Source organism: Psittacula echo, assembly GCF_963264785.1.
Source record: "Psittacula echo genome assembly, chromosome: 3".
Classification (NCBI taxonomy): Eukaryota; Metazoa; Chordata; class Aves; order Psittaciformes; family Psittacidae; genus Psittacula; species Psittacula echo.
The window spans coordinates 111,313,481-111,457,659 of record NC_137736.1 but is presented as its reverse complement, the minus strand read 5'-3'; the positions used below and the strand labels follow the sequence as shown (position 1 = coordinate 111,457,659).

Sequence of the window (144,179 nt, the reverse complement as noted above, 5' to 3'; positions counted from 1 at the left end):
TCTAGTTCCAACCCCCCTGCCATGGGCAGGGAGACCTCACACTAAACCATGCCACTCAAGGCCTCATCCAACCTGGCCTTCAACACCGCCAAGGATGGAGCATTCACAACCTCCCTGGGCAACCCATTCCAGTGCCTCACCACCCTGACAGTAAAGAATTTCTTCCTTAGATCCAATCTAAACTTCCCCTGTTTAAGTTTGAACCCGTTACCCCTTGTCCTGTCACTACAGTCCCTGATGAAGAGTCCCTCCCCAGCATCCTTGTAGGCCCCCTTCAGATACTGGAAGGCTGCTATGAGGTCTCCACGCAGCCTTCTCTTCTCCAGGCTGAACAGCCCCAACTTTCTCAGCCTATCTTCATATGGGAGGTGCTCCAGTCCCCTGATCATCCTCGTGGCCCTCCTCTGGACTTGTTCCAACAGTTCCATGTCGTTTTTATGTTGGCGACACCAGAACTGTACACAATACTCCAAGTGAGGTCTCATGAGAGCAGAGTAGAGGGGCAGGATCACCTCCTTCGACCTGCTGGTCACGCTCCTTTTGATGCAGCCCAGGATACGGTTGGCTTTCTGGGCTGCGAGCGCACACTGAAGCCGGCTCATGTTCATTTTCTCATCGACCAACACTCCCAAGTCCTTCTCCTCAGGGCTGCTCTGAATCTCTTCTCTGCCCAACCTGTAGCTGTGCCTGGGATTGCTCTGACCCAGGTGTAGGACCTTGCACTTGGCATGATTTAACTTCATAAGGTTGGCATCAGCCCACCTCACAAGCCTGTCAAGGTCCTTCTGGATGGCATCCCTACCCTCAGGCGTATCAACCGAACCACACAGCTTGGTGTTATCAGCAAACTTGCTGAGGGCGCACACAATCCCGCTGTCCCTGTCACCGACAAAGATGTTGAACAAGACCGGTCCCAACACCGATCCCTGAGGGACACCACTCGTTCCCGGTCTCCAGCTGGACATCGAGCCATTGACCACAACTCTTTGCATGCGGCCATCCAGCCAGTTCTTTATCCACTGAGTGGTCCACCCATCAAATTGATGTCTCTCCAATTTAGAGACAAGGATGTTGTGCTAGACAGTGTTGAATGCTTTGCACCAAGTCCAGGTAGATGACATCAACTGCTCTGCCCCTGTCCATCAGTTCCGTACCCCCATCATAGAAGGCCACCAAATTGGTCAGGCAGGATTTCCCCTTAGTGAAGCCATGCTGGCTGTCACCAACCACCTCCTTGTTTTTCATGTGCCTTAGGATACCTTCCAGGAGAATGTGCTGCAAGATTTTGCCAGGCACAGAGGTGAGACTGACTGGTCTGTAATTCCCCGGGTCATCCATTTTCCCCTTCTTGAAAATGGGGGTTATATTTCCCTTTTTCCAGTCGTTGGGAACTTCACCTGACTGCCATGATTTTTCAAATATGATGGCCGGTGGCTTAGCAACTTCATTTGCCAGCTTCTTCAGGACCCACGGATGGATCTCGTCAGGTCCCATGGACTTGTGTACGTTTATGTTTTTAAGATGGTCTTGAACCAGATCCTGTCCCACGGTGGGCCTAGGGTCTTCATTCTCACAGTTCCTGCGTTCGCCTTCCGAGACTTGGGTGGTGTGGTCAGAGACTTTGCCAGTGAAGACTGAGGCAAAGAAGTCATTAAGAACCTCAGCCTTCTCCAAATCCCAGGTAGCCAGTTCTCCCAATATCTTCCGGAGAGGGCCTACGTTGTTCCTAGTCTGTCTTTTATTCGCTACGTATCTATAGAATCCCTTCCTGTTATCCTTAACATCCCTAGCCAAGTTCAATTCTAACTGGGCCTTAGCCTTCCTCACCTGGTCCCTAACTTCCCGAACAACATCCCTGTATTCTTCCCAGGCTGCTTGTACCTGCTTCCACCTTCTATAAGTCTCTTTTTTCCTTTGAATTTTCCTCAGCAGCTCCTTATCCATCCAAGGAGGTCTCCTGGCCCTCCTGCTGCACTTCCTTCTAGTTCGGGTGCAACACTCCTGAGCTTGGAGCAGGTGATCCTTGAATATCAACCAACAGTCTTTGGCCCCTCTGCCCTCTAGGGCTGTGTCCCATGGAACCTTACTAAGCAGGTTCCTGAAGAGGCCAGAGTCTGCTCTCTTGAAGTCCAGGGCAGTGAGCTTGCTGCACGCTCTTCTCACTGTCCTGAGGATCTTGAACTCGACCATCTCATGATCGCTGCAACCAAGGCTGCCCTGGAGCGTCACATTTCCAACCAGCCCTTCCCTGTTGGTGAGCACGAGGTCAAGCATGGCACCTCTCCTTGTCGGCTCCTCTATTACTTGCAGAAGGAAGTTGTCTTCCACACAATCGAGGAACCTCCTGGATTGCTTGTGCCGGGCCTTACTGTACCTCCAACAGATATCAGGGTGGTTGAAGTCCCCCATGAGGAACAAGGGCCTGTGATCATGAGGCTGTTCCTATCTGTCTATAGAGCACTTCATCCACAGATTCCTCTTGATCAGGTGGTCTGTAACAGATCCCCACAGTAATGTCCCCCAACGCTGTTCTCCCTTTAACCCTGTCCCACAAACTCTCTGTCGACTGCTCACCCGTCCCCAGACAGTTCTAAAAGCTTCTGTTTGGTTTGTATTTTGATGAACTTATGTGCCTTAAAACACTTTGAAGGTGTTTATTTTGTGAGTATTGAATCTAACTGTAAATGACTCCTTTCTCACTGAGAAAAGTACTAGGGTTGCACGTCTTTGTGTTTAGCACAACTCTTAAAATGTCTCCTTTTAGCATATTATCATGTAATCATATTTGAGTAGGCAAAATCCTTTTTTTTTTTTCAGAGGAGGAGAAGCTGAGAGTCTTACCTTCTGTTAACTTGTCATCTGGTAGGGAAAGTAGTACTTAATTTGCCCTCAAAAATGTCACATGCCTTCTTTTAATTTCTCTGTAATTATGTATTGAGAAGTTTGAGAATCTCATAGGGAAAATCGTTTTTCCAATACTGACAATGTCCTTGGCATCATCTAAACCACAGAGACTAGTACCTGTCTTAGGAAGCTTCTATCCTAAAGAGAATAGTTCAAGTCAAGGAATTCACATATGTGGGAGGTTGGTTTCTTCCAAAGGCTGAAATTCATCAATTAAGTGTAGCTCATATTGGCTTCAGCCATTCTAGGTCACTGGCAAACTGTAACGTATTTCCTTGGCTTATGCCAACTTTAGCCAACTTTAAAAGTATGTGGTGTTTTTGTCAGATGACATTTACTGGAAAACCAAGCATACTGGGAGAAGTGGATCTAGTGGGTAATGATCCTGAGGAGAGTGTAATGGAAGGAGATAACCAGATATCTGATGATCTGTTTGATGATCCTGCAGTGACTGACATCAGTGATACATATGAATCTAGTGAGATGCAAAATGTAACAGGTATGTCTTCTTTGTGTCCAAAACTATTTGCAGAAGCTTGTTTTTACAGATTGCTCTTTGCTTGCTTAGAAGACAGCGAGATACAAAACTTGCTTTATTAATAGTTGAAGCAAGTATTGATTGAACCAAGTATTTTCTAAACAATAATTCTTTTGTGCGTCATTAGTGTTTTAAAGATGTTAGTGAAGTGTTCTAGCTCATTTAGAAAGGAGAAGTTTATTTTTTATTTCATAAACAGTAGAATGCAAGCAGAGAAGCTGGCTAACTTGTTCAATGTCAGGCAGAATTGTTGGCAAAGAGGAAACTGAAAAGTTTGTCTGTAGGGCACCTCTCTCTGTCATTAAACTGAGCTTAATTTTCTCAAAAGTATTCCTATTTAACTTTTCTCCTATTCCTTATAAGTAATTATTGACAGGGTTGGCTTTCTTGTATCTCTGGACCTGCAGAGGGACAGGAACATGAATCCTGTTAGGAACTGCAAGTTCTGAAGTTCTTTTTGTTTTAAATTCTTTCTTAAAATGGTGTGTATCTTAGTTTGTAATCAGGACTATGTCTTACAATTGTTATTGAATGAGAAGGAAATCAGGGTGTTTATTAATGCCGCAAACAGCAGCTGGTCTGTTTTCCTCATCATGTTGAATTAAGTATCTCTAGAAGTATCTTCTCCAATCTAATAAATAATTCTAATATATAAAGTTTGCAGTTGCAGAAAGTTGCAAGAGTTCTACATGTGACAGAAAAATTGCATTTGTAACCACTTTGTTTAGGTTATCATTGACATTTCAATGAGGGTATTAGCATAGCATTCATTCTGATAGTTTCAATTTTGGGAAAGCTTTGAATCTGTAGTTTTAAATATATCCTGAGTTATAGTTAACAGCACAAAAGAGCACAGTTGTAGATAGTCTGCTGAGTTCACTGTAACCTTGATGGAGAAATCAGCCATATATAAAAAAATTAAAAGCCTCTGTTTTAGAGAAGGCATTTGATGAAGTGGAAAACACACTCCAGAAGCTGTTACTGATGCAGTAACTTCTTAATAACAAATAAACTTAAAGGTTGCTAGTATTCTATCTATTCTGGAAATATAAATCAGTTTTGTAAAGACCTGAAATGTTACCAGGTTGCTTGTTTGTTTGTTTGTTTATGGTCCTTGGGGAAACATTTCTTACATGAAAATCTTATTTTTCAGGTGCTTTGAGCCCATTAGCTGAAGAACAGTTGACAAAGCAGGATTTACTTCTCCTTGAAATCCTGAGATTCTTATGTATTTGTGTAACTACAGTTCAAATTCAGACAGTGAGTTTTGGAGTCTCTGATATACGGAGGAAGCTGTTAATGCTTACTGATGGCAGTGTCTTTGACAGTGCTAAGCCATTGCACCTGCATGTGGTGAGTGTGAGCTTTTGCTTACAGCAGACCCATCTCTGTATTTGTACTGGTTTTAAACTTGCATATTCTTGTCAATTATGTATTCTTGTCTTTGTCTTGTTATGTGTCCCCTGAGAAGACATTAAACCAGCTACTTTTAGTGTTTTGAAGTGTGCTGTAAGCCAGAAAATAAAGAGTTGAGAAGTGTAAACATCCTGTCTTTATCATTAATTAATTGTTAAATAGTTAGAAATAGGCTCTGTGGTACAATAGGATCTGTGTTTTAGTTTACAAAGGAAATATTTTTGACTACCAAACCAAAAAATTTCATAAGCCATATTACTGTGTGACAGTCTTTGCATGAAAAGATGGTCAGAGTCTAACACGTAAGAGCTGTTATACAATAGGTATCCTTACTGCATGATTTCATGTAAGAATTACAGAAAATGTGTTACAGTTTTGTATACTTATTTTCCATTTTGGTTCTTTTTTTTTTTATTCCCTAGTACTTGGTCCTTTTGAAGGAGCTCCCTATTGAAGAACACCTCTTGCCTGAAGATGATGTTCATATGCTTCTTCAGTCTCTTTCGTAAGGGAGAAACTATTCAGCATGTGTTAGAGCTATTTTAGTTCAACAGCTAGAAGATTTGAGAGCTGTTTAGTGTTTCAAGATGCTTTTTCTTTCTTTCTGTCATAGTTCCCTGTGTTCTTTGTACCGCCGAGATCAAGAAGTTTGTGAAGTAATTCTGAATAATTTGCTTCCTATAGCAGTACAGTTGGCCTGGTCCAACACAGATGCTGAGAAGACAAGACATGCCCGAGGACAATTTTTGACAGTTGTTGGAGCCTTTTGGTATGTTTTGTCTATTTAATGCAGAAGTCTGTTGGATATGAGAATTTTAACTTTTGCTATCAGTGTCAAGACTGTAGTACTATTGTTTGTCTTGCTGTTGGTATCCTATGATATTTTTATCCAGCATTTAGCTTTCTAGATTTTCTGTGTCATGTTGTATTTGTAGCAAGGAATCATAGTGTCCTTAAGATAGTATTAGGACAATGAATGCTGCACTGTTGTATATTGACAAAGATTGCCTGTTGAGCACAAAAGACTGAACTGTGAGCAGCAGAAACTTAACTTGTCAGACTTATTCTCAGAACTGTTTTTAATTTATTTAAATATTTTCATTTATTCAAATCTTCTTTATTTTAGGCATTTATCTCAAGGAGGGAAATGTACAGCACCAGTAAGAGTGGCCCTTTTAAAGTGCATGAAAGCCCTGCTTGAGGTAATCCCAGAATTTCTGGCATTCATTAGCATGTCAAGTATATACTCAAGGTGTACCTGAAAACAGTATCTGAAGATCTTTTGTATACATCAGTGTATATTCCATTGTAGATCTTCTGTATATTTTAAACCACAATGTTAATATTCTTCAGGCTGATCCTTATTGCAAGTGGGCGATCCTTAATGTGATAAATGAAGACCTATCCGTGAGCGATGCTTTACCCCATTTTCTCGCAGATAGCCACCATCAAGTTCGCATTCTTGCTGCAAAGTCAATTACCAGGTGATAATATAGCTCTTTTTTTCTGATGATAATAAGGCTTAATTTCATTTAACTGAGTGTTACTTCTGCTACTGTACTGAATAGGAAACAGTTAATCCTCTAGAAATAGATTATGTGCATTGTGTAGCATAAAAAGCTTTTCAAAGGATGTTAGGTTTTGAATACTGTATATAGTTGTTCATACATAAAAAAGGATATAATTGAACTGGAATAGGAGTAAAGGAGGGATGTTCAAAATTACAAAAAACTTTATGCACAGGTATTGGTTGCATAAACTAGAGCTCTTTAGCACAAAAAGAGTTGAAATGCAGGAGGTATAATAGAACTACAAAATCGGGAGTGGAACAAAGTGAAGATTGGGAGATTTTTCCAGTTTAAAGACTAGGGGATATCAGTTGAAGCTAACAGGTTCAAGATACTGAGAAAATATGGTTTACTTCTTCATACAACATTCAGTTATCCTGAGTGTTATCCTACCACCTTCAACTGTCTGAATGTTTTCAGGGATTCAAAAAGCAACAAATTCATGAAAGAGAAAATTATTGAAGGATACTTACTATGGTCTGGTGGTTAGGGCACCTGTGAACAAATGTTATATTCAAGGAATTTTTATGCATACAAGGCATGCATATGGTGATCTTTCTTAGGTATCTGCTAATAGTCATGTAGAAATAAATGGCTTGAGGAACATTTTGTCCAATCCACTGTGATGTTGCCATTTTTGTTACAAAGAGCAAAGTGGGTTGGGCCTCTATCTACAAAAAAATAATAGTAATTCTTTCAGACACTTTTTACGTATTCCCAAAGTAATTCATGGTATGAAATGTTGCATTACAATGGACATCTGAAGTTTGGCTTCCTGCACTTGCAGAGGTTGGGAAAATTTTATAGCTATTTATAGAACTATATTTTCAGGTTATTCTCTACCATTTTGACCTAACAGATAGTGTTATTGATAATGTTTGAGGGAGAAGAAGGAAAGACTGCTGTACAAGAAAGTTAAGAAGAAAATGGTGATATTCAGAAAATTGGGAACTTCTTTTTTGACATGCACAATATGCAGTAATTCTGTGGACTAAATGTTATACTAATAAATTATTCTTTTCTTAAAGTTTGTTTCAAGATGTGAAGGAAAGAGATTCTTCTGGAATGTCAAAACCTCTTCCCTTGAAGCTCCAGCAGAAAGCTTTTGAGAATGCGTATCTCAGAGTTCAGGAAGGAATGAAAAATCTGGTACCAACATCTAGTCATTAGTTTTACCTAGCTTCCATTTTATGAATAAGATGACTTTTAAAATGATCGTGTTCTGTTTTCCAAGAGCATAATTTCTTCTGGACTTATGATGTCGTGAGGTGCTGCTGAAAGAAGGTGGTAGTGAGGAAATCCCTTACACATCCAGTCAGTCACTATTTTGCACATATTAGAAGTTTCTGAACTTTTTTACTGCATGTTCCAGACTGCTCTTTTGTATCATACTATTTGTTGTTGCAGGTTTCTGATCTGTAGCAGTTGAGAATCAAATTAAAATGGAGCCTCAATATTCTAGACAACATATAGTGAATGAGGCAATGTAAATTAAAATTACGTGTTCATATAATATAAAAACAGATTTATAAGCTCCAGTAAGATCATGTTTCCCGTGGTATTAAGAGCAGCAGTTTTCACAAAACCAAAATTTGCTTAAAAATCTAAACTAGTCAGAAGAAACTTCAGATGAAAGAATGGTTTTAATTCAGTGCAGTGACTAGAAGTGCCGTGGGGTATGTTACTGTGGAATTTCTTTAACTGTTAAATTTCTATTAGTGTCTTAACTTTTCCTCCTTCCTTATTACCATGCTAAGTCATCTACATCACCTACATTTTCCACTTTTTTTTCTGCCACACTATCATATGTCTCTCTGCTGTGTTTTGTCTCTGTTCTCTTTGTCTGCTGTCTCGTAGCTTGGGCTTGCTGCTGAGGCCTCATCTCTCTGTCATTTCATATCTCTGTACTATCGCCTCCAGTTCTTTGCCGTCTTGTCTCTCTGTTGCCTTGGCTCCCTGTTCTGTCACCTTAGCTTACTGTTTATTAGCTTCTGCCCTTTCATTGCAGTTTCTTGTTACTTTTCAATATTTATCACTTTGTCAACACCTTGCTTTAATAAGGGAAGGTCTCAATTTGAATTACAAGGCAGTTCTTTCCTATATGCATCAGGAGCAGAAAAGAGGCTTGTCTTACGAGTGTCTCCATCGTTTCTCTTCCAAGTGCAACATTTTCATCAGTGTTTATGCCAGTGCCCCTAATTTTAAATTATTTTATGATGTTGGGACCGGTCTTGTTCAACATCTTTGTCAGTGACATGGACAGTGGGATTGAGTGTGCCCTCAGCAAGTTTGCTGATGACAACCAAGTGTGGTTTGGTTGATAATGCCGGAGGGAAGGAATGCCATCCAGAGGGACCTTGACATGCTTGTGAGGTGGGCTGATGCCAACCTGATGAAGTTTAACCATGACAAGTGCAAGGTCCCTACACCTGGGTCAGAGCAATCCCAGGCACAGCTACAGGTTGGGCAGAGAAGAGGTTCAGAGCAGCCCTGCAGAGAAGGACTTGGGAGTGTTGGTTGATGAGAAAATGAACATGAGCCGGCTTCAGTGTGCGCTCGCAGCCCAGAAAGCCAACTGTATCCTGGGCTGCATCAAGAGGAGCGTGACCAGCAGGTCGAAGGAGGTGATCCTGCCCCTCTACTCTGCTCTCATGAGACCTCCCTTGGAGTATTGTGTGCAGTTCTGATGTCCTCAACATAAAAAGGACATGGAACTGTTGGAACAAGTCCAGAGGAGGGCCACGAGGATGATCAGGGGAGTGGAGCACCTCCTGTATGAAGACAGGCTGAGAAAGTTGGGTCTGTTCAGCCTGGAGAAGAGAAGGCTGCGTGGAGACCTCAGAGCAGCCTTCCAGTATCTGAAGGGGTGCTACAGGGGTGCTGGGGAGGAACTCTTCATTAAGGACTGTAGTGATAGGACAAGGGGTAACGGGTTCAGACTTAAACAGGGGAAGTTTAGATTGGATCTAAGGAAGAAATTCTTTACTGTGAGGGTGGTGAGGCACTGGAATGGGTTGCCCAGGGAGGTTGTGAATGCTCCATCCCTGGTGGTGTTGAGGGCCATGTTGGACAGAGCCTTGGGTGGCATGGTTTAGTGTGAGGTGTCCCTGCCCATGGCAGGCAGGGGGGTTGTAACTAAATGATCTTAAGGTCCTTTCCGACCCTAACTATTCTATGATTCTATTTATTAATTAGAAGATTGCTTTAACAGAATATTTGTATGAGTGCATTATTTCTTATTGAAGGTCAGGGGTGATGGAAGTCCTGAAGATCTTTTGGACAAACAGTGTAATGGAAAAGCTGCTTTGCTGATGCTTATAACCATGGTTCTGTGCTGCAGTCCGGTCTGTGAAAAGCAAGCTTTGTTTGCTATTTGCCAGTCTATGAAAGAGAATGGATTAGAACCTCACCTTGTGAAAAAGGCAAGTATAAAATTCCTTTTTATACTTAAGTTCTAAATTAAGGTTATGTTAAAATTGGAATGGTAAAATAATGCTTTTGTCAGTACTGAAAGTTGTTTTGTAAAAGTGTGACTAGTGTAGGACTTAAGTATCTGAATGTATTTGTCATTATATTTAATGACTTACATAGAAATAAAGCAATTCTAACAGTAAATCTTCTATGTCAAAAGCACAGTAAGTCTTCTGTGTCAAAATCTGTATCTGAAATACAGATTTTTATACATTGAAGATTGCAGATCTCATTTAAAAAAAAAAAAAAATTTCTATCCAGTGGAAGTAAAATGAACTTTTCAGTGTGAAAACATGTAAAATAAATGCAATGTATTGGAAGATAGTATGTATCTTGTGGACTTTAATTTTGAAGGTCACAAGGGTGTGCTGAAGTAATTGCTGTTTATACGTCAGCCTTTCATGCCAGTCATCTTTTAGTGCACTTGTCCTTTTTATGCTTTCTTTCTATTTGTTGCCTGTTGTTTTTACACACATTCTCTACCCTCAAAATGTGTACTGTCTATCCTTTCTTTGCATACCACCTCATACTGGGTAGTTGTAGTTTCTTAATTGAACTGTTTTGAGATACAGCAATACAAATGATAAATTGTGTATACTAAAGAGGAGCTGAGTTATAAAAACAGTCATTAAAAGGCTGGGGAGGGCTTAAAGGTGTAGTACTGCCAGTTTGCCATAGTACTGTGTACTCTGCATGCTGTTTCTGCAATTCTGTTTCATGCACAGGTTTTGGAAAAAGTATCTGATATTTTCGGCTATAAAAGTATAGAAGACTTTATGACTTCACATTTAGACTATTTGGTGATGGAGTGGCTGAAAATAAATGACAGTGGATATAGCCTGTCTGCTTTTCCTTATGTTCTTCTGAACCACACTAGCCTTGAGGAATTCTACAGGTAAATTTGTTACATGAAAGCATTTTATTTACATTTATTTACAATTATGACAGAGGGTTTCAAATTTCTAAATGTATTAATGCATGAGGTTTTTGTTGTAAGATAACATATTGAGACCTTCTAAAATGTATTCCAAGTATCTTGTATTATATTTGTGCTGGCAAGATCTAATTTTTTTTGTATAGTAGTAGCTAGACAATAATCACACAGTTTCGCAGTGGAGGAATTGTATTTGCTGTATGACACTTGAGACTTCTAAAAATGTACTACAAGGACACTCAGGAAATGTATTTACTATGTGTAGGTCTTGTTACAAAGTTTTGGTTCCACACCTGGTGATTAGAAGTCAATTTGAAGAAGTGAAATCACTTGCCAACAAGATTGAAAAAGACTGGAGACAAGTTCTAGGAGACTGTTTTCCGAAGATACTTGTGAATATCCTCCCATATTTTGCCTATCAAAGCCATGGAAACAGTGAAGTAGCAGAGCAAAGAGATGCGGCTTCTAAAGTCTATGACATGCTTAAGGATGAAAACTGCTTAGGAAAACAGGTATCTGTTTTAAATGTGTAAATTGAGTGCTCTGGCATTTAACAGATTTGAAAGAAACTTCTTTATATTCTGTAAAAGTACAAATAGCTCAAGTTCAAAATTATTATTTTAATACAACCAAGCTAGCCACATTTTTATCCCAGGGTTTTCAAGTAGCTCTTCAATAGAAACCTTCAGGCAGACAGTTGACTTGAAGTATTTCAGAATGTAATAATAACTTTTTTACCATTCATTTACAACCCTGAGTTTACTGGTCATATATCTGTTTAAGGAAGTCATGTTTTCCTCATAACATATTTTAGTAATGCTTTATGAGGAGTCATTCTCTCTAGAGACAGACTATATTCAGAACTATCAGGTAGTAAAATGGTTTTTCTTCTAGATACTGTAGGAAAGTAAATTGTTCTACCTGTAACTGCCATAGATAAGACTTAACCAGGCTTAATTTTTTATTGAATTTTATGTCATGGATGATTAAACAAATAGAGAATCCATACAGGAAAAAATGGGTTCTCATAAAAGACATGTTACGTTATTTTAGCTGAAATATTTTTTTTCCTTATTAAGCTACTATTTTTCTTCTTCTAGCAAATTGACAATTTGTCTCATAATAACTTATCAGAGATTGTAGTTGAACTGTTGATGACCTTACATGAACCACCTGATGCTCCAGAAGGAGAAGCTCAGCTAAGTAAATATATAAGGTACTTATTTGTATATTTTCTAAACACTGAGTGTGTTTGTATAATATAGTGCATTAAAATGTGCCCTTCATGTATAAGAAGAGGTGGCCTTGAAGTTGAGAATTCATGTATTTTATTGTCATTAGTAATGATGTATCATAGGCATGCTTTCTCACATCGTTATTCCCCAGTATCAGTAAGGAGAACCTCTATAATACTACAGCTAGATTAGATATTGGGAAGAAATTCTTTACTGTGGGGATGGTGAGGCACTGGAACAGGCTGCCCAGAGAATTTGTAGCTGCCACATTATTGGAAGTGTTCAAGGCCAGGTTGGACAGGGTTTTGAACAACCTGGTCTAGTGGAAGGTGTCCCTGGCCATGGCAGGGGGTTGGAACTAGATGATCCTTAAGGTCCCTTCCAACCCAAACCATTCTGTGATTTTATAAGGAATGAATAGGTTGGCCAGGAAATGCTGTTGTATGTTGGTGAGCTGGACTTATGGCAATGCCAATTTAAATTAGTTCAAATTTGGATGTAAAATTGGTCAGCTTTTAATGTCTAAATTTATATGATTCTTTTAAAGGCCTTTAAATGTTTAGAAGTCGCTGAGAAGTGAAGTGAAACGTTTCTTAGTAGTTCTTGTAGTGTCGGCTCTTGCCTTTGGTAGGGAGATTCCTTAAGCAATACAAATAAATGATAGAAATATTCTAATGCCATAAATATCTTCATTTTTCTGAGCTTTGTTGTTATGAAAATACCACTGTTTGTGTAATTGCATCTGGAAATAATTTTACAGATTTTTGTGTTTAGATATAAACGAGGTGGAAAAATACCACACAAGAAGATACTATTATTGTAGAAACGTGAAGTTGAAAAAAAACCCAAAGCTTTTCTGTGAAATTCTGCCAAAAGTTAAATGGTTGAGGGTTTCAGAACTTTATAAAAGAAGTTTGTTTCAGTGAGTTTATTAACAGACTGTGGTGTCTGCTTGTAATTGAAGTTTTTCTTTCTAAGAAGTGAATGGTAAGAATAAGAGTAATGAAACTTAGATTTTGCTGGTTTGTTACTATCATGATGCATTTCTTTTTGAGGTCCCAGCAAAGTCAACTACCTTATTTTTAATGGGAATATTCATGATTACTTTTTTCTCAAGCAAATTGTTCCCATAATTGCGAAGTGCAGAAGCCTTTTTCCATGACTTGCAATTATAATTTCTTACTAGGTAGCTTAGATGAGATGAATGTGTGGGTTTTTAGAAATATGATCTTTCAAAAAATAATAAAATAATGTTAAGAAAGTGCAACTTATAAAGCTGGCATAGAAGGAAACAGCTAAAAATAAGATGTTCACTCTGCTGGAGGCTTTTGGTTACTTAATTACTGAAAGCAGAAAAGATTTCCTAGGAGTTATGCGTTTATTCAGTGAGACTTATTTACATGGGGTTTGATTTTGGGAAGGAAAAATAAAAATAGTCTCTTTTATTCATTTAGGGAACTGGATCCTGCTCCTAATCCTCCTCATTTTCCATCTTATGTGATTAAGGCAACCTTGGACTATATTAATAACTGTCATAAAAGCAAATTGAAAAATCTTGTAGCAGTTCTTTCTAAAAGCCCTGTAAGTATGTAATGATGATTTTGTTTTTCTGTAGAATGTAACATTTCTTTTATGGGTACATTTTGGTTTAACTGGACATTTTTGTCATGTATATAGGAGGAAAAAAATACAACCTTAGAAACCTTTCTGTTCCTTTGTTTGCCTTCTGAAATGGAAGAAGTCCTAAGCTCAGAGACACAGTAACCTTGCACAAACCACATGCTTGAACTATTACTTGTGTTATATAAATATAAAAAATAACAAATAATGTATAAATAGAGAAAATTACTTTAAAGGGTGGGGAAATCTGTGTGTACCAGACACAGTTTAGACGCAAAAGATCTGTTCAAAGTTTACACTGCTTTACTGCATATGCAACTTATTTTGCCTATCCATGAGCAGTCTCAAAATAAGAAAAAAAAACTTTTCTGGACCATGTTTGTCTAAATCTTTTGAATGTAAAAGTTAATATTGCCAGCCCGTGGAATAAATTCTTTAAAATTTAACACAGCCTGTCTACTACTTGAAGATTGCAACTGTAAAAAGTAACTATCTGTATTGATATATTCTATGAAATAATGCAATCTGTACAACTGAACATCAAATTTGAAAGAATATAGATTGAAGCACTATTCAGGTTTTTAATATTTTTAATTTTATATTTTTCCTGTTAGTGAAAACTGCCGTAACTGTTTTCTGCATAACCTTTCTTGGGGCAGAGGAGAAAGGGGAGTGGGAGGGGAAGGGAGGCATGACACAGGAAAAAGAAAATTAGGAGGTATGTGGCTTATAGTCCTGCTTAGAGGATGAGTTTCAATCATGGTCTTTTGTTTGTTTAAAGCAGTAAAAATAATAAAGCCTTTTAGTCCGTGTCTTTTAAAAAATCTCTATATAGCTATTGCTGAAGTTTTTTTTATATATAAAGTACATCTGTATTGGCATTATGAATTTTCTTTTTGCACATATTTATTTTTAGGATTCATTCCAGAAAATCCTTCTAGCCCTTTGTAAGCATGCGTCAGATACAACCAACATTTACAAGAAGCACAGAGCTCTTATAATTTATCACTTGTTTGTTAGTCTTCTACTTAAAGAGATAAAAGATGGTTTAGGAGGAGCGTGGGCTTTTGTCCTCCGAGATGTAATTTACACCCTGATTCACCACATAAATAGCAGGTAAATACATTAATTATATGTTGTTCTTCCTGACTGATTTTGCTGACGGAAAGGATCTTTGGGATTTTAAAGGATACAGGAGAAATACTCAGATCGTGGACTTAAGTGCAAAGTAAATGTCAAAATGTGCTTATTGAGTTAATAAAGAGTATTGACGTTTACATTCTCACCAGAAAGTAACTAACAAAATGAGCAAAAATTGGTACATGCGTGTATTCAGATTGAGAAAATTGGTACTTCCTCAAGCTTAAGGTTTAGATGGAGATTCTTACCTTTCATAAGGGCTAGAGATACTCTCTTCTTTGAGGTTTAGCTTTGGATTTCCAAGACAGTTGTTCATCTAAATGTCATTTAGTTTACATGCAAGTTGATTCCTTCGATTGTTGGAAGCATTTCATACCCTGGAATATTGAAAAGAGATGTGGCATTTATGGTAAATAGCATTATTATGAGATTTATTGCAATGAACACTGAAGTCTGTCACCTGGGATGGAATACTTGGAGTCTTGGAAGACAAGCTGGATGAATCTGCAGCATGCCTTTCATCACCGTATGTTGACTGTGTACTGAACTGTGCTGGTAAGAGTGTAGCCAGCAAGATAAGGGAAATAGCCATTCTCCTCTTTGAGTGTTAGGAAGCTGCAATAGGACCATGTCCAATGTCGGACCACTCCAGGGCAAGATATGAGAGCTAAATCCCTAGAGCTGATAGAGTTGATCTATTTTAAAGTTTAGAATCAGTTCCTCCTCTAAAGTTTATTTATATTTCCCCTTTCCCCCTATATTTTCCTGTTGTATAATAGTTCAATATTTGAGACAATGACAATTTGTATTTCTTTAGTTTCACTTTTTTCTTTTTGTTTCTTGTGACAGACCTGTAACTATCAGAGACGTATCCATGCGCAGCTTTTCACTCTGTTGTGATCTTCTTCATCACGTTTGCCACACAGCAGTTACATGTTGCAATGATGCCCTAGACAGCCACCTTCATGTTATTGTAGGAACCCTAATACCTCTTGCCGTGGAACAGCCTGAGATTCAGGAACAGGTAGTTTTGAGTTGCTGTTTATTCCTTAGCTATTAGCTTTTCAGTTCATGTTCACTGTCGTTAAAGCTGTATCTATACTCATGTTCACCTGCTGCAGTGTGGGGTCCACACCAGGCTGCAGGTGGATATCTGCTCGACCATGGACCTCCATGGGCTGCACCATGGGCTGCAGGAGAATATATCTCTGCTCCAGTGCCTGGAGCACCTCCTCTCCTTCTTCACTGATCTTGGTGTCTGCAGAGTTGTTTCTCTCGTACTCCCACTTCTCCTTCTGGCTGCAATTGGTACTGCACAGTAACTTTTTCTCCTTACCTGTTACCCCAGAGGCACTACTACCATCACTGATGCTCTCGACCTTGGACAGTGGTGGGTCTGTCTTGGAACCAGCTGGCGTTGGCTCTATTGGACATGGAGGAAGCTTCTAGCAGCGACTCACAGAAGCCATCTCTGTAGTCCCCAGCTACCAAAACCTTGCCACACAAACCCAATACGAATAGAAACTTTATAGCCTGATTAAGGTACAAGGCTCAAAAATGTTTGTCTGTAATTTTTGGTTTTCATTTACTTTTTTATGTTCAGGTCCTAGGCTTGTTGAAGTATCTGGTGATAGATAACAAGGATAATGAAAATCTCTACCAAGCAATCAAATGCTTAGATCCTTTTCCTGAATATCCTGCTTTTAAAGATTTGCGAGCAACTCAACAGAAAATAAAATACAGTAAAGGACCATATTCTCTTTTAGAGGTAATTACATTTTAAACTATATCTCATGGCAGAGTGGTTTTTGTAATGCAAACTTTCAAAAGGAAATTCTCTAGCTATAGGTATGGCTAGAGAAGGAGTAAATCTTGAAAAAGATTTAAGTTAGACGTGTGGATTCTTTTTCTAGCCAGTTTCAGACACCAAGGTGTTTGTAGGTCTCCATTTATTTTGCATCTATTCATATCCACATTGTGGACTGCTGAGAACCACTTTTTGACTTGAAGCTTTCATTTGTATGCTGTATGTGCTTAATACAAAATGTTGCTTTGCAGGAAATTAATCACTTTCTCTCAGTTGGTGTTTGTGATTCATTGCCCTTAACACGACTTGAAGGACTGTATGATTTACGCAAACAATTGGAACAATATAAAGATCAGATGAAGGATCTCCTGAGAAATTTTCATGGTACTGACATCTACTGTTGTATTTTATTATATATTAAATTATGATGGGGAAAACCTGGGGAGAAATACTTACTTTTACTCCTTTTGGAGGCAGGTGGACAGGCTTGATGAGCCTGTTGCCTTGATTTTGCCTTAAAGTCTATGAAGCCCTTACAAGTAACATTAGTAGAAGTATTTTAGCTGTTAAAAAGAATTAAAAAACCCAGTTACTGATAAAGGCTATAAAATGGTATTCTGAAAGATAACGTTTAAGAAATAAATTAGTGCAGTTTGGACACGTGTATTCATTTTTATAAAAATGTCAACAAACATAAAGCCTGATTCCATGTTTCCATTCCAATCAACAGGGCAGCAGGACTTTTTTTAAAGAAATACTGCTTTTATTCTTTTCTCCATTGGCAGATCATCATATTTTTTTCCTAGACTGTTCCTGGAAACAGCAAAATCAAATGCGTATTTTAAAAAAAGAGACCTCAGCCAGGCAGCAAATATGTAAGGAAGTATCTGTCTTGAGAGTTTATAAAGCTAGTCAAATTCTGTAAGGTTTCTGACAGAAACCTTTATTTTGGGATATTCCTTAGTTTTGTGTTTAGAACAGAAACGTTGATATTGGCTTAAGTGCTGTCAGTGGAGTCACATTGTGTGATTTTACTATTTCAAATATTATTTTTATGCTAGCTGATACTGATATTTCATGCATTTAACAGTCATTTCTACATCAAAATACTGAAAATAATAACATTTGTGTGTTTTAGTTTTGGGTATTCTTTGGCATAGTCAAATGCGTAAAAAAATTTTTCAAGACATGATCAGTAAGAAAAAATACTTAATTTTTCAATGTACTGTTTAATACCAACTTCACCATTAATAAGGCATGTTGACATTCGTAGATAAAAGATTCTAAAGCAGTGTGTTCTTCTAATATGTTCACATTACAAATACACAATGAGATTTTTGGGTTTATTTTTCTTTCTGAATGATAGAAAAGCCAGAAGATTGTGTAGTAGTGAAGTTGGTGGTGAGCTTACTGCAGCTAGCCAAGATGGCAGTTAACCATACAGGTGAAAAAGCAGTGCTAGGTAAGTTCATTAGTCCCACAGGCATCCTAAGGCTGCCATTGCAAACCCCAGGTTGAAGGTGTGACCACTTTCAATGTTACTTCCCACTGCTTTTTTGCATGTCTTAATTTCTTGACTAATAACTTAATTTCTCATCAGTTTAGACCCTGGTCTCTTCTATACAAATATAAAAAATACAGCCTGTGTATCTTCAGTCTGTTCTTTATTTGCTTTACAATGTTGTAGAAAATGGAAACATTTTCAAGACGCTTGCCAATTATGGGAGAAAGAGCTGGGAAATAGATTTTGGTTTCTTTCTGACAAACACTAGCAGCCTTCCAGTATCTGAAGGGGACCTAAAAGGATGCTGGGGATCGACTATTCGTCATTGAATCATAGAATCATAGAATAGTTAGGGTTGGAAAGGACCTTAAGATCACTGTAGTGACAGGACACGGGGTAACAGGTTCAAACTTAAACAGGGTAAGTTTAGATTGGATATAAGGAAGAAATTCTTTACTGCGAGGGTTTTGAGGCACTGGAATGGGTTGCCCAGGGAGGTTGTGAATGCTCCATCCTTGGCGGTGTTGAAGGCCAGGTTGGATGAGGCCTTGGGTGGCATGGTTTAGTGTGAGGTGTCCCTGCCCATGGCAGGGGGGTTGGAACTAGATGATCTTAAGGTCCTTTCCAACCCTAACTATTCTATGATTCTATGATTCTATTTTTTAAACTGTTTCTAAGGTCAATTTTGTTTCATTTTTTGTTGTATGTAGTCCTGGTTTTGTACACTATTTTTTTTCTGGAAAACAAGTGAGGAACACACTGATACATCATATTATGTGAAATGTAGGTTAATTCTCACTGAGTTTACAGGCTACTGTTTATATTTATCATATCCTTAGGGAATGAAAATGAGTGTCTCTTAGTGGCCTTTTGCAGTTACCTGTTTCTGGCACAGACAAATATAAAATCCATATGTGATTTAAACTGCAAAACCCAGAGCCATAGGCACTCACAGAAAATTGAGTTAGATAGCGTAACTATATTAACTAAGTCTTAAGCTGCAAAATCTATGTGCGTGTAATTTTAGTCATAAAGTTCCTCAAGTGATTATAAATGTTTGCAGGTTTTACCCATAATAATCTCAGTTCCAAAATTAGTTTGTATTAATTGCAACTTTTAGGGTGGGACCTTGTTTTAGCATGCATAAGATTATAAAATCACCTGCCTTTCCAGAGGCTGTTGGATGTTGTTTGGGAGAAATCGGTCCAATGGACTTCTCCACCATAGCTCTTCAGCGTGCTGAAAATGCACTGGATTCTAAAGCAGTGGACTTACTTGAAGATAGAAAACTTCAGTGGGTCTTCATAATGTTAACTCAAATAAATATTGCTTTAACAGATAACTGGTGAGTATACTTGCTTAATTTATTTCTTTCAAAGCTTAATGGGAGTTTCTAAGTTGTGCATTGCTCAAATCACCTCAGAATTAATGTCCAATGATGTGTGTCTTCAAGACTTAGATTATTTATCCAGTCAAGCTCAGCTGTTTCTTAGCAATTCTTCAGTTGGACTTGAGCCAGAGGATAGCAGTGCTGTGGAGTAAATACCGAGGCTTTGCTTTATAACTAAAATAGCCCACAATTTTCTGATTTGATGGACATGGTAGATTGCAGAATTACTTATTTTGTATATTTATAAAGGTGATTTTAAAAGTAAAATATCAGAATGAAATTAATGACGACATTTTGTATGTTACTCTTTCAGTATTGATGTTAGAGCTGCTGCTGTTTCCTGTTTAAAAAACATATTAGCCACCAAGTCTGGCAGTGAATTTTGGGAAGTTTATAAAAATAAAGCTGATCCCATGTTAATCTATCTACAGCCTTTCAGAATATCCAGGAAAAAGGTACTTCTTCTGATATAACTTATTTAGATGGATATGGGGCAGAGAAAACATGACAAATAATATTTTTTAAAAAGTAAATTTGAGAATGTTTTTGGGATAGGCTTTGCTGAATGTATAATTCAGATTGCAGTCAGGTTGCAAATGGGATTGCTTTTGTCCATCAGTTTCTTCTTTCTGTTTCAGCATTTGTGGCTTCTTCACATAGGAAATTACGAATTTGACATTAGAAAGCTGTGTACTTTCATTATGAGACAGACAATTTTGGATTATCTACTCAGTAATGTAATACATTCTTTCTGAGGATTCCAGTATAATTTCATACAAAAAGTCAGTGGAAGATAGGTCAGAAACATCCTTAAATATTGAATAATTAAGTTTTCAAACTTGATTTATAACCTAAATGTGATGTCTAATGTGGCCTTATTGATGTGAACAGTAAAATTTATTTCTAATATTTTCCTATTTCCTTGGAAAACTCTACATGAACAAAATTAACATTTACATGAAAAATTACATTAAATTTGCATGAAAAAATGCTGTCAATCAGTTAAAGCACGTTTAATATTTAATATGTTTTAATCTGTGCAGATGGTAGTATCTTTTTTCAAATGTGTTGAATTTGTTTACATTTGCAATCTATGTATTTTCCTTCTAGTTTTTTGTAGTACCTGCTAATGATACAGAGGCTCCTTTAGAATCTTTGGAGGATGCAAACTTATGGATTCCTTTGGGAGAAAGTCATGAGACCTGGATCAAGCGCCTGACTAGTTCAATACTGGACAGTAGAGGTGTGCAGAATGAAGTTCTGCAGCTAATGAAGCCACTATGTGAGGTGAGCTAAATTATACATATATGTATACGTACATGTATGCGATATGTGATGCATAAAAATACATTATTACTCATATTGATAGCAAATAGTTATTTCTGCTACTGAGTTACTACTTTTTCTTAACATTGAGGTGTTTTATAGTCAGATATTGGAGATACCTATAAAATACACTCCTGAAATACAAGATTTGAGACAACTGTAAACATAGATGAACTTTACATGACTGTTTTAACTGAATGCCAACATAGCTCCATTGAGTGGTTTACATTTTTCATATTACATGTTCTTAACCAATAGCTGTTTGAGTAGTTGTCAGTTTGATTATAACCTGAGAAAGAAAGGCTTTTGGTTGTTTTTCTTAGCAGCTGCTGTGCATGATTGTTTCCTAGGTGAAAACAGACTTGTGTCAAACTTTGCTTCCATACTTGATTCATGATATCCTTCTTCATGACTCTGATGAATCTTGGAGGAATCTTTTGTCAGTTCATATCCAGAAGTTTTTTACAGCCTGTTGCAGATTTGCCTCATCTAGTAGATCTACTACACCTCCAAATTCAGATTCAGGTAGTGTCATAATATTTTTGTTTCATCTGAAAGAGGGATTCTGGTTGTGAAAAGATTATTTTCTGACATCAAACATACGATGTGCACTTGCAGGCAGGCAGGATTTTGGAATCATCTGTCCAATTGTTCGATCTATTTTGGTGGAGATACCTGTTCATTGGCAGCACCCAAGTAGTTTCTTCTGTGTAGCTTCTTTCCTTATTCACCACTGCATAATGTTTTTACTTGCTGAATTTAGATGTGATCCAGTGTTGTGTGCTGTGAGACTGAGTCGTGGACTGTTGCTCAAAATGACCAATTGGCAGTTAAATTCCTCTCTGACATGAGAGCAAAATGTCATGATGCTTTAGGAACTGGGAGTCATATGTCCCCACCATATGTCTATATATGTTAAGCACGTGGGAGATGATGTACAAAGAAAGAGGTGATGATCCTTCTGTAAGGTCTTTGGTAGCAGTGGAAAGTAAGCATTGTTCATTTCTGTTCATTAGAACACAGAAAATGCCCAGATACTTATTTTTTCACAAATTTGTACTTCTACATCTTACTATAGCCTAGTACTAATCAAACCTTTGCTTATGTTTTCCCCGTTTCTTGCTTCTTGTGACTTATTAATTTAAAATGTCCAGAAAAAGGAAAAAACTATTAACCTAATGACCAGAACACAGCTTGTAGCTGTCTGTTTGTTTGGCATTTTTGAAAACTAGGAGCAAGGCATGGAAATATAAATTCTTTAAAAGAATGTGTCTGTATGTGGGAAATAGTGGTTTTTGTACAAGCATACACACTATAAAGTCTGCAATAAAGCTACTAAAAAGTATTTCTGTGGCTTTGGAATAAGTTTATATGTCTCAGGACTAAGGGAAGAGCTGTGCAATGATGTTGGATGATCTCTGAATTCTATAAGGAGCAATAGAATATATACGTTATTAATGCAAAGATAATTTGATAAAGAAAATTGCAGCATAAACTACTGTAATGTCACTAACATCATATAAGGAGAGGAAGTACTTTTGGTGACAAACTGTTAATTTAATTTTGGAAATGTTGTCCAAGGAAGTTTTTTTAGTGTTTCTCTTGAGTATGAAAAGTGCAAGGTCCTACACCTGGGTCAGAGCAATCCCAGGCACAGCTAGAGGTTGGGCAAAGAAGAGATTCAGAGCAGCCCTGAGGAGAAGGACTTGGGGGTGTTGGTCAATGAGAAAATGAACATGAGCCGGCTTCAGTGTGCTCTCGCAGCCCAGAAAGCCAACTGCATCCTGGGCTGCATCAAAAGGAGCGTGACCAGCAGGTGGAAGGAGGTGATCCTGCCCCTCTACTCTGCTCTCGGGAGACCTCACTTGGAGTATTGTGTGCAGTTCTGGTGTCCTCAACATAAAAAGGACATGGAACTGTTGGGGCCACGAGGATGATCAGGGGACTGGAGCACCTCCCATATGAAGATAGGCTGAGAAAGTTGGGTCTGTTCAGCCTGGAGAAGAGAAGGCTGCGTGGAGACCTCATAGCAGCCTTCCAGTATCTGAAGGGGGCCTACAAGGATGCTGGGGAGGGACTCTTCATTAGGGACTGTAGTGACAGGACAAGGGGTAACGGATTTAAACTTAAACAGGGTAAGTTTAGATTGGATCTAAGGAAGAAATTCTTTACTGTGAGGGTGGTGAGGCACTGGAATGGGTTGCCCAGGGAGGTTGTGAATGCTCCATCCTTGGCGGTGTTGAAGGCCAGGTTGGATGAGGCCTTGGGTGACATGGTTTAGTGTGGTGTGTCCCTGCCCATGGCAGGGTGGCTGGAACTAGATGATCTTAAGGTCCTTTCCAACCCTAACTATTCTATGATTCTATGAAATACACCTTTTTGGTTTTTAAATGGATATGTTCTGATGAAAGTTCATTATGTTCTTTCTTTTGAAATCTATATCCCAGATCAAGAAACCCATAATTTTAAAAGTTTGGATAAAGTATCTCGACGAGCCATGCTTGCTGTTGTTGATTACTTAAGAAGACAAAACAGGTAAATTATAGCTTTCCAAAATGTTGCTTTAATTTAATCATGACTGTTCTCAGATGGTTGACACTGTAGATTAAGGACAAAGTTGCAGTAGAGACCATGTCATTTCAAAGAATTGAGGATATAGTAGTGACCTTGCATTTCTTAGTGAATTGATATAGCTAACCTTAAAGGCTGAAATATTCCTCTAAAAACTTTTTGTCTGAGAAACTTTTTGTGGTATGGATTTTGAGGGGACTAAGATAAAATTTGCCTTTACAAGGCTTTATAATTAGATTGGATTTATTTTGTTTGACATCAGAGAGAAGGTCTGTTACAGCAATCTTGAAGTTTTTATTTAATCAGATCTGTTTCAGGTACAGTTTTTGATGACAGCTTCTGGCTAGATCTGAATTATCTTGAGGTTGCTATAGCAGCACAGTCTTGTGCTGCACACTTCACAGCCTTGCTCTACACAGAAATCTATGCGGACAAGATAAATAGAGACAAACAGCAAGAAAGGTACAATGCTTGAGAAATTCTCTTTTTTGACATTTTGGGTATAATGGATCATGTTTTGTGTGTTTCACTAGTATTTTATTACATGAGAAGTCAAGGAAACTTAAAAAAAAATTCCATAGGTGTGTTTATTGACATCAAAAATGTTTCTGCCAGTGTGATCCCAACCTTGCTAATTTGCTAGCTTTGACACACTCAAAATAGCGTCATTTTGACTTCTAACCAGAATGTTTTCTTAGTAGTGTGTGCTCTGGAAAAACGTCACTAAAGGTAATGATTCTGAATACTAAATGTATTGAATCTCACTTTTTATATTGAACACTTTTCAGATTCAGTTTCACATAATTAATAGTGTGCCTTGTGCTTAGATTATGGCCAGAAGTGAATCCACAGAATAATGACCAGAATTGTGTAGGTAGACCTGAATGATCCTTGTAGAAGGAGATTTCCTCTGTAATAGACAATTATGTTTGTCTTCCATTCTAGCAAGATTAAAATATGGAACTAGTTTGCTAGCTTCATTTTGGCAACAAATAGCTCTAAGGCAGTGAATGTATTACAAAAGTATGGTGATAAGCATATATATTACATAGTTGCTTTTATTCTTTCCCAAAAGAGAGCATTCTTGCTTCAGGCATTCACAAAAGCAGTATGATTTAATAAGATTAGGTATTATAAGGTGGGGTGGGATTTTTTTCTCCCCAAAACCACCTTGATTTTGAAATCCCTTGATGTTGATAATTCAGCTGATTACTTTGTTATTCTGATGAAGAGTCATTTTGAATAACCTGAGGATACAACAGGCCTGATCTTGCATTTTGTATTTGGGCCCAGTGTTGAGCTTAAGTGTTGTTTCAGAATTTCAGTTCTTTGTATGAAATTTCGTTTAACTTTACTGGTTGAAACATTTCTTTTAGGTCTTCCTTTAAAGCAGCTAAGAGTTTGGCATTTGAAGAAGAAAGTCAAAAAACAACTATTACTATTTTGAATGAAAAAAGCAAAGAAGAAACTGGCGTAAGTTTACAGGTAAATGTGTGTGCTTCATACTCTAAAAGCAATCTTCTCATAGAAATACAATTAGCAGGTTTCATCTGAGCTGAAGTCAGATCTAGATGAACTTCAGAAACAGTATTTGAAAGTTCTCCTAATTAAAAGTGGACTCCATGGCCTTTCCAGTTAAATTGAGTATTTGTTCTCCTGAAACTAATTAATTGATGCATTTTAAATGGCAGCAAAGCAGACTGTTCCCAAAAATACTGACCTCGTGGTGGTACCCAGCCAACTATTTTTCAGTTTGTTTTGTCAGAGAGATACTTTCATTAAAAAGTCAGCAAGTGGTGTAGTAAGTTGTAATAATCAAAGCCGAAGTAGTATTATCCAGTTTATTTGATAGATAAAATCTGATAGTCTTGTCTAAGTTACTGCTTAGTTCATTACTCCAGAACTGTGCTTGCATATGTTTAAAGTGCATGGGTTAGCTGGTATGTCTGATCCTCATTCAGTATTACTGCCTTTTGCTTTTCAACCTGCCTGCTTAAGGTCAAGTGCTAGTTTTTAGTAACATTGCAGAAAAGTTAGATAGTCCTGAGGAGTTTTGCTAGATGACAAAACTTGTCTGCCTGTGCTGGTACCAGGCTCAGATAAAGGAAAATAAGCAGTGATAAAGGAAAATTAAGCAATGGTTACAAAAAACATGTTCCATGGAAGGACTAGTATTTATAAACTTATATGATATGCATAAAACTCACTTGAACTGATTGCAAAGAGGTAATTCTTTGGTTTATGGCACATGTTCTAGGACCTTCTCATGGACATATATAGAAGCATTGGAGAACCTGACAGTCTGTATGGTTGTGGTGGAGGGAGAATATTACAGCCATTAGCACGGTATAATTTATTAATGTTCTTATGTTCTGTAAAATCATTTCTTTCATTTATTAGTAAGGAGCTTAAACTGAAAACTTCTTGTGAACTTACAACAGGATAAGAACGTACGAGCATGAAGCAGTATGGGAGAAAGCCCTTGTAACACATGACCTTGAGGCAAGCCTCTCACCATCTACTCACCAGGCAGGAATAATAGAGGTAATTTTATTTTATAACAGGAAATGAATGTAAGAATTGATATCCATCATACTGAGAGTCATTTGTAGTAAATGCAAAATTGCTTTAGGACAAAAAGAGCCCACTGTCATAGGCATTCAAACCGTATAATATAAGACAGTTTAATATTTGTCCTGAAAATCTGAAGGCTTCTAGTCCTCTTGTCACTCACCCGTAATCCCTGTTTTAGGTAATGAATTTCATGAAATATTTCAAAATAAATATATTTAATTTTACACAGAATTTGGCCAGCTCCTAAAATGACAGCATATAAAATGTAATGTAATTGGTTATTTTTGCTGTCTCATTCTTTAAACCTCTCCATTATGGCAACTATTGTACTGAAACTGTGGTATTTCTGATAAAATAAATAAATAGAATTGATGCTGTCTTGTTTCCAGCCCTTAAAAATATGTTGACTTTTTATCCTAAAAGTATTTACACCACTTCTGTAGTAAAATCACACGGGTATGTCTGCGTTTCTCATTTCATTTTCGTAAGGTGCTTTTCTTTTCCTACCCCAAATAATTTAGTATCATTGTAAAACTTCCATTGTGTTCCTCCTTCATAATGGCTGCACACATTTGGATAAGTGATCACAATTATAGTCATTATGGTCTGCAAACCAAGTTTTAGAGTGTTGGGAAACTTTTCCAAATGCCCCGACCAAGAAAAACAGTTCATTAGAAGTAAAACCAGTTTAGACTTACTGCCCAGGAATGATGGAATGGAGAAATGTGAGCAGATATAGTTCATTTGAAACACAGCATGGAAGTTTATTTCAAAAAAATGCCAGCCACAGTAGTAACAAAACTGGTTTTCTGGGGTGCAGTTATCAATAGGGTGACTAGTAGTCATTCTTGTGTAAAAGTTTTCACCTTATATAGTGCTGAGTTTAGAAATACTTATGGTCCTGCTTTGCCCCCAAAGGCTTCCTTTGTTTCCAAAGGTAAAACAAAGCCTTCTAAAAAACCAGTTCCATTTATTAAAGGAGGAAAACCAACTTTCAGTAATTTTGTTAATTGCAGGCTTTGCAGAATTTTGGCCTTCGCCACACTCTTTCCATGTATTTAAAAGGACTGGAACACGAAAACACTGAGTGGAATGCAGAACTACAAGAAATACGCTATCAGGCAGCGTGGAGAACTATGCAGTGGGAACATACCTCTTCTGTCAAGTAAACTGGCTTACTTTTTTGCTAGTCTTTTAAATGAAAGGCAATGGTTTCAGTTCCAAACAAAAGGACAACGTAGAATATAATTTCTATGAAGCAGGTCACCTAATTTGTCTTAATCATTGAATGGAAAAGTAGCCTTTTTTCACTTAGACCTGGCTGTCCTGTAAGCACATCACTTTTCATTTTCTTGGGAAATTGTACACAGATGATTCTTCTTTTTGATTGTCCATTACTATAAACTGAAATTTTTCCATTTTGACTCAGAGAGATGTGTCTTAAGTACATATGAGGGAGAAATATTTTTAAATGTTTAATTTATAAGCAAATGGGGAAAATATTACTTGGTAAGCCACAAGAGGTTATCAAGACCTGGATAAGCAAACACCAGTGTTGATTCATGGCCGCTCCCTCGTAAGGAGCAATCTCCTCTCTTGTGTAATGTTCGATCCCTGGCATTAGTTATTTTATATGACTGGCCAGGATCTAGTATGAACTCTGAGCCTTCCTAATACAGCTACATCATCACACATTTTAGGAGGAATACAGAGTAGGTTTGCTACATTTTGCCAAAAGCAGAAGTTATGTGATGGGGTCTTCAGTAACTCCTCCTATGTTAACTTTTAGTAGTCAGGAGAATGGAGGATTTTTCTCCTAAGACTTGTACAAAGAGATGGGTCTGGGAAACATGCTCCTGGTGTGTTCATTCCTTCCTCCTGCACTGTCTTTAGATCATTGTTTAGAAGCACTTGAAGGACTTCACAGACATATCCTGTCAAATGGCATGTGTCATGCCACAGTCAGAACAAAATTCATATAGGTGGGCTTACTTTGTCTCTGGATAAGGGTCTGTGTAAACCTCTTCTGCAAATAGAATATTCAGTTTTAATACAGGATCACAAAAATAACATGTGAGATGACAGAGAATGAAATGGCATGGAAGAGGAGGATCAAGAGAAGCAGAAGGAAAAGTGAAAAGAACAAAGAGAAAATTGAATTGAACTCTGGGTTCAGTGGGGTTTTTTCAGCCTACTGCATACATACCATAATATGTATCTTTTAGCATAACATTGTGAGAAATGTTATGATTGATTTTCTTATTGTGCAGTAGGTTTTGTGCCATATTTTTGATACAACCTTGAACATCTTGTATGTATTCCAAACATTCTATCAATTCTTGTTTATTCTTTGTTTTAAAAGCACAGCTTGAATTTGTAAAATACTAAATTTATTTAAAATTTTAAGGGTTGTATTGTTATTGATTATTATGCAAGACAGCAATCCATCCAACTGCAGAAAATGTACTACTAAAAATGTTTGTTATAAAGGTAAAATGGACTTCTTTGCAAAAAACCCTATAATTTTCCTTTTATTTTATGTTACTTTTGTTTTATTTCTAAGAGATGAAGCAGGAAGACCAGGGTACCATGAATCACTGTATGATGCTCTTCAGTCTTTACGAGATAAGGAATTCTCTGCTTTCTATGATTGTCTTAAAGATGCCAGGTAACTGCATGCAAATATTGTGCTGTTAGAGAGAGATGGAGTGTGTGTCTGTAGTCACAAGTTATGTTTAAAAAACTATTGTGGGATTTTATGGGCTTAAATAAAGACTCGTGCATAGAATTAATAGAATTAGTGAATATTTCTGTAGTGCAACTTAGTTTCTAAGCTTTTTTTTTTTTTTTTTAACTTCAGTTTCTCTTCTGTGCATATATAGTTTGTGTGCTAATTGAAAATGCATTCCTGTAGCGTACATCCCTTACTTTGTGGTCCTCTGACTACTCTTTAGCTGAGCTGTCACTTGCAGTTTGGAGTTGATATATGCTTACAATGTTTTCATTTATTTAAAAAAATAATGCTTTGAACTCTTACGGTAATATGGATAATTCTGAACTGAATAGTTCTGCTGGTTAAATTCTGTTCACTATAAGGAAATTATGTTATGGATATTTGGAATTACTTGTGAATATTAAAAAAACCTAATTAAGTATTTCTCTGTTAAATCCATAGAGTGAATGAAGTAGAAGAGCTGTGCAAAGGCAGTCTTGAGTCTGTTTATTCATTATATCCGACTCTTTGCAGACTACAGCTAATTGGAGAGCTGGAAAATACAGGTCTGCTGTTTTCCAGGTATTTTTAAAGCTTCTTTCATACTCCTTTCTGAGTTTTCAGATTTTTGGTAATCAGGTCTAGCACAAAAATAAAATCACCTCAACAAAATTTACTCATCAACATCTCAAACTTCATCTTTAAAATAATATAGATTTTAGTTTTACTATGTGAAGACAAATCTAGATTCTCTTTATTTCCAGACTGGATTTATTTGTGGTTTAGTTTTAATTATAGTGACCAGCAGGTGGAAGGAGGTGATCCTGCAACTCTACTCTGCTCTCGTGAGACCTCACTTGGAGTATTGTGTGCAGTTCTGGTGTCCTCAACATAAAAAGGACATGGAACTGTTGGAACAAGTGCAGAGGAGGGCCACGAGGATGATCAGGGGACTGGAGCACCTCCCATATGAAGACAGGCTGAGAAAGTTGGGGCTGTTCAGCCTGGAGAAGAGAAGGCTGCATGGAGACCTCATAGCAGCCTTGCAGTATCTGAAGGGGGCCTATAAGGATGCTGGGGATGGACTATTCATTAGGGACTGTAGTGATAGGACAAGGGGTAACGGGTTCAAACTTAAACAGGGTAAGTTTAGATTGGATATAAGGAGGAAGTTCTTTACTTGAGAGGGTGGTGAGGCACTGGAATGGGTTGCCCAGGGAGGTTGTGAATGCTCCATCCCTGGTGGTGTTGAAGGCCAGGTTGGATGAGGCCTTGGGTGGCATGGTTTAGTGTGGTGTGTCCCTGCCCATGGCAGGGGGGTTGGAACTAAGATTAAGGTCCTTTCCAACCCTAACTATTCTATGATTCTGTGATATGATATTATGCCAATACTGTATATAAAATAATTGTTTTATTTCATATGTTTTGAGCATACTCCAAGGTAGCTGTCATATCTTCTAGCCTTTGGTTTACTAAAGTAACTGAGTTATTCTCTTCTAGTTTCCTTTCTAAAAATGTTTTCCATTTCCTTAGGGATACTCGTAGATCTATTGAAAGTTGTTTCAGTTTGAATCACTTTCTTCATGGAACACTACTACTATCAGTATTCTACCTGAATTCTTAACATTATTTTTTAATCATGGAGAGTATTTATATCTGTAGTTCTATTAACGTTGGACTTTTTTCTGCTGTAGTGGTATCGGTTTCACAGAATCACAGAATGGTTGAGGTTGGAAAGGACCACTGGAGGTCAAGTACAACCTCTCTGCTCAAGCAGGGTCACCTAGAGCACATTGCTCAGGATTATGTTCATATGACTCTTGAATATCTCCAAGGGAGGAAACTCCACAACCTCACTGGCCAACCTATTCCAGTGCTCAGCCACCCTCACAGAAACTAAGGTTTTCTTCATGATGGAATTTCCTGTTTTAGTTTCTGCCTGTTGCCTCCTCTCCTGTCACCTGGCATCACTGAGAAGAGTCTGGCCTCATCCTCTTGGCACCATCCTCTCAGATACTTATATATATTGATCAGATCCCTCTGGAGCCTTCTCTAGGCTGACCAGGCCCAGCTCCCTCAGCCCTTCCTCAAACGGGAGATGCTACAAACCCTCAATCAGTCTAGTAGCTAATAGTTATCCTACAGTCCTTTAGCATGTCCAGGACATTATGAACCATTGCTATTTGCAGTTAATGAATTGTCTAAGAAAATAATACATATAATGACAGGCTACACAGCTACAATGGCACAGTCTAGAATATACGCTTATTTTAATCCATACATGACCTATATAATAAAATAGGAATCTTACTCTCTAATATTTTAAGTAGTCCTATGTTTGAAGGCGATTCCCACTGCTGATAGGCCTTTAACCACAACAGTTTTTGATACATTATGAAGAATGTTTACGGTTGGGTTGTTCACCTTACTAATGTTGATCTCTTAATTTTCATGGGTTTTGAAACTGGAAGCCTGCCAGTTTATTCTGCATATTAATCTTGTAGGGTTTGATGGACTGTTTCTTGGTTTTGAACTGTAGATTGTGAACTACCTCGGTAATTTACTTTTGTTACTTATTTTGCATTTCACTAATATTTAGCAAGAATTAATAACAGGTCTTGTGTTCTTTTGGTGACAATTACAGGTCTGTTACTACTCAACAACTGACTGATACTTATTTGAAATGGCAGAGGCAGTCCGAGCTTCTCAAGGACAGTGACTTCCGTTTCCAGGAACCTGTCATGGCTCTGCGCACTGTAGTTTTGGAGATCTTGCTTGAAAAGGAAAATGAAAATACCAAAAGAGAATGTATTAAAGACATCCTGACCAAACATTTAGTGGAGCTCTCTAGATTGGCAAGAACTGCTAAAAATACACAGGTACAAACTGCAGGAAAGATCAGTGATGGATGTTTAGTTTGTTAGTTTTCAAAAGAACTTCATTTTTCAACAGTACCAAAGATCAACTGTATTCTAAGTTTATTCAATAATCAGTTAGTTGGAGACTTAAACTATGTAGAACTTAATTCATTAATTGTATTTATGGCCATGTTGTCTGAATTTTGTTCATAACTGTAAGCTACTCTATGAAGAATATAATATCAAAAAGAAAATATTAGTGAAGAATGTTCTTATAGCTTTAGTACTTTATTTTGGTGCAGCTTTATATATCCAGCTTCCACTTGCATCATACTGCTGTAGTGTTCCAGAGTAAAGCTGCAGAAAGAAAGTGATACATTATTTTGGGGTTTGTCAAGTTTAACCTCTTAGTCCATTTTTGTTACAAATCAGGATTTTCTGCAAGTATAGGAAAATAACCTCATCTCTTTGCTGCAGATAAATTCTTAGCATTGGCTAGGCAGAATATGCTGCATAAGTAGAGCAAAGGAAGATGGAGTTTAAAAGCAAAACTTGCTGTGAGATACATGTATTTCATTTAAAGAACTGATTATAATGTTTTTTTCAATTTCAGCTTCCAGAAAGAGCTATGTTTCAGATCAAACAACATAATCCAACGGGATACGGAGTTTCTGAATGGCAACTAGAAGAAGCTCAGGTTTTCTGGGCTAAAAAAGAAGAGAGTCTTGCACTGAATATTCTTAAAGATATGATAAAAAAATTAGATGCAAATTGGTTTCAGGTATGTGTTATATAATCTGTAAAGTTATGGGAAGTCTCTTTCCCTTTTCATACATCCCTTTTTTTGTGCTTGTAATTTCATCAGGTTTTTTTTATTCCGTTTATTGTCCTTTATTTTTTGTCTACAGTTCTTAATCTGTCCTTGTTCTCTGCATAACTTGGTATCATCATCAGTGCTTGTGTTCACTGTTCATTGCCTCCTCAAGATTAGTATCTTTTGAACAGCACAGATGACTGGAGAGATTCTCAAAGGAAGAGCCACCAGTCACAGAGACCTCAATAGTTTGGAAAATTGTGCCAATAGGAATTGCTTTAGATGAGTAGGGAGTTCTTCACCTGAGATAGAATAATCTCAAGCAGCATTACAAGAGAGGGTTTTGATTGGCTGGAGTGTAACTGCCAGAAAGGACCTGCTGGTCCTAGGGAACAGCAAGCTAGAATGATTCAGCGTGTCTTTGTGGCTATAAAGGTGAACATCACCAAGAGTGTAGCCAGTAGATTAAGATATAGGAAGGAAATTCATTACCTCTAAATACTGTGACCAGTTTGCCCAGAGAAGTGGTGGAATCTCTCTTGCTGGAAATTGATAGTCAATAGTTTTTTGCTAATTTGTCCACTTCTGATTAAAGTCTTACTGACGTGTGCTTTCCTGGAACTTGTTGAAATATTGGTGTCACATCTGCCACCTGCCACTCATATTAAGGCAGTTTTAAGCAAAAGCTTTTATACCTCTTTTAGTAGTACTGTTATTTAATCTGTAAATTTATGTAGACCTTTTGGAAAAATAGTCTTTGGAAACCTGCTCCATCATCTTTCTGGAGCACTTTTAATCAAGTTTCCATGTAGAGGTCTGCCTGAAAAATTTAATGATCACACATAGTTACTGCAATTCCTGAATGTTTCCTACAGAATGTACTATGGTATTTCAGATTAAATGGGGACATTAGCAAATACAATCCTGGAAACATGCTGTGAATTTATTTAATTTTTATTATGTTTTATCATTGATTTATTCTGGTTTTCATTGTTCAAACTCTCAGGTATTTAAAAATATGTTCTCTTTTTTTAAGTCACGTAGGATGTGAATGTGATTTAAGGTTATTGACTACTGTAGATGTGGATGGTAAATGACTCTGTAGATACACTACATTCAGAGACCCAAGTGATTGAATTATATTAAGGGTTTAAAAGCTTTGTATATTGCTTGCCTCATATGTAAAAGGTATTTTTATTTCATGTCTCCCTCTTTTTTTTTCTTTTTCCCCAAACTTGATTTCCTAAAGGTTGAGAATGATCCTCGTCTGAAATTGATATATACAGAGTGTCTGAGGCTATGTGGAACCTGGTTAGCAGAAACATGCTTGGAAAACCCTACAGTCATCATGCAGAAATACTTAGAAAAGGTGCGTCCAGTCTTTCAAATGTACAGTCTTGGAGATAATGCTGTGCTAAAATATGATGTTAAATGTCAAATACATTTTTCAATGCAGCCTTTATTTTTCTGGATTGAAAATACAGCTTATTATGCAAGTATTCACATAGTATTGTGTAACAGTGAATCTTATAAAATATTAAGAATATGGCTTTATAAAATTCACAGTAAAACTTCTCTGTAATATGAGTTTAGAAGTGCAGTGATTACAACTACTAGTCCCCTTTTCCTTTCCTATTCCACTCCATCCCTATCTTTTCGCTTTCAGGACAGATCATTCACTTACTGTATTTTCAGTGTGGGTATTGTATTTGTAATATTCTTTTACCAAGTGCTGGAAAATCTTGTTCTGGTATTTCTAAATACTGTATTTTTTTTAACTCTTAGTAATAGAAATATTTTTATTAATATTTGTCCACTCTTTATTTCTTTATTTCATGCTAACTTGTGAAACTCTCCATAGTTGCTGTTCTCTGTTACTCTGCACATGCTTTCTTCACTCTGAAGATTTGAATCAAAGACTTTCACATGCAATTTCCTTTTGGTTTTGGCGCTTTTGGGACTGCCTTTTTTACCATCTTATGATATAAGTTGTAAAATTATTGTAAAACTATTGTAAAACTTAATGCTTAGTTACTCTAAAAGATAGTTGTAGGAGACTTCTGTATGGTTATTAAAGCTGTTTCGTACAGCATAATCTTTTTGACTGTTCTCACTGAAACACTCCTCAAAGGTTAAAGTCAAGCAAGAGAAAAATATTCAGCCTGGTAGGTTTAATTTCTATGCATACATATTCCATCATAGGCAGCATTAAAATAACCTGTTTGAGCAGATGACCTTGCTTGAGCAAGGGGGTTGGACACAATGACCTCCAGAGGTCCTTTCCAACCTCAACCATTCTGTTTTTCTGGGATAATATGAGTTTTATCAAGTATTATGCAGCACTATGAATTTGATTATCAGTCTCATCTTTACTGTAACCTCCCTTTTAGGCTGTGGAAGTTGCTTCAAGCCACAGTGGAGACAGCAGTGATGAGCTGAAGAAAGGGAAGATGAAGGCTTTCCTGTCTTTGGCTCGTTTCTCAGATAATCAGTACCAGCGAATTGAGAATTACATGAAATCCTCAGAGTTTGAAAATAAGCAGACATTACTGAAGAAGGCCCAGGAGGAGGTCATTCTCCTCAAGGAGTGTAAAGCTGAGACAAATAGGTGAGCATTCAAATGGAGAGATGGTGACTATGGAGCTATCAAAGGCTCCATCTTCACTAATTCTGTGAACAAGTGGTACAGCATGAGTCACATCTCTACAGGTGAATTTTTTCTTCTGCACAAAATTGTGGCCAAATCTGTAGTGCTTCTTGCAAATAGTTTCTGAAATGTGCTTGAACATGGTCTAGGAGAGTGCTAGGTAGGTAGTGTGGGTGAAAACTAAGCCAAGGAGAATTACAACAATTAAACAGCAAGGATGGTCGTGGCCCAGAATTCAGATTTATTCCGTGGATCTGTTCATTTTATTTAACAGAGAGAATACTACAGAGTAAAAATAAATAACTTTGAGATTTTTCTCCATTGCATGTTTGGTGAAAGAGTAGAATTCATCTTAATACAGAATTCTTGAAGATTTAGTAAATGCAATTGCAAATGAGCAGAAAAAATTGAACTTCAGCTGTTGGAAACTGAAGTCCTTGCAGAAATGATCGGTATTGGATATTCACATTTATGACCCAATACTGAGATTAAATCATTAAAAAGAAAAACAAAACAAAACCACTGAAAATTTACTTAAAAGTGGTGGGTCTGCGTGGACATACCCTAAAGGAGTAGCTCCCACAATTTGGTTTCTCGGTTGTTTAATTCATTGTGCTTGTACATACAAAACAAATTTTAAAAATGTTAAATTAGTGAGAGAACTTGTGACAGACCTGCTGTAAGTTCATTAACAGATAATTTGTTGCTTAAAAAGAATTTCTATTTACACAGATATACAGTGAAAGTTCAGCGAGAACTTCAACTGGATGAATGTGCCATGCATGCCCTAACTGAGGATCGTAAACGTTTCTTGTGTAAAGCAGTGGAGAACTATATCAGCTGTTTATTAAGTGGAGAAGAACATGACATGTGGATGTTTCGACTCTGTTCTCTATGGCTTGAAAATTCTGGAGTTGATAGAGTCAATGAACTGATGAAGGTATATATCTGATGTTGCTTTTCCTTATGCTTTGACATGGTATTATCCATGTCTCTTCTTGTTCTCCTTGTTTCTAGAGGATGAAATACGGTGCTGTGCAGTATGCTTTCCTGTGTATCTCCTTAACTTTTCCTTCAAAAATTAATTTTTTCAGTCATTGCTCGTCAGTTAGTTTTTCATCAAAGAGCTGTAATTCACAGTGTATTTTAAATTAATTTAATTTAGCATTTTAATTTAACAAGTCTGTATGATTAAGTCAGTATGACAATCTCATGATCTGTTCACTGTTGTCACCTTGTTCTTTACAAATCTTGGAAGGCTATCGTCTTCCAGCATCCTTTAGTACTTTGTTCTAGCTAATATTATACATAATATTAGGTGAAAGGATATACTTTTAGAGTGTCTGTATAACACAGTAGCCAGGGACCAGCAAAGTTCCTGGTCTAGAACCAGTTCTCAGGCTGGTTCTATCATTTCTAGAATCATGCAGGAAATCTGATAGTTCTTACCTGAATGATTGTTTATAACAGAGGTCTGTATAATTGCTTTGTGTTATAATTAACTTTGAAAAATAGAAAGTGTTTCTTTACTCATATTTTTGACGAACAATTGTTCCATGTCTTAAACTAGATTGTACTTGTTAATTAGGATTGTCTCTTGCCACGAAGAATCTGGAAATGAATTCTGAATCAGCATATCTAAACTCTGCTCTGATAGAGTAGAAAGTAGTTTTCTTATGAAGGACTTGCAGCATTTAGGAGACATGTACCAAGATGATGTGATACTCACTGGATTGCCATTTGATCATACAGCAATCATTATTCCCAGTTTAAAAAAAAAAAAGGCCAAAATTGCTAGCCCTTACCTGGTATTTTGTGATTACAGGTTTTTTTGTGTTTCGTACAGCTTTCTAACTAAACTTTTTCTACTATAGAAAAATGCAAAGAAGATCCCTTCATACAAGTTCTTGCCTCTGATGTACCAGCTGGCTGCTCGGATGGGAACCAAGCTGATGGGTGGTCTAGGATTTCATGAAGTTCTGAATAATGTAATTTATGCTTGTTGTATCTAAAGATAAGTTAATTGGCTTCATCATGCATACTTCTAAATGATACGTATCTTCCTTTGTGCAATTACAGCTAAAGGAGTTACCTAGGTGATAAAGGTGTATTAACAATGAGTGCTGCAAAATCAGTATAGAGGGGAAGAGGATTGGGGACTTTTTTCCTTGCTATTTAATAGATTTCCTTGTTGTTTAAGAATAGTCTTATGCAGGTATAGGAGTATGCTTTGAATGTATTTTAGCTGTGGAAATACAATCTAAGTTTTACTTTTTATTTCTTATTAGGAAACTTAGAAGTTCAAAAGAATTGATAATTTTTAATGGGTTTTTTTTCTTCTGTACAGTTTTCAATAATGGGATCTTATTGTTTTTCTTGACAGCTAATAGCTAGAATTTCACTGGATCATCCCCATCATACTTTGTTTATAATACTAGCTTTGGCAAATGCTAACAAAGATGAACTCCTCACAAAACGAAATGCAATAAGAAGAAATGAGTTAATGAAAAATGCACCGAGAGATGTCTCCCAGCTTGATGCGGTGACTACAAAAGTTTCTATTCTATCAATCAAATTCAGTCCTTTCATTTTGTTTTTTAAGAAAGAGTAGTAGGAGAAAAAAAGTGCTTTGATGATAAGAAACCCTGCTTTTGTGCATACATTGGTCATTATTATTGAAAGGACGAATTGTGGGATTGAACAAAACATATTTAACATTTCCTGCAACAAACAGGAAAGAGTTTTGTGATAAATGTCCTTGATATGTGATTCTGTAAAAGGCATTTTAGATGCAACAAAGACTTAAGTGGGTTTATTGTTAAAAATACAGAAAATAATACTGAATTGAGTATTTTTTCTGCTTTGAGTGATAACATCTGTTCTATCTAAGTATTTAATCTTGTGCAGTGTATCTGTCATTCCTTTATATGACGTTTTTATGTTAAAAGCCATGGTGATGGGTTATACCAAACTATGGCTTCAAGTTAAAGTTGTTACTGCTTAATTTTTTTTGGAACCTGTCTTTAGAATCATCTCATATCTAGATTAATGCCCCTTCTTTACCCCATCTCTATAGACCTGGCATGGTTGTTTGTCATTGCCTTTTTCCTGCCCCAGTACAATTTTTCACCATGTTTTTCATGTGTCCTTTTTTCATGTTGCGCTCAGATTTGTTGTTTTTTGTGGTTTCACTCTTAGGACTAGGATTACACTGATCTCCATCAAGTGTCTCAGAGCTAGGCACAGAAGGGACACATGTTCAGATTTTTGCCTTTTGCATACAGGCTTTTTCTTCAGTTGGGAGGAAGTAATGGAAACAGAAAGATGGTGGAAGAACATCCAAAACTGCCTGTCCCTCTTCCTGAAGAATTTTTGCAGGTTTTTTGCACATTGTCTGGACAGATGTGCACTGTCTCCATTCCCAGTAGTATTTTACTTTACTCATTATCTCAGATTAGACAACACAGAGCATTTATTCACTTTATTTCCATTCATATCACAAAGGGCTGCCCATTATTGCGGTGTCCTCTGCTTTCATGGGATGTGTCTCAGCTGTACTTGTTTGACTGCATGTTATGATGCATCTTTAATATTACAAGGTATAGTTTGCAAGATCTGATGTTTGTATTCCGTTGGGGTTTTCTAGGACAGAATGGAGGCTGCTAGCAATATAATCAATATTGTAAGAAAAATGAGAGCTCGTATGGTTAGGCATATTGAAGCACTTTGTGATGCTTACATCATATTAGCAAATGTAGATGCTACACCATGGAAATCTGAAAGAAGTAAGTCTTCGAAAAACTTTTTTTGTTCCTTTAATAGAGAAGTTATATTTTCTTGGATTAAAAAGTATATTTCTAAATACTGATATTTAGTTAAAGGAGGTACTGTGCTAGTGCTGTGTCCTATTTTTGATAAACTTAGTCTGGATTAAAAGTCAGTAATTACTTGCACTGTGAGGTTCATACGCCAAGTATGAAGCTCCAGAAAACTCTCGTTGTCTGTGGTCATCTTCGTCAGCTCAACAGAAGTACACAGTGAGGTTCTGGGTCTCAAAATCTGTGGTTTTTGTGAACTTTGATGTATGTTTGTAGTTCTGAATTTAAAAACATGAATTCCTTTTAATTACAGAAGCAATAAGTATTCCTGCTAACCAACCTATTGTTAAACTGAAGGACTTGGATGATGTTGTGGTTCCTACCATGGAAATTAAGGTGACTGAAGTTGAAATAAATATACACTATAATACCAAATTGTAGAATCAACTTTAATTTTTTATAGTGGTAGTCAGAACATCTATCGCTTCATCAAACTCCTGTGTTTGTTATAGGGCAGCCAACCAGGGCTACTTTCCTGTCAGGTGGGAGATGAGGGTGAGATGATTTCCTTAGATTTTAGAATACCTTGACCTTAAGTATCATATTTCCTTAGACTTTAGAATACCTTGACCTTAAGTATCATATTTGATGGATGGTGTCTTACTGTGGCTTACTGTATGAAGATGGCTTTGCCACTGTTATCACTGACTAATTTTTCATTATCAGAAGGGGTGATGAGCTACCTGAATCACAGAGACGATTTGGGAATGTGAATATCCTGGTTTGCACGTGCTATCTCAGAGTTTCAGGAAGCACTTAATGTTCAGAAAGGGATGAGAATTAATAGATATGCTGCTTCTGTTCCTAAATGGCCAGCTTATGTTTTTACCATTCAGTAATGGTGAATAATCCATTTTAAGTGTTTGGTGGGATGGCTGCATAGGCTCTCAGATGCCCCACACTCTACTGAGGATACGTACCGTTTTCAGTAGCGTAGAGATGCTTTTTGGGCCAGGCATCTAAAATTTAAATGTTATGCAGCCAAACTTCCCTGAAGTCCCTCAGGCTACAGATCAGATACAGATCCTGTAGGTTGTAACAGTTTTAGAATTGTAGATTGGGTCCACTTGCAGCCTAATGTAAACCTAATGCCGTCCAACCGTACATGAACATTTTCTTGGGAAAATGCGAGTTGGGACATGCTGAGATTCTGTTAGAGCTTGTGCTGTGGCAGTCTGCAGCACTGTGTCCCCTCTACCAGGAGAGCAAGGAGTAATCAAGCTCACTCCTTTGTTCAGCATATTTTTGCAGTCTTTGTTAGTATTATCCTTATAGATGATGCAGTGCTCATATTAATATTTAGCACCTACTATTCTAATGAGGTTTGCAAACAACTTACTACAAATTTCTCTGAGAGAAATGGAGGTAACGTTCCATGTGAAGATAGGCTGAGAAAGTTGGAGCCTGGAGAAGAGAAGCTGCGTGGAGACCTCATAGCAGTCTTCCAGTATCTGAAGGGGGCCTGTAAGGGTGCTGGAGAGGGACTCTTCATCAGGGACTGTAGCAATAGGGCAAGGGGTAATGGGTTTTAACTAAAACAGGGGAAGTTTAGATTGGATATAAGGAAGAAATTCTTTACTGTAAGGGTGGTGAGGCACTGGAATGGGTTGCCCAGGGAGGTTGTGAATGCTCCATTGCTGGCGGTGTTGAAGGCCAGGTTGGACAGAGCCTTGGATGATATGGTTTAGTGTGAGATGTCCCTGCCAATGCAGGGGGGTTGGAACTAGGTGATCTTAAGGTCCTTTCCAACCCAAACCATTCTCTGATTCTGTATTAATTTTAAACTAATTTATAATTTCAGGTGGATCCCACAGGACAATATGAAAATTTGGTGACAATAAAGTCCTTTAAGCCAGAATTTCACTTAGCAGGAGGCGTGAATCTGCCTAAAATAATAGATTGTGTAGGATCAGATGGTAAAGAAAGGAGGCAGCTGGTGAAGGTAGGTTTTGTCATCTGTATGAATTCTGTGCCATGAGGAGGCATTTCACAGTTCAGTTTTCTCAGTTCAGGGATGCTTTAGTAAAGGAAATTACAAAGTAGTAATAAGTAATATAACAATAATATAAACAATCATAGAAGAATAATAATAAATATTTTTGTAACTATTTTTTCAACAATGTATGTAATATACAGTAGCTTACCTGACAGCTCCCAGACCTGCAACTTGTGTGGTCATGTCTCAACTAGTGAGACCTTTTCTTTTGAAATGGAGTTGATTTTATTCCATCTGTCTTTGAATGTAAGGATTCAGCAGCTGCTTGGAGAATTCTGCTTTACTGTTTAGTGTGGGGTAGTTTTGAAAGTTGTCAAGAGAAGCATGCATTGCTACATCTGCATCCAGTAATCAGAGCTGCAGTAGCAACGGCTGCCTCTTCAGCTGTGTGCTGGATTGCTGAATGTGGTGAATGAAACACCTGGTTTTCAGAAGGGTACCATAGGGCATGTGGGGAGACTGAAACCTTAGTCAAATAGCATTTGTCCAAAAAAAAAAAAAACAGAAGAAAAAGGCAATGATTTAAGTTAATGATGGTTCCACTTAAGGAGCCGAGCACAATTAGAAAAACAAAGAGAAAAGAACAATTGTTAATTACATTTTATTACTGGTGATTATAGTGGAAAAGTAAATTGGGTTTTGTGGATTTTTTTTTTTTAAATAATTCTTCTAAAGTTACTGAACGAGCAGTTGAATGCTGGAAGTGTTCTTTAACTGCTTTTTCTGCTTACTCTAAAGGGGCATGATGACCTGAGACAAGATGCTGTTATGCAACAGGTTTTCCAGATGTGCAATACATTGCTCCAGCAAAACACTGAAACACGAAAGAGAAAATTAACCATCCGAAGATACAAGGTAACCCTGATCAGCTGCTGCAGAGAGGAATAAACACTACCAATAAAAGCATATTTCCTCAGTCTCTTTTTGACATGAAGTGTATTTATGTTATTAACACAGTCACTGCTCCTTAAAGTATGGAATAAACAATACAATTTAATCTTTAAAATAATATATACAATTAATTTTTTCCCAAATCCTTAAAAAAAAATTCTGATGCCTAATATATATTTCAATATTCTTCAAAGCTGTCTTTAAATTAACTTATAATTGAAAAGAAATTAAAGCAGGCACTGTCCTTGAATTGTAAATTGCTACTTGAGCATACGAGTTTGTTTATGAATTCTCATTAATTTTAGTCTTGCAGTATTCCTGGATGAATTAGTAATTAATCTTAGTCTTGTGGTATGCCTTACAGTTGAATCCAGAAAACCCAGAAGAGCCATCTAGGGTCTGTTCATGCCGAATTTGAATTACAGAACTGTTTTTATTGGAATTGGGAATACAGCAATAAATTCTTATGGTGAATGCAGAAAATGTGTTTGAACAGGAACTTTCCTCTCCTCCTTCCTTTTTATGTGCTTGGGATTATAATAATAGCTGTGAAGGTGACCTCTGAATAAGTACTCTCTAAGTAAAAGTTCTTGTCTTTGACAAATGGGAAGTGTGCTCTCCAGAATCTCTGAAGGAGCTATTCTGAGTTGCTGGCGTGGTTTTAAGAATTCACAGGTGGAGTTAGAGTCACATTTTTTGAATAATTTTCAATGAAGACTCAGGTTTCTATGTGTGAAAAAATGAATGGGGGCAGGGAAAACAAGAATGGGTGTTGTGTGATGAGATAGAGACCTTCATAAGAAAACTGAAGGAACTGGGCAGTAGCAGTTTCTCTGAGGACAAGAGATTGCTTGTTCTGGCCAGTTCTGTCTGCTACAGCAATTGAGGTAACTATTACAGCCAGTTATGAAGGGCTGTAGGTTATGAAGGGTGGGAAGCAGAGATGAGCCTAGTATGTTTATGCAGGTACCACGTGTTTGTTCGCACAATGCTTGTATGATCCCAGTCGCGCATAGCAAGCTCTGAGCACTCTGAGGTCATCTAAAATACTGATACAAACATGCAAATTGAGTAGAAACATTGTAGTCAAGTAGGCAGTGAAAGATTCTCTGTGCTAGGAAAAAGAATGCAAGTATTTGGCAGAAAAACCTTGAGTATATTTTATATGTGTATATGTGTGTATTTAAAACGTATTGTGGTCAGCTGTATGGTTTGGTGTTTTGCCTTTTTAAAAAGCCCCACAAATACGCATCCATGCTTTGCAGTATGTATCTTCACAGTGGAGTGTATGACCCTCCGTGATGCAGCAGTGGTTTTGTTTTCACAGGTGGTTCCCCTGTCTCAGAGAAGTGGTGTTCTTGAGTGGTGCTCCAGAACAACACCCATTGGGGAGTTCCTTGTGAATGTCAAAGAGGGAGCTCACAAGAGATACAGGCCAAAAGATTACTCCAGCTGTCACTGTCAGAAAATGATGATGGTGAGTCATAACAACTACGAAAGTAATAGAATAGCTAGCTCATTCTTTACTGGGGGCTGAAATTTATGGAGAATTATATACTATTCTTTTAGTGTACAATAATGTGACCAGTGGCATAGATAGACTTAATTAATAGATCTTCAGACTTTAGTTTTGTCTAGTTCCACAAACCACCTCACCAGACATGAAGAAAATTGCAGACAGGTTTACCTGTTACTTTATAAAGCCATGATGGTGCAAGGAATTATTTCCTCTTATATCTGTATAGTATTAACAGGATAAAAGTATATTTAATTTTGGCATTGTGCGTGTGAGAGTGACCTTCTCACAGTGACATGAAGCTATCGGATAGGCAAAGGTACCAGCAGAGTTGCAAGGGGGAATAACTCTCACCAAGATGCATTTACCTGTACATGCACATGAAGTACATACACCTGCAACCAAAGAAAAACGAGTGTGTTTTTTCCATGTAGCCTCTGAGTTATGTATGAAAACGGAGTTGTTTAGTTAATGTGATAGGTGCATTAGTGATTGCTGTAAAAAAGACAGCAATCCATAGGTCAGAGAAAGGACTGAGAACAGCATTTGATGGCGGGGAGGGGAGAAGAAAAGAGGAATGTATTCCTTTCAAAGGAAGAGGTAGTTACCTTCCAGAGCAGTCAGTCATGGGGAAAATATTTCTTACATGTTTAAAGGCTGCACAAAAGAAAAGCTCTGAGGAGAAATACATCATCTTCATGGAACTCTGTGAGAATTTCCAACCTGTGTTTCGTTATTTCTGCATGGAAAAATTCCTGGATCCAGCTGTGTGGTTTGAAAAACGACTGGCGTATACCCGCAGTGTGGCTACATCTTCTATAGGTATGATACTAGATTATTAACACTGGCTTTTTAAATTATGTAAACAAAGGGTTTATACCATTTCCGAGATAATGGCTATTCTGCTTTTGTCACACATAAGCAAAGGAGGAGCAAGGGGCAAAAAAAGCTAGCAAGAACACCAGCATTATTTTGGTAATGAAGATTTCTGATGAATTTCTCTCCACCCTCCCTTTCAGCAGTAGAGATACAGAATGAAATTCTGTGCTTCTTGGTTTTGTATTTTTAGTGGTTTGTATTTTTAGGTTCTAGTAGGGGTTTTTTTAAGTTTCTACCTAACTCTGATGTTTTGATCTATCATTTATTCGTTTCATCTGTAGCCTCAAATGTTTTAACTGAGTTGAAAAGCTTAATCTTTTACTTTGAAGTAAATCAACAATTTAGCAGAATTGAGATGAAAGATTTTTGTATGAAATATTACTGCTGTCTGTGCCCATCAGCTAATAGGAAACCGGTAGCAGACATAAATTGCAGTACAGTAATAATAACAAACCCTAATTTATTGTGCACTTGCTTTATGTCTTTGATTTGTTGGGTTTTTTTGAAAGCTGTGAAATTGTTTGCTTAACCTATCCACGGAGACAAATGGGCAAGAAGTCTGTGGAGTAGCCAGAACGATACACGTCTGTATGAGAATAACCTTCTTGCAATTGCATTCAGTTAACCTTTTCTTTTTGGATTTGTGGAATGGCATTTGCTCTTTACTGGAGTAATATGTATACATGGGTGAAGAAATATTCCCACTTTTAATTTGTTTGCACATATTACCATGATTCTAATAATCCTCTCTGTTAAATCTTACCTCTGTTTTTATGGCATGTAACTATGGTTTCAGCACCTGCCTTTTTGTTTTAGTTGGCTACATCCTTGGACTTGGAGACAGACATATTCAGAATATCTTGATAGACGAACAAACAGCAGAACTAGTGCATATAGATTTGGGTAAGTGGGACAGGCAAGAGGACCGTATTTTTTCTTTATTTTAACATTTTAAAAAACATATATTATTCTTTCATTTAGGGGTTGCTTTTGAGCAAGGTAAAATCCTTCCCACACCAGAGACTGTTCCATTTAGATTAACCAGGGACATTGTGGATGGAATGGGTATTACTGGCGTGGAAGGAGTCTTCAGAAGGTAAGTGCTCCTGTTTCACACAGTGGGGAGGAGGCAGCAGAGTACCTCTGGCATTAGGATTGTTACATGTTAAATAGTTTTGGTGCCTTGGATATCATTCTGATGATGATATCCAAACTAAATGCTCTCCTTTAACTCATATGCTCTTATTTATATAATCACAGAATCCCAGAATCCCAAGGGTTGGAAGGGATCTCAAAAGATCATCTAGTCCAACCCCCCCTGCGAGAGCAGGGTAACCTAGAGTACATCACACAGGAACTTGTCCAGGCGGGCCTTGAATATCTCCAACGTAATCAATTGCAAGTTCATTATTGTTGCCCAACTCTTAATATTCTTCACTAATTAATGGTTATTGTCACCCTCTTGTGGAATTTAAGGATGGTTCAGTGCTTCCAAAGGTTCCATGGCTAAATTTCATCACTTGATTCAGACTGCTAGATTTTTTTTCTTTCAGAATTATACTATAGATTCAGAACTATTTCTTTGAACCATTTTGTTCTATCTCTTATTTCTGTTCAGTTTTCTGTATTTTGCAGTCTTTTTCTTCTTTTGGATCATATATTTGATATCACTTTGCAAGTGCAAAATATAAATCCCACAACAGGTTTGAGCTGCAAACCAGAAACATCCCAAAAGGGCTGAGTTTTTGTCATCACTTCCACCCTATCTCCTGGAAATGACCCAAGAGAGCCCTAAAAAGCAGAACATTTCTCTCATTAAAGACATCCCTGATGTTCATGAACATAGTGCTTGCAAACCTCAGGTTTCATGTCTTTGAAAAAGTACATAGTGTAAGTATTGTCTTTGTAAGGTAGTAATTACCATTAATAAGTGGTTCCTTAATATACCTTTGTCCTGTGAAGGACAGTCACTACCACTTATATTCTAAACATGATGCTGTCAAATTCACAATTTCATGTTATTTTTGAAACCTTTGTCACATGATATAGAAGAACATGAATTGTTTGGCTCCAGCTGAAGTAAATACAGTATAAAAGGTGCTGGTGCAGATACTGTTTCTGCCTCAGCCAGATTGGCTGGTAACTAACAGTGTAAGTTTAAGTGCATAAGCAAGTCATCGCAGGATTGGTTGTGAACACAGTCAGTTACCTTTTTTGGGTGTGTTCTTATCCTGAAGTAGACAGGAGGCCTAATCCATCTTTCACTGGAATACCTGTCCCATAAAGCTGAGTTTCGTATTCCTTCCACACGTTTAGTTTGCTTGGGAGTGCATGTAAAAGTTTATTTACCACTTTGGTAACTAAACTCATTGGAGAGATTTCAGAAATAGCTTAATGTCTGCCCACTGGATCTGCTCATTTTGTGTAAAGCAACCCCACAAGTCTCTCATACACGCTTTCCTTCAGCCAAGGATCAGGATCCATGTTAACTTGGTGGTTAATTCTGCAGGTAGAAACGTATCGGGATAGTGAAACAGGTAATCGCTTTCCCATAGGGAATATAATCAATGAACTACTGTCTCCTTCTGGTCTTACATTTCTAAATTTCTCCTTTTTTTTTTTTTTTTTTCAAAAATGGAAGTATCAGAGAGGTTACTGATATGTTAGAAATTCTTTAAGAAGGGTACAAATATCCCTAATTTAAATTATAAAAATACTATTCTATTTTGCCAGAAAGAACCTAAAAATACAGTAAAATGTTTTCTAGATGCTGTGAGAAAACAATGGCTGTAATGAGAAATAACCAAGAAGCTTTGCTGACTATTGTGGAGGTGAGCATTATGTCATACTTTCTGATAAGTAACCGGCCAGAATGTCTTTAGTTTCATCTCTTTGTCTTCATATGCATTACTATACCAAATATTTATGTTGGGAGGTTTTATTGAATTTGAATGCAGTAGTGTTGGCCAGATTTGTGAGTTCATGTAATCTTCAATAAAATTATGACCGGTTTGCATCTTCGATGGGAACTCTTTGTCTCAGGTATATGCAATTTTCCCTGCTCAGTGTCTAAATGCTTCTAGCCATGGTGCAACATTCTTAGCATGAGCAGTGCCGACTGAATTAAATCCTCTTTGCATAAGTCACAAAGAGAATTAAAGTAGTTTTTTAAAGCAGCTTATACTATGCATTAAAAACTAATTATGATCTTTAGTGTATTAAAAAATGACCTTTTCATTGCTGAGATGGGACTGAGTGGCAAAACTGAGTCAGGGATGAACAACACCAATACCTGCAGATGATCAGCTGCAGTTTAATTGTTGGATTGTCTACCAAGCAATTTAGCTCAATTCTATGGGATTAAGAAAAAACCCCAAAGCCCAAAACACCTCCTAATACTGTGATTAGTGTGAGCATTATGAGTGTTTTTCTTCCTGCTGGGGCACTGAACTAGCTATAATGAACTATTTAAATTAAATAGATGTTTATTTACCTTGTAGGTGCTGCTCTATGATCCTCTTTTCCACTGGACCATCAACCCCTTGAAAGCTTTGTATCTGCAGCAGCGACCAGAGGATGAGGCTGACATGAACTCCACACTCAATGCCGATCCACAAGAATGTAAAAGGAAAGCCAGGTGCAAGATTTCTCTCTTACTGCCTGCCCCCTGACCAATCACCTTGCTTTATGGTTTCCTATTGAATGTTGCTAATGTTGATCAGGATCCGTACCAAGTGCACTTGTTTTTCTGGTTTTTCATTCTGCCAGCAGAGATGACCAGAGTTTTAACAAAGTGGCCGAGCGTGTTCTGCTGAGACTTCAGGAGAAGCTGAAAGGTGTTGAGGATGGAACAGTGCTCAGTGTGGGAGGACAGGTGAACCTCCTCATACAGCAGGCCATGGATCCCAAAAATCTGAGCCAACTCTTTTTTGGATGGAAACCTTGGGTGTGACTTGGAAGGATCCAGCACATTTTTAGAAGAAACCTATTTCTATGCAGCAAATGTCATAACAGTTTGAGTCGGTATTTCACAGTTAAAACTTAGAGCAGGAACAACCATGAGGCTTATACTTATCAGTGTTTGGCGGATGTTCTGGGGTTTTTTCTTCAGTAACCTGTTACCAAGAAAATACTTTTTGTCCACTTATCTTCACCATACGGCACAAGGCATGAACCAGGGGTTTGATGTTCCTTGTGACCTGCAAGGACTTTGCTTGGGCATACTCGGTGTGTTATAATCTTAAAGCCTGAGATTCATCACTTTTGTGTACTTGTGAAATAGCTGGAGCCTTGTGTGTAATAATTCTGTATGGTTACGTGACCGTGCAGAATGGATGATCTAAAAACCAGGAGTCATGCAATAACTACCTAAAGTACATTTCAAAAGGGGGGTTATACTTGAAAGATAATGCTACAGTGAATATAAAAGAAAACCTGAGAACCTAATGTTTAAGGAGCTGAGGGTTCTTGGGGTTGGGTTTTTTGTTTTTTAGCTTAGTTATGCGGATGTTTCTTTATATACATACAAACTTCGAGCCAAGTATAGTACAGCTGCTTTTTTTTCCTGTTGTAAATGAAATTATGTATTTTATTTTTATAATACTGCTTTAGTAGTATGAAACAATGAAAAATATTTAGCTTTTGTAGCTCAGGCTTCCTTGATAAAGTAGACTGACTGTACAATGAAGCTCAGCATACCAGATATGCCTCTAAAGCCTCTAACAGTCATTCTATATCTGCAGTAAACTCCTGTCGGAAACACTGAAGTTGTATTTTGAGCACAAAAATCCCATTCTGATTGCACAGAATATATTACTCTTTAAATACAAATACCTACTGTAATTGGATAGAATACGGGTGATAGGAGAATCCACTCATGTAACAGCCGTGCTGGTATGTTTAATAAATCTTCCAGAATCATCTTTATATATAAAAATATGAATAAAATTTGGCATACTCTGACATTACCTTAGTTTATACCTTATGCTTTTTTACAGCAGTATAGTGAGGAATTTCTGTTCTGATTAGCATTTCTGTGATTTTTATTTGTACAGTGTTCCCACTATTTTTATGCTTTGTCTTTGTTTTATAAGTTAATGTCAACATGGCAAGATGAGTCTTTTGTTTTCATGTAATTATGTTTTCATGAAGCTGACATAAATTTCTGTTGATCCTTGGCACCAAAAGCGCATCCTGGCTTTTCTGTGGGGAAGAACTATTGTCCTGGGGTACAGTGATTTGTTCTCTGAAGATGAAACTTAACTGACGGAGCACATACTCTTTTCAATGACACTTACGAAAGGGAGAAAAGTCCTACCAAGCAGTTACAGAATGGCAGGTAGGTAAGGACTAAACAAAAAGCACAGACATAAAAATTCTGGTAGCATTTCTGGAAATATTTCTCATGCTTCTTGTCGAGGAACTTCTTTAGGCATTTTTGCAGTAATTAATACTAGAACTCCTAGGTGACATATGAATGAATAGTGCATAAAAGCACATGGCAGATCCTTTCCCTCCTTCATGAGTTACTGCTGCTCCACTTGAATATTTTGTCATGCTGGGCTGCAGTTTAGGTTTTTTACTTCCAGCAAATGGGGAACCATTAATATTAATATGATTGTCTCAGGAAAGTCTAACTTCAGAGGAAAAAATTATTCCTCTGCAATGCTGTTAATGTCGTATTTAGTGCCTAAATTTTGAGTGTCTGTACATTTTCCTTGTTCAAGCTGATTGAAATGCAAATAAAAATGCAGGTAGATATTGTAAATGTACTTTAAACCTGCTTACATTATTTGTAAGCCCCTGTAGCAGTGAAAGCCGGTTAGCTGACAAACATATGAAAACAGTTTGAACTGTTAACAAGTCTTAGTGTCTCCAAAACACTGTCAAAATCCATGTGACACAATCCTGTTACTGTGAGATCTGTTTTGAGTAATCCAACATTCTTGAAATAATGTCATCAGTGCAAAGCCTCGTGTAGCCAAATAGCGACTGCTATTTTTTTTGTTCCAGTAATGCCTTAATTTTTAGAAGTCAAAATTAGAAAGTAAATGGTTTGCCAAAATATATCCTCTATAGGTACACACTTTCCTTGTAGAAGAATAGAAAAATAAAACCTGGAAGGAAATGCTGTTAATGCTGCTACTGATGGTATACTGATGGTATTTTGATTTTTTGATGGTATTTGTGAGCCTCGAATGTATTTGCTGTAATAGTAAAATGGAAATAAGTAAGACAAGTTGGTTTTTTTTTTTTCTTTATCCTTGGAATGCATCTTAATAACATTAAACATTTACATTTAGAAAAGAGAATTTCTAAGAAAAATGAGTCTGTGATCCAGTATGATAGAGGAAGAGTTTTTAAATGGGAACATATTTATTTGAAATCGGCTTTTTCCTGTTGAACCATCTGTTTGGAGAAGTGTCCTCAGGTGTATGAACTGTGAAAAAGTGAAGTGTTGGCAGGTAAACCTGTTTGAATTACGTACCTTGACTGAACTTTTCCATCAGTAAGAAACTGTCCCATGAATAGGAATCAGATTGAACAGGCCACCTGGTGAGATACTTACAATTTAAATAAAAAAAGGACATCAGCCTTCATGAGTGCAGATCTGAAAACTGCTTTTATTCTTACAGATAAAACCACCCAAAATCATTTTCTCAGTAACTCTGAATTAACTAGGTCACTATTCTATGCTACTGTGAAACTCCTAAGTTTATACAAAGCATTCAACACTACTGTATTTTTTTGAATGCACTAAAAATCTAGGTTTCATATTTTCAGGGGATAGTGCACTCTTATACATTGTCACTAGTTGTACTCCTCATGAATGTTGATACTCCATGCATGTACAAGTGGTAATTCTTCAATGACAAAGGGTTGCCTTTGTAAATGGGCAATTCCAAAATCTGCCTGGGGGAATTTGGTTGCATGATTGGGTAGAGATGACTCTTTAGGTTCTGACTACTACTTTCACCCCTGTGAATTCAAAGCAAAGCAGCCGTGTAAGGCAGCTGTGTCATCTTGTGGCAGCTGTGTTGTCTTGTGGAACCTGTAGATAGCCTGAAACAGCTCTTGGGGAGAGATTACCTAATACTAGCACTTAATGATGACACTTTAATATTAGCATTAAATAAAACTCATCATTTCAGCAGGTAGGTTGAAGAGTGAAACCTCAGTGAGGAAGCTGGGAAGTGTGCAAAATGAGGGTTTAGGTTCTCTTCCCAACACAATTCAAAATCTTAACCTGTATTCTGATTATATGAGAAGACTTACCATGTTGTTCAGATAACAAATGCTCTTATCATCTGTCCTGCACACAACACTGTAAGTACATGTCAGCTTTCAGAGCACTATACTGAATAATGTCAGTGATATCTTTAAAGGTGCACACAGCTTCTCTCCCTGCTCCCTCGTTCTTTCCTCACTGTGTATCCACAAAAAACGTGATGCAAAGTGAATACACCCTTGTCTGCCCTGCAGAATTCCTGCTGCTACATCCACAACAGCTCCTCATTCTACACATCCATTTTGCCATACCACAGACAACATGCAAGATCTGAGCTTATTTGTTTGCCTCAGGTGCTTTATACTATGTGTGCTTGAAGCAAAGAAGGAAGGATGATAAGAAAATGCGGCTATGTATAGAAGAAGGATCACCTCCTATGAAGACAGACTGAGAATGCTGGGGCTGTTCAGCCTGGAGAAGAGAAGGCTCAGGGGACACCTTAGAGCAGCTGCTAGTGCCTAAAGGGAGTCTACAGGAAATCTGGAGAGGGACTTTTTACAAGGACGTGTAGTGACAGGACAAGGAAGAATGGCTTTAAATTGACAGAGGGGAGATTAGATTAGATTAGGAAGAAATTCTTCCCTGTGAGGGCGGTGAGATACTGGCACAAGATGCCCAGAGAAGCTGTGGCTGCTCCATCCCTGGCAGCATTCAAGGCCAGGTTGGACGGGGCTTGGAGCAACCTGCTGTAGTGGAAGGTGTCCCTGCCCATGGCAGGGTTTAAACTAGATGAGCTTTCAGGTCCCTTTCAATCCAAACCAATCTGTGATTCTATGATTGATATGAGGGACTGGTAAGAACTGTAAAGATGAAAATTTCCTGGTAGAATTAGGTTTTTGTCTTGTTTTTTTTTTTTTAGATGGAAGTATTTTAAGTAGATACTTCAGTAATATATATATGCTTATAGAATGGATGTGGAAAAATTACTGTACAGGCCCTTGTTAAATGATGCAACAAAATTACAGCTGTATGGGCTGCTTAAGGAACTGCCATTTTGGCACTCCAGGTGCTGACATCTCACACAGCATAAACGAATTTTTCCAAATACTAAGAAATTAATCCTTCCCTCCAGAAAAATCTATTCCGTAATGCTGATCAAGGCATTACAAGCTGAAGAACTTTATATGCATGATAGCTGTCCAACTCTATAAAACCAGTTCTAGCTGTGCTGCAGAAATAGAACTACATTTTGGGAAACTGCTTCATTCCTGCTATGCCATTTGTGTTTCCAGAACACAAAATTTCCACTCCATATTTATGAAAGCAAACATGGGGCGGGTGTGTGTTAAAATGGGGGCTTTGGGTGGACAGATCAAGATCCTAAAAAATTCCTGCAAGTCAAGTATGTTGTCTCTATGGCAAGATTTTCCTGCACTTATCCATCAGTGCTCTGGGAACAGCGAGGTGAATTAGTACTAACTAGCATTAAGGATGCTTCAGAAGCACAGTGGAACAGCATATGCTCTGTAATGAGAAACTCGAAAACTTTATTTTATAGTAGTTAGAAAAGAGAAAAAGGTTCTGTAATTATGAGACATAATCTGATATTAATGCTGGGTTTTACTTAGTAATTTCTACTTAATACTGCTCAATTGTTAAAAAAAATACTATTTCTCACAAAATCAGTTGTTTGGCCAGTTTTCTTCCAGACAGTGCTGTAAGTCCTGAATTTCATCAAGCATTTTCCATTATGTAAGTGCAAATGAGAATCTGGCTCTTTATATAATTTTGTTTTGGTTTCTTGACTTGCCTCACTAGCTAATCAGTCAGTAATGTATGTTAACACACTTATACATTGCACAATACATAAGCAGATGATGCACACTAAAAGCCCCCTGGCTATGTCAAAACACAGAAACTGAGGCCTAACTGATGCCCTATCAGCACACAGCAGTCTTACCAGTGTAATTAAAACCAGTTTTAAATCAATTTATTTAGGTCTGTGAAAACCACTGTGGGTGCAAACCTCCATGTGACACACAGCTGTTTATAATTATATCTTACCTGCTTATCCTAATTCTGTCATTTACACGCAAGGTCACCTAAAATGATGATGATACATGAGGTATTGTTTTAATGCAGACATTATGTAGGGAAAGATAAACTGACATTTGAAAGTGTGGTTCTCCTCAGGATATATAATGATTACTTAAAGCAGAAGTGTTCTGTCATCATTCAGTTCCAAATTACCAGCTTTACCTTATGTAAAACACAGAAGTAAGCTTGTGGGCTCTGTGTTTGCACAGAGCAAACAGTTCTCACTGTCCTCATCCACTTTCCATCTCAACTTTGAGTCTTGGTTCTAATAGTTTCAAAGTACCTTTTTTATTTTTGATTTCACAAGCCCTTACTGGATGCAGCTTTCAGTCTGTCTCTCCACTACTTCACTCATTGTTTCCTGTTTTCATTACAGCATCTGCGTAACAGATGTAGCTGAGGGGTCTTTTTATATTTTGCTACTGTGAAAGAACTTTTCATCATTTAATTATAGCATACTTGAAGCTTCTGAAGTTAAATAATGCTTTAAGAAATCATATGTCTGTAAAATCATTTTAATAAATTAATCTGACGGTATAAAAAATTTTACATTTCTATCCTATTGCATTGTCCAATCACTCTTTATCAGAAATATGACTGTCTCAGTACACAAGTGATCCAACTGACTATACACTGAGGAGTTTAATGGATAGCTTAGCTGGAGGAGGAGGCTGTTACAACATGTTCCGTACATAAAATAGGTCATTTACTTTAAATGCTGGCTGTCACAATGCACTTAACATATCCAATTTATGAATAACTCATTATTTTTGACACTGGTCTTCCAAGTCTTTCTATGAACTAATTAGAATTTACTTAAAAATGCTTTATCATCCTCTAAGAAGAAAATTAGGGCCTCCTTGTAGAAGGCTCAATTTTGTTTTTACAGTCAGGGTGATTTATCCTTGTGGAATAATATGAATCAGCTGTTTTTCCTGAAAGATTCATGAGATCACTCCCATGTATTGATGTCTGGCCTTTGTAATGTTTTTTGTTATGTGCAAAAAGACACCCATTTCCTAATACTGAAAATGCTAAATATAGACAGAAGGAAAGTGCTGCAAAGAACTGCATTTGCCTTCATAAGATTGTCTTTTTCTCTTCAAAAACTGCAGTCGAGAACAAAACAAACATAATCCTAAAATACATTCAGTGCACATACAGTCATATTACAACCTTGATTAACTTTTGTTATGCATGCCAACAATAAAAGATGGTAACACTAGTTAATCCTTAGAGTAATTCAAAAGGATAAATGAAGTATACAGAAATCTCAGTGACTGCAAGAGTTGTGTATTTCAAACCACAGTTTAATGGACTGCTAAAGCTTAGGGATTGATCTGACTGATTGCCTTGCTGCATATTGCTATAGAGGAGGGCTCATGACAACAACTGCATATGATACTTCACTATGGAAAGACAATTTTCTTAGGTAGTGTCGACATACCTGGTAAGAGTGCCTAGTATTGGCTTATTTTTTCAAAGATGAAAACTACCTGTGTCTGGAGCAATGATCGCTGAACTTCAGAAATAAATGCTGAACCATGATCAGCTATGACGAGTCCAGCACAAAATATCTGCCTTTCAAGAGTACCCTCACCTGGAGTTCTAACTCATTGCACAGATGATATGTTAATTTATTTCTCTAGAAAGTTATGAAGTGGTTCTGTAGTTCCTACCTGCATACTTCTTCCTTACTCCATGCTAACTCTTACTGAAGGGGATCACCTTGTAAAAATAAATTAACTTTTGCCCTGGCCTCTATACTACAGCTTGAACAGAAGTCTAAGTAGTGCCTAATGCTTCATTAGCCTCATGTATAATTGAGGCTAATGTATGCTAATGATGTTTTATTCATAAGGCAAACTTAAATAAGGATGTGAAGGTTTAAAACAGAAGCCAAATAATTATGGAAGAAAAGCAGAAATTTAGTAAAAATGCCAGACAGCTGGGGGCAATAATTTTAGCAATAAATTAGCTTCCTTCCAGCAATTTCAGGTGTTGCAGCCATAATTCTTAGTTCTTCATTAAATACCTTAAAAACACGAAGCATGAAGTAGGACTACAATATCTCAAGTAATTTAAATATCAGAAATCAAGAGGCAAGTATTTTATGCCTAAATCAAAGCAGATGCATGTACCATGACATTACAAGTAAAAGAATATTTAAGCATTTCATACCATTCTCAAATCTCACTGTAGCACTGAAGTCAGGAACCTATGCATCACAGGCTCACTCTGTAGCTATCAGAGCTAGAAAGGTACTTCCCCAGAGCAACTTTATAACAGCTAATGTACTACCATAAAAAGATAATGATTTCTTCTTGTTGACTACACAGGGACCTTGATCAACTATGCTCCTCACTGATGTATCTTTGCTAAGTGACCAAAGACAGGTAAAATAAATCTGGCTGCTAAAAGTCTGTCATAAAAAACAGGTTCAACTGAAATCAACAAAAAACCTGATTGAGATGAAAAAATTCTGTGCTCTTAGTAGGAGCAGACAGCCCACAAATCTCTGAGTCAATTAGCCTGACCAGCACTTAGGACTGCAGAGATTGTGGATTTAGGAATCTAGTTTAATCCACCTTGACTTGCTTAGCTGAATACATTTAATATATGCAAATCTGCTTAATACTTTCATGCAGTGGCGACTTTGTGCATCCAGATTGAATACCACAGTGAATATGACATACCATAAAATACTTACAGCACCTAGTCTGAATGCGATGAAAGCATCTGCTGCAACACCTAGCAACTCTGCCTGCAAGCAGAAAAATAGCCATCTATAATGCTCCCATCCCATTGAGAAATTAAGTCCAAAACAGTATGTTACTGCGAATACTCTGTTTCAATTACTTGGTAGCACTTACAGAAACAAGCTCTTGATCAGGTTTAGATCTTTTACTAGAGAAATTAGAAAACAGGCAAAACATAATGAGGTTTCTAGCAAGAAGACAAAGCTGGTTAAAGAATACACCATCTACAGTCTCCCAGGAATAAGCAAAGGAAGTCAACTTGGCCTATAAATATTTTTATAATTATCAAACTGCTTTCAAGTGGTTTGTAAGAAATGAGTTCCAGTCCATTATAATTAACTTTAAAAGCCGCCTTTTGTGTCCTTAGTTTCTTCCTTTCTTTCTTCACTTTATTTCACTTGTCTTTACTTTGATGTTCAGCTTTGTTTTCCCTTAGATCATAGTTTCAGTTGTTTTCAACCACAAAGTATCTATCTGTAACTGTGGGACCCAGAAAAGACCGGGGACAATCGAAAGTACTGTTTGATTTATATTACTGTAATGAGCCTTGTTTTACACCACTATGCCACAAACAGAAAACAATGATACAAGCCACTAGTAAAACACAACAAGCCACCAGTAGAACGTAAGTAACTGACTTTGCAGTGTACTGTGGAACTTCAGCCTTTATCTCCTGAGGGTAGATGCTCTTCACCAGAAAAGGAGGATCTGTTCCTCTGAAACTCGTATGGTTTTTGTTGTATATATGCATGTCCTGTAGAGATGTGCAAATACACCCAAAAAGCCACAGTCTTTGTATTTTACAGTTATGGAAAAAAGGTGCAAACAGATTTTCCCATGTCCAACCTTACAGAATTATCACAGTCTTTGAAATGGTCTGATCAGTTCTGTTTGTGTAAGAGAAATTGAACACTGTTAGAAGACATACTTTATTTTGATATTAGAATAAGCAAATAGTGAAAGATCTTTTAGAGAGAAATACATACCTGTACATAGTCTCACATTCATTACTTAGGAGGGATGTTGCAACCGAGCATCTACATCACTCAATTTATTAGTCCTGAAAAAAAATGAGTAAAACTCTTCTTCTTCAGCTTAGATTTAGAGCTACTCCTAAAAATGCTTTAATCCTATCAATCTTCTTTATTTTTTTTTTGTTTTTAATAAAACCAGGTCATCATATACAGATCCTTCTGTGACTTCTTTTCTAGCCATCAGTAGCTGCTTGTGACACTTGAAGAACACTTTCCACCAGCAGTACAGCACTGTCCTACTGATGAGAGCTGTCCCTTTGTACGTGAAGTTCCCGTAATGGGTCCTTCGCCACATGTTATGGGCTACATCAAAAAAAGACATAGTCCCCACTGATCCATGGGTTAATCTGTGTCTACTGGTAGAAGAGCAGGGACGTTCAGAAACACTGCAGAACCCGAACCATTCTACGGTTCTACGATTTTCACAAGCTGATACCCGTGTCCCCCCATGACAAACGTGCTTCCTGCCCGCTGGGCCTCCGAGGGGCTGCGGAGGCCTGGGCCCACCACAGGCGCCTCAGCGCGGCCGGCGGGCGGGCTACCGCCCTCTCTCACAGGGAACCGACAGCCAGGGCAGGCCACGGTGGCAGCGGGAGTGGAATGAGGGCTCACCGCAAGCGGAGGGCCTGCGGGGCCGCCGGGCCTGGCCGGGCCAGACCTACCCCTCCGTGCTTCCTGAGGGCCTTTCGTCCCCGGACCAGCGCTCTCGGGAACCGCGGCGGTCCCCCGCTGGCCAAAGGCACGCTGACAGCTCCTCTGGAAAAAGGGTGGTTTCAGTAAGTGTTCAAACCCACGGTAAACACTCCGTGTCCGTGTCGCTAGCCCCGCTCTCCAGTCCCTGAACGGCACCCTGTAGGAACAGCGGTTTCCAGCAGAGGAGGTAAGAGCTTTGTTAGTGTGCTCCAGAGTTAAGGTGAGGCTTGTGGCAAGGAAGCACCGGTAAGACCGGCGTTTCACGGAGCAGGATGCAGAGAATGCGAGGAGGAATCTTCCTTTTATCTTGAGGAGCCGAGGGAGGATAGGGTGCCTTTCAGGGAGCTGGTGGGAGAGGTGGGTGCCTGCACAGCGTCCTGCAGCAACGCGCTCCCGGGCCCGGTGTGCCAGAGGTCCGGGAGAGAGCTCGGCCCTCCCAGGCTGCAGCCAGCTGAGATCAGGGCCACAGCAGGTTCCTCAGAGCAGGGAAATTAAGACATTTCTTTACCAGAAAGAGCTACGAGGGCTATAAGACAATTGTTTCAGAAAACGGATCCGGTGAAATGTGACTTCTTTGTGTTTTCAGCACTTGAAAAGACAGACTACAAAGAAATCAGTGTGCTTCTGAACACTGCTGGGTGCCACAGGGGGCAAACCACACAATTCCCCCTCCCTTGTTAGTTTTTAAGCATGTACCAAAGTTTGATGACAAAACTGAGCATGTGTAATTTAGGGCTTTTGATTACTCTGTTGAATTCTGTCAACAGGAGGAGCAAAAAAAAGTGGTGATTTTGTTGTTGTTTTTGTTTTAATTTGATATTTGTTTAGTATAATACTTCTATTACTGAATAGTTCAAGAGTTTATCACTGAATCCTGAACATTCAGGAAGGGAAACATTGGTGAATGCCATCCCTGTCACAATCATAGAATCATAGAATAGATAGGGTTGGAAAGGACCTTAAGATCATCTAGTTCCAACCCCCCTTGCCATGGGCAGGGACACCTCACACTAAACCATGTCACCCAAGGCCTCATCCAACCTGGCCTTGAACACCACCAGGGATGGAGCATTCACAACCTCCCTGGGCAGCCCACTCCAGTGCCTCACCACACTCACAGTAAAGAATTTCTTCCTTCTATCCAATCTAAACTTCCCCTGTTTTAGTTAAAACCCATTACCACTTGTCCTATCATTACAGTCCCTAATGAAGAGTCCCTCCTCAGCACCCTTATAGGCCCCCTTCAGATACTGGAAGGCTGCTATGAGATCTCCACGCAGCCTTCTCTTCTCCAGGCTGAACAGCCCCAACTTTCTCAGCCTGTCTTCATATGGGAGGTGCTCCAGTCCCTGATCATCCTCGTGGCCTCCTCTGCACTTGTTCCAACAGTTCCATGTCCTTTTTATGTTGAGGACACCAGAACTGCACACAATACTCCAAGGGAGGTCTCATGAGAGCAGAGTAGAGGGGCAGGATCACCTCCTTCCACCTGCTGGTCACACTCCTTTGGATGCAGCCCAGGATACAGTTGGCTTTCTGGGCTGCGAGCACACACTGAAGCTGGCTCATGTTCATTTTCTCATCGACCAACACCCCCAAGTCCTTCTCTGCAGGGCTGCTCTGCATCTCTGCCCAACCTGTAGCTGTGCCTGGGATTGCTCCAACCTAGGTGAGGGACCTTGCACTTGGCATGGTTAAACTTCATAAGGTTGGCATCAGCCCACGTCACAAGCATGTCAAGGTCCCTCTGGATGGCATCCCTTCCCTCCGGCGTATCAACCGAACCACACAGCTTGGTGTCATCGGCAAACTTGCTGAGGGCACACTCAATCCCACTGTCCATGTCACCGACAAAGATGTTGAACAAGACCGGTCCCAACACCAATTCCTGAGGGACACCACTTGTTACCGGTCTCCAGCTGGAGCCATTGACCACAACTCTTTGTGTGCGGCCATCCAGCCACTTCTTTATCCACTGTGTGGTTGTCGTGGTTTAAGCCCAAGCTGTAAATCAGAACCACGCAGTCTACTGCCCCCCCCACCTTTCTTCCCTCCGCTTCTGGAGGGACGGGGAGGAGAATCAAAAGAATGCAGCTCCCACGGGTTGAGATAAGAACAGTTTAATAACTAAGGTATAACACAAATCACCACTGCCGCCACCAACAATAACAACGACAAGAGAAATAACAAGGGAAGAGAATACGATACCGCCCGCCGGAAAAGACAGCCCGACCGACCAGGGGACGTGCCCTTCCGGGTAGCTCCCAGTTCCATCCCCTGGCATGACGTGCTGTGGTATGGAACACCTCCTTGGCCAGTCTGGGTCAGGTGTCCTGTCCCCGCTTCCTCCCGGCCCCTCCTCCTCCCTGGCAGAGCATGAGACTCACAAAATCCTTGGTCAGTCTAAACATCGGTGTTATCAGTTTTTTTTGTTCCCAAGCCAAAAATCAAAAACACAGTGCTGCAACAGCTACTAAGAAGGAGAAAAAAAAAACAACTGACTGCCACTGCTGAACCCAGGACAGTGGTCTGTCTATCAAACTGATGTCTCTCCAATTTAGAGACAAGGATGTCATGTGGGACAGTGTTGAACACTTTGCACAAGTCCAGGTAGATGACATCAACTGCTCTGCCCCTGTCCATCGGTTTCGTAGCCCCATCATAGAAGGCCACCAAATTGGTCAGGCAGGATTTCCCCTTAGTGAAGCTATGCTGGCTGTCACCAACCACCTCCTTGTTTTTCATGTGCCTTAGCCTGCATTCCAGGAGAATGTGCTCCAAGATTTTGCCAGGCACAGAGGTGAGACTGACTGGTCTGTAATTCCCCGGGTCATTCAATTTTCCCTTCCTGAAAATGGGGGTTATATTTCCCTTTTTCCAGTTGTCGGTAACTTCACCTGACTGCCATGATTTTTCAAATATGATGGCCAGTGGCTTAGCAACTTCATTCGCCAGCTCCTTCAGGACCCATGGATGGATTTCATCAGGTCTCACGGACTTGTGCACGTTCAGGTTCTTAAGATGGTCTTGAACCAGATCCTCTCCTACAGTTGGGCTAAGGTCTTCATTCTCACAGTCCCTGCGTTTGCCTTCCAAGACTTGGGTGGTGTGGTCAGAGCCTTTGCCAGTGAAGACAGTTCTTGCAGAACTAGAAGAAGTAAATAACACTCCCTGCCAACAAGATAAGTTTTGTCGCTGATTTCAATGACAGCTGAAAATACTCAGTAGAATTTCTCAATTGATCCCTTTTTAAAAGAATGTGCACATCCCTTTGTATTTTCATGCAATGACGATCCCTTTGATAAGTGGAATATCTGTTTCTTAAATGAGGCTGCTTGATAACCTTATCAGTCCCTTTATTTCTCAATAGACTAAATTGTCCCATGATCAGTTAGATATTGTAGATAAGTGTACTACACTGACTTTGTCAGTAAAGTGATAGGTGACTTTCATATTCACACTGTAGGTGCAGTCCCAGGTAATGGCAGTTTTAATCGGAGAAAGAAAAGACTTTATTTCATTTTGATTTATTAATCCTTCATATCATGTAGCATATTATCCTGTATTATTTATTTTATCAAGAGCAAAAAATAACTTTTAAAATATATCTTTAAAGTATAGTTAATGCTGTTAGATTGGCTACATAGATAAAATCAGATAGATAGAAGAAAGAATGCCCGTACTGAATAAGCCAGGAGATACTTTTTCATGAAAGCTTTTGCAGGTATTCTGAATGAGATTCAGAATCCTTGAATGAAGAAGACATAAAGCACATACAGAAACCCACCCTTGATTTACATCAGTGACGTCAGTTGACATTGCAACTTGGTTTCAAAGACAAAGACTTTGAAACCGTGATCAAAAAGCTGCAAGTAATCTAAATTCTGTTTGAAAGTAGGCCCAACTGTCTAACTCACAGATAGCTTTTGAAAGATGCTCAGGCCAGTTTTAAGAGCCAGATTTCGCCAGAGGCCTTCGTCTTCATCAGTGCTCCAAATTAAAATCTATTAAAGAAAGTAATTACATGTAATTTCATATTAAATTAAAATGCAAAGCTAAATCCAGACAAGTATTAGTTTGACAACACAGGAAGAATACAAATGTATGTACATTATTATACGAATAGGTAGCTATAAAGATAAATACATGGCATTGTTCACTGGAAGGATGAAGAGGACCCTGTAATATAATAGGTGCCAACCTAACTGAAAATATAGGGACTAGTTTCACTACTGCAAGTGAATTCTGCTTGGCAACAGAGAAATACCAGGAGAGGTGTCGTGGTTCTCAGATCTCAAGGAGTTAACCAAGGGAGTATCTGCCAGCTCCATGCCAGGAACAAGTGTTCCTGTGAAGCCCGAGAGCTAATTTTGCTACTTGGGATTTGTTTGCTTCACTTGTTTTCTCTTCCAAAGGAAAGTCTGTGCCAGCAGCCAATGAACAATTGATTCTTCATGAATAGATAATTTTTCAATAAGAGAAGGAGGATTTTTGTCAGATAAAAGTAAAAACCAAAGCATTTTAAGTGAGGAGCCCCCCCAAAAGTCTGAATTTATTCATATATTAAATTAGGTTGTTGAAGCGACCAGTAGCATTCCATATTTTCTCATTTTTCTATGGAACTAAGATTTCCTTAGGAACAGATCATTTTATTCTCAGAAACATGTAGCAGACTACAGTCTGATATGATGTAATTTTCAAGGGCCAATTTTCTGAGTTCAGTGAGAGTTGATGTTGCTTCTGTTGCCCTGAAAATTACACAGTTTTAGCAGCCACATTTACATCTGGTGATAGATTGTTAAAATTGTACCTGATGGTGTAACAGTAACCCTAACTGGAAAGCAATTAAAGTTTCTTCTCTGTAACTTCGCCAATTTTGCATATAATTTTCCTACTTTCTTTAGGTTTTTGGCTAGTCTTGACGTGTGACGGAGTGATTCAAGGGAACTGATTTAGGGGACAACTTGTCAAGGTATTAAGTCCCTAGAAACAGGAAACTGCTTAGAAGATAGCCTGTGTCTCAAACCCAAAGATATTAAAGCTAGTTTTTATTTTGGCAAAGAATGGTAGGTGCATTTCCATCGCATAATTTTTTCATTGGAATAGTTAACCTTCTAGATCTTACTTTTTATTACAAATGTGAATGCACTCAGCAAAAATCCTATGCCATTTACTGTAATGAGACAATAATTTGGCCTTTCTGTGTGACTATCATTTGTATTCCTCATTAGAAGTGATTTTATAATGGCTTCCTTAACAAGACAATCCATCAAGGAACTGATGACAACTGCATCTAGTACCCTACTTAACAGATCCAGTTTGACGACTATTACACATTAGTGCATGTCATCAAAACAGGGCGTAACGTAATATTAAATTAATGTAGCAAACACATTTGATAGTGGACCATAGTTGCTTGAGAATATGATAGGTGATAACTGAGGAGCAGAAGAATTGGCTTGGGAGTAATACTGTCTGTGACTAGAATGGAGAAAACACCTACTGCTTATGAGGGTAGTTCGATCACTAGATTGAACAGATCTTGTTAGCAAACAGATTCATGCTTGAATCTGCTAATGATACTTAGAGCAGTGTGTTCATGAAGGACTTCCCCAAGATTTTATTTCATTTGGTTCATAAACAGGCTTATGATAGTAGCTATGACTAAAGGGGACCTCATTCAAGTTGGCATCTTCCAGTGCACATATTGCCTGTTGATCAGGTCAAGTTTTACACAATTTTCCTGTGTTGCTGTTCATTTTGAAATAAAAGATCCAATTACTATTGTATGTTTCTATGACTGGAATGGAAGTGTGATGTATGAAAGTTGTTATCCTGCAGTAGAGCAAATAGCAATAACCATGGTTTTAATTCCAGAAAATGATTAACTATACATACAGTATTATTAATAGTCAGGAAAAAGTTGCAGTTTTTCTGGACCTTGGGAATATTTTTTATTTGATACATTTTATCACAGGAAAATTTATTTTCTTGCAGTCATCAGAGTTTACAAACTCTTTCATAAGAAATGCTTGGAATTATTGTGCATCTTATGTATGTACTACTTGCATTTAAATATTGCCAAGCATTAATGATATGCTCTGAAGTCCTATCTGTGTGATCTCTACCACCTTTAAATGCCTGTTGTTTGGGGTTTCTTTAAGACTGAAAAGATAAGTAAGTGGAAATGAGGTATTTCAAATTTACACCTACCCTTCAGGTTCAGTTACAGGAAGTTTTGGATCAGTGTGGCTATTGATTACCTCGCAGACACAACTGAACCTTTCAGGGAATGGAGGACATGCTGAAGTCTATAGAAAAGGTGGAGTGGTTGTAGTGTGAAAAGGCATGCTGGAGTTGGTCAACAGGAGTTAGTTCACATCCAAGTAGCTTTGTTCATAGGGCAGAAGAAAACAGACTTTATTGGCAGAGATGCATCTTCTATCAACAACATACATTCCTGATGTGTTTTAAAGAGCTCACCTTACCAAACAGCATAAGTTCATGATCTTAAGGGCACCTGCCAGAATGAGTTTAATCTGTGTATAGTATTTTGCTTGTGTGGTTATGTCAGAAATATGATGTTTCTTGATGAATCTTTATCTTTTATTTTAGCAGATAAAATCTGCTTGTATAAACCTGACTCAATTTCACTGCTGTAAATTACCTTGTCTTCGAGTTCACTATTAGTGTACAGTAATGCAGTATAGACTATTCTGAAGTATCCCTTTAAAATTACTTTGGTTATAAAGTTCATTTCATGCTTTGCCTTCAGTAGAGAGAAAAGACCAAAGTATCTGTAACACCGATCTTTCTTTAAAAGACTAACAACTTTTACCACCAGAGTGGTTTTGGTTTGGTTTTGGATATTATTTTTTGTAATTCTTTTAAAATTCATTACATAAAATTAAGTGTACTGACAAAATTACCTTCTTGAGGTAACAGCTGATGGTTTTGAACATAATAGCAAAATCATCATCATTTGGAACTAAAGCCAATTTTCACTCAAAACCATTTTCACTCTGTCAGCAGAATTAATAAAATACTCAAACCTCTTTCTGTTGCAACAGTGAAAAATGTGCTGAGAGTAACATGCAAGATGAAACCAGGTGTCGGATGTATAGGATGCTAACTTGGTAGCAAACATTTTGTGTTTTCCTGGCTATCAGTTGTGAGCTGGCATATCTCTACAGTCAGAGTGGTGTAACAGCTTGGCTGGAGATTTTGGGAGAGAAAGAGTAGCTGAAAGTGTGGTTACTGTTGACCCAAAAGTAAACAACATCTGCTAATGCTGAACCCTTTTGAGTTATATAAGCTGTAGTGGAAATTAGTCTCACAAGTATAGCTTCAATTGATCAGCTTTTAGACAGAATAATGTATTTTCATGGGGTTTCAGCAGGAAGGTAACCATGCAAAGCTCTGTCCTATTTCATATGGGCCTTTGTGGTATTCTGCTGATTTGTCTTGACTATCTCTATGCTACATATCTGTGGTACAGATGGATCCTGACTAATTGCTTTTAGTGTTGGGAGTAAGGTGGGAATATGTCACGCCCACTCATCAGTGACCTACAGAGTATGCTGGCATTTAAGTGTATGTGTAACTTATAAAGTATATTAATATTCCCATTGACTGCTTAAAATTACTTTGATGGCTCATAACTGTACTCAGAATCTTTCGTAATTGTCTCATACATATTAAGTGTATATTCAGAGTCTTCAAAGAGCAGGTCTTGCACTTTCAATCAGTCCAAGCATGTAACACCAAATCAATGTATCCTATTTCTGTTGAATCCTCTGTGTTCTGCATGACTATAGTATATTGTGGTAATATGTACATCCTCGGTTCAGCTGTAGTACATATATTAGTATATAATTTACAGCCTTGTAAGCCAACATTAAAATATCTGCAAATTCAATATTATTAAGGGAGACATAAACTGCAGTGTCGGAAGTGTCGGCACAGAAAGACTACATTATCTCTCAGAGACACTCAGGAGCTGGATCCTCCTACTATGTAATTAGATAAAAGCTTGGTCTATGACTGAAATGTAGTTCGTAGGATAATGAACATCTGGAGGTCATGTAGGCCAAGCTTCATCTCCTTGGGATTTTTAACTGTGAAGATTTTTTTCCCTTACCTAATTGGAATTTCCCATGTTGCATCTTGTGTCTGTTATTTGCAGGCCTTCTGCTGTGTACCTCTGAGAAGTCTGGCTTCATCTTTGCTACACCCTCCCTTTACAGTTCAGCACAGTAATTTTTCCTCTGGCTTCTCTTTTTAAGGCTGACCTAACCCAGCTCACTCAGCTCTTCCTATTACTTTATGCGCCCCAACCCCTTTATCACCTTGGTGGTCCTCGGCTGGATGTGCTCTGCTATGTCAATGTATTTTTTGTATGGGGGAGTCCAAAATTGAATACAGTTCTCTAGTTGCAGACTCACAACTGCAAAACAGAAAGGAAGAAACATCTCTGTTGACATGCTGGCCACACTCTTGCTAATACACCTCTTGCTTATCACAACTCCATGATGGGACTCAGTGTATATGCTACAGAAGTCTCAAATGTCTTCAAACAGACATGTAAAATAATCATTTTTTCCTTATTCTTACAGCAAAATACAAAATTAGTGCCATAACACTCTATAGTACAGATTTTCTTACATTATTAACAACTCAAACAAAAGCCAAGCATTAATATTCATATAGCCTCACTAAAATGCTATAAAAGTATTCAGACAAGAAGACTCTAGTGGTTGAATCCTGTGAACTTAAACAATAACATATTCATATAAAATCTTGCAGTTCATCACTGCACTTGCAGAGAATGCTTTTGAAAAGCTGAAGCAGTAAAGGAGCTGATAATATCCTAGGTTTATGCAATGCTTCTTTTCTTTATTATCATTTCTTTGCAAGCTTCTCAAACATGCTCAAACAGGTGATGTATGTTTTCCCTGTCAGCTCTCCTCCCTAACTAAATAATTTACTTTCTAATGTAATAAATGCCGGGCGTATGCTTCCCAGGATGGATGCTTGAATCTAACATTCCATCAGACAAGCTTTCATTATAGGGGTTTTTTAATTATGAATCTACAAGGCAGACCTGGCACAATACTTTCATGAAACTAGTGTATTAGTTATCTTGAGGTATATCTCAAAAAATACAGTCTAAAAATGTACTGAATTTATATCTCCTTTATGTTCAACAGACCATGATTTACTAGTTCTCATTTCAAGATGAAAATGAGGTTGGGTGAGTATTTCCAAATGTGGGTGCCTAAATATATTAGGACATATTTATGACATAACACAAAAGGACTAATTTTCTGGAGTGTTCAGTGTATGAAACTACTGTTTGGGTTAAAGAGATCTGAAAGTAAGGAACCTGCAGTAAAGGCTCTGCATGACCAATGTTTTTTGAATTCACACCGTTTCTATGTAAATTCGTGTGTTTGAAAATATTGGCCCTGGACTTTAGGACATACTATTTCAAAAAAACAAATGTGTCTCAATCACCAGTGATAAGTTCTAGAGTGTGTTAAAAATGACTGCCATTGATGAAAACAGGACAGGTTTTACTCTGTCTTAAATCCTATGTTTTGCGTTAAAATCTGGAATTGCTGTACTGTGGTATGGTAACTATTTTTAAAATTACCATGAACTGCTAGGTGTACAAGAAATTTACTCAGTTGCTGCTTAAGAACTACTATAGAATAATAGAAACTCTAGTGTATGTATGTTGCTTAAAAATACCATGCAATGCATGTATTACACTTTACCTGTTCAAACAGGTTTTACTGAATATTTAGCAATTCCTGTAATACACCAGCCCAAAGTGTATCATCCTGCCATCAAACTAAAATAGATCTGACATTTTTCTGGCCTGGAGGGGCAACTGTTGCAATTGCTCTTCATTATAATTTAAATTGCATGTAGTACCACCAGTGGAAAGAGGAGAGGCTTCTTTGCCTTACCTTTTATCTTCAGAAGATCTGTAGTTATAAATTGAAGCAGATTTTCTCAAATGACTAAGCACTTTTAATGAAAGTTTTGCTGTGTCTCCACTGTTTTTTAATTTTGGAAGGAAGATGCATATACTAGTATTTTTCAGGATATTTCTTGCCTCTAAGCTATAAAAGCATCTGTAAGACATTCTGTGACAAACTAGTCTTTGCTTTGAAGTGATGCTTAGTAAAAAAGCAAGGAGGTTTTTTTGACAAAGAAGAATTCAGAATAGGTGTTGTTTCTTTCTTCTTATGAGGGAAGAAAGGAGGGATAAAATCTTCACATTTATTTGAATTCACGACCATTTAAATTTTAACTGATTCTTCTTCCGGTTTGAAAGACTTCTGTTTCAAGAGTCTTTCCTACACAGATATTTCCAAAGAACTCTTTCAATATCTTTGTCGGTGACATGGACAGTGGGATTGAGTGCGCCCTCAGCAAGTTTGCCGATGTCACCAAGCTGTGTGGTTCGGTTGATACGCCGGAGGGAAGGGATGCCATCCAGAGGGACCTTGACATGCTTGTGACGTGGGCTGATGCCAACCTTATGAAGTTTAACCATGGCAAGTGCAAGGTCCTACACCTGGGTTGGAGCAATCCCAGGCACAGCTACAGGTTGGGCAGAGAAGAGATTCAGAGCAGCCCTGCAGAGAAGGACTTGGGGGTGTTGGTCGATGAGAAAATGAACATGAGCCAGCTTCAGTGTGCGCTCGCAGCCCAGAAAGCCAACCGTATCCTGGGCTGCATTCAAAGGAGTGTGACCAGCAGGTGGAAGGAGGTGATCCTGCCCCTCTACTCTGCTCTCATGAGACCTCCCTTGGAGTATTGTGTGCAGTTCTGGTGTCCTCAACATAAAAAGGACATGGAACTGTTGGAACAAGTGCAGAGGAGGGCCACGAGGATGATCAGGGGACTGGAGCACCTCCCATATGAAGACAGGCTGAGAAAGTTGGGGCTGTTCAGCCTGGAGAAGAGAAGGCTGCGTGGAGACCTCATAGCAGCCTTGCAGTATCTGAAGGGGGCCTATAAGGGTGCTGAGGAGGGACTCTTCATTAGGGACTGTAATGATAGGACAAGTGGTAATGGGTTTTAACTAAAACAGGGGAAGTTTAGATTGGATAGAAGGAAGAAATTCTTTACTGTGAGGGTGGTGAGGCACTGGAGTGGGCTGCCCAGGGAGGTTGTGAATGCTCCATCCTTGGCGGTGTTCAAGGCCAGGTTGGATGAGGCCTTGGGTGACATGGTTTAGTGTGAGGTGTCCCTGCCCATGGCGGGGGGGTTGGAACTTGATGATCTTAAGGTCCTTTCCAACCCTAACTATTCTATGATTCTATGACTCTCCTTGTTCTCTCCCATTTTAAAAATATAAACAGATCATTTCTGGACTTCTGGTTTGAAATGTGTGAGAGGTGGAAAAAAACCTTGTGCTGTCAACCATCTGGTGCTTAACTGCCTTTTTTCGAGCACACCACTTCCACAAATACTGGTAAATGTAAAAGGTACATGGTAAAATGGACAATATCACAAAATAATATCATACAGTAAAAATTTCTGTATACAGAGAAGGGAAGAGGAGCACATGCTCAGTTTTTAGTATCATCTTCAGCAATGGAACCCTGTTCCTGAATTTTGGTGTAGAAAATATTATAGCAGATTAGCTGAACATGTATTTATAGTCTGAAATTCTAGGACTACTTGTCATGCTAAATAAAAATACAACCACTATATATAGTGTTAGAACCAGAACAAAGAGAATGATGGGCAGGGCAACATGTTCCAGGTTTTTTCTTAACTCACATAATGTAATAAATGACTGATGGAGAGTTGCATGAACCTCTTTAGAAGCCTGAAGTTCTTTCTATATTTAGCATACTGAAAAATCTAGTCTTTCTTCCTGTTGTAGTGCAGAAATTTTGTTTCATGTATTTTGTAAGAGTAACTTGCAGTGTAGAACCAAGACTGAAGCCTGCATGAAGTGCAGAGCACTAGACTTTGTGCAGCAATTAGACAAGTCCACAGACTTAAAACAATTCTATTCCTAAACCATTATCTGAGTGTACTCGAGTATGAGGCTGCTTAGGCAGGCTACATTAGCCAAGCCAAAAATGCAGAGGACAGAAATGGGTGCTTGCAGGCATTGGTCTTGGTACTGGCATTGGTGTCTCCTTACAGGACTGTTTATGCATTCTGGAGAACCTTGGGTAAAAATCAGCAGAGGTACTACGAGCTGCATCCAGGACTAGCATTTTTCCTCTTCCCCACACCCAAAGGCACACTTTATTGCAATGGTATGACCAACTCCTTCTGGTCCTGTGAATTTTGTATGCTTAGCTTCATGGCTCACAACTTTAGTGGAAGACCTGAAGACCTCTTCTCCAGACTGAAGCTAAGGCACTCTGGAAAAATGGCTTTGAATCAAACCAATAAAGACAATTGGCTTCTCAATTGCTTAGTATGTTCTCTAACCCCTAGACTCTTACACAGAAAATGCAGCATAGGTTTTTTCTCTCATGTTTGAACCAAAACAATGAAGTCTGGTATGCTGTCTGATCTCAGTATAAGGTTAGGTATGATTTAAATTCAGAAAGTGGCTAATATCCCTCTAGGGACTCAGGCACAGGACAGAGTAGCTCAGAATCCAAGTGAAAAGATGCTTAGCTCTACACAGAAGTTAAACCTAGTCTACAATTCTGCTAACAAATTTCAGTGTGGGAATATTCAAGTATCCTAGAATACTGTAGATTGTATTGTTAAACTAAGGCACCAGTATTTCAACTGGTCTCACCTGAAGTTCTTAAGTCCTTTTGTGGATCTGTGCCTATATTCACAGACATGGTTACTGGCAAGAAGAGGTCTTCACAGTGGTGTCTTGGCACTCAAAGCCCTTTGATTGTTATAGCTACACAGTCTGCTTTAAAGCAGCATTTAACTTTGGTAATTCACAGCCATGGTGCTTCTAAAATATTATTCTGATCTCTCCCCCTCCCCTCCTTTCCCTCTGAAATTGATAAATAGTCTATCATGTTCTTTATTCTATTATCTGTCATAGACCACAAAATAATCTCAAAGCAACAACAGATTTGATATCTGTAAATCTCAAATACTTTGTCTAGTTAGAAAACTGTTTTGTATACAAGAAACAATCTAACACTGAGGTAAACTTTATGAAGAAATCGTAACACTTTTAGTATGTTGCAAATGCTCCTTTAGAATAACCTGCACTGACTCATGGAAGATCTTTTGTGGATGACTGGTTCTTCATAAAACTTTGGTAACTAGGTCCCAGCTGGAACACAGGCAGCACTGTGCTCTTCTTCCTGATGCTGCAGTACATCAAACAAATCCCCCAGATGCTCCCCATTACAGGTTCAGTCATCTGGTTCATCTGTTCATCTGGTGGTGGTCAAGGTTACAAAATTGTGGGAACCAACCTTGTAGAGCAGAGTCAGTGTGAAAAAGAGTATGTTAAGACAAGAAGAATACATAAGTAAGAATGTTTGCTAGTGCATAATTGTCTTAGATTTCACAGCTTAATTCCTATTTGAATTCTTGCATTGTAAGTGGGTGATTTTCTTCATCCGGTACAGTTACAGATCTTCCCTTAAAGGCTTTTTCCTGTGGCAGCTGCATACTGAGTCTCTGTCATCAGGCTGAGGTACCAGTTCCATTCCATCCCGTATTTCAGGTTTGCTGGCTTGGCGTTTGGCGTATTTCTGAAATATGTAAACAACATTTAAGGATGCTATAAGCTCCAACGTATAATTCATGAAACAGAATTTTCCTCCTCCCTTCCACTCACAAGCTTGCCTTTATCCAGGCTCCTTATGTCATTGTTTACAACCTGTGTACAAGGTGTCTTTATAACACACCTACTAATAGGCTACATTACCTCTGAAACCCTCCTTTAATGTTTTCCCCTGCCCTATTATTAATGGTAATTTCAATATTGCCATTATTTGTGCCTCTAACTGCTTTAAGCAGATAATGCTATCATTTTTGTACATTGAACAGTTCCAAACTTTGTGTCAACCTGTGGCTGCTGATGCTGAGAGCTAACCCAGCACAGGAAAACAGGAAAAAGAAATTAGTACTTCCAGAGAACAGAAACTTCTTTCACCAGAGATTTGCATATCCCTGGGAAGCAATGACTGTTTGGCCTACGTCACCCCTTACCACACTGCTAGTTGTACTTCTGGACTTCTTTTTCATATATTCACTGTTTTGTAGTACAGCACAGTAACTCAAGAGTTAAGTATGAAGGGAAAAAGGAAGAAAGTTGTGTACAGATTATCCCCTATGCCTATTAGAAACCACATACCAAGTGACACTGAAAACAGGTCTGGACTGTGGGGATGGGGCAAAAGAACATAGCATCTGATTCTGTAAACCAACTATTATGTCAGTTAATGAAGTAAGTTTTAGAAAAGTTCTTCACACTGATCCGTGAATAATATGAACCGTGCCTGCTCTTGATTGAATATGAAGTTTGTAGTACCAGTAGCAGTTGGGGAAAATAATAAAAAGGATCTACTGTACTAACCTCGAGCACTTTGTAATAGTAGCAGTAAAGCCTGTGAGGCTGAAGTAATTCTCTTGCCATTAATTGTCCTTCTTTAGCAATTCCTCTCGCTTCTTCATCATTTTCCTGCAAAAATTGAGATGAAATGAATAATAGAGCAATCAGCAAGTTACTCAGAGCCTGGCTGGCATTAGAAGTTTTATTAAAGGAGCTATTCAAATCTGCAACTTTATGTGCAATTACTGGTAGACTGTAAAGGCACACTTTAAATTGCAGATTTTTAAAAAATACCAGATTGCTTTTATGGTCACAACCGCTCCCTTGGGGCTATCAATAATAGCTTTCATAGGTAATTGTGCCATTTGGAAAACTCAGTTGATTATTGCTGTACTGTTTTGTCCAAGCCACAAGCCTCTTCAAAATCAGGTCCAGCATCTCCCAGACATACTTAGTTTTACAGAAGACAAAGCCACAGCACTTGTCCTCTCACACCATCCAATTTGATGTCTTCCTTTAAAAAAATAACTCCACTTGTATTCATGTAATTACTCCCAAGTTTTTTAGGTCTCTATCTCAAAGCTTATGGTATTCTCATCTGATTCTTTATGAAGAACGGCTACTCTCAGAACATAAACTTTTCCTATGTATTTTAACTCAATAGCTAAACTTAAAGCACAAATGGTGTTTTCAATCTCACAATTATATTGATTTGTTTGGTTACACAATGGTCTCATTCTGAGCATGTTAAAGAGCAGCAATTTTTTGTACATTCAAACCAAACATGCCGTGACTTGTGTTCTAGTCAAGACCTAAAAAAGGTAATAGAATTATTTAAGTGATATCTAGGATTCTGGGTGTTTCTTTGAAGATTAGCTGCATTAATCAGTATATCAAGACTCTGACTCACTAAACACTTCTGCGTATACCTAAAATGAATTCTTAAGCATTTCCCTCAATAAAGGGGGTTACTTGAATTAGGCCTTCCCATCTTATATTAACAGCAAAATGTACTTCCTTTATCCCAGGATCTCAATATTGGGTTCATGCATATGGAAAAGAGAATATTAAGATAAATAGTTTACATATTTGTTTATCACTTTGAACTTGAATTAGTAATGGAACTTACCCTAGCCCATTTTATTTTCTCCAGCAAGTCCTCTAAGTTTCTCTTGATAGGAACATAATGTTTCCAAGGTTTCAATCCAATATAAAAGTGTTCATAGTACTGGGAATCTTGCTTCAATACTAGGCTGTCACCCAGCAAGAGGTATGGAAACCTGTAAGCTGCTACAGTCCCATCTACATTCACTTGGTATTTGTACTACAATATGAAGACAGAAGAAAAAAAGGTGAAACGATGTGAATCAGAATAGGAACACTGACTGTATAAAAGTTTATTTTCACAGGCAAGGCTTAACTGGGTTTATTAATCCTCATCTTCAAACCAGTTTTAATGTTAAGCAGGTGTAGTTTCATGGTGTCCTGGATAACATAGTTGAAAAAAAAGATTTGTTTTCAACCCAAGACTGACAGTCAAGAATGCTTGTGTCACATGAACTCCCTCATGGGTATTCTATTAAAGCTGGGAATTAAATAAAACTAATCTATACTTAAAATCAAAAAGATTAAATTTATTCTGATTTAAAATTATGCACTTATGTAGAATAATCTGAAACATATATAAAATAATCTGAAATATTACAGTAAAAATAACCATGAATGTACTGCTCTGGCAGTAAATGCTCTTGGCTCTTACAGCACTTCTGATATATTAATCTCTTGAACAGAACTTCAGTTGCCATATATTATAATGGCTTTTTACAGGACTCTGTCCTTTTTACTTTTTTTACCACAGCTGTAGTGGAATTTGTGTGTTATAGTGCAACAAAACCACCCATCTATTTTTCTAACTTGTTACTACAAGGTCTCTGACATCCATAACATATTTGCAGTGGACACAAATTGTCCATTGCTTTCCTATTTACCCCAAAGAAAAGAAGTCCAGATGGTGAGAAATCAAATTTCTCAATCTATTGAATAAATCTCCGAAGAATCCTCTTTAAGGAACTCCAAGAAAAAAGTATAGTGGCTTTCTTTAGAAGTGTGTCACACCATGACTTTGATTAGAGGTGGTCTATTTAACCCAGGTGAACCAGTGTTCCCAGTGTAGCTTAATTGTTTTGTTTATTGAATGGAATTCACAGAAGTAAGCCTTGTCTTCTCAGTTGATAGGAATCTGAAGCAAACTTAATCCAAGACTGTAATTTGTTTGCTACCTTAAAGAAGTCAAAGAAGCCCATCAGCGGAACCTTTCCCAGCAATTTTTCTTTTTCTCTAAAGAAGAAATATCCTGTTATTCCAGCATCTAGTAGTTCTGGATTTTCCTTGGATAACTTGACAAGATGGAGACGTTCTTCTCGGCTGTCTCGACCTCTGAATAAAGCTTGCTCTGTTTTGTTTTCCCAGGACGGGCCTACGAGCATTGAGTGGTAAGTTAAAAGCAAACAGTAATGAGATGTTCATGGTATGTTTAGTGCAAACAAGGAACATGCTATGAACGTGGCATTATGCTCAGAGACATGGTAAAACAGGCATGATTTCTTGTAGTGAATCCATAATCCCTTATTAATCATGGGTTTACACTCCCAGTTCTGGCTTGAATTTTGGGATGAGAAACTGAACTACTTACTTAGAAAAATCAGAGAATTGCTTTTCCACTCAACAATTTTATATTTAAATAACTTGAAATATCTTGCAAGCTACATAAGGGATTATAATCAAATTATGTAAGTACAATACTGATCATAGAAAGCCTGCCACAATAACAAAAATTTCTTTAGTAAAATTTACTTCTGTCACTTAGCAATTTAGTTAGGTCTTTGAGGAATCACTTAATGATGACTTAAAAAGCAAAAAATGGCTATATGGTGTCTTCAAAATACTTAGCAAGAGCCTGGAAAACTTCATCTCTGCTTACTGACTGCTTTTAAAAACATGAAATATGTCCTTCCTCATCTTCTGCTGGAAATTTCCTTAAAGGACATACTAAAGGGGAGTATGCCCTTACCATCTTCTAACTGGAAAAGCAGCTGTATTAAATCAGTAAACACAGTGTTCAAACAGGTAATTGAACTAAATTACTTTAAAAGCTAATAAAGAAAAGAGAAATTGTGAACTAATGAAATAAAAAGAAGTATCTCCTCACTCAAGTTTTACTCCTTAAGTATTGTTCATGCCATTTATCTGATCCCTAAGTATTCATTAATTTCCTGAGTGGGAGGAAGACACCTGTCAGTAAAACTGACTCTTCCTTCAAAGAAAAACAATTTAGAAGATCCCACTCTGAGGTGGGTTTATTTTATATACAGACAGTATTTTCTTAGTTGAAAGAGGCTGCAGCATAGTACTAGTTTACTTCTTTTGGGATTCAGATTAATTTTTATGTAAACAGGACACTGGGTCACATCACTGTCAGGAAAAGGATTACTATTTGATTAGAAGGAATATATTCAAGTCCTTCACTGAGGAGAAAGGCCTTTTAATTGTATTTACTTTTCTTCTGACAGGTCACAGTAGCTATCTTCTGGATACCTTTAAGATAAAATTCACCATTATTGTACACCGGACTTAAATTGTGGCTCTAAATCCGTATTAAACACCTGCTTAGTAGTAGTGTTAAAAGTGTTTACACTCTATAAAGACTGGCCTGCTTGTATTAAGAGACCTCCTAAGGCACTTGTGAACTAAAGACTTTAACACATTATTTGAATGCAGCTTGCTGCTTTGATAGTTTACAAATCCTTTCTTTAACTCCATGATCTCTCATTTACCTGTATTTCCTTGAATAGAAAGGAGATCATTTGTGACTCCACGTAGGGTTTCAAGAGTCGAGTGGGTTACATCATATGTTGGAAGGACTATATCTCTTGAATCCAAAGAGCCACACCACGAAATGACAGGTATAGGACCAGGTGTATCATTAGCTTTCCGATACTCAACTGGCCAATCTCCAACATTAAGATAGAACTCCACATCAGGAAGGTGAACCTAAATGTATACCCAGGAAAGGATAATAACAAAGACAAGTTGTTTGTCATATATATTCCTCGAGTCTCTTACGTCATGCAGAATCAATAAACCTCCTAGTTAGTTAATAGATTTAGCTGAGTTTAAGGGATGAATTTCAAGTTTCTCCCTGCAAGTATGAAAGGAACACTCACAGAGACCAGCAAAAGCCTTGCAGAGTTGGGCCTTAGCCCCTGCAGCTTTCCTAGCAATTTCATTACTGTCAAGTTCAATTCCCTAATGTTATATCCCTGAGATACACTGTCATCTTGATGAAAAAAAACTGAAGTCAAATCTTACTTCAGGGATTAGAAATCTGAATATACAACAACAAATGCAATATTGCCATATTAGAACATGACTCAATAGTCCTACATGATCAAAACTGATACCTTTCTTGCCAGTGACAGGAGCATTTCGTCAGAGAACATTTTGAAGTCTGTATACTTCCCTAAGGAGCGACGGTAGATGCGATTATTGAGAATAGTGTAATGAACAATAGCACCTCTTGTTTGACTGAACTTTGTTGGGATTTCCTTAAGCATTCGCTGAAGGTCAATGGTGGGGAAAGAAGTGAAGTCCTTTGTAATCTGAGGTTCATGGGATGGACAAGCCATAACATTCTGCCAGATCTCAGGGTCCTCTTCAGGACAGTCACAATATTCATGATAAACTGGTCCTGCAGAAAACAAAGCACTGAGGGTCTGTATTTGTGATTCTATATCAATCATAATTCCTCAAACACACAGTCATATGAATGTAGACACTATAGTGGCTTTACATTTTTTATTCCAAATTTCCTGAAGTTTTTCTGGGAAATCATCCTCCGTGGGATTTCTGGGGTTTTGCAGCGTAACTGAAAAAACAGCAACATTCTTCTCTTTTCAGAAATCAAAATACTAGATTTTTTGTACCCAGGATAAAATTAATCTGCAAAATGAAGCTCTATTACTGTGCTACCTGCCAAGCATGTAGGATATTGTAATACAGAATTGTTCTAACTGTCCATAACTACCAAAGCTCAGGTATTAAAGAGTTTCAATTTTAGCCTAATTCAGAACTGTGATACAACAGTCTTTACTTGTGGCATAACATGTTTTCATTTATGTATAATCAGCTATTCTTTCTGTTCTTTTTAAGCAGAGGTGTGAGCAAGAACCCCATAGAGCATGAGAAAAGGCCCTTATTTCATAGACTTCTAATCAAAACAGGTTCTGTCCTGTGTCATAGTTTCAAAGCTGCTGGCAAAGGTGCATCAGCAAAAAGAAAACATCCTACTACCTTAAGGACTCAGGACAGTTTCTTTTCAGTTTGAAGAGATTTCTAAGTTTATATTTAAGAAATGTTATTAAAAAGGAAAAACAAAACCATGCCCAGATTCTCCTTAGAGTGGTGAACTGAAACAAGACTCTCCAGAGAGCTAACTTTATATTATTTTTTTCTTTGCTAAACAGCTGTCCATTTGAGAGCAAGAGAAGGCAGTTAAAGAAGCAGATCTGGAACGAGATAATAATTTGCTTTGGTTTCCCTCTTTTTAAATATTTTTTTCATTGCATTGAATTAAACTGGGCTAATGAAAAGGAAGTTAAATGTTGTCCAGTTAAAGAAATACTGCCTTTATCGTTATGAAGGATCGTGCTTTTTAGAAATCACAGACATTTGAAATATAAAATACTGGGGACAACACAAACTCCTTGCTTTTGCAGGTAGTATTTTCTACCTTAGATAAAAATAACACAATGTTTAAGTGAATATTTGCTTGGAAACAGTAAAAATACAAGCATTGCTCTCTTATTCCCTACCAAATCTGAAGAGATCCATTCCCTTAAGCAAGAGGGAAGAGGAGATGTCCAGACACTTCACCTTAACATCAGAGGCCATAATCTACATACTTATGCATCTAGGTCCTGCAAGTTGGCAATGTACAGAGATTGTCACTACTTACATCTCTGTATAAGAACATTTCTGAAGAGACCACATGAACAAGGTCAAATAAACCTCTAATTTTCCACCTCTTCCTCTAGCAGTAAATTAATCCACAGCATTTCTTTGGCTGCCACTAGATATTAAATAAAAAATATACCCTTACCTTTTAAAATATAAGGAGAGTGCGCTACATGCTGATCACCATAAAGTATCTCAATTTTTAACCCTTTTCTGACACTCCCATACATCCGATACCGCATAAGAAATGTGCCATCATTTCTATCCAAAGGCCGAGGAGTGTAAATTCTGGTGACTTCTTTTGGAGAAAGTGCTTTAATTACCACTTTAAACTCTGTTCTTCCTGAAAAGAGGAAAATAAAACCAGACAAAAGCACTTTAAGCTGATGGAATCACATACACAAAATAAAGGGGAGAGCAAACTCTACTGGATTAAGTCCATGGAATTTTATTTAATTTTGCACTAGAAATTTTTTGATTATACCAAGTTGGTAAAATAAATTTCCAGTAATGGAAGATCATCCTACCAAATTTTCTTGATCATCATATACCTAATAAATGGAAAACCTGTAGATGGAGATAAAAAGTTAAATAATGATTACAAGATAGAAGGAAATGCTAACAGTATTTTGAAGCACAGATTAGGTTTAATACTAAGTTTTCAAGTTAGTGCTCTCTGCAGTAAGAAAGTTAGGAAACCAAGTTAAAATAACAGGAGAAAAGAATACTTGCCAGCTTGTGGAAAGGCAGTTGCAGCAAGCGGGAGTCAGATACAAATTGTTCACCTTTGGGCTGCAGCTGACTGTCTTGCAAATTTAAAGTCCCAGCTACTGAAAAGCAGGGATAAGAGAGTGATAGTAGATAAAGATGTTCCCTGGACATCTGTCTGACCTGTGCTTAAAGATCACCAACATTTGATCATTAATGCAGTGTGACATTTTAATGGGGCATGGAACACCTTGCAGACAACATGAATATGCATAAATATAAATCTGTTACTCTCTCTTATTTTTGTCACAAATGATCAGCATGAACTTTATTATTCAAAAAAAGAGGGGACAAGTTATTCACCAAATATTATAGTCTAAGCCTTGCCAACCAAACAAATGAATGCATGTTACCACAAAACAGTATACAGAAAGAAATGAAACTGAAAAAATCCAGATAAAATCAAGATGTTATTAAAATTCCAATGTGTCCCAACAGCATTAAATGGCTGAGATGTTACAGTTAATTCAAGACTGTCACAGCTTGGGATCTCTACAGCTTGGATCTATGTCAATAGAATTAACTCAGATTGGCTCATCTGCATCCTAAGACGGTTCTTTTTCCAAAATGTGATTATATGTTACAGAGAAGATGTTTCAAAACTTCAGTCTGATAACATAAGAATTATAGGCATCAAAGTAATTTCTGAGAATCAATTAATTTTAGTTCCACATTTGCTTTCTCTTCCTTGAATTAGTGTGAATTCTGCAGCCAGTTTCAAAATTGTTCATGAGACAGATACCCAGAACTATTCAGAGAGTAGTCAAGTTCTTTCTAAATATATCCTCCAGCTCTTCTTCAATCTGTGCAAGATTGTGTTGTACCATGCAACTTAGTAATAGAAACATAAGGGAGAAACAAAGAATAACGAGAATCACAGAATTGTTGCACCTTGAAGTGACCTCAAGACCATCTAGTCCAAACCTCCTGTTCAGGCCAGGCTGTCTAGGACTGTGTCCTGTTACATTTTGCATACCTCCACAAATGGACACTCCATTATCTGCTCCAGTGTCTGACCGCCTTCACAGTAAAAGAATTTTTTCTTGTGTTCAGACTGAATTTCATGTGATTTCTTCCTGTCTTCAGGAACTTCTCCTGTTTGCTGTGATCTTACAGCAATTATCACAAGTGGCCTCGCAATGATGTCAGCCAGCTCCCTGAGCACTCCTGAGTGCATACCATCAGGCACCACACAACTTGGGCATGCCCAGATATTTAAGTGTTCCTCAACCAGTTCCTTCTCCACCAAGGGTAAATCTTCTTTGTGCTAGACTTCCTCTCTGGTTTCAGGAGCCTGGGATTCCTGAAGGCTGGTTTTACCAGTAAAGACTAAGGCAAAGAAGGCAGATTCCAGCAGAGATATTCTGAGATGTATTTAGTTTATATTGGAAAGCAGTGCCCTAACAAATATAACTAACTGCAGTTCCTACTGACAGTTTACAAATAGAATTTTGAACATTTCAAATCAGTTGAGAACTGAAATTTACAGCCCATGTCTGTATGAGTACATTAAACAGTGCACATGTGATGGAATATGATCAACTGTACTATTACATTGTTAAAGGATCCTTGGCTCCTAAATAATTCCTGGCATGGCTCAGCAGTTAGCATGGGCCGAGCCAGCAGCTCTTCCGTGCTGGCAGCATGCATGCACCACCTCGGAGTGGAGCCTACTGAATGTCATGGTGTGAATGGAGACCACTCCTTGCCAGATGGCATCAGGAGCCAGAAACATTCCAAAGACACTGAACTTACTAATATAAATACTAACATGAACACACTGAGGTCAAAGGTAGGTTCTCAGTATCCACCTCCTATCAAGTTCATCTTGGAGGATTTAAACTAGCACAAGAATCCAACTGAGCTTCACACCTTTTTACCTTTAGCAGCCTATTGTTTGAACCCAAGGCTCTCTCCACGTGGCTGAAATCAGCCCACACTACACTGGCAGTGTGCAGTTGCATTCTTCAGCACGTCAGTAGTACTGACTTGGTGCTGCGATCCAGCACAGCAGCTGGATAAAGCCCAGACCTAAAATAAGTGGGGTTCTGTCTGACTGAACACGTAAGCTCTATGAGAGATGCCTACTGTTTAACTGCACAAGCAGCAGGAGCCTGCTAGCTGTAAGACAGGAAGAGTCCATTCACACCCAGTAGGTATCCTTGCAGTGCCATCTATATCAATATTAAACACAGAGCAAAATAATGAGCTCTACCTTATTACATACATTAGCAACACAGGATTGCCACTGCATGTCTATCTCATGATGAAATCCTCAATGCAAAAGTGAGTTTTATGCAAAATTATAACTACCAATACAGTGTGTGGAATTAACTTGCAGCAGAGAACAGCTAACTGGCAGCATGCTGCCGGACTGCGAGAACAAACCCCAATTCTCAGCCTCGGGAGAAGTATCAGGGGACGGTTTGTGCTTGTACTGAGTAAACAAGAGGAAAATTGCTCCTTGTTACCGAAGCAGCAGTAGGATAACGGAGCCCAGAGTGCCGTGCTGAGACAGACACTGTAAGCAACTGGTGTGTGTTCACCACTACAGCAGATAATTACATCAGAACTTCTGAGCAGGGCTCTGGGATTTCTTTACCAAGAGCGCTGGTTTATTCAAGCTTGCTGCTGTAAATCACACACTTTCGAGGCTACGGAGCTCTACGGAAGGAGGCACTGAGCTGCACAAGGAGAAAGGAGGGATTTGAGCATGTGCTCCTCTCATCCGTCCGCCACCGGACCAGCGTGTACCGGGCGATGCGGGACCGGGCGGATGCTGAGAGGGGCGGGAGGAAAGTGGGGCAGCCAGCGCTCGGGAGCAGGGAGGGAAGGAAGAGGGAAAGAGAAAAAAGGAAGAGGTGTGCTGCTCCCACCGGCTCCTCCGAGGACACTGGGGGCACCCGGTCCAGGGTGTCCATCCCGCCCGCCCGCAGCCCACTCACGGTACCTGGCGGGGAGCGGGAGAAGTTGCGTCCGGCCTCGCTGACCGCCTGGATGTAGAAGTACCGCACGGGCAGGGCGAGCCCCGCAGCCAGCCCTGGGCCCCACGCCAGGCTCCGCTCGGCGCTAACGGGGTCCAGCGCCTCCGCCGGCCGCAGGAGCGGCATCGCGGCGCCCAGCAGCAGCGGCAGCAGGGGCAGCAGCCCGCGGCTCCCCATCGCCCCGCCGGGCCCTGCACACCGAGCAGGCGGCCGGGGCCTCCTCCGGACGTGCGCGGCCCCGCTCCCCGCGGGCGGTCGCGGCCTGCTCCCCGCCCCGCGGGCCCGCCGGGGCCGGGTGTGCCGGAGGGAGGCGCGGGAAGGGCCGGGCTGGCCCCGAGCGGCTCAACCGGCGCTGCTTCCCCTCGCCTTCTCCTCTTCCGCCTGCCTGAGGGGGTGCCGGGGAGGTCGGGGAGCGAGGGCCTCCGCCTGCAAGAGTCCGTGTGCGCTCGGCCGTGACAGCGGCGGGGGCTGTGCTCCGCTGCGGAGTGTGTGAGGGGGGCAGCGGCGCTTCGTGCGGCGGAGCAGCCAGTGCCTCGGCCGGCGGCCTTCCCCCGGGCTGGGTCATAGAACCATGGAGTCATAGAATCAACCAGGTTGGTAAAGACCTTTTAAGATCATCGAGTCCATGGGTAATCCAGCCGTTACCCAAGGAGTGCCAAGGCCACCACTAGCTCATGTCACTGAGGGCCTCATGTACATGGTTTGTGAACACTTCCAGAAATGGTGATTCCACCACTGCCCTGGGCAGCCTGTTCCAATGGCTGAGCACCCTCTCTGTGAAGAATTTTTTCCTAATACCCAATCTAAACCTCCCCTGGTGCAGTTTGAGGCCATTTCCTCCTCTCCTACCACTTGTTACTTAGAAGAAGAGACCAGCCACCTTCTCACTCCATCCTCCCTTCAGGTAGCTGTAGAGAGCGATAAGGTCCCCCCTGAGCCTTCTCTTCCCCAGACTACACAACACCAGTGCCCTCAGCCATCCATCATCACACTTGTGCTCCAGACCCTCCACCAGCTCCATTGCCCTTCTCTGGACCCACTCTAGCACCTCAATATCTCTCTCATCCTGAGTGGCCCAGAACTGAACACAGGATTCAAGGTGCAGCCTCACCAGTGTTGAGTACAGGGGGATGATCACTGCCCTGGCCCTGCTGGATACACTAGTTCTGATACAAGCCAGGATGCTGTTGGCTTTCACCTGGGCACAAGCTGGCTCATGTGCAGCTGCTGTCAATCACAGGTCCTTCTTCTCTGGGCAGCTTTCCAGCCACTATTCCCCAAGGCTGGCAGGCTTCAGGTCCTCAGACTGTGCACTCAGGGATGCAGGGAAAGCCCAGTACCGCTGGTGTGAGAGCGGGGAGTGAGCCCCTGAGCACAGGTCTGTGGGAAGGCTGCACTGAGCCCAGTGCATTCACATCCAAGGAGCTCTGCCTGCCCTGGCCTGTGAGCACTGTGTGGGTCAGAGTGAAGAGCAGCTGATCTGTGTGTGTTCTCTTAAACAACACATTACCTGTGGTGTAGGACACAATACAGCTGGCAGCTGAACTGCTGCTCTGGAATTTGAAGAGGAAAAAAACATACAGTCATGGAATCATAGAATGGTTTGGAAGGGACCTGAAAGCTCATCCAGTTCCAATCCCCATGCCATGGGCAGGGACACCTTCCACTAGACCAGGATGCCCAAAGCCCTGTCCGGCCTGGCCTTGAACACTGCATTGTTCATGATGGAGCATTTACCACTTCTTTGGGCAACCTGTGCCAGTGTCTCAGCACCCTCACAGTAAAGAAGGACAGAGCAGACCCTGTTGGGATGTACAGGCACATTCCCTGCTGCTGGGCTCAGCTGCTGTTGTGGGGAGGAGGCCGAGCTCAGGGCTCTCAGGGTGAGATGCTGGCCGTGGCGCTCACCAGGCGGTAATGCCAGGTGACAGGGAAAGAGGCATCATAATATTATTCTCTAGAAAATGCAACGGATTTAAAGTACCAAAGCAATGGATTTAAAGTGATGGAATACAAGTGAACAGGGGAAACCTCCAATGAGTCATCTGCTAAGGTTGTTGTATCATTTTTACCAGAAGTGTTTGCTGCTACTAGGAAGTATTTCAGGGTGTTGGTAGATGGGGTGTTCCAAGGCTGTAGGAGAATTAAATCAAGCTTCTGTGTAAGGCTGGATTTTCACATGCAAAACAATGATAGCACAAATGAATGCTGCATGGTTTTGAATAACATGAAGTTCAGGTCTCTGTGCATACAGACCGTGAAAAACAGGTTCCTTGAAAGTGGAATTATCAAGTCTGGTTTCCTCCTTGCTTTTGTCTTTAGTCTCCTAAACTCCCTCACTTCAAATAACCACAGATCTCCACTGACATACCATGTGTGATACTCCCAACAGGCAAGAGAAAACACGTGTGGAGTTACGGATGTGTCATAGTTTGTGCCCAGCCTGGAACTAAGTATTATGCAGCCGCTTGCTCACTCCCCACCTCCTGGTGGGATGGGACGGGAGAATCAAGAAAAAAACCAGGTTGAGATAAGAATAATTTAATAATTGAAATAAAGCAAAACCCCATAATTATTATGATTTATTATTTATTTTGATTATTAATGAAATAGGGAAAGGAATAAAACCCAATAAACCCATGTGATACACAATACAATTGCTCACCACCTGTCAACCGATACCCAGCCTGACCCAAGCAGTGATCTGGGCCTTCCAGGTAACTCCCCCCAGTTTATATACTGGGCATGATGTGCTCTGGTATGGAATACAGCTTTGGTTAATTTGGGTCAGGTGTCCTGTCTCTGCTCCCTCCTGGCTTCTTGTGCACCTCGTCACTGGCAGAGCATGAGACTGAAAAGTCCTTGATCAGAGTAAGAGCTACTGAGCAGCAACCAAAACACTGGTGTGTTACCAGCATTGTTCTCGGACTAAAGCCAAAATGCAGCACTGCACCAGCTACTAGGAAGAAAATTAACTCTATCCCTACTGAAACCAGGACATTATGTGCTTCTTGGCCCTGGCTGCTGCTCTCACTGCAGGAATGAGTGAGAGCATCTTTCCTCTCTCTCTGCACCAGTTGGGAGCATGTCTGGAGAAGAAGGTGACTGGGAGCGGTCAGCTTGGATTGATCACGGGCCAATCATACTAGGCCAACCCAGCCACCTCCAATGATAAACTAGCTCTGTGGATGAGGGAAGAGCAGGAAATACCATATCCCCTGAATTTAGCAAAGACCTTACTGTCTCTCACAACGCTCTTGTATCCAAGTTAGGATGTTACGTTCTGGATAGGAAACAAGAAGATGGGTAACAAAATCATCAGGAAGATTGGTTGGGCTTAAAGAGGGCTTGTTAATGGGTCATCTCTACCTGGCAGCTGGTAACAAGAGAGGGAGCATGGCCTGGGATGAGTCGATGGAGACTTCCATCACTGGGCCCCCAAGTGAAGCTTAACAGGACACTAGTTAGTGTGCTTGCGGGCAGGTCTGCCATCCTGATGGGCCTGGATGGGGGAAGGAGTCAGCCATGAAATTCAACAAGAAGTCCTGCACTTGGATGCCAGGGAGCAGTGAGGGTGGGCTGCTCCCTGAGGAATGGGGTGAGGAGCATAGAACCATGGCTGGAAGCAGGGCTTCATCAGGGCCCTCCCTACATGTGGTAAACAGCCTGTGGGGCAGCTGAGAGGCCACATCACCCAGCAGGCTTGTGGGGCAGGACAGGGCTGAGGTCAGGCAGCAACATCAATCTGAAGATCAGGATCAGGCCTGTGAGGGGAACTGAGGTCAGACCCAGCTCTGGGGTGGCTGCAGGGCCCTGCGAACATCAGCCTGCACATGGGGCTGGGCTTGGCAGGGGCCAAGACTGGTCAGACAAGGCTGTAGGGAGATCATAGAATCATGGAGTGGTTTGGAAGGAACCTTAAAGCTCATTTAGTTCCAATCCCTCTGCCATGGGTAGGGACACCTTCCACTAGAACAGAGTGCCCAAAGCCCCATCCAGCCTGGCCTTGAACACTGTCAGGGATGGAGCAGCCACAGCTTCTCTGTGCAACTCGTGCCAGTGCCTCACCACCCTCACAGTAAAGAATTTCTTACTAGTATCTGATCTAAATCTCCCCTCTGTCAGTTTAAAGCCATTCCCCCTTGTCTTGTCACTACATGCCCTTGTAAAAGTCCCTCTCCAGATTTGCTGTAGGTTCCCTTTAGGTACTGGAAGCTGCTTTAAGGTCTCCCTGCAGCCTTCTCTTCTCCATGCTGACAGGCCCAGCTCTCTCAGCCTGTCTTCACAGCAGAAGTGCTCCAACTTCGGATCATCTTTGTCACTTCCTCTGGACTTGCTCCAACAGGTCCATGTCCTTCTTGTGCTGGGGGCCCCAGAACTGAACTCCCTGGTGGGCAGTGAGGGGTACATGGGCCACCAGAGAATCCTGGCAGCAATGAAAGCCAATGTCAGCCTAGGCTGTATGAACAGGGCAGAGCCAGAGGTCAAGGGGAGTCATTATCCCCCTCCACTCAGTGCTTGCTAGACCACATGTAGATACTGCATCCAGCCTTGGGCTCCCCAGTGTGAGATATCGATAAAGTGGATCAAATTCAGGGAGGCCACTGAGAGTGGGTGTCTGGAGCACTGGCTATGTGAGGAGAGGCTGGGCCAGCTGGGCTTGCTCAGCCTGGAGCGGAGATAGCTTTGGAGAGGGGATGGACCTTGCAGAAGCCCCTGCTGCCCTTGGGGAGGTCAATGAGGAGGTGACACAGAGGAGAAGGACAAGAGACAACTGGCATAAGTTGAGAGAAGAGAGGCTCAGCCTGTAACACATGTCCCCCATAGAGACGGTCAGGCAGAGCACAGGCTGCCCCAAGAGGTTGTCTAGTCTCCATCCTCAGACATTTTCAAGCCCCAGCTGGATGAAGTGGCCTGGTCTGACCTCAGAGCCAAGCTGCTGTTGGAGCAGAGGCCTCCTGAGGTCCTCCTCAGCCTGAGCTGCCCTCTGATGAAACCACGAGATTTCTGTCCCTTCTTTCAAATGTCACTGAGATTTTAGACGTTAGAAATGTTAGAGGTGACTCATGTCACACCTAATGGGTGAAGAGATCTAGACAGAAACACTGCCTTAGCTCACAAACCATGTTTCCTTCTGAAACCAGGCTGAGGGACTGCGTCACCAAACTCGGTTGCCAAATTCATTGGCTGTAGTAATTAAGGTTGAAAGGCAGTGGTGAGTCTCACACCTTTTCACCATGCTGCATGTGGCGGCCAGGCTCCACTCAGGCCTAATTCCAGCTAAAGTGATCTTCACATGGAGCTCACCACCTTGTAAACCTGCTCACATCAAATACTGCCTTTGGCCCCTACATAGAGTATCAGCTTCTCGAGGCAAGTTGTAGGCATATGGCTGGTTAATATGTCTATTGTAAAGATACAGCCGCTGATAGTACTGATGTTCTGGGGACTCCTCAGCTGGCAGGACAGCAGAAGGCAGCAGTATGCACATGGCTAAGACAGCACATCCTCCCTGCACGAGGCAGGCCTGTGCCATGCAGGTGTGCAATGGAGCCAGGCTAGTGCCCTGCTTGGAACCTGCGGCATGTCCAGTAAGTGAAAAATACACGTTGTAGCGATACCTTTTTCATTTGAATGCAGAATTTATTTCAAAGACTTTTAAATATGAAACTCTTATAAATTATGAACATTTATAGAATATACTTTTGCCAAGGAAAAAGCTTGGAAGAGTGAACGTGTCAAAATCCAGCTCTGATGAACGGAATGGAGCTGGTTGCTATTCAAAGGGTATTTTCCTCTGTCTTTTCACACAATTGACTGTTTTACAGAATACCATTATTTGGTGTAAACACTACTTTACAGATCTTCAAAGGGCTGCAGTCTTCGCAACTGATTTATGCCCAAAAGCAGTTTTTACTTGCTTCCATTAAATCAAGGCACCTGATTTGCTGTACTTACATAGCATAGATTGCATAGCAAATGAAAAAAAAATGTATGCCAACAAGGCGAGAACTTAATCCAACTTCTGTTGAACAGGTAGAAAATATTTACAAGTAAAAATGTTCTAAACTCTCCCCTTGTAGTCAGGAAAAAGTGTCTGACCATTTACTGCCCCTGTAAACACTTGTTTTATTATTCTTTACCTTACATAGGCTGCTGTTCCCAGGGTTTGGACCAATGTATTTTGCAGAAATGTACAGCAGCACATATTCCTCACTGATATTCAGCTGGTTTTATTGTCTTACTCTCCAGAATCCTGTATGTATAGAATAGAGCTGTTTACAGAAAGACATTTCTCCTTAGAATACCATATTTTACAAACTGGAATTTCCTTCCAGCTTATATCCTTACAGAACAGGCACGTCATAGAGATCAATTCTGACTATAAATACATAGTTTATATTAGTCCTTTTATGTACAACAACAGACAAATTACCCCAGTATAAAGATACTTACATATTGGTACAGATATGAACTATAGACCCACTTCTTTAACGAAGTTTACAGTATAAAAAAAATAAGGATATCAGTTACCCACTATAATATTTTCATCATTTAGTTTCTTGTGGAGCAGTCAGTGATACAAGCATTGCTTGTTTTATGTAAAATATATTATTTTAGAATACCAGTATTCTGTCCTTCCACTTACAAAAATACAATTATGTCCTACAGAAATTTTATTGAATTAAAAAGTGTATAAAAAATACAGGTCATCATTTTAGACCATATGTGAAATCAGAAATAAAGTAGAAGTAAATGTGTAATTACTTAAAAATACTATCTTCTGGCTCAGAGAGCCACTTTGATTTTGCATAAAAAAGAGATCAAAGCTTAGTTAGAAATTTAATGGCCAGAGATGAGTTTTGGCTACTGAGTAATGATACTACATTATTAGTGTGGCCAAAGAATAGCCACTGGAAAATGCTTACAGATGTTCAGTTTGAAGGATAGAAAGTACCATGGTGACGGCAGGAGTGGCTGAAAAAGACTGAAAACAGATGGTAGTTTAGCAAAAGGCAAAGATCATTTCTTGCTGCTTTTATTTGTGTGTAAAAATCTGCCAGCCTGTTGTGACCCAGTTCAGGTGGTGCTGCCCTGAAGGAGCCCAGCTGAGCAGAAGAGAACTTGGGGACATTGCAAGATGTGTTGGTTATGGTTGTCTCCCCACTACTAGGACAGCTTAGAATTCAACCCATGAGGTTTATATAGGAAATAAATAGGGCAAATCTTTTTACATTTTGCATGGTTTAAAGTGTTGGATTATTAATTCAAATGCACCTATCTGTTCCTAAATAAAAGGCAGGAATCTTGGCCGTTCATTTCAGCTGTAACCAAAGCTGTGCTGTTAGGAATCTCCCATGTCTGAAAAGCAGATTTCCATGCTCAGCTGTGTTTCTTAATATCCTTAGGAATTCTGGTGGGTTTTGCAGTGCTGTGACCTTTACTGAGCTGTTTCTCATGCACTAGCAGCACTTCTGTAACTCATATTGCTCACTGCTCTGGCAATGCTGTACAGAAAAATTTTGGTGTGGAATCTGCCTCATCTGCACGTCAGAACAAACGCCACCAGGGACATTGCTGCTGTGCTTCCCAGGAATGCAGAAAAAGAACATTCATAGAGAATATGCTGTAAAAATGGAACAGGTTTTGTTCTGCAGGGGAGTTTGTTGGGTGGGACAGATTGGCATTATCATTCTTGATCTGGAAAAATGAGGAAAAATGGAGAAACAGTAATTTCAGCAAAGTAACCTCTTGGTTTTCTGTTAAGTCCTGTAAGAAAAAGTGGCCCAAGCTAGAATTTATCCATTCCAGCACTGCTTTGCTGGCAGGAGCCTACACCACTGCTTGCTGACTCAGAGAAAAGCCATCTCTGGAGTTACACTCCTCAAAGCTCCACAGTTGTTTACCTTCTATTATTTTGGGAAGGGATTTTTTAACATTCTTTTTCCCTGCTAGAGAAACAACAATGGTGAAGCCACATATTTAATACAAAAGTCAGATGCTCAGCTAACATAACATACTAACTTCTTCAAAACTAATGAAGTTGTACCAATTTATAGCAGCACAAGAACTGGCTTGAAGTATTTTACATGTTTTTACCTGCCCAGAAACCACCGAGCTATTGTGCCATCTTAGTACCATGGGCCCTTCATAGCTCAGATTCCTTATCTACCTCATCTAGGTAGTATTCATCATCAGTGGTGGTATCACTGTCTGAGTCTGAATAAGCTGCTGGGTCTTCCTGGTAGGTATCAGTTGGTTCTCGGGGGGAAGAAGCAGCCGATGACATTTTGCTCCCAGCAGAACTTGAGCTCAGAAGCTCAGCCCTGTTTATAGAAGGGGTCTCTCCATCTCTGAGAGCACCAGGGTTATTAAGAAGACAAGGTCTCCATAATCGCCCTTCTGTGAGTGACCTCTTGATATTTTCCAGGAAAGCCAACTGTTGTTCTTTGCCAAATATACCAAATTCAACAGAAGGATACATCAGATTTCTAGTGCTGTAACATTTCTCATCATCTGATGCCCAGTTTTCATTTTCATCACAAGACAACAGCTCCGAGTAAGATTTAAATCTCTTCCCATGTATGCCCTCTTTTGGTAGAATATTGCTTCCTGAGGCAAAGGTCTCATGGGAATCTGGAGCACAAATACTCTCAGAGAGGTGACGCTCATGCTGACTTTTGGTGTGACTCTTGCACAACTGAGAGCTGTGCAAGTTCGCGTTTTTTAAGCTAGCAGGCTGAGAGGTGTTTTGGCATCGACCAAGCACTGTCTGGGAAGTCAAGTTTTGCTCTGGATATGTGTCTGCCTGCAAGCAACTATTTACATAGGTGTTTGAGTTTTTGTCGGTCAAAAGCGGCAAGGGAGGGCTGCAGGCATGACTGCTAGCTCTTCTTTTCTCATCATCCAGAGCGTCTGATGTAGTAGCACTGGGAGAAATGGGCTGGCTTTTGCTTTCTAACCTGAGATCAAGTGTTTGGGAATTCTTATTTCTTGTGGTTACTGCTTTATCTGGAAAGAGGGTTGTGAGACTTGGCCTATTTTCCACTTTCACTGTAGTTTTTTTGGGACTGATGGCTTCCTTCTGGGTGTATGAGCTTGTAAAAGACCTCCAATTGGCGTTATTAACATGCAAAGAAGGATCATTCTGAATTTCAGTCTTCTTATTCTCAGCTGTTCTTGGCTTTGGCATATTCTTATCAGAGTCCAGACTGTGATTCTGATTTTTGTTGTTCGACTGCAGGAATGGCTGATGGGAATCCGCTGGAATCAGTGAGTCAAGGGACATGTCGGCCTCTGAAGAAGTGGCACTTCCATCATTCTGGGAAAAGATGTTACTTATGTGCGGTTTGGGGGGTAAGTTTTTACTTGAAAATTTTCGACTTGTTTTGTAAACAGCGGCCAATTTATTTTTAATTGAAGGTCTGTTTTTCCTTTTTTCTATATCTTTGACTTTGTCTCTTGTGCAGTCAGAGAGAAGCTTGTTCTCATCTTCTGCACTCTGTGTTATCTGATCTTGTGTTACCCTGAGGACTTTATCTTTACAGGTCATGTTCAGGCTGCCTTCACTGTGCCTCTCTGATTCTTGCAAACCACTATAATCTTTACCCATCCAAACACCCTGTGAGCTATGCTCTTTTTTAATCTTTGAATCCTTTACTTCATCTGTGTCTGTGCTAACCACTTTGTCAAGCTGAAGTGATGGATCAGAACTGGGAGCTGTGCTTACCTCAGATGCTTTGCCCTGAGACCCTGAAAGCACTTTGCTACAAGATTTTAAATAATTTGCATTTTTTCTTGAACTGTCAGCCCTTAATTGTAGTCCACTATGTTTATTATAATACAGAGGGCTGGCTTGGTGTCGGAAATTTACTCTCTGTTTGACTTCAGTGCTATCCCTGTACTTGTCTTCTGCAGGAGGAAGCGGCACATTAGCACGCACTGTGTTACTGCTCCTTCCAAGGGAACTTTTCTCTCCTGAATGGATGAGCAAACTGTTCAGATTTTTACTGGTGTTCACTTTAGGGGCCTGAGAGCAGTTTTCAGAGTTTCCCTTCTGTATTATATTTTTGTTTGTTGAAGTAGAATACAAAGGATTCTCTAAATGCCTGCCTGGCTTGGGAGGGGTTGATAAAGTGGACGTTAGTGGTGTGGCTGTCTGTAAAATTTCCTTCTTTTCTTTTAGACATGTTTCTGTATTTTGGCTGCTTGAAGCATCAGAAATGGCCTTACCTGACTTAACCACTATTGCAGTGGATTGTGTCACCATGTCATTTTCTGCTAATGAAGTATCTGCTGAACTATCTTTCCTGTTATGTACTGTACTCATTGACTTCAAAGTACGTATCTTCTCAGAGCTAGGAGATAAGTGGGAATTCTCTTCCTCACTATCAACAACAGCTCCTAAATTCTGAGGTGTGACCAGAGCTGAAGATACTTGGTCAGAAGAATATGAAGGCACCTCTTTTCCCACAGTACTGAGGGAAAAAATATTTGCTAAACTCACATGACCTTCATTTTTCTTGTTTTGTATTCTTGGTGAATGAGCATTTTCTTTGGGACAAGGTAAATCTGCATCCTCTGGATTATCTCTAAAGAGGTTACAAAATGTTCTTGAATGCCTCCGTGGTAACGTGTAATAAATCGAAACCAGTTCATGATACTTGACATGATCTTCATCAACACAAACTGTAAATGTGCTTGTAGTTTTGTATTTCTGCAAAAAATTTCCCCTGTCATTACACTCTGAAAACACAGAGGATTCTCTTCTGCTTAGATGTTTACATCTATCTGTCAGTTCAACTGACGTGTTACTACTTACCGAATCATTAGAACTTTTGGTTAAAGGACTGGGGTAATCTTTTTCTTTGTGACCTGTAGCAGCATTTAATGATGCTGATGTTAAAAATGAATGTTTTGAGTCTAAACAAGACACATCTCTTTGATTAAAACTAAAGGCATCAGCTCTATGTGGAATTTCAGACCTTAAATAATTGTACGTTGTTCTACTTTCTCTAGGTAAAGAGATAGGTGTATCTGACATAATACTACCAGCAATGCTAGCTGATTTTCTGGGTAAAGTGTAATAAATAACAAGTGGGTCAGATTTGAGGCTGTTTCTTCTAGGGGAGCCAGTAATGCTGCAGCTACTGGTGTGTCTCAGCAAGCTGTCTTTCTTGTGAAACCTTTCAGTACAAGGTGAATTACTCCTTAGTTTTCCACTTTCTTTTTCAAGGCAAAAATAACTTAAACTATGATCAGAGGTCTTGGCATCTCCATCAAAGCTGTGCATGTAAGTATTTCCAGAATTTCCATTTTGTAAAGAACTAGTAGTGAATTGTCCATTACAGTCCTTAGTAACTAAAGTGCCTATATTTTGCAGTGTTTTCTGCGCAATCTTTTCAGTAACACGTATTCTGTTCACTTGGGCTGGTTTTCCACCTTCTGCTTGAGATTCAGTAACTGTGCCATTTACTGAAGAGCTAGTTAGCGTTCCCAAACATTTAGAATTGTCTTTATGAGAAAGTGCATGTGGAGAGCTTTGTGAGGAGCTAGATGAACATTCAGGAGGACAGGACAATATGCCTTGACAGTTTGCTAATTTTTCAGTGGATGGAGCAGAAGCAACATTCAGCAGTGAGGAGCATCTCTTTGGAGTAGCTTGGATAATGTCTTCTGTACCCCGATTATCCTGTTTGATGTTCTCTCTTTTTGCTGCATAGTGCAGATTATGTTCCCAGTCTTTCTGACTTGGAAGAAAAGGTTCCTTTCTGCTCTCATTAGCCGTCAAAATACAGGCAGGTTGTCTGAACACACTGTTGGGTGGGCAATCATTTTCCTTCATTTGTACATTTCTTTTGTCACAGTTTGACATACATATTTTTGCAATGTCTCCTCTGGCAGTGACTTGGGTTTGTCTCTTTGATCTCATTGTGTTAAAGAGAGATGCATCGCTCTGTAATGTGTCAGAAGCAGGGCTGTTAGAGGGAAAACTCTGGCTGTTAACGTAGTTTGTATCTACTTGTTGAGAAACTGACTGTAGTGGCATGTTTTCATCTGGCAGTTTCATACCTTCAACCTTTTCTAGTTGTGTAAAGTCTGCTTTAGTGCTTCTTTGTGTAATGTCAACTAAATTCCTGTTCAGTCCGATAGGTTTTGTTTGGTCCTTCAAATTAGGAAAGACTGACTCATCAGTTGTGGTACTACATGAAGAAACTGAAGAGTCACAACTTAGCCAAGGCTGACAGCCCTCAGTAAATTCTGAAAAAGTTCTTGTTATCCTTTTGATATTCAGATTTTCTGGAGAATACATATGAAAATCATTCTGCAGGCGCTGTGAATCAAACTTGGCATTCTTTGTATGTGCCCACTGCTGCTCATTTAAGTTGGCCATCATCACTTCAAAGCTGGCATCAGGGGAAAGAAATCCTTCATCACTGTAGTACTGAGGAATATCAGTCCAAGAAGGATAGCAGTCTCTTTTTCCATAAGAATGTTTTTGGTTTGCATACAACATGCCATGAGAAGAAGTGCCTCTATAGTAGGATCTAGAGAGATTGTTTTCTGATTTGTATAATGGATAATTTTCCCAGTTATCAAAGGGCAACGGAGAGGTAGCTTTGTCAGGGCAACTAACTCTACTACAGCAATTACTGCTTGAAATAGATCTTCTGTACTGGTGTTTTGTGTGGTAACATCCATATTTCTTGGTTTCTTGCAAAGTGCTGGAATATCTACCATGGTCTGCAGCATGAAACTCCATCAGTGACTGGGTTCTAAACATCTTTTCTTGGGTTGGTGTTTGTTCAGGGGAGTCTGGTGTGTTGTTCCATACAATAGAAGACAGAGGAATTCTCTTTGGGTTCTGTCGACCAAATCTTGGTACAAACACATTCTTGGTCTCTCTTGCCAATGGATGTAAACTAGATCCTGATAGCTGGTCAGAAGATACTGATGATAGACATCTCCGAAGGGAACATACAGAGTAACTTCTGCCAGCTGTATCCCTGTTTATACAACTCTTGTGCCTAAATCCACTGTTGTGAGTTATGGAAGGAGGATATAAGCTACCTTCTGAAGACCGTCCAAAAGAAACAGAAGGCAGCCTGCTGCTTAGTAGATGAGGATTTCCATCAAGTGGGTCACCGTATCTGTAGTCATCTTGAAAGGCTGTCTGGTGCCAGTTTATATATGCACTGTGTAATTTCCTTGGTCTGATGAAAATCTTGTGTTCATCTTTGGCTCTTACTGTTCTCAATCCGTCTGGGAAAAATGTGCTAGGCATGTCACTCCAGTCATTTCTGCGTTGCCCCCTACTAGCAGTCTGCCTCTTTAAGGTAGGGAATGCACTACTGTATTGGACATTTGATGCACTGGTAGTAGAAACTGTCCTGTCCAATGGGTCTTGGGCTTGTTCCTGGGCCAGCTGGTCATCCAGATCATTGAGAACTGTACAGGGAAAAAAAAATTTATTTGGTTTTGTTTAATAATCTTCTGACTGTTTAAGTTTAGAAGTTTCATACACTACAATTAATAATCAGAACTAGGTTTAAAAGAGTCAGCTTCTCAGCATTCAAAACCCTCCCAAAACCACACATTCTTCCTCCACAGGACCTGTCAGCAGTCACCCATTATGACTGCAAGGAAAAAAATGTGCTGCTCTATGACTGATCTTAAAGCTGCTCTTTATGTAAATGTTAGTCTTTGTGCTATTTAAAAGAAAACAAAACAAATTGAAGTCTGAATTCTTACTCATGCACTACACGTGTGTGTGTAAACTTTCCAAGTCTAGTTTGTAAGCAAAAAAATCACTGAAAAGAATTCACTAGAGAGACATGGACCTTTATGTGTGTTCATAAAGGACAGTTATGATGCAACTGTAAGAAAACACAGAATCCTGAAAACCAGCAAACAAACATATTCAGTAGCCTGGCATGTTCACTGTCTCATTCAGAAAAGAAGTTCTCCACTAAACTGTAGATTATTACTTTAAAATCAGCACTGAAAATGGCATTTTCTGGATAGAAAAGTGTAATTAAATAGTTAGGAACCCGTGATTTATCTCATGAACTGGAATTAAACACTATACAGCGCAATTAACCAAGATGTTCAGTCATAAGACTGACAACAATGTATTTAAAGTATTTTATCGGCAACAACAATTATGCCTTCACTAGTTGTATTCTTTCATATTTTGAAAATAGCATATGTAAGGTATAACCACAAATTGATATGGCTGGTTTGCTACAGCATTTCCTAATTCATTTAAATAAAAAAGACTGACTGATCAGTCATTACAGATCTGTGCTAACAGTACAGAATCATTAAGAAAGCACTGCCAGGTGCAAGTACAGTTCGAACAAAAGGTGATATGAAAGTAGTAAAATTTAGCTTTTTTCTAAGTTTCTCTTCAGCACAGAAGAGAGAAGACTCTTGAGAGAGTCAGCTTAGAACAAGAAAAAAGATGAGCTGTTTCTGAGTCTTCCATTTGGAGGACAGCAGCCAAGCAATGTACAGGTTTACTCTGTCATGGGACAAGTGTGCACATGACTGACACCCAAAAGCAGTGACAGGTGTGTGTTTCAGAAGAACCACTGCAGTGGTTCACCCTGCAGCGCTCTCCTCTTCCAGCATTGCCAACTCACCCACTGCTTCTCAATCATGCTTTCAACCTCTGATTTCTTGTATTTTGGGTGGCACAAAGTAATATTAATGGACATTTGTTTGCACAGATCTGAGAGAGTTTACGGAAGAACACCTCAGTACTCCCATAGGCTGAGTCTGATCTTGCTTTGCTTCCCAGCAGTAAGAAGACAAAAAAGAATTAACAACTTCTGTGTGGTTCTATAAGGGCTCCCAGAAAACTAACTGAATGCCACAATACCTTTTGCTTCTGTGGTTTGAGGCTTTACAATTCACAAAACCAGGCCCAGTAATTCATCATTATCAAAAGTACGCATGCAGGAAACTGGGATGAAATTCTTACATAATTGTATGTCTGCATCTAAAGGATGCAATACAGGCCCCTGTCAGAATCAGCAGAGAAATGTACGCTCTTAAGTTGTGATTCTTCTGAACTGCATCAGTATGAGATGAAATACACTCTAAGAGTGACCAGTGACATATTCTGAAGTGTCACAATACACTTTACACAACACACAATACAATACAGTAAATATTATGCTCTCAGATGAAGCAATCAAAAAGTAGCCACTATGGTACAAAGTAACAGCCGTATCTTTAAAATCTATGTGTTTGCAGAGAATGCTCTGAAACCAATCATCACAGTCACTTCTAGTAACAATAATATCAGAACAAAGTAAGGACACACACTTACCATTGAAAAACTCCTTCTCTAGCTGTTCACTCCATTCCTGTGTACTTTTCTCCATCATTTCATTTTGGTTTGCATCAAAAGTATGACTGTCTGTTCCAGTTGCCATTGGGGAATTGCACATTTCAGCCTGTTAGAAATTGTAAGGCAACATGATTTTAGTTCTACATGTGAGTTCAGATCATGTTTCACATGTCACATCACAAATTGTGTTACAAGTCAGAGTCAGTAAACTCTCTGTGGGTCCATTAAATGTAGTATTATTATAATACACCACTGAGGATTGTAAAGTTGCATGCATTTTAGAGACTTTTACATATGTAATAAGGAGATTTGCTCATCTTGTCCTCATTCTGTAGCATGTTTTCGATACATGAGTTATAATGACCTTAAATAGTAAGGCGCATAGTTTGTTTATTTTCTCCATATGCATCCTTACTGCACTGTATCTCTTAATTCAGTTTTTCCTAATCACGTGTTTCTTAACCAGCACATTTTAAAGTTCACACACTCACCTCCCAACAGAGATTAAATAATTTAACACCACAATTTTCGTATTGCAAGGCAGCACTTTAGGGGCCTGTGATAAATTACCTTAGCAGCAGGAAAAACGTCATCCTATTCCCCATCTGAATTTAGTTTACATGTTAAGATGGAGAGGTTCCTGTGCCAACCATGTTTCTCTCAGCTCACAGTCTCAGATGGTAAAGGCTCAGACAATTGCTGAACTGCTGATTTATTTTTGCTGAGACTCTTCCTCCTTTTTTAAATAAAACCCCTTACTATTTTTCAGTTCTCAATATTCATAGTATTTTACTTGTCTAGCTATGATAGTCTATTTATATAATAGGCACGATTCTCTGATAAGATCTTTGCTCAGTCATATATTAATATAGATTATCCTTTTGTTTTTGAAATATGAGAGAAGGGAGGTGCCAATTTATCTCCTCTATAACTTTGATTATATACTGTATACCTTCTTAGTTTCCTCTGTGGTTATACCATACAATTGAAGAGGAGGAAAGACACGTTAGTAATACAGGGTAATAAAGTAATTAAACTAACAAATATCATCCTTGGAGGAAATCTGTTTATTTCAACAGCATGTACTTAAATTACATCAGAAATAAATCTGGTTTTTTCACCCTTAAATTGAGCTTGTGCTTTTAAAATGGAACATTCAGCCAAAAATAATTTCCTACTGTCAAAATTTATATTTACACAGTAATTCTGCTCATGGAAATCTTGCAGGAGAGGCTCTAGCTTATTGCCTGCCTGAGTCAGATACTCTTTTTCACCCTTGCACAAGTGAAAAGAAACAAAGTAAATACTCTAGATTATTTATTCAGTGTGAGTTTGGGCCTACTTGCAGGTTGGTTACAGTTGCCAAATAAGTGAGGGTTTTGGCTAGGAAATTATCCATGCAATTATTCCATCATTAAGAAAGAACTGAAATGTGATCAGAGCTAGACTTAGGGTTTACCTAGGAAAGCTTTGCATTTGTACAGTTAACAGAACAAGGTCATTCTACTCCATTCAACAGGTTCACAACACACCCTTTACTCAGCGTTTAAAACAAGCGTTTAAAGCAAGAATACTGTTTAAACAGGTGTTATATCAACAGCTGAAACAAAGGGGACTAGGTTTTGAAAAATCCATGGTTTGAACATTGCTAACAATAAAGTTGATAAGCTACTTACCGTTGCCATTTCTTCCACTTTCAAAGATGGGCTAGCAGAACTGTCACATCTGTAGGCAGAAGGATTTACATGTTGGCTTTGAAAAGGAACATAATTTAATTTTACTAGGTAGCAAATATCCAGCAGTTTCTCTTTAACAGCTATTGAGAAGCACCTGAAAAAAGACTCCTCTATGAAGAAACCATCCTTTCCCCTCAAAAAGAATCCTGCTAACAATAAAATGCAGGGGAAATGTACCATTCAGTTTGGCCTTGTCAGCTTGCAAACGTTGCAGCTGCACAGCCAAGAATGAACTCAGCCTACTGATATCTCAATGTCTGCAACACACGTAAAGTAATTGTTTCAATGCAGCTTTATGGTAAGATGTTATTACTTCTCTTTCCAAACAACAATAATTTAGTAGGTACTACAAAGTTACCTTTGGCTACTTCTAAATCTGTAAAGGGGTTGCATCTGCAGTTCTATTGCTTTTGTCTTCCATTTCACTGTGCTCAGATGCAGAGCTGTGCTCTGCTCCTTTGAAGGAGGAGAGACAGACAGCAGACTCTTTTCAGTGTGGACTTTGGAACTTAATGCTACTCATCCAAAACAGCCTTTATTTACCAATTTGTAACACACGGTGGAAGACTGGTCTGCTTTTCTAAGCTATACAGAACTGCAAGGGCTTTGCAGAGACCTGGCTAGGGAGTCTGTGAGTAATGCTGTGGTTAGAACAAGCCAAGAACTACTGAACATAAAAGGTATTCTGTTCTATGGGGTGACTTGCAGACATACAAATACAAAATAAACTAACGAAACAAGAACAGGACTTGACTTCACTGAGTCTATTCCAGTCTGCAGCTCCTTATTTTACAACTAAGCAAACCCAGGCCCTTCAAAAGCCCTGAAGGAAATGTTGCTCAGTTTGTGTTTATCGCCTGCTCTTCCTGGTCCCAGAAACTGTTTTTTCCCAGGAAGTTAATTCTTGAGAGAAAGTGAAGTAGAGAAAGACAGTTCTGCTCAGTCCTGTTTGTCTCAAAGTCTGTTTGAATGACCTTGTTCTTCAGCTCTTAAAACCTTCTTGTGCTCAGGTAAGACTACTTTATTGTGCTTCAACAGCAAGTATAAACCGGCTTGTTGGCAGGTTCTTTGTGGCCCAGCCTTTCCTCCTGTAGTGCTTTGTCATTTGTTTGCAATGTGCTTGCAGGCAGGGAAGAACAGCTGAAAGGTGCAATTTGTTTTTACTTCTGTAATTGTGAACTGTAAAACCAGGATTCCTCTCTGACATGGGGTCCAACTGAAACCAAAGGAAACAAGCCTGTTGAAGTGGGCTTAGGATCCGGCCAGACAATCTGAATCCAAAATTCCTAATTTTACCTTGTAGCACTGAATATGAACAGTGCTATGTTCATAGTGCTATATTCAGTGGGTTACTGCTCCCTGTGAATGAAGATTACAGAACCTGGACTCAGAGACATATGCATAGCTCTTCCTTTAAACTAAAATGCTGCTGAATATGTTTTAATGCTTCTACAACAAATTAAGATGGAAACTCATGTTTCAGAGTTTTCACAATGATTTCCTGCAAACCAAGTTCAAGGTAATTCTGTGGCTTAACAAGTTACCTTAGTTTTAATTATATGCATAACAAAAATGTGAAAGTTTTGTTAGAAACTTTCTTCTCCAGCTTTACTGTGCAAAGCTGCTCTGCAGTTCTCCCCATTTGATGCTGTGCTTGGTGGTGTGTTAATTGCTCCTTGCAATGAAGCTACACAAAGTAGATATGTTAGTTAGAAATGTCTTCTGATAGTCTCGGCAAAAATTAAATTTTCATTTGCACCTCTGGCACTATTCTAAATTCCTCCACCTCTTTGTTGTCACTGTTCTTTCAGAATAACTGGTCACTGCATCCTGCTTTATTTTCCTCCCTGCCAGGTTACACAGACAAGGTTATTTTAATCTTTTCCCTATGCCAATCCCTCCACTTCTCAAACTGCCTCATTATTTTTTCTGAATTATTTCAAGTTTTTTCAGCATTTCCAAATTAAAGTTTTGCTTCTTTGAGAGAAATATTGCATAACTTTAGGGAAAAGTAATTCAGTTTCGTTTTTGATTAAGGATATTGAGCAATGTTTACATTATTTTGCACACACACGCACATACACACACATAGCTGTAAACATTATCTATTGTCCATGAACAGAAAAGAAGTTAAATTAATGCTCAAGTTCAGAAATATTCACCATCAGAAAAAGACTACTCCCTATGGAAAACAAGAAGTTATATATTTTTTTCACTTATATAATATGTACCTTTTTTATGACAACTGAATGGAAGGTTAAAAGTAAACGGCAATTCTACTTACGACTATCACTACTGGTAACAACACTATAAATCTAAGAATTAAAATTTGCTGTGAATTAGTATTTTCACCGAGGCACCTGTCCTCCCCAGACCATCTCCGGGTTGCCTAATGTCAGAGCGCAATCCGTTTTCTTCTATACTGTTCTTACCGGTACTACGTAAGAAGCCAGCTAAGCAACAAACACACAATTTAAACATGCTGAAAACACAATTAAAACAGCATTTATTTTCCATATGCTTACATATTAGAAAAGAGTAGAAAACAGATTAGAAAACAGATTTCTCTGTTGGTGAATTCAAGAACCCCAAAAACCTTTGAACCAAAAGTGAGCAAACATTTCACTACCTTCAGACTACAGTTACAAACCTTTTATTAGCATCTTCTGTGTCTCCGCATAAGAACACTCTTTTCTGCAGCTTCCATAACTTATTCTCACAGCAAAACACCACTGCAGCTGATGAAACTGTCTCTCCAGTACAGAAAGGACACTCTAAACTGCCACTAATATTTATCTATTTCAAAGCTTCTGCCAGTTAGGCTTACTTACAGGATTTACAGTGCTGCCTCCTATTGTGTTTCGCTAGCTCTCCAAAATAACTCTACCTGGTAAGAGGCAGATTACTTCAGTGCTTTGCCTATGCATAAAGCAAACCACATGCCAGGGCAACACCTAGAAGAGGGTGGGGGAAGTTTTCAACAGAGAGGCGTGACTAGAAAATGTAGCAATCAGCTCAGTTACACGTCAGGATTGACTTGTTTATTTTTCAAGCCGTGCTCGGTAAGAAATCAAAGGCATCTGAGCCAGACATACACTAAATTTTCTGTGGAAAAGCCAGGTAAACACCTCAGCAAAGCTGATGCAATGAGTAGGCATGGTTAATTTTTCTTCCTTCTTAACTTAAGATATCATTTTGATGCTTAGCTTCCACAGCAGAGCCAAGACCTTCCTTTCTACACTGGCCACCTCACCTTGCAGCAGCATTCAATGTCCTTGAAATCTGATTCTCAGTTAGACAAGTGTCCCTTTATTCTGCAGGGAGGGCTGTGGTCCCGTGTTGGTATGTCCCAGCATAAGGGGCATTACCATGAACGGGAAAGAGGAGGGAGCAGATGACATGCAGGGACCAGTGTTACAACTTTGCACATTTCCTTTTTCTATCCTGCCTTGCGTTGCCACGTAGGAGAATCGTTACCAGTAAACATCCACAAAGCTAACCTCATGGCCTCTATTCAAACCTCTCCCTAAATCTCCTTCTGCTTTGATATAAACACTCCACAATGGCAAGCTGCTGTGTTACAAAACCTATGTATCAAAATCATCATAATTTCTTTAGAGGCTTGCATTACCTGTCATTGTTTATTACAAGCTGTTCCTTGTCTTAGCATAATGCCACCTAGGAGCCCCAGGCATGGACTGGAGACTAACAGTGAAAATCAGCTATTTGTGCCAAACACATTGCAGCTTCGTACTTAGATTTCATAGCACTGCATAATGCACCTTTATCTATGATTGCCAGACCCAAGCATTACCCTAAGATGAACACAAAAATATTTCACTCAGGTGTTGCTGACATACAGGACCATACAGGACAAGTTAGGAGAAAACAGCCTAAGTAGCCTGAGTGTAGTCTCATCCCTCTGAACAGCAGCTTTAATGGTCATGGCAAGGAAGAAGGATGCTTTTCAAACAGCAGCTCTAGCACTGCATATGAGACAATCTTTGGTTCAAACCCGGCTGAAACCAAAGCCCTGACAAAGCATGAAAGACAAAAGCACTGGAGATACACCCTGTTTGTCCAGCTACAGCCAAAGCTGCAGGCCTGCCTCTAGGCTGCCTTTGGGTTGGAAATGGTGGGAACTGATGCAGCAGAGCTGCCTGGGGCCACTACTCTCTGCCATGGCCTGGGAAAGCTATGCTTTTCTGTTGTATCACAGCCATAGGGCACCAGATCTCCATACGCAGCACACCTTATCCTCTTGAGAGAGAAATAGAATACAGCCACTGCTAAGTCTTGAGGCTTTCAAATGCTTAAAGCCAGTGCAGGGAAACCTCAATCCATCCCACTCCTACCAGTTTGATGCCAGTGCCAGCAAGAGATGACCAGAGCCTGGAGAGGGATCACAGGTCAGCAGGAGAGCACCTGAAGAGCAGCACAAAGGAATTCCAGCCACTTCAGCCAGTAAGTCAGCTTCATCAGGGGCCCAGCTTAAATACCTCTGTGCAAATGCATGTAGCACGGGGAATAAGTAAGAGGAGTTAAAATGTGTGCATGCCTGCAGGGCTGTCATCTTACTGGCATCATGGAGATGTGGTGGGGTGGTTACTATGACTGGAGTGTTGGAATGGAAGGATACAGACTCTTCAGGAAGGTCAGGAAGAGTACATGAGGAGGGGGTGTCACCCTCAGTGATCAGCTGGAGCACATGGAGCTCCATGAGATAGGAGATAGAAGCAGCCCCACATTCGCAGCCCCACATTCACAACCCCTGGTCCTCATGGGGTACTTCAACCAGCCCAGTATCTGCTGGAGGGACAACAAAGGAGGACGTAAGGAATCCAGGAAGTTCCTGGAATGCATCTATGATAACTTCCTTCTCCAAGTGAGAGAAGACCCAAAGAAGAGAGGTGCTGTGCTGGACCTTGTTTTCACCAAAAAGGAGGAGCTGGTGGGGAATGTGAAGCTCAAGGGCAGCCTTGGCTGCAGTGCCCATGAAATGGTGGAGTTCGATATCCTTAGGACAGTGAGGAGGGTGCACAGCAAGCTCACTACCCTCAACTTCAGGAGAGACATCTTTGATCTCTTGAGGGATCTGCTTGGTAGAGTACCACAGGATAAAGCCCTGGAGGGAAGAGGCTGGAAGTGTTCAAGGCCAGGTTGGATGGGGCTTTGAACAATCTAGTCTAGTGGAAGGTGTCCCTGCCCATGGCAGGGGGGCTGGAACTAGATGATCTTTAAGGTCCCTTTCAACCCAAACCATTTTATGATGCTATGATTATGCAAAACCTGAGTAAAATAGATTGAGTCACAAGACTTTAGCTATTATTTGCCACTTAGTCCTCATTCTTCTGACACAGAACAAATAATCTCTCATTACATGACCAAGTAAAATCCCAGTCTCTCCAGTGAGGTGAAAGGCAAGAGACTGAAAAAATAATTTTAACAAAGTTTATAACAAAACACAGAACAATTATTAGACTTCTTTAAAGCTGGAAATAATGTATGTTCTGATCATAGCTCACCGTGCTTGCTTCTGAGTCTGGTTTTTCCTTGATTTTCTAAAGGAGAAAAGCCAAGCAAAAGGTGATCTGAACCCCAGAAAGGAAGCCGAAGTGTTCTTTTGTGCTTGAGGATTTGTGCGGGATGGCATTTTTAGTTCCTTATGATCTAAAAATATTACAAAAATTTGATTTGTTTCAAGTTCTCACAAATGCAGTGTTAAAATGCTTTAAAGAAAAGTTAAAACTTGCAATTTTAAAACATAAAAAGTTATGGCTTCATACAAATTTTTCCTTTGCTTACCTTTTACGCCAGGCACATCCAGTTTTATTGACATTTTGGACAGACTATGTGACATGCTGGATGGTAATGACTAACTAGAAGATTAAGAGAAAGATAAACAAATCTAAAGTTTTGAAAAGTATTATTGGTTTTAGGCAATGCATGTGAGATAGATGAGGCTGCCTTTCAGAAAGTGATCAGCACTCAACCGTTTGCAAAGCAGAACCGTTTTAAAATACAGGCAAATTAGACATTTGAAAATTGAGGCACCCACCATCATTAGTCACTTTCTTTTCACCTTTGTAAGAAATATAAATATGGCAACCCTGAATATACTACAGTTTAATAGACTGTAATTTAACTACATAACAGTAATTCAGACTAAGGTGTCTTCTTGTATCATCTAATTCTTTATGATGGGATTCCCATAACCATTGAAGCACATTTATTCTGCTGCAACATGCATATAAGAACTTATTTTAAAGGCAAGATATAATGAATGATTTCTTTGGGAAGGTTAGAATTTGATTTCTTCAAATGGAACACAAACCCATCTGCCTGTAAAAGCAGCTGGCAATTTTCTGTGAAGGAGAGGATGAGTATTGCTCACAGATTAGGGGAAGAAACTGCAGGGTCTGCTATTAATACATGCCACGGGAAACAGCAGGACATAAGGAAAACAAGACTTCACTCAGAAATAAGACACTAAACCTTTTTTTTTTTCTTTTCTCCATCTTTTCACATACCTGAAACAATACAACAGCCTGAAAATGGCTTATCCAGTGACTGTAGGAGAAAGCAAAGCCAGAAATGAGATCAAAGTGTCACTGATAACAACAGCAAGGGGCAGCATTTTGGACCTAGTCCAAACTGCAGTAATTCATGTCATGTGACTTAAATCCTGTGTGATACATAGGTGTCTCTTCAGCAACAATCTCTGTGTATTACAAAATGCTGCATCCTTCCCCTCTTTCAAAGCCTAACCTCTTGGTGGCATTGTTTGACTTGGCAATGAAGGTGACATAAGGAGAGTCCTTACAGCACTCTGCCATGGACAGAGTCTAAGGATGTAGACAGAGGAAGGCTGGTGGGTAGAAGCAGTACCTTTTATTAAGCCAACTTATACAGTTGGAAATATCAGACAAGCCTCTGAGGCACACAACCCCTTCTTCAGATCTGAAACAGAAACAGCATCTTTCAACATTAAATACCAGAGAACAATTACACAGTTTAGTTAGCTAATGCAGCAATTAGACCATCTCTGAGAGACAAAAATAGTAGGTAGCTGTGGACTAGAGGGGATGTGAGGAAAGACAGAGTTCTGTTCTGAGTAGGTCTGTAGTATCAGGAAAATTTTTAGGATTTCACTTTTCTTTTGCAATGCATAATTCTGCTTTCAGTTGCTATGAAGCACAAATAGAAAGAACTTAATGAAAAACATGAAGAAATGTGAATGGAATAAAAGCATATATAAGGCACTAAAACTATCTGGATGGGAGATTAGAAAGACAGTACAGAATACCACGCTTGGTACAGAGACACCATGTTTCTTGTGCATATTTATTTTGTATGGGCAGCAGAACCTGTGAAATAAAGTCTCCAGAAGTTGCTTCCTGGTCAGCCCAACTTTCCAGGCTTTGTCACCCATCCTGTCATGCCTTTAGCCCAGCATTACCAAGAAGAGTTTTCCACTGATACAGTCAAACCTCTCCCCCAAACCCAGATCACCTACTTATTCCAAATGTCATTTAGGTGCTTCTAGTTTCTTTAAGAAAACTAGAAAAAAGTCTTTTTGTGTTGGTTTTAGCTTGGATAGAATTATTTTTTTCTATAGTAGCTGGTAGAAGACTGTGTTTCATGATGAGAGCAGTGTTGTTAACACAGGGATGTTCTAGTTACTGCTGAGCAGTAACTAAAGGGTCAAAACCTTTTCTGCTCCCCACAGCACCTCACCAGCAGTAGGCTGGGGGAGCAGAAGGATTTGGGAGGGGACACATCTGGGACAGCTTACCCCAGCTGACCCAAGGAATGTTCCACACCATATGGTATCATGCTCAGCATAAAATTCAGGGAAGAAGAACGAAGAGGGCACATTTGGAGTGATGGCATTTGTCTTCTCAAGTAACCATTACACACAATGGAGCCCTGCATTCCTGGAGATGCCTGAACATCTGTCCAACTGTGAGAAGTGATGAATTCCTTGTTTTGCTTTGCTTTTGTGCATGCCTCTTGCTTCACCTGTTAAACTGCCCTTATCTCAACCCGTGAGTTTTCACACTGTTACCTTTCTGATTCTCTCCCCTGTCCCACTGGGGAGGGAGTGAACAAGCACCTCCGTGGTGCTGAGATGTCAGCTGGGGTTAAACCATGATATTTTTGTGCAAAGTAATCATTATTGCTTTGATTGGGAAACCACCACTATATTTACTAAAATTACAGCAACTTCATCTTGATTAAGAAAGAAATCTTTTACAGTGAGGACAATCAATCACTGGAACAACCTTCCCAGGTACACAGTGGAGTCCCCATCACTGAAAGTTTACAAGATGACACTGGACAGGGTGCTAGATAATCTCATCCAGGCTTCCCTTCTCATAAAAGATTGAACTAGATGATCTTCCAACCTGGGCCAATCTATGATTCTAACTATGGGATAAGAATATCAGGGATTTTCTGTTGTGACTCCCAGCTGTGTTTTTAACAGAATTGGCTTAAAGAAACAGTAATTTTGAAATACATCTTTGGTAAAACTTTGACATGAGAAGAAAACTCCCTGCAGTTTCAGAAACTCCTTAGCTACTACACTCTGAAATCCAAGACACTGGCTTGGTGACTGTTATCATATAGATAAGGAAATGGAAAAATGCAACTCACCAGTGTTTCTGCTCTTCCTTAGCTGATGTTCCAGTGGTGGTTTTAGCATCCTATTGACATCAACATAATTGTGAAATTTTTGTCTTTGCATTTCTTGAAACCATTCTCCGGTCACCCCCTGCAGCCCCGTTTCAGACTTCCTTCTCTTCAGAAGTTTGCTAGAAAGGAAAAAAAAACCCAACAGCAAACTATTTTTAAGCCATTTTTGATATTACAGGCACATCATTAGGAACTCTCCCTGTTGTTCATTTAAGTATTTACAGTATATTTCTACATGCAATGACTTTTTAAAAGATACAGTGGGACATGATACATTCACAGCAATCACATAGAAGTTTTAGTGACAGCAGAATTCTCCAGCTTAACAATGAGATTATGTGACCAAGTTCAGTGGACAACTCATATGCTTGCAATATTCTCTGCCCTGAAGAAGTGCATCCTTCTTCCTTGCAAAAATGAGGTAATAATTCATAAGCATTATAAAACTAATTGAAAGTAAGATTAAGTTCAGTCAATAATTGAATTAGAATAAATAATAACAGTGCAATTCTTGAAATATTTATTCACTCATTTAACCAGAAGCAGTAATAAGAGGAAACTCACTGAAGGCTCTGACAGTGAGGTGCCCACCACACATTTTCTATGTAAAGGAGAGTATGAAATTGTGAACTCAGCTAAGAGGTATTCATACAACATGTTCAACAAGTTTATCACACTTTCCTCTTGCCTTGTTGCATAGTGATTCTGCCTCTGTTTAGTAGCTATGGAAGCAACTAATAATGAATATAAACGTTCTGCCACACAGAGGCAAAGCCTGAACAAATTATATGCATGTGGCTGCAACTCAAGAAGCTCCTTAATAGCAAGTTTCGGTTTTAGACCAAGAGGTCACAGGAACAAATAGTTTATCTGGACATAAAAGAACAAGGCACAGTTGCAAAGGAGTTGAAACACTGCAACGGACACGCAAAGTTACTTGCTTTCAAATTACATTACACAAGTGCCTGAAGTACAGATGCAAACACAGCAAATCCACGCCCCAAGTGATTGTGATGGCAACAGAAGAAGACTTTGTGCACAGCCTGTAGAGGTAATGCCAATGTTTTAGCAAGGCTTTCATGTAAATCTTCCACCTTCATCAGTGGTAAGCCCCATGTCTAGGCATACAGATGCTCTCAGAGAACATAAAATTATTTCAGTTATCAATTTAAATAAAAAACATATTCTCTGAGACAACACTACTTCATGAAACAAACTTAAAATTAAATATACAGCCTGGAAGCTGATGTATTTCCATCTGGAACTGATGCAGGGGATGTTGTCTGTACTAGCACCTCCTGTTCATCTAGTGGCCTCTGAAGAACACGAGAGCAGGAGAGAGACATTTTTGGTACATGAGTAAATGTTTCCCTTGCAGAAGACTACAGACACATGCACAAGTCCTAGCCATTTGCAATAAACTTATTACAAAGGCAAAAATATTAATCATCACAGATATTACCACACCATGGGAGTGACTAAACACCATAAACGCCATCTGCAGCATAGACAACAGCCTAGCAGTAATGGGAAACAGCAGGAGGTGATGAACAAAGTGCTCTCAAGAGCCAACTTCATGACCTCACTCGTGTGGCCTTAGCAAAGGGGATCCAAGAGGAGTAAAAGCACACAGCCAGGCATGAGGTGTTCTGGGAGATGCTGCAGGCACAGCCTTTGCCCGGAAAACAAACCCTCGGCCACTTTGCTGGAGTCCCGACATGGAGACCATCTCGCACAACCGAGCCCTGCGGTGTTTTAAACCCCATCTGGAACGCCCCAGGGCACCTTCGAACGGGTCGCTCGGGATCCGGATCGGGCCGCCGCTCCCGGAGCCGGCGGTACCAGGCGCCACCTGGCGGCGGCAGCCGGAGTGACACAGGCGCTGTGCGGAGCGGCAGGTCACCCCCAGCACCTCTGCTGGACGTGTCTGCGTTACACGGGCAGGGAAACAGCAAATCCCACCACGCTTTTACTCCAGCTTCGACCTCATCAGGCGTTGCAGGAACATGCCTTTGGCCGAAAAACGTATTAAAAATCCTGCACAAACACTGACATTAATACTTAAACCCTGTCAAGTCTTTACTGGTACGTGCTTGGCATTATCTGGAGTCATTATCTGTGAATGTGCTGCTTTGGAATTGTGCTGTCATCCCCAACTCGTGAAATAAAGCCTTTAAATTGCTTGTGCATATTTATATTCACACACGCACATGCAGGCGCATATATTGAGCCCAACAGAGGTAGTTATGTGAGTACCGAATAATATTAATACGATACATCCTATGTAATTGCAATATCACATGACTATTACATATTTCTCATTTGTGATGACTCCCAGCCAAACCACATCATTTCCTTGTATGCCTGCTCTGTCATGTTTGCATGCCCCTTCGTGATACTAAGGAACAACAGTTTTGAACTGGAGGAAAGCCTGTCTCAAGAAACAATTACAGCAGAAGATGGTATCTATAGTCAGTATCACAATGAACTTGCCTTTGAGGCAGCGCTATTGTTACCTGAATTGTAAATTATGTATTGAGACACTGCTCTGTAGGAGTGTCAAAACACCTAATGCCCTCTAAACCAAATGTATTAATCCTGCTTCCCTGCCTGCTCCATCCATCCTTCCTCATTTCTCTACAGCCACTTTGGACACTTGGAGGAACTTCCTTCTGAGAGGAGACAGCATCATTGTGACTGGGAAAAGTACCTGTAAGCTGTTGCAACTTTAACATTAAAGGCAACTCCACTCCCAGGAAAACTTACAGAAGACTACTCCACAAACTGGAGGAGGCAGCAATCCTAAATGACCTCACAGGCTACACCTCGTTACCTTTTCCCATCTATTATCCTACACTAATCCTACACTAATGAATCACTCAGGAGCAATTCCTTTGCACTGTTTTTAAAAACATCTCTTCCTTATTGGCACAAGGATGTCCCAGTATTTCTTTCACAGACATCTCCAGGGAAAAGGTAACCTACATGTTTGTATGTGCTAGACTTTGATGTGGGTTATCATAAATGCTGTGAAAAGAGCTGTAGCCTCCCTTTGCCACTTCCTGTTAGGAAAATAAGGAGATTTAATTGATACTGTAAGAGGAAAGGTATTTTCTCTACCATCTTCATCCTGAATATAAAGCAGAAGGCAGGTGTGCATGTGTGAGGTAGCATAAACTGGGTTGTCAGATACGACGTCTGGGAACATCTCTGCCATTTACAGGGGACAGAGGACTCAATCCCAGTAAGCCAAAGCAGAAATGATGATTTCTATTGATTTCAGCGGAAGCAGGATCTGGCCCTAAAGGACTCTTAGCACACCCCTCATGAGAGAACGAAGGACTCTTAGTGCACCCCTCACGAGAGAACATACACACAGCAACCACAGAGCATGAGGAATTGCACTGGGTGAGCGATAAGCAGACCAGTATTTACTTATTGGATCAAAGCTCTCCATGTCTGAGAATGCAAGGCTGAAAGGACTGCGGATAGAAACAGGGCCAAAAGCATAGATAAAAACTACAGCAGGACACATAATCTGCAAAACCAGATACCTAAAACAAGCTTATGTTACTCTGTTAGTATTCTTTACTTTGTCAGTGAGAAAAGGCTAGAGATGTTAAATAATAGTGCCTGAAGAAGCAGTTTGTTCCTAATATTTTTGATTCAATTTATCACCTTCCCCCTGCTTTATACGTTATGCCGCCCTGGTGAACTGTGCATCTCTATCATTTCTCTGGCCAGTTAATTTTCTAGAAAACTCTGGCTGTTATCACAGCCACAGGTAGCTTTAAAATGCATATGCAAGAATATTTTCTTACTTATAGTTCCTTTACATTTTATAAAAATAATTTAAATACATTCAAAACATCATCTTCTTTGAAAAACGGAAGTATTACTGACAATGGCAAAGACTACCACAGCTGAATTAATCAGAGAAAATTACCATCTGCCATGTCATATAAACATGTAATGGCAATAACAACAACATTCTGGTTTCCAAGGTGGCAGAGAAGCTTTTGTGACAGGTTAATCCTACCAGGAAGAAAAATAATGATACGTGAAGCTGAGATACTCTTTCCTAGCACATCAGACAGACAATAGATCTGTTTTCTAAGGCAGACTTTATTCTCACTGGCTCATATATTTTTACTCACATTAAAGCAATCTTTTATTTATTTTTTTCTTTCTTATTATTTTCTTTTGGCTACTGTTAATAAACCAAATCAGCTTCATTATTACATGTAAAGCATTATGCAAAAGTAGGTGAATCAGAGAGGAAAACTGACTCCCATATTTTGGTTGCACACATTACGAAACAATGTAAAAAGGTCTAACTGAAAACACATTTATTTTTATTTCAGCTTTTTTATTTGTAAACTTAAGCATTTCTCCAGTAATTCTCTGAAAAAACAAGGTTTCCTCTATTTTGATGAGCAACATGTTGTGTTGGCAATAATGCTTGAATCTCACCTGCTAGGTTGTTGCTAATCAACCACTCCAATTTAATTTTCCCTTCTACCAAAATACTAATTTTCTATCTAAGTCTTCACGCTTTTCATTAGTATTACTGCTGCTGTCATTTTTGTTATTATGCATTGATTTTATAATGCTCATTAACCCACTAAGTTGCTTTCAGAATATGTAATAGTCTGAGTATGTAACCAATAAAACTAAAATTGCATACGGGCAAAGAGGATGTGCCACAACAAGGAAGACCAAAGAGTGTGTTGATTCAGTGCTTCTTTCTGACCATGACCCAAATACCAATAAATGTAGTGGAAGGACTTTCACTGTTCTGAACAGACACCAGGTCAGGCTGCTGGAGAGTCACATAGTGGTGACACCCCTGGATGGGAAAGAGTAATTGGAAGTGTTTTCAATCTCACTTTGACAGGCATATTAAGTGGCCAGCTCACAATTATCCCTAAACATTCAGATTTAGGAAACATGCAAAATCAGGAGATGGAAGCAGGGAGAAAGTGAAAAGGGAATTAATTTTCTCTAGTTTTCCCTCCCAGATGTACTTCTAATAGGCAGAAGTACTTCAAACACAAAGATACCACTTCTGCACATGATTTTGACACCCACCCTTTCAAGCAGCAAGTAGAGCTACTTGAGCAGATAGCTGCAAACAGTAAATGTCATTTTGTCCCCAGAACACTCTTCTGACAATAGACATCAGGTTCACACATTAAGTCCCTTCATGTGTGTCAGGGATACAGGTAGCGAATATGCAAGTTAAAGGCAGAACATCTTTTCTCCCATTGCTGAAGTTCCACCTCATCTGCTCATGGGGAACACCCTTCCATTTCCACCTTTCTTCTTTTTAAGTAAAAAGTAGAAGAAATCACAAAATCTGACATTACTACAGCAGCAGACACATTCTTTTAAAGTAAAGCTGATCACCTGCTTTAGGATAGCCTAATGGGTGGCAATGTGGGTATTCATTACACACAATCCACAAAGACAGTGGGACTGCCAGCATACAGGAAACATACTCATTGGACTCCCACTGTGCGTTGAATACCTCTTTCCACTCTATCACTCACAATGTCTTCTGTGTCCACAATTTTTAACTTAACCACCCTCTGTAGGGGGCTAAGTTACCTCTGTTTTTTCCCCAAAGCATTAACTTCTCATATTAAACTATATGAAATGAATACACTGAAGCTGACTTACTCTAGCTGCTGTTTTCCTTCACCAAGTCTAACACTCCATTTCTCCTTGAAGCTTTTGTCTGTTCCCCTGGGCAAGAGCACAGATTGACACTTTCCTTGAAACAGAAAACTAGGAAATGTTGTAAGGGCACGGATGAGGCTCATTCTCATCCTGACCACATAACTGCTCTCTGCTCTGCAAGTTCAAGAATCAGAGGTTCTCATTAAAGCTCAGAAATTAGGAGCTCAATGACTGTCTTCATAAAATTGAGTTTTTAAAGAACAGAGCATTGAAAACTAATCAGCGGATTAATAACCCACCTCAAGCTGTAACAATGCCTCAAAACATTACTTTTAATGTGAAACTATTTCTGTAGCAGCTACCCTGGGTTTACAGTGAAAACATTATTTCAGCCCTGCTGGAGCAAATAGAAAAGGCTGTAAGTATGTATCTTTAATTAAGTTTATACATACTTAGAATATGAAAGCTTACAGTCCTTTGGGCAGCTGGTCAACAAGAGTGAATGAGGTAAAGTACCTCTAGCCATGTCACAGCTGTTGGTGACTCCCCAGTTTGGGCTGACTCTCTGCTATTTCCTCTACAGTGAGTGCAAAACAGGGAGAAGCTCCACTCTGAGAATGTTTTACAGCTGATTTACGAACTATTCGTACAGGCTGCAAATAACAAGTAAAAAAAAAGGGTGTTACTTTATTATGTTGTCAATACTCACAAGCTACCTACTAATATTATATGGTAATAACAAAACAAATCCAGGATGCAATGCAAAAGACAGCTACCTATCATTTTTAAAGTGTCACATAGCTTCTAAATGGTAGTAATTAATATCTCTAATGAGATGACTTCATTAGTAGGAATTTCTATTAGCATTAATATATGCTAATAGGTGCAATGGATATAATTCTCCATGTAAATATTCTGATTTGTTTGCAGGGACAGATATAGTCTCAATCCAAAAACACTGCATGACAGGAACAATTTTTGAGCTCCTGAATTTCCATCCCAAAAATCTCACACAGAAATACAGATATACACCATGTGTGCCACATAATGGGTTGGAAGGCTGGGGATCAGGTTTTCTTAGGTCTCTCAATAAACCTGAAGCTAATGGTTAACAGCAGACATATTTACTCTACCAGGGTAGAGCTGCTAGTTGATTGTGAGACCTTCTATAAATATTGATAGCATGCAAAGAGACAGCCATCTACACAAGTAATTTACAGCACAGTATTAAAAATTCAACTGCCTTACAAAGACATACAATGCAGATGCCATTTCTCATGTTTTTGTATGACTTCCTACATGCAAAACCTTTTCTAGGTAACAATAGAAGGAGAAAAACAAGAAAAGAGACACAGGCCAGTTGAGAACTCTGAATGAGGGGAATTGGTTTCAGATTAAGACCAAGGTCTCCCTGCAAGCAGGTTTGTGTGTGATAGTGCATGGGTCTAGACAGAGTTCTAAAGCTGAGAGGCTCCAGACTGGCTTAGACATTTATTTGCACAGAGCTAAGCTTGAAGCCTAGGGTTCTCAATTTGCAATCTCAGATAATTGTGCAGAGTCTCACACAGAGCTGAGTTAATAGTTTTGGTCAACAGAAGACAGAAGGTCAGAGTGTACCTGCACACAGTTTACGTATTATTGTTACACTACAAAAGTCTCATTTACATTACTTTGAATTAATGTAAGCTCTAGAAGTTCACACAGTGGATGTTTTTCATCTGGAAATACAATGCTTATATACTTACACAGATGCTCTGCTGTAGTATCATAGTATCTCATAATTTATCACAACTCTTCCACTGGCAATAGAAATACTATAGTAAAATAATATGTTAAATGTAATATTTATATGTATACAATTTTTGTATAAAATATGTATATATTTAAGAACATAGAAGTTTATAATGCAAGAGGAAATAGACATCCCAGCCACATTGTTGCAGCTTTACTTGGTTGCAGCTCTGCACTCAGGCCCCTATACCTAGAAATCCAAAGATATGGCAAGCAGAAATATTGTAGTTCCTCAGTTATTCCAACCACAAATTAAGCTGTAATTTACGTATATTTATAACATGTCAACAGACCACACATTTCATCATTTACTCTTAGCTTTTGTCTTGTGGTTTAGATGTGTTTGGTCACAGTGTGGTACCAGTACATACACCTATTTGTTTCTGAGGCAAGACTGATAAAAAGAATATAGTTTCTGGTAGGAGTATAAAATGCAGCCATTGAAATACAGCTTGTTACATTTAACAGTGTTAACATAATAATCCAGCTGCAAAGAAGGATTAGAAATGCATTTCATGTGAACATTTAGATGCACAAATCCTCAGGAAAAAGTCCCAGTTTCTCCCTACTTTCTTTAATGCATTTCTCACATGAAATATGTAAACTGTGAAACTTTTAGGGCCATCAGGCCCAGGAAATGAAGTAATTTTTCAATTTAACACAAGTACAGGAAAGGCTGAACTGAGGTCAGTCCTCAGTCTATATAGTCCTATGTTAAAGTTATGGAACACCGAAGAAAAGGGGGTTTCTGTGCCCAAAGCTCAAAACTTTGTTTGGCCAAACTCCACTTTATTTGAAAAGTAGATTCAAAGAGCAAAAAGATTTTAAAGGATGATTAAATTCAGTACACATAAACCACTGGCAAACCCTAAACTTTACAGAAGAAAAGGAGATGGACACATGCAACGTTTTTCAAATGCTGTCAAACCAGTATCTGATACAAACCAATGAACATCTGCTGAAATCTTGACATACAACCCAACAAGCTTTGCTCTCAGCTATTAGCCAGGTCTTTCCAAGAGGTGCAAGTGCTGCATGTCTAGATGGACCCAAGAATCTGAAGTACTGCAGGGGCCAAACCCAGCAAAAGTCCACTGCCTTGGACTACACCATGGAAAGCACATGCTACAGTCTTTGACAGAATTACAAGACACGCATAACCTGAACACACCACTGGAGCATGGCTATGCCAGTGCCGTGGGAGATATCCAGCCACTCTGAGTATGAATCAGACATGTTCCTGTGCAGCACCTTTTTGACTTCCTAGCATAACCGATTTCATATATCTGAAATATGTTCAGGACTTGAAGGTGTTGGGTCACACTGTGTAGAAGCTGTCAACAACTGAAAACATTTCTGGGGTCCTTCCAAGGCTACTTGCTGCAGACTGATAGCTATTCCTTTCCTTACAGCAATGCCAGGCAGTGTGTGTTACACTTTACTGCCATTACCTTCCAGAGCCCCAGTGACTCTACTGCACGTGCCACTGGCATTACAAACACCTTTTAATAGATATATATCAGGAAGCTGAGCTAAAGTGAGAGTGAACATACTTTGCTGATGTTTTCAGCATTTCAGACAGCTCTCCATGCACCTCCATGATTTTTTGCTTACTTATTATGGGAAGCTGTCTTCTTCCATTTGATGGCCGTTTCCAATTCCCATTAATGTCAATTATTATTTTAACTTCTGCACTTGAATTATGGAGGAGACAGAGAGTGTTGAGAGCATAGAGACATTACTATTGGAAAGTACAAACCTGGGAAGTGCACAGACTTCCTACAAAGTGTGCAAGTCCTTAACTGGGTCACAATTCCACAGAAAACCTAACAAAATTGGACTGTTCTGCATTCACTATTCCAGAATAACTCCCTATATTGACTGTCTACTCAGTAGTTAATGTTAGATAATGTTAATGTTAGTTAATGTCTACTTAGTAGTTAACGTACTGTTGTGTCTGGCCTATTTATTCTTGAAGCCTGGCCAATTTATCAATATACACAAAGCTTAATTCTAATTTCACCATTAAGCTTGGACTTAGAAAATATTTACCCATGGCCTTAATAGTAAGCCTTGGCTTAAATATCATCAGTCTCAACAAGTACCTTCTTTCTGGCAGCCCCAGTGACATCAGCAAGTGGGCTAGATAATAATAACAATAATAAACATTGTGATTTTAATTTTTACAGTATTTTGTCGCTTGAAAATAGAGACAGTAGTTTGAACCCTGGCAGAAAGGCTTTGTGTTAGAATGAGCATGGGTGAAAACGCACTGAGTGTGCCCTTTCCACCCCGGCGGCTTGGGGCCAGCACTGGAATAGCAGAGCCGGTGGAAAAAGCTGTTGTGAAGACAGCCAGAGGCCTCAGCAAGGGCCATCCCTCTGCCCCTGGGAGCTGCTTTTAAACAGAAGCTGTCCTACTGGGCCTTGCCCCAGCTACAGCCCCAGATGGGTCCCTTGAACCCCGGGCTGATGTCCCAGCCTCGCCTCAGCCTGGCCACTGCACCGCTGGCCTGCCCGGCCATCACAGGCCTGCAGCTGACCCTGGTCACTGTCACCAGGCCTGACCCTCACGTGGCTTCACAGCATGACCTTGGCCCTGCATCATCACCACAGCCCAGCACCACAGTCACCGGGCTGTGGAGGACCTGGTTACCCTCACCAGGCCTGATCCCAGCCCTGGCTCACCCCCAGCACCTGGCCTTTGCCCTGCCATCTCTGCCCTGCCCTGCCAGCCCCGTGGGGAGCACCTGCGGCCCCGGTAACATGAAGAAAGAAGAAATGCAGGTAGTGCAGAACCAGACAGGCTCTTCTAAGCAGAGCTAACCTAGAACATGCTTCCAGGTCTCCACCACACACTCCGGTCCCTGCCACTACATACAGTGTAAAAGAACTCTGCTGTCAAACATGAAGAAGCTCAAAGCTTTGGAGGAGAGGACTGACCTTTTGTAACACTGAAATGGGTTTGCCATGAAAAGACAAGACCAACGAGCTGGCAGCAATGCCAGTTCAGACCTTGCTCTGAAGACTTAAAACGGGAGTTACACCGCAGACTTTGGTTTAGTTAACTTGAATGCACAGGGCTAAAACCAATATAGAAAATGGCACGTGAAGCCCCAGTTCTTAACTCCAGGCCCCACCACAAAATAGGATTATTAAAGACTAATGATGAGGAAAAAACTTGATATTCAACTTAACCAATTGCCTTTGGTTACAGTACACCCATTGGAACAAGTGGAGTCCCAAAGTGGGATCATTTATGACAGTAATCATTTACCAAAACGACTAAAGTTTTTAAAATCACAATCTTCCCTGACATTTTTTCACTTCTATTTACATTTCTTTAGCATACTAGTGCTTCAGGGCTTCAAGGACCTGTTTTCATAAGTGTTTACAAACCACTAAACATGCCCTGGCACAGTATCAGCAGTAAATAATATCACCTCCACAAACAAGAGCACTTGTGCCATGAAACATCCTGGGTGGAGTATGTCATATGAAAGAATTTCTTTATTAGTGCTTTGTTCAGGGAGGGAGCTCTGTTGGAACAATGATATACACAAGCAGTGCTGTCCTGGTATCCTGCTTGCTCTCCTCACTCCTGCAGCTTATGGGTATTTTGGAGTTGATTCTAAGAAGTTTTTGTCATTATAAGAAGTTGGGCCCCAATCTAGATCTCTACACCCAACACCCAATAAGTTATTCCTAGTCTCCAGGAGGCTTCCAGAGGGTCAACAGGACCACTTCAGCAAATAAACCAAAATAAAGGCTGCAATGTCAGACCCCCAAACCGTAAGCAAGGCAAAATCATTGAAGCATCAAGAGGGCACTGACTATGTCTGCACCTCTGCAACAAATGCCTTCCAAGGCTATAAGTATGGAAAAAGGCAAAAAAATACATTCCTCAGGCAGTGTTTAATTCCCAGCTTCTACTGCCAGACCCATGATGGTAAATGTCAGTCAAGAGAATACAACAAGGAATTAATTGCAACAATAGACTCAGTAAACGATCTGCCATAAGGCTGTAAGAACAGTAATGTTCCTGTAACAAATAACTGCGTCAAAATGATTTGTTGTAGAGGCTGTCTAAAAGAAAGTAAGGAGGGGATTCATCTTTCCCACAAGAATCGTATGCTGTTAATGGGTCACGAGGAGAGGAGCAGTGAGTGGTGCTGACTGTACCTTCCAATTAATTTCTTTTGCTTTTCATCTTTAAATTTGAGGATGAATTAAAACAAACCTCTCCTTTGCTGCCATCAGTTCTCACAGTCATAAGTCTGTCATAGAGCATAGATACTACACAAATAATAATAATACTAAAAAAGCATAAATCAACCTGGAAATAAGCAAAACAAATTAAAGCAAAGGAATGAGTGCTCTTCTCTCCCAAAAACTCCATTTCCCTTTCCTCTTTTTTTCAATTCCTATTCAAAGACAGTGACTGATGCCTAAGATGTGTTTTAGAGTTGGTTGTTTTTTGTCACATTCTTCCTACTGAATAAATTAAAAAATCCTTACACAATACAGGCATAGTTACTTCTCAAAACATGATCTAGCAGGTAAAGGGCTATTCAGGGAGGCAGGTCCATTTCCCTGTTCACTGGCTCAGTCTCTCAGTTACTTCCAGTGTCTCATTTGAAAGTGAAGAAAACAGTATGTCCTCAAGGATTAATAAACTAAAATCACACAAGGCTATTTTATATAGTCGTAATAGGAGCATTATATAAAATAGACAAATCTCCTAAATAAAAGTTAATAATTAAAGAATTCAGAGCTCTTCTGACCTTTTAGATTCCATATTTATCCACAGCTCTTCTGCTGTACCTGCCAACTGTTCATCCTTTGGACAACCTGCAAATGCACCAGCTGCCTGTTCCCATACCACAACACCCTACCTGCTGCCTCTTTGAAGTGGCTGGCTTCATGTCTCCTGGCTTCTCTCCTCTCAGCTGCTTTCTCTGCCCTCGTGCTGTTTCAGTGGTGGAGGTACATCTCTGCACCCAGTGCTCAGACAGACTGAGGCATCGGGGCCCCAGAGCTGACTGGAAAGACACCTGCTTGGGCACTGTCCGCCTTTCCACACTGCAGAGGGAGGAGCTGCCTCGGACAGAAAAGGCAGCAGCTCCACCTCTGTCTCTTCATGCCCTATTGCTGCTGAACCTGCCTAAGGGACTGCCAGTCCCTCTGCTACCTGCAAGGCTCTGAAGTGCTGTTCTGCAGAGATGGGAAGCAGCCAGACTCCCTTGTCACCTTTCTCCATTGGTTTCTTGGGGAAAGGACAGAAAAGAGAAGCACCTACAGGTTTGTTAAGCCTTTGGGACCTGGGGCTCTGCATGCAAATATCAGCTGTCAATTCTTTTTTCACTTCTGTCCCTGGCAGCTACAGAACAAAGCTTGAGCACATGAGCTGGGTGCACCCTGAAGTCTTGAAACCAGAAATCAACGAAGTGTTTTTATATCATTATTTTCAGGCCCATTTCATTACATATGGGAAGTTGACCTGTGGTATTAATAACTGTGCCTACAGCAAGTATTCACTGTGTCCTTATGGAAACTGAATTGTTCAGGAGCCATCTGAACATGACACTACCCTCTGAACATGGATTCCTCTCTATCTCCTCCTGGGCATCTAACTTCCCGGTCAATTCCTCCTGGGCGATTGAAATATTTGGAAGAAGGAACCTTCTTCCACAAGCATCTACAAAATCATCAGTTTCATTAGCCAGGCTTACTAAAATAGCGTTTTGTGACTTGAGTTGGATTTCTGTCTTAACATTGCTATTATTATGGAACAATGCACATATATTGATCTACAGACTGTATTCCATTTTTAATCCCACACTAATGCTTATGATAAATGAAGTTTTCTCCAAGTTGATATTATGAATGAGGCTGGGTTTAATGAACAAGAAAAAATACTGAAGCTGGGTGTTATCCAAGTCCAAAACTAACATGTATTTTTTTTTTAAATGATTAACTATGCGATTAATAAGTTTCTAAATTATTTTTCAGTGTATATGGCAGTGAACACTCATGTGAGTTATACCAAAGTTGACTGTTGCTGCCCCTCTGAATCTGTTTCATGGGAGGAGTAGTCGGGCACGACTGGTTTGCGGCTGCTCTCCAAAGCTACTGCTGAGGCGAGCCACGAGAGGGTACTGGTAAGGAGAAAACAAGAGGACGAACGCGGTCCTGGGAACCAGCAGCCCGGGGCGCATCAGGAGCTCCGCGCCCTGTCAGTACCATGAGCAAATGAAGGTCCAACAGCCACACATTTCTGCTCCACACAAAGGCTATGGGAAGAAAGAGAAAGGGAGATGGAGAAAGGTTGTATAAAGCAACTGGTCTTTTCCCAGAGAAGGCCCCCAGAATGCATTGAATTTCACGAAGGTGTGGGCTGGCTGACTGAAGAGAGATGCAGTGGTTCTATCAGGTTTCCAGTGTAGCTAAGCATAATAAAAGAATAAAATATATTTGTCTGGAAACAATTACTGTTACAATTCACTTAAGGAGGTCAGTATTTCATGCTGTGCTGCAATACTTTTATGTTTATGTGAAAATCTGCTCCCCTGAACCATGGCTGTCATTTGTTGAACACGATAAGCCATGCAGGATGTCAGGCTTCATCTTTTGATCTTATTTGTGATTTTGTCTTTCAAAATTAACTGGTGTTAACATTTCTTTATGTAACAAATTAAGCTTGTAAAAAGAGAAAAGCCTGCTCCTGGTTTGTTTTTTTGATTCTAGAGTTGTATGTGGGAATGGATTTCAATTTTTCATTGATCTTTTGAGAGATCTGCAGACAGGTATGTGCTTGCTCGTATGACATCAAACAGCACACATAAGATCAGTTTAGTCATCAGCACCTGGCTTGTGGTCTGCCAGCAAATGCTTCATTCCCTGTCAATCCAGCCTAGATTGGTCTATACAGGGACATGATATATTGTAAATTAAGATGGTCACTGAACAAACCTGACCAGTGAGCCCACTCGTTATTACTGACTTGCTCCCTGGCCCTGCCCAGATCCAACTAGCTCTTTCCAAAACCATGCTCAAGAGCAGTTTGAGGGACAACTCACTTCAGTGACTTCATGCAAAAAAAGTAGTACTAATGAGACTCCTCTTTCCATTCCACAGCATCTCCTATATGCCTCATTTGATTGGTGGCATGAATCAAATAGCTTCAAAACCACCCTTGGAAAGCATCCCAGGAGTAGGCTGCCACAGTGCTTTTATTCTAAAACTTCTGAACTGAAAATAAAATGTGTACAAAGTTAATGATCAAAATAATAGTAATAAGTGACATAGAGCCAAGGGGCAGGCACATGGGATCAAGAGGAGCAAATGCAATTTGGGTTAGAGTCTCTGAAGCTCACTGTGGTCATATAGGAACTGCAGGACTTGGGCCTCCAGGGTGATCACTGTTGTTATTACTCAGATTATAGTAGCACAGGGCTAATGCACACAGCCTGGAAGCCGTCTGCTCCTGATGAGAGTCCCCTGGCCTGAAGAGCTTACAGTCTAAATAAGACCAGGTAGACAAGTGGAGTGAGAAAGAAAGCATTTTTATTAGACCCAAGAGATATTAAGAAACTTGCCTAAGGACACACATACAAAACCTTTGACAGAAACAGGGTTTAACCTAGATTTCACTATGGCGCCTTGATTCATGGACATTTCACCTATCTTCTGCTCAACTTCTAAATGCCTCTTCAACTGAGATATAAACTCCATCTCAGTAAAGCATCACCAGAAACGTCCTATTATACCATGTTTATTTTGACTGCTTTTGCACAAGGAGAGACCACTTTTATTTAGAAAGTCCCAAGTTCACAGACAGAGAAACACATAGACAGAGAAACAAATACAAATTTGGGAGGAGGTGAAAGCCTCAAGTTCAAGAACAGGCAATTGTTTCACAAGCCTCTCCACGGCACTAGAAGCCTCACTGCATTTGCTCCAGCTTTAGTCTCTCCCAGGGTTTTAAATTTGCAGCTATCCAGTCATGTAATTCTTGATATCCAGCAAAATATTCCTCTTTTGGGGGGTCATAATGGGAAATTAACAAAAGAAAGAAAGCTGATGCCAAATTATGGATGCAAGAAATTGTCAAACTTAACTCAGTCCAGGTTCACATGCTGCAGAAAGCTAAGACAAGTTTTGGATGAAAGTCCGTGTTGACACCTAATGTTTAACCATGCCCATCATAAAAGCCACTTGAGTGAAATAAAAAATACACAATACAGAAATCCACTTGACAGAAAAGTTACTCATTAACATTCCTTCTACATCTCACACGAAAGCATTGCTTCTGAATCTGAGAGGACACTAGCTCTTACTTGCAGACTGCCCACAAGGTTCCTCAAGTCTCATTTACAGGAAGAAATTATATCCTGTAATAACAAACGGCTCATTTTCCAGCATAATTTTTATTGCATCCTCGACCTTTGCTTTCACTAGCAACACAAAGAGTTTCGGTGACTGCACACAGAGGAGATACAAGCTAGAAACAAGGTCAAGGATGTTCTATTTCTCCATATGGGTCATATAAGGTGCTGTGACTTGCATACCTGAATGACGAGGGAATTCAGTTAAGTCGCTTGAAAGGGTCTTGGGAACTACTTTTCAGCCAGGTGAGTGCCTGGCTCGGTTTCCAAATGCTGCCAGAATGGGCTCTGGGCTCTGTCCGAGGGCTGCAGAGCTGCCACGTTCCCCCAACGTCCCGCAAAACTTCCCTGCCACCTCTGCCTCTCTCCCGGTACCAGCATTTAGCCTAACCCTCTGCCAGCCACACGGGGAAAGGCAGGAGTGGCCTTTCCCCTCCACATCCTCCTCGGGGAAGGAGAGGAACAGCGGGGAGCAGCAGCCGTGACTCAGAGCCGCCTCTGTCACAACACGCGTTTCACAAACGTCCCGATGCTGCGGATTCCCCTGCAGGACCCAGCAGCCTCCGGCAGAGAACCCGGCCCTCCTGCCCGCGCTGCCCCCGCGACAGCGCGCCCTGCATCGCGGGGGCTCACGCCCGCCCGCTCGGCGACCCCTCTCCCGCTCCTCTCAGCGGGTCCCCCCCTCCGGCTGGGGCCGTGCGCTCGCCGCTCCCCGCCGCAACCCCGACGGCCGCGGGTGTTCAGGCTGGTACCTGACTCTGTCTTTCTCAGCCCGCCGGAGCTCCGAGTCCCTCTGCAGCACCCCAAAGATCGCGCGGGCTTCCTCCTCGTTTAGAAAGCTGAGATCTGGCCCCTGAGGCGCTGCGGTCATGGCTTTGCTTATTTCCGGGCGGGCGGGAGGAGGCGGGCGGGCAGCGCTGACCGCCTGGGAGCCTGGACCGACACGAGCATGGCCGAGCCCCACGGAGGACCTCGCAGGCCGGCACCGGCGGGACGCGCTTCACTCCAGACGCCGGGAGCCAGAGCCGTGGCGGCCCCGGCGCGCGTCGGTCAACACCCCGCGGAGCGGCAGCAGGCGCGGGCGCGGCCGGCGGGGCGGGCCGGGAGCAGCCACCGCCCGGTGCCCGCCCCCTCGGCCGGGGCTTGGGTGAGGTGTTCGCGCTGCGCGCCTGGGGCGGGGTTCGCCTTGGAGCTGCCAGGCGGAGCACACGCCCGCCCGGAGGCCGCTGCGGGAGGGAGCGGAGGCCGCCCGGAGCCCGCCGCGGCTCTGCCCGCCCGCGCCGGCGGGGCTCGTCCGCGGCACCGAAGCTCGGCCCCGCCGCTCAGCCCGAGCGCCCTCCTCCCCCCCGGCGGGTACCGCAGCGTCCTGCCGCGGCAGGGGGACGTGCCGATAGTCCTGCGGAGTGGAGGCGAGGTGATAATTTTTCCACGCGGGAAGAACGGGGCAGTGCGTTATCTTTGCTATCCTTCAAGGTTTCCCCTTAAAGAAGAAATAGTAGAGAACGGAAGTCCTTGATTTGGGTGCTATAACCACAGTTCGGAAGTAATTTCATCCTCATTTCATTCTAGCGGCTCTAAGGCAGCTCAGCTCTGTGCTGCACCAACATGTGTCTCTCTAAAATAGGTGTCTGTTGAGTATGCTGTATTGGTTGTATAGGCAGTAAAGTGACCTTTGAAAGTTTTCTGCCAAAGAAGGGCTTTATTCAGGACCGAGCTGCAGATGGAGGAAGAAAATAAACCACAATTTTTGTTTTGGAAAAGTGACTTAGTGTAAATGTGATGTGCAGTGAAAGCAGGGCTGAGCTGCACACAGCCACGGTCCAGCCCCGCAGCAGGCTGATGTGGGGCCCAGGAAGGATGCTGCCCCACTAGGCAGTTGTGTGGTGGAAGTGGAAATAAAGACCTTACTTAGAACCCAGCCGGAATAACGGGTTGCAGGAAGTTCCTTGGTTTGGTGTAGCTTCTGGCCCAAAGAGGAACTTGCCTGATTCTTGGTGACCAAACAATAAAAACAAGGCTGTGAGACAACTGATGAAACTGTAATGAAAGCTGTGAAGAACAATGATGTTTAGAAGATGTCAAGAGGAGGTGTCTCCCACAAAGACACAGTGAATTTTTAATACAGTATAGGAGATGCTTCTGGGTAAAGTCTAAGCATGTTATTTCTAAAGCTGCAAGATCCACAGCCATCACTGGTGTATCCAGAGGTTAAAGAACTTCTCTTTAAAAAGAAGCACCCTGTGTTCCCCCTTCCTTTGCCCTGAGCATTGTGGTAGGACTGTTTTACCAGCAGAAGCTGAGGTATGGAGGTCTCCACAAGACTCTGCCAGGCAGTGGATGAGACATTGCTCTCCCTTTCTGCTCGGCATCTGCAGGTTATGGGAAGCTTCTGCATCATGCTGGATCTGCTCCCAGAACTGAGAAAGAATGTGATAACATTTTTTTCCTGTACAACCATTGCAGTGAACCTCATCAATGCCCACCTTTGCCTTAAAAACAAGTTTTCTCTTATTGGTGATGCTGTGGTTTCTTAACTTTTTGTGCGAACATCTAAGTTGGGTTGGATGGGGTTCTGAGCAACCTGATGTAGCTAAAGCTGTCCCTTCTCATTGCAGGAGCCTTTCCAACCTTTCCAACCCAAACTTTTCTATGATAGAAAATGCATATATACATACAGAATACATAGGAAGGATGTGCATGTTCTCACAAGTTTGCAAAGGAATTTATGTACTACAGGCTTTACAAAGAAAGTGTGACATTCCTCCAGAAATATTTTTATCTATAAATTTATTTATCCTGCATGTAAGAGAAGAATGGAATTGTATTTCTAAGTTTTTGTCATCCTTTTTCTTTGTTTCTAGCGATCTGATTAGTTGGTGCCTTTTTCATCACCAAAATGTATATTAGAATATTTTCAGTGCAGAGGGGAGCAGGGACAAGATGTTCATCATTTAATAAATGAGTAATGTAGAGTCTTTCAGATAATACCAAAGAAATAAGGTTTTCATTCTGTACCAAGCGATGGAATTATTCAGAAGATTGACACGTAGGTACTCTAGCGGCTTTAAAGAGATGCTGCCAGACATCATGATGGTTGTTATTTCAATGGCTTTAATCCAGAATATTTAGGGATATGGGCATAGCCATCTTGTATGGTAAGAGGACCTCCATTTTACACAGCGTCTTTGATATGTCATATCAGCGTTACAAAACGTGTGTTGGATCATGACTAGAAACAGCTGCTATCTATGGAACCTTCTACCAGGAGTTTGTTTTGTGAAAGATAACCAGTTCTCTGTCTCTTCGTTACTCCACCCCACTGTAAAGTTTATGCCTTTTTCATATATGGATCATGATGGCAAGGAAACACTGCCTCTATTCTAGTATTTAGAATCTTGAGCATCTTATGTGCTATAATTTCTGTTGCATAAGCCTAAGACAGGATACATGCTCTGATTTTTTTCCCATGTTTTTTAGCTAACAGCTGTTCCAGGAAGATACAGAAGTGTTTTCTTGTAAATAAGTAGCATTTATTCTATTTAGCAACCTGAAACAGAGGGCCATATGCTCCTAGCATATGAGAGGCTGCAGACATGAGACATCTATTAGTAATGTTAATTGCCAATGCCACTGAAGGAGGATGCTGACACACATACATTAATTATAGGGCAACTTCTTCAAAAACTGCATTTCACAAATACTGCTGTACTAATGGGTGGTGTTAACTCCACTTACTCTCAGTGGAGGATTTCAAAGTGTAGGACTCCAGAAAGCCAAAGGCGCTGTTTCTAAAAGTTGATCTGTAGCTCGGGAATTGAGGGGAATGTGCAGCAGGGTTGGCTCAATCTTGTAACAATTGGCCTTAGGGCTTGTATCAGCCTTGAGGCTTGAAAGAACTGTAAGGTCTTGTCTGTTCCTGTTGAACTAATTACTGTGTAAGTTGTCACACAGATTAGTGAAGACTAGTTTAATTAACTCCCTGCATTAAGTGAAAAAGGCTTCACGACAAGGCAAAGAATAAATATGAAGCATCTTTCATTTAAAATATATTAAATCTGTTTATTGTGTTTGAAATGAATATTTCTAACACTAACCTATGTCAAAAATAGTTTGATCATACTACTGGTAAGAAAAAAAGCAGTGCCCCTCCCTCTTTTTAACAAGCCTGTCACTTATATCTCAGTTTGCTCTAATAGTCATTATTGATTTATGTGTATTAAATTATCAACTAGAGGTCCAACTGAGTTTCAGGGACACAGTGTCTTGCCGTGCAGGGTTCCCACTGCCACAGGTTAGCATTTCCACTGAGCAGCGAGTGTCCTCCAGGATCTTTCACCTTTGAAGTGGGGCCTTCAGCTCCCACTTCAAAGGAGCTTTGGACTTTCATTTAGGCTTTTTAACTGTGAAGTGATACACTTTGAAGATTGCTATGGACGTCAGCATCCAAATGCTGTTCATATTATTATAGCAGTTTGTGTGCCACGCAGCCTTTTCTGAGGCAAGGAGGAAGCCAGGACTGGGCTGAGCAGGTTGCAGAGCGTGGGCCACTGCTGTCCACCCTGAAACCACCTCAGGTGGTAGGCCTGCTCCCGCAGGGAAAGACTATCTTCAAGGTACACCACATTCACAAGTCACATCTTGCAGCCTGCGTGGCCGCAGACTGCTCCTTTTCACAATTTCCTCAAGCACTTCCTCTCAGTGAGTGTTTCATTCACCAGCTTTTCTTTTCTACCCAATCCCTTGAGTGTGGGCTGCTCCATTCCCACTCTTTTAGACTCTGCCCTACCAGTATGGCAGATTTCCCCACAAGTACTGCTTGCTGCTGCTTCTATGTCTCATCCTAACCCCCATACGTTGTCTGTACAAACTCCTCATTTCTTTTCCAGTAGAGGGTTGTTTCTGCTGAAATAGACTTGTTGATCCCTTAGAATGACTAAAGGGCATCATAGCAAAGTATGATTTGTATTTTGCCTACCAGAAAAAAGGTTAGAGTGAGATCCTAAACGCATATTAACAATGCATGACAGCAAGCAAAAGTGACCATAAGAGAGATCTCTGAAATAGTGGCTGCAGTCTGACCCTTGCACATTGTGATGGTGCTCTCCATGTGTTTGGTGCTGCTTTGGACAATGACTCCATGACACTTCTTCCTTTTGCCTTTTGCTTATGACTGGCTGGCTGTCCTTCTTCCTTTCTTACTTTGAGTATTCAGGTAATCACTAATTTAATTTTGAATACCCATTGGGACTGCACTTTCTCCAGACTGGAGAGAAGATCATGAGCAGGATCCTTCACAGGGCAAGACAGGTTGGAATTTTACAGGGTTGCTGCAGAGGGCGGTGGCCTGGAGAGGCATAAGAAGAAGGTGGTTACCTGTACATCTCTGGAGTATAGGAGCACTGCTTGGAATGGGAGGATGAATGTGTTTTGCTGAAATGATGCAGGACTTCTGCTTTATTACAAGTCTGATATCTTGACTGTCAGAGCCATAGGTTGACTAGTACAGCATGTAACGTCTGTTCTCTTGGCAGAAACTATGTAACCTTCTCTTCCTCCTTAACTGACATATGCACATAAACATAATCACCAGAGGCCAATATCTGTGACACAGCTGAATTATGCATTTAATTTATTAAGGTTATATGCCAGTGCATGCAACTTATTAAGGCAGGCTTGAGTAAAGGTAAAAAGAAACAGGCATGACTAAACAATAAGGAAGAGATGTTATTAGAGGCACGAAAGCAACCTTAGAAACACTGAAGTCATATCCAAAGGAAGAAAACAAAAATCCATAAATCCTTACTGATAACATAGACAAATAAAATTAAGCAGACTAAAAAAAAAAACCCCAAAAAACCACTTCTGGGAGGAGCAACTTGCTAAAGAACTCTAAACAGCACTAAAGGTTCTTCAAACCTTCTTCAAACCCTTCAAAGCTCATCTGAGAGTCCGTAGGGCTGATCAGTGATTAGGTATAAAAGAAGTGCTACAGACAGCAGAAGACCTTTTCATCAGAGAAGAAATAGATGTTCACTGTGGAAGAAACTAGGAAAACCTGCATGCCAGAATACTTGTCCAGAAGAGGAGCTGCCTGAAACTGAAACGGCTGTGAAGAGATTGTGACAAATTGGCAACAGGAACATTAACAAATCACCAATACTGGAAGTTATTTCATCCAGTGGTTCTAAGAAGACTTATCACAGTCTGTAACTGCTCACTGTAAGGCCAGGTTGAACGGGGCTTTGAGCAACCCGGTCTAGTGGAAGGTGTCCCTGCCCATGGCAGGGGCGTTGGAACTGGATGAGCTTTAAGGTCCCTTCCAACCTAAACCATTCTATGACAGTTCTATGATGATTGATATCTGAGGGCTGGAGAGTGGCAAATAGATACCAGCTGTAAAACAGTTTATAGGGAGAATCAGGGAACTACAGGATTATGCATCAGGTCTCTGGGCAAATTTATGGAAACTATAATAAAGGGCAGAGTGAGTGGTTACCTGGGCTCATACAGGTTACCTTGGAAGAGTCAGTGTGGTGTCTAAAAGTGAAAGTCCTACTTTACAATTCTCTTTTTGAAGGATGTCAGCAAATATTAGAACAAAGACAGCCAAGTTGATCTGATCTGCTTAGACTTTTTTAGACTTTTGACAGTACCATCATCAATAAGTTCCAAGGAACCTTAGTAGTCATGAGATGAAATAAAAGGGCCCTTTGTGGGCAAATAACAGGTTACAAGTTAGGAAACAGAGAATAAGAGGACTCATTACTAATTACAGCTGTGAAAAGTCACCACTGGAGTTTCTCAGAGCTCTGTGCTGAAATCTGTATTGTTCATTACACTCTTAATTAGCTGGAAAAGAAGTGAGCAATGAGGTGAGAAAGTTTACTGGTGTGAAATGAAAGTTTGTGATATGAAGATATTCAGGATAGTAAAGATAAAGGCAGACTGTGAGAGACCACAAGAGGTCTTTGAAAGACAGAGTGAAATGTTTTTCCTCTGACTAGAAAAAAAAATCCTAACTTCATGTATAAGCTAGCTTTAACATGTAAGCAATGGACTCTGAGCTGACTATTACCATTTGGAAGCAAACATTTAATGATATGCCTAACTTGTGAAAACATCAGAAAAGCAACCCAAATATCAGAATTTATTAGGAAAGAAAAATAAATCTACGGTTTGCCTATAGGTTGTACATGAATATGGAATTCTGCATGGAATATAGATTAAATTACTAATTCATATACAATATGAACATAAACTATATATTCTGAATATATGTTCACATATACTCTCTATATAGGTGATGGAATTAGAATACAGAATTCTATATATTCTATATTTCTATATGGCATTGAAAGGGTGGAAGGGAATTGACTTTGGCTTTTCTTCAAAAACAAGAATGAAGGGCCATCAAATGGAGCTAATAGAAGCTGATTTAAGTGCAAACAAAAGGAGATGAACTTGTGCAACTCCTTGCCAAAGGATTTTATGGATGCAAAAGACCTCAAGTGGAGACTCTAGAAGTAATTAAAAGAGAGGTTCATTCAAGATTATTTAATAAAAAAAACACTTGGGAAAAACCCTGGTCTGAGAATAGATACATTTTGAGAGAGCTTCATGTACAAATAGATACATTTTAAGAGAGCTTCATGTACTCTTGCCCTGTTCTTGTTCTTTCGTATGCATTTGCTTATGGTCAGTCATGGCAACAGGATACTGAGCTAGATGGACACAGGGTCTGAACCAGTATGAGTATTTTGCGTATTCTAATGAGCATACCTGGAGACCATGTATGTGAAACCTGGGAAGACAGGCTCATGGTGGGGTACCACCATGTAGAAATGGGCTGTGAACTGGACTGCCTCTGCAGCCTGAGCTGGGCATTCTTTAAGAATAGCAATGCCTCAATCAATGTTAGAGGTTTGTCCCTAATATCTCACCTGCCACACAGGTAGATCCATAACTGCAGTTATGAATATGTGGTTTATGTGTCTGCAGAGGGCTTCTTGTCTTAGATAAGACATTCCTGAGGTTTTTTCTTCTTTTATTCCAGAGATGGACAGGATGAGTGGACTATAAGGTTGACGGACCATCAGGCTCAAAGAATTTTTGTTAGTAGCTGACAGTATAACTGGCAGCCAGTTAGGAGTGATATTTCTCCAAGTTTGATAAGGAACCTGGTACTGTTTAAGTTCTTCACCAATGATCAGAATGATGAGATGGCATGCATCCTCACTACATTAACAGGTGATGTTCAATGGTGAGGAGAAGATTGTGTGCTGAAGGGCAGAGCAGCTATTCAGACAGTTCTCAACAGACTACAGAAATAGCCTGACAGAAACATCTTCAAGTTCAGAAAGGCAAGAAAATAATAACCAGATTATCTGCGATAGTAGCTATCAGCAACAGTGATTGGTGTCCTTAGAATCTAATAATTTCCAGTGACGGGTGAAGAAGAAAGGTAGTAAATCTAGCAAAAAATATTACTTCATATTTAATTTAATTAGGAAAGTTAAAATAAATGAAACACAATAAAAAATCACGAGCTAAACTAAAGTTGCACATCAGAAAAACTTGATATCTTTAGTTAAATTGTTTGAGCCAAGAGATATCATGCTTTTTTTAAACCCTGAAGGAAGTACAGTTATTAATGCCCCTGAGAAAACTCTGGTTATATTTGCATGCTCTGTTTTGGAGGACAAGGTACAGCAACTATGATATAGCAAAATCAGAATGCCTCTGTGAATATACCAGGGCAAATTGCTATAAATTGTGGAGTGAGAATGCCTTCTGTTCCAGCTAAGAAGCAGATTGTCTAGAACTTAATTATATCATACATAATTCTGTGATCGTTTTTAGTGCTGAACTCCAAGCGTGCTTTTATTGCAGAAGGCTCACTGGAATTAGGAAAAATCCTTACTCTACTTGGTTTGCATAAATACCCCTAACAGTGGAAGCTGGAGGAGTAGCCCATTCACATTCTTCTTTTAAATATCAGTGGTATTGATGTTGATCAACTATGAATATAGGACACCAGAAGAACAAACTTAAAGAATATTATTGACTAAAAAATGTTTTACCCTTTTTTTAAAGCAAGCAAGTTCCACCTGGTAGATCAGGTAAAAGACACATTTGTGCTTCAGTTCTATGCACTAACTAATCCTCTTCTACATACACTGACAACAAGTTCAGCTGCTAGAGAAAGTATTCATTTTGTTAAATGTAAACACTAGTAGTGTAGACAGCTCCCTTTAAACGAGTGTGCCTAATTACCCTTTTCAATGAAGGAAACCAAATGCTTATAGTACACAATTTATCTCATTCTAAAGTAGACATCTAAAATAGGTCAGATGAATCATGCCTTGAAAGAGGCTCTTTCTGTCCATTGAATATAAAGGGAGCCTGGCATGACCAGCTCCGAATTGTACACTGTGTATGTCTAAAGTTAGGTGAGAGGAATCCCATCCCACCTGTTTGTACACTTAATAAAAGAAGAATACCAATACAGTATAAAAATGAACAAACTGTACTCAGGCTTTAAAACAAGTGTTGTAATCTTGAGCAATTCAGTTCCTAAATTTAGGGTTTGATTCCACTTCCATTGAAGTCAAAAGCTATATCTTTGAAGAGGAATTTAATGAGGCTTGTCAATTACTTTTGTTTACTCTCTCACATAGGATACTTAACTAAATTTATTGAGAAATGGATATCCAATGCTTAATGAGAAAGTGTAGGCTATAAATACAGGTTACACTTTGAAAAGGAATTTTTTGTAAATTAGGCTGGGTTTTTTCTTTCCATCTTTTAAATTAAAAATGTAAGCAGTATAAGGATTTATAATCCTTTCTGATAAATGTGTTTAATAATTCTAATTCAAGTAACACCAGAAACTACAGATGTTTTTCCTTCCACAGGATGATTAGCCCTTTAGTTAATATGTGTAATATATTAAGCAAAGTCCAGCAGGATGCTACCACTCTGTTTAAATGCTGACTCCAAAACTTGCTTTGCAGTGTCAGTTTTGTAGAGGTCCTCAGTGCCAGACCTCAGATAACAACAGGAATATTGTACTGCTTATAATACAGAGTTCCATGGAGTTGTAGTTGGAAAGTCTGATAAAATCTTTAAGGGCCTACTATAGATGATGAAAATGAACTGCTATCTAAATGAAACCACCGAAGATTTACTGTGCTGCCTGAGTGTAATCCAGTCCTGATCTCAATGTGGGCAATGGGCATGCATTTACATGACTATGACATGTAACATAGAAGACTCTGCTGGCACTAGTGGGAGAGATGAAGCCAAATTATTTGTGTTCTCTTTCCTCCTTGCTGAATTCATGCTAAATATCTAACTGGCTTCACAGTTTATATTTACAGAGGTCTTGAAGGAAGGGAGGGAGGGAATTCTGTCAAAGGAATGAGTTAGCATCTGAGTGAGATTTACAGACTTTACAGTCAGAGAAAACTCTAAACTTCTATTCTCTAATTCAGTTTATATTTCTGCCTGCAAATCTGCTTTGAAGTAACACAGGTTTGAGATTCTGAAGCCAGAACATTATCAGGAGCTGTGTGAGCAGCATGAGAGAGAAGGCTTTCTTTGGCTCTGTGCTGAGAACTGTGCTGCAGGTTCCCCAGCCAACCCCTTCTTGACAACCCTGGTGCAAGGGCAAAAGAGGTCAGCTTGGAAGGATTCTTTTAAACATATTAAAAACTAAACTAACAACTCTGTGTGTTAATAACAGGATTCAATTAAAAAAACTGGATCAGTATGGAAGTGGCTGAAGGCAAAGGACTCTCTTCAGTTCACCTGCTAGTAAAAGAAGATTTAACTAGATGGGGAAATATAAGCAGCTTTGAGAAGTTAGAAACAGTGATGCAAAATCAATGGGGTTACTTTTATTCTCCCTAACCCATTCATGTGGTATGAGATTTTTGCTAAGCAAGCAGTTCTCCTGCTGTGCCATTCCTAGCTTTTATCGACTCAAACATGCTGGCTGCTTTGATTACAGCACCAGATCCAGCCACTTATGAATAGTCAGTCTTTGTACATGTGTAAGGGAGAACTGTGTGCTCTGCAGAGCTCTTCAATGCCCATTACTGAAGATGATAGCATGTAATGCTAGTAGGGTAACTTCAGCACGTTTGGTGCTCTCCTCATAGGTAAATCTGTGCTTGACTTGCTCTAATTGTGTCAACCTGTATTTAAGAAAATCTGATGCAGGCTAACTGAAACTCTGTGTCCTAAAGGGATGCAGAATTTAGTTTTTCCTGTTCCAACTGAATTAACTACATTAGTAGTTTTCCTGTAAATTATCACTTCGTTAATGAACCTTGCAGACTTTGCATTTCATACTGAAAGATGCATCAAGTTTGTGTGCAGTAGAAGTGACAGTGCTATGCAATCCATTACATTTTTTTTTTTTTTTAATGAGGAATAATGAAAAACAGGGATATTGTGTCAATAATCCACAGAAAGGCGTGAAAAGCAGCATTTCTAATATATTGCTACATCTGCAGCATTTTCTGATACTTTTTGGTACTGTGACATGCTGAAGAATTGATATATGATATAATTTACCTGTAATACCATCCATGAATTCTTATACAGGTCTATTTAATCAGACAAGAGAATTACACACACATTTTAAATACAATAAAGATAGGATGAGTTTCACTTCCGTAACTACTAGCACAAAAATGCTAGTAAAAGCATTTTGATGGCACAAGTGCTGTCACAATAACTTAGTTTTAGCTTCTTATTTTATTTACCAGCTCACATGAATTACATAAAAGCTTATTGCTAAAGAACAAATGAAAAATACAGACCCAAGATGTCAAAGCCTAAGTAATGGCTGGGGCTTAAAGGCAAGGTGATTTGTCCAAGACGTGTAAGTTCAGCAAACAATTGTGTTCATTTGCTGGGCTGGATTTGATGGTGGAAAAGTTGCCACATGATCAGATGGTAACAGTCATTACCAAATCAGCAAAATTTCACAACAATGATTTTGTGCCACACGCGGCATGGATGTGCTATCTAGTATCACAAGCTAATTTGCAAAGACTTGCCAACCTTGAAAGTCCTTTGATACCAGTCCTATTGCATTACAGAGATCCTTATATAGTGCTGCTGGTATACCTGACAGCCTCTTTTTGAGATGAGTCACTGCCTCAGGAAATAGAAAATGGCAATAGATTGGCTGCCTTAATCTGGCAGTGACTACCTAAGTGTTTTAGCATGTGAAAAACAACATGTTGCATTACCTGGGTAACGATATTACTCAGCAACAGCAGTAGCTGTCAGCAGCAGTGGAAGTAGTTGTATGGCTCTCAGCTGAACAAATAACGTGGGGGGAATTAGGAGCTCCCTATCACCCTTAACTTCTCTCCCCTGTATGGGCAGCCTCTGCTGATGATAGCTGCTTTTCATATCATCTTAAAAGTCATGATGTTGTTAGCAGCTGGACATGCTGTCCTGGAGATGGGGTTGGGAAGAATTGTAACAAAAAAACAGGCTGTTTCTAAGGGGAAGCTGAATCCTGCTACCAAGAACAGCAAAATTTTTCCCTCTCTCCTTAATTTCCTTGGCAGAAGATGCTCAAAAAGGAGGCAGAAATAAATCTGTGCCTTTGCAATCAACCCTTGTCATGGATTGATTAGGTCAGAGTAGGAAAATTAGGTAACAATCTGAGCTGCTATGGAAAAAGTTAACTCCATCCCAGCCAGACCCCCACACATGGGATGATCATGTTCAGCTGCTGCTGCAGTGAAAGTCATCAAGAAAGAAGAGGAACACCTGGAGGAGCCTGAGTGTCTGGGGAAGTGTCTGGGGAAGGCATATCACTATGTAAACCTATAAATCGACTAAAAATGCATAACGTGTTAGAGATCTGATTGGTGCTTACCTGGAACAGAAGTATATTGTTGCAGGTCATGTTCTCTTCTTTTCTCAAGCAGAATAAATTATAATCGTACCTATATATATGTTTTGTCTGGATTCAAAATTCAAGCCATCAATCACTACTGATGGATCCAGTCTGTGTTCCACTTCTGGGTAAATGCATGGAAGAAGTCGGCAGGAGGAGCCCAGCCCAGGGGGTTGATGCAGAGGTGCTCGGGCCAGGACCAGGAGTGGCTCCACTGCAGGGGTGTAGTGAGGGGTGCGGCCGCAGGCAGGGCTCCAGAGGTGAGGTAGGCAGGAAGACATGAGGTCCAGGGTGGGGCGGGAGAGCAGCATGTGTGCTGGCAAAATGCCCGGGGCTTGGCTTGCTGCCCAGAAATGATAAACGAGGGAGCCAGGAGAGCACCTACCAAATGACCTTCTCACCTGCAATACCTAATTCTGGCTCCAGCGTGGGCTGTGGTGGTACCTTGCTGGTGCATGGGATTGTGGAAGCAACAGGAAGGGCCAAGGGTGAAACAAAATAGGCTCTGAGGAAGGCAAATGTGTGGAGAAATTGGGTAAAATTTGGGAAAATTATTACTGAGCTTAGAGTCTGAAGATAAACCAAAATATTATATTGGAACCTGCAGCATCCAGACCCAACAAACACCAGCATCGATGACCAGGAGGGAGGGTAGGAGAAACTGGTGAAAAGGATGGTGAAACAGCTGCGGAGAGTCTCTCTGATCACTTGCACAGAGAGGCACTGCCTAGTCTGACAAAACCTACTAGTGTGGAGTTGACTTAGCAACATATTTGGAGTAACTTTGAACTGGCAGAATACCTTTGACTAGGTCACTGATTTATATCATGAGTGTAAAGTATTATTGACCTAGTTGTTGGTGGCTGCAGATCCACTGTAGTGGATGATCAAACCAGAATGACTCCTAGAAATAGGGAGGGGGAAGGATGCTGCTGTGGTTGCATGAGAATCAGTCTGCGTGAGTGTATGAAAGCAACCAGGTTAGAAACAGCACTGGAGAGCACTAGTACTGGGGCCTGAAGGGAAATCCAAAAAGAGGAGTAAGTCTTATGTCACTGGCTTACAGCCTTCAAATCTTCTAGTGGATTTTTAATTCCTGTTACTTAATAACACATAATTCTCTATTATCACCGTCATAGAATTATATACTTCTCTCTCTTATATACAAAGGATGGTAAATAGAAAATTTGTGTATTTCACTACAGGAATAAAACAAATGGTAAAATCTGGTACTTATAGTTCTACATGGATCAGAAATTCTGAACTCAGACCTCTCTGGAAACAAAGTTAGGCTTCTGAACGTGGAAGTTATCCTCTCGCTGTTGTGTGTTGTTACTATAGATAGGGAACAGGACTTTGACTAGATGATTTGCACAACCAGAATGTGCAGAGAGAACAGATTTTTTTCTCCCAGTGAAAACGGTCCAACCAAACAGTCCTGAATACTGTCTAGCTGCTTGGGTTAAGGGTAAATGGAGTTTATATATACTGAGCCATTTGCAAACTCACTGAGTAACTGTTAAAAGGGGACCCACTTAACCCTACACTTAATAATTCATTAGTAACTTTATGAAATAAGGTCTTGCTCCAGTGCAAAACGACTACAAATTGGAGGCATTGTTAATAACAATACTAGTGCATTATGTTCACGTGGTGATAACATAGACTATTGTTCAAAGTACAAGGCAATGGAGCCACTGAGGGTTTTTCTTATCTTTGGCCTGTTCTCCAGTCCCCTGAATATTGCTGTTATTTTCCACCCACTTCTCGTAAGTTGTCTTCCTGATAGAAAGATAAAGCCTGCATTTCCAGTGCAACTTCATATGATATTTCTGTAATGCTGGATTTCTGGATGATTTTAATCTCTTAATTCAGTATTCTTGGAGTCAAATCGTTTGTGAGGTTTGGGGTTTTTTTTTTGTAATGTTTATGGGTACCTGTGGGAAGAGTTTGTTTCTCTGTCATGATTACATACAGAAGCCTTTGCAGAAGACTAATGACATCAATTAATCTCACTGAATGTGATATTAATGCAGGTATCCATTTAATCATTTGTGAATGATGTCAGTTCAACAGCTGTGCAGCTTCTATATAGCAATTGACTATCCTAGTATGTAGCTATGCTATGGATATTATAAGTAGTAATGAGACAAAAATCCACCGTGGTATCTTAGAAAACACACTGCAATGTTACTGCTTTAATTGGAAGCTCTGGGAAGACCAAAATGTCAAATTATTAAATAAAGGCATAAATACTTGTAAAAGTACTTAAACCAAACCCAGCATATGCCACTGGTTTTGAAGGATCTGCTCTCTAACAAAGCAAAAGTTGGTTTTGTTTACGTTGAAATTCAGGAGAACAGGGGAACTCGTATGTCACCAGTTCTCATCTCCTTACGTGTCTCAAAATCAGACCCTGAGTCAGAAGGAAGGTCTTCAAAGGCATGCAGATGTATATCATATAAACAAACACAGCTTCTATGTCTGTACTCTGCACTGAAAAACTGTTAATGTTGAAGTCTATATGAAAAACTACTTTAATATTGATGTCTCTGTAACTGTTGATAGGAAGCCAGGTACTGCAAGGATATATTTGCCCGAATTCTTCAGATAAATGCTTTGCACAGTAGAGATATGATCCGGTAGCTCGTAATAGGGTTAGCTTGTAATTCCTTTAAAAGGTACAATTAAATATGTCTGTCACAGGATTTACAAAGGCTTTTCTATCTTTCTAGAAAGAGCATGTTTTTCAACAGCATATCACTACACTTTTTAAAATTTGAACGGATTTGAATTGATAAAATGCTCATATCCTTCATGAATATATCTCCAAGGTCTTTACTTGGCAAACCACATTTTTCCAGTCCATATTGGCCAAGAGCTGACACCAAATCTGTTCATCACATACAAAGATTTTTGGGGGCATTAGAAAATTCAGCTACTTATTCCAGGGTGTAGCAGTTGCCTGGACTGCCTCACAATCTGTGAACAGCTTTTAAAAATCTCTCTGTAACACTAGTCTGTCTTTCCTGTTGCATTTTTTACCCATTGAACCCCTCCCTGGAGCCACAGTAATTAGATTCATTGCAGAAAGGCATCCACCAACAGGAAGTTTCTTGTTAATATTACTGCAAGGAAAGGGGTGGAGTGATTAGAATGAAGGTGCAAAATAGATGCTATCAAGAGTGAGGATCAAAGAGGTGATGAATGGGCGGTTTTGGTTGTTATTGCTTTTGAAAGGTAACTGAAGAGGAAAAAAGGCAAAACACAGGCAAGTTGTTGTTAATAAGTCAAAGCTATTGGTCTGGATTCTCAGCCTACCAAGTTCCCTTCAGCTGCACTGTTTAAAACAATTCCACACTATGGAAAAGAAATCTTAATTCTCTTCTGTGAGAACTTAAATAGCAACTCAAATGCCTTTTCCTTTTTTTCTAAATTTAAACTGGAATCTCTCACTGTATATCCTGGGTTTTCTTCTCTATTCTTTAGTTTCTTTTCAAGCATGTGTTTACAAAACAAGCAAGACCTTTTGTGTTATCTTTGCATCTCATTCAATAGCATAATGTGCCATATTATGCTGATATGTGTTATGCCAATTTTTATGGCACAACAAACAGTAAACACAGCTTTACAATAAAACACATAATGGTAGGAAGAACAGAACCCTTTTGTCACTTCAGATTTCAATTCATACTTGTTTTCCTTTGAACCTGTTGAGATTATCCTGAGCTATGCGAGATGAAAGGACACATTTTTGCCATGGTGTGCTTCTATGAACACTCAGTGTGATTAGATGTGCTTCTATGAACACTCAGTTTTATTCATCCCTAAAATGAGCTACCTTCTTTTCACATCTTGCATTCCAAGTGAAACCTAAGCTTCATGGACATCTACAGCAAAACTCCATCGGGGACTGGATTTTGAGCGTTAGCAGTATTTGAGTTGCTGTGTTTGAAAGGAAGCAAGTGTTCTGGGTCTTCTAAGAGAAGCTAAGGTACTCAGAGTGTTCTTTGCTTTATCTATCCTTTCTGTGCAGTGAAAGTGTTACTGTTTCCCTGATGGCACAAGGCTCTTGAGGGATAGGATGGTATGGAAAACCCAAACTGACAGATACAGACTGACGTGAATGATGCATCTAGTTTTCTTCTGTGCAAGATGAGGAAAGCCAGAGCATAGCATATTCTCTTTGGACTTTACTGAATGATAGAGCAGTATAAATTCTTCTCAGACCGTTTACAGTCTGGGGGTAGAAAGCTGAGTACTGTTATTATACATAAATATACCATACACATATACAGCATAATGGCATATACCAACAGTACTAGGGCTTTTTTTGCCCTTACTTTTAGTTGTTCCTATTTGTGCCTCATGGGTTAATTTCTAGCTAGATAGACAGTGAATGCCTAAATAAGAATCTTATAATAGAAACAGTTTCTTCATAACAACCAGATTTTATGGATTGTAAAAAACAACACGAAGCCCGCCATTGGTACATATAAAATTGAAACAACTTTTCCTCATGTATATTACTTCACCTTTATTTCCATTGAATCTTCATTACTATTGTATTACCTAGCCAGATATTCTACAGTCTTCACAGGAAACTGTTTGCTGCCCTCGATAACATGCTGTTGGGAACAGCAAGGCTGCTCTGCAAGAAAAAGTGAGCCAAGTGTACAGTGCCAGTGAGGCAGGCAGAGACAGTGCCCTCCTCACAGGTAAGGCATGATCTGACAGTGCCTGAGCAGGGCGAGGAGAGCAGGTCCACTGCTGGTCATCTAGCTCAGCCACATGCCACTGATAGCCAAACATACAAGTCTGTGCTGGTCTACTGTCCAAGGTGAAAGTCAGGGCATCAACTCTGCATCAGGGTCCATGTCCAGATCAGTGCAATGCACAGCTAGGCACAGCGGTACTCACAACGTAGCTCAGATAAAGACCAGCACTAAGGCTTTGCCTCCTCACTCCTAAATCCATTTTCAGATCACTTCTGAGTGTGTCGAAAATCATGGGCCAGAAAAGACCCTACAGATTGCCAGTGGTGCTTTCCCTTTACTTTTCAAAACATTTGTTTGTGCAACAGGAGTTTACAAATACAGTTTAAATATTGTTCAGGCAGATTTGATTTTATCCTTTGTGAGCAAATAGGAGATTGCCAAGTAACATATGCATAGATGAGTGCTGACAGTTGCATGGTTACCCATGTCCCCCTGGAATCCATGAACCTAGGCTCTGTGGTAGAAAGTTTATGCTGCCAAACTGTATTGAGCAGCAGAGCCTGTTAGCTTAGACTGAGCAGCTGGGGCTGTTAAGCTCCTGAATTTGGCAGGAACCAATCTTCTGTAGAACTGTATAGAGTACATAAGAGTACCTCTTATGGGTTTTTCTGCTTTTGTTTTTATGAGTTGTTAAACCTGTATAATTTAGATCTGAAATAGAGATGCTAATTTCATTAAATACTGAACATTTTGTGAACCGGATCTGAAAAATAGTCACTGAAAGATTTGTTTAGTCTTTATCTTCACCCTTGAATCAACCACATCTGCTGAAACAACCTGTTTCCTGAGTGTTATTGTTGATCCTAAATTGATTTAAGAGATTGCTAAATGAAGTGAAACTGGAGCACTAATCTGCTAGGAGGCTCAGTGAAACTTTTTAGGTCCATGTTTTCACATGCCTTTTATTGAGTCTTTATATTTGGTGAACATTAAACTCTTTGGGGATGGATGTGGGACAGTCAGTTCCAGCACTTAAATGTCATGTCCAAATGTCATGCTCCCATTATAGTAAGTGGAGATCTAGTCAATACAGCTAATGGACTCTAGAGGGGGGTTCAGACGACTCTTTCAAAGTGTGCCAAATGGCTCTACAGTTTCCAGCGGGATTAAACTAGGGTAGGTACCTTAGGGTGTAGAAGCATTTTCACCAAGCCTGGCAAATAGGCATGTGGGAGATCTGTGCCCTCCTGGAGAAGCAGCTGTAACTCAGGCAGGATGCCTTACAGCATCTCAGATGGCAACAGAACAACTGAACCAAGCCACTCCATTTAGATGCCTATATGTATGTATCTACAGTTTGGAACAGAATGCCACCCTGGGATTTGATTGTTAAGAAATGTTTAATAATTACGCTGGTTTGTCTAACAAAAGCACTCAGAATCTCCCATAAAAACATTATTTTTCTTAATAGTGTTTCTGGTTTTGCTTTTTCCTGTGTTCTTACAACCAGCAGTAGTACAGAAATATTATTACTAGATTCAGAAATCCAACTAAGCACATGGCTGTACTCCACCTTTGGTGAACTGATCTTCAGCAGGGAACTGCACACTAATCTGCACAGCTTCATCAACATACTGCTCCCCTGAAAGAAAATCTTGTACCCTTTCCTTGCATTAGTGAGTGTGTGGACGAGGGGATTTAGCGTGGCAGCTTTTCTGTCTCCATTTTTCAGAACAATGAGATCTCTCTGGTTTTTGGAGGTCACGTGTTTTGGAGCACTCATGCTATGGTGACAGTATTTTTTCACCTGAGTCTTGACAACACCTTCTACTTGAGAAATCTAATACAGCTGAAATAAGAAAACATAAGGATAAATTTATTTTTTATGTGACTTGCAGTTACAGATGGGATGAATATGGTTTGACAACTTTACAGTTCATGCAGCTGTTATCCATATGGGCCCACGCTGGATTCCTACCAGAGCACAAGTATGGAGATTGTGAGTAGGAAAGGTGAAAAGGTGTAGATATGAGCATGGGTCTGGTCTTACCTCTGTCAGCGTAAACAAGTACTACCAAGGTATCTTCCATTTCCTTTTGCCTTCTCACATTTCCTTTCTGTGACTGATTTCCAGCCCATGTCTCTTCCCTAAAATTGGTCTCAAGATCCATTACTATCAAATATAGGTCTAATTAGTATAAACATTTAAACCAAATTTAATCTCTACAGCCAGAAATATGAAGATACATAGAGCAGACTGAGTGGATTACACCTCACAGCCACACAAACAGGTGTTATTATGTCATAAATATGAGAGAAATGTGCACCACAGAGTTGGGCAATACACCTAGTGAATAAACAACAGAATCAAATAATAAACTGTGACTCTTTCTCCAAATGCAAGAATAATCAAGCATATAAACCCAAGGATAATAAGGGATAAGTACCTGCTGCATAAAGGTGCAGTACCTTTTTTTACATATCTGACAAATTAAATACTATGCTAATGGTATTTCCAGCTAAGGCTGGGAAAACAATACATTAACTGTCTCCTGAAATAACTCTGAGATACATAGAGCCCAAGAACTGTGCTAAATGCA

At 39.8% G+C, this 144,179-nt stretch overlaps 3 protein-coding genes across 3 annotated transcripts in view; 1 reads left to right on the top strand and 2 right to left on the bottom strand.

Moving 5' to 3' along the window:
- The window catches only part of ATM (ATM serine/threonine kinase), a 64,185-nt gene extending 13,444 nt beyond the window's left edge, over positions 1-50,741 (top strand). Inside the window, exons 15-61 of the mRNA XM_080612509.1 lie at positions 3,232-3,403; positions 4,596-4,795; positions 5,281-5,363; positions 5,472-5,627; positions 5,985-6,060; positions 6,212-6,342; positions 7,455-7,575; positions 9,672-9,848; positions 10,623-10,792; positions 11,097-11,343; positions 11,932-12,047; positions 13,521-13,647; positions 14,603-14,802; positions 15,676-15,850; positions 16,430-16,594; positions 16,885-17,017; positions 18,000-18,095; positions 19,311-19,482; positions 19,841-19,982; positions 20,638-20,814; positions 21,204-21,378; positions 23,301-23,388; positions 23,731-23,886; positions 24,801-24,909; positions 25,682-25,770; positions 25,866-25,968; positions 27,015-27,163; positions 28,562-28,666; positions 29,174-29,293; positions 31,356-31,590; positions 32,183-32,350; positions 33,633-33,752; positions 34,774-34,991; positions 35,763-35,970; positions 36,905-37,018; positions 37,414-37,572; positions 38,677-38,815; positions 39,162-39,244; positions 40,710-40,850; positions 41,643-41,759; positions 43,123-43,272; positions 43,968-44,133; positions 45,007-45,093; positions 45,172-45,286; positions 46,958-47,021; positions 47,691-47,827; positions 47,959-50,741. Of these exons, the coding sequence (XP_080468635.1) occupies positions 3,232-3,403; positions 4,596-4,795; positions 5,281-5,363; positions 5,472-5,627; positions 5,985-6,060; positions 6,212-6,342; positions 7,455-7,575; positions 9,672-9,848; positions 10,623-10,792; positions 11,097-11,343; positions 11,932-12,047; positions 13,521-13,647; positions 14,603-14,802; positions 15,676-15,850; positions 16,430-16,594; positions 16,885-17,017; positions 18,000-18,095; positions 19,311-19,482; positions 19,841-19,982; positions 20,638-20,814; positions 21,204-21,378; positions 23,301-23,388; positions 23,731-23,886; positions 24,801-24,909; positions 25,682-25,770; positions 25,866-25,968; positions 27,015-27,163; positions 28,562-28,666; positions 29,174-29,293; positions 31,356-31,590; positions 32,183-32,350; positions 33,633-33,752; positions 34,774-34,991; positions 35,763-35,970; positions 36,905-37,018; positions 37,414-37,572; positions 38,677-38,815; positions 39,162-39,244; positions 40,710-40,850; positions 41,643-41,759; positions 43,123-43,272; positions 43,968-44,133; positions 45,007-45,093; positions 45,172-45,286; positions 46,958-47,021; positions 47,691-47,827; positions 47,959-48,142 (6,735 nt within the window). The 3' untranslated portion in view covers positions 48,143-50,741. The remainder of the gene's footprint in view (positions 1-3,231; positions 3,404-4,595; positions 4,796-5,280; positions 5,364-5,471; positions 5,628-5,984; positions 6,061-6,211; positions 6,343-7,454; positions 7,576-9,671; positions 9,849-10,622; positions 10,793-11,096; positions 11,344-11,931; positions 12,048-13,520; positions 13,648-14,602; positions 14,803-15,675; positions 15,851-16,429; positions 16,595-16,884; positions 17,018-17,999; positions 18,096-19,310; positions 19,483-19,840; positions 19,983-20,637; positions 20,815-21,203; positions 21,379-23,300; positions 23,389-23,730; positions 23,887-24,800; positions 24,910-25,681; positions 25,771-25,865; positions 25,969-27,014; positions 27,164-28,561; positions 28,667-29,173; positions 29,294-31,355; positions 31,591-32,182; positions 32,351-33,632; positions 33,753-34,773; positions 34,992-35,762; positions 35,971-36,904; positions 37,019-37,413; positions 37,573-38,676; positions 38,816-39,161; positions 39,245-40,709; positions 40,851-41,642; positions 41,760-43,122; positions 43,273-43,967; positions 44,134-45,006; positions 45,094-45,171; positions 45,287-46,957; positions 47,022-47,690; positions 47,828-47,958) is intronic.
- A 20,852-nt stretch (positions 50,742-71,593) lies between these two features.
- Positions 71,594-82,370, bottom strand: POGLUT3 (protein O-glucosyltransferase 3; the record flags this gene model as incomplete). The annotated part of the gene is made up of 8 exons (XM_080613186.1): positions 82,244-82,370; positions 78,680-78,868; positions 76,983-77,269; positions 76,356-76,572; positions 74,802-74,998; positions 73,652-73,846; positions 72,547-72,651; positions 71,594-71,719 (listed from the first exon to the last, which is right to left on the bottom strand). The coding sequence occupies exons 2-8, from the start codon at positions 78,774-78,776 to the stop codon at positions 71,594-71,596; spliced, it is 1,224 nt and encodes a 407-aa protein (XP_080469312.1). The 5' UTR covers positions 78,777-78,868; positions 82,244-82,370.
- Positions 82,371-90,435: 8,065 nt separating this feature from the next.
- EXPH5 (exophilin 5) lies at positions 90,436-124,807 on the bottom strand (the record flags this gene model as incomplete). The annotated part of the gene is given in 8 exon segments (XM_080613752.1): positions 90,436-95,735; positions 97,624-97,750; positions 99,321-99,369; positions 104,906-105,050; positions 105,186-105,210; positions 105,213-105,259; positions 108,039-108,196; positions 124,689-124,807. Coding segments are annotated over 8 exon segments (5,970 nt in total).
- Between the last annotated feature and the right edge of the window lie 19,372 nt (positions 124,808-144,179).